Below are 144179 nucleotides of genomic sequence, written 5' to 3'. Positions count from 1 at the left end.
ATAGTAAAATACTCTGTCCAAATGACTCAGAAGATACTTAGACCTGGGCAGAAGGAGTAGTACCCAACTCTAAGCTCACCGGGTGACTTGTTTAGATTATCCAGCGGTGCTGGTTAATTAGATAGAAGTACCACATGATTGTGTATAGTATTGGGCTTTGGTTTAGGAATCTTTCAGGCACGCGGATTTGTCTGAGGCTGCGGTGCACATCTCCATTTTGTTTTTCTGTGAGCAATTTGATCTGCTAACAGGAAAGGCTGTGTTTTGTGGTGTGGCTGTGGGCCAAACTGGGGCCACTTTGCTAGATTGAGCTGATGGTAAGAGACAAAAGAAAGAATGGTTCATTTTATTGGTGCTTTTTTGACTTCCCATGTCTACAGCATAACACAGACCGTCTCAAGAAGGCACAGTGGTTGCTGCCAGAGGAATCCATTCAGGACAGTGTGATCTCTACAGGATAGAGTCAAACGTAGTCAAAAACCATGGAATTTTTTAGTTAAAAATTTGTCCTTCTTTTAACAATTTGCATGTAAAAAGATCCTCCAGCGACATTAAGATAGCTTAGTCCTGTTTACAAGCCCAGCTTTCTGTTGGAGTTAGGGACTGAAACAAAGGTTTCTGAGGATCTTTACCGAGAAAGCTTAGTTGTTCATTCACTTAGGAAACAGCTGTGGCAATTTCAGGTGTTAGTTGCTACACCTTTCTGCCAGAGGTTTGGGTCTCTAAATTGAACTCAGCAGAGTGGGACTTGTAAATGTTTCTCAGCTATTTATATGAAAATCTGTGGCTTAGTTTAACCTGCCCGTGGGAGGTGATACAAGCTAAACTGTTAGCTTACACTGAAGCAGCTGAGAAGAGTTGAATTTCTATTCTGGTGACCTCCTGTTTGAAGCTATAATCCTCAGGAGAGGACAATAGTAAACAGCTGATAAAATCTGGTAACTTCTAAAATGTTGCAACTGTTTACTAAGTGAATTTACCTGCAAGTCCTCTTATTCTTAGCAGAGGTAGTGTGAAATGTCATTTGGTTTTGTTAGCCTCGTGCTGCTTAAACCAAGTATCTGCAGGCATAGAGTTTCAAAAGGAGATTGTGAGTAACTTCTGCTTTATAGAACTATAGGCTTAAAATGATTATTTTTTTTGTGTGTTACCTTTAAAGGCCATAAGATAGGATGGAAAACTTGTTCTAACTTATTGTTAATGTTCCATCTCCCTCGACTTTTTGTTTTAATTGTAGCCTGTAATCCAAAGTAAAGTATTGGCTTCAAATCTAAAATAGAGTAGACTTTCATGGCAGAAACTTAAACTTTCTTTGAATTAGCTTTCTGTAGTCAATTTCCTTCAGATCTAGCCAGAAAACTCCAGATCTTAGAAGATTGAGGTTTAGTGAGTAAAATTGGAATGTGTTAGGTTTTTGCTGCAATAATATGTAATATCTATTTGTATGTATTCTTTGTTATAATAAGCCTGGCTGTGAGGGGATTTCTGGACAATACACATAAGGAGAACAGAGTTCAGTGGCTCTTAGCAGAATTCCATTTTCACAGATAACTGATTGTAGTTCCTGTATTTAAAAACTTGTCTAAATACTAGTTAACCAAGAGGCACATGTTTTATTAACGGCAGTGAGGACAGGATTATATGATTTAACTTTGGGATTGTTTTTCTTCTAGCATTCTCTCCCACCAAGTGCATATGCCACAGTTAAGGCCTACCCACATTTTGATGCTGAACGGGATGCTGCAGCCCTGGAAACAGCCATCAAGACCAAAGGTGAGGAACATGGGCTGTGGCCTTGATTCTGCTTGTAAGATAGAATGATCATGTACCAAAAAAAAAAAAAAAAAAAAAAAAGTACTGTGTGTAAAGACCAATGTTTTAATATCCTTATTTTAGAATATCTATTTTAGGAGGTGTTGGGTTTCTCAGACCTCACTGATGAAAATTTGACAGAGATAGATTTTAAACTCTGTAAATGCCTGCTTTGAATATGCTTTTGAAGTCTGCAGCCAAGAGTTGGTAAGGTTATCACTGAAAATGTCCACTTTTTTTCTCTTGACTCATCAGTACTTCAAATTCTACTACTTTTCTGCCACTGAGAATGAAGTGTCGACTTCTGTGGCAGTGATTTGGGACCAAGCTCTGAATCATGGGATTCCTACTGGATTATTGGATTGGACATTTCTTCTTCCTTTCAGCTTTCCAGACAGTTGAATAGGGATGGTTTGAACATTTTTCTCCTGGGTTTTGAACTAAATGCTCATGTATCTTGTATTAATTTGGGGTCAAAGAAAGTCCTAGAAACAACAATCTAGTTTCTCAAATAATGTTGCAGTATTTCAGGAGCAGGCAGAATGAGAGTCCTCTGCTTCTCTGACCCAGGCTCTCAGGTAGGTTTCCATCTCCTTATATCGGTGCTACCACTTCCACTGACTGGTAGGAGACCGTGATGGAGCAGGGGAGAGAGATGCAGCTGTGTGGGAAAGCCCAGTGTACTGAAGCATTCAGGAGTACAGGGAGTATGAACTACAACTCCGGAGTAATATCTTGGTGGTACTCCGAAGGCCGTGATCCTCTGTCCTGGTCCTGCTCTGTCAGAAAGAAAGGGTGTGCCACACTTTCCAGACTTCCTCCAGGCGCCAGAAGCAACAGCTGGGCGTAGCTGGAACAGCCAAGTCTTTGCCTACATGTCAGGAGAGGGAGAAGTTTAAAATCCAACCAGTTTCTCATCAGAAAGAAATGCAGTCTTCCATCAGTGCCAACAAAGCACATGTTTGACTTGCTATAAAATGTAAAATATTGCCCCTCCCTAACAAGCATGAGGCTTCCTTTCGCAAGATTTCTTAATTTAACTGGAGAAATCCCTTGTCTGCTCATTAAAGTAGGTTCAGTTCTGATTTTGAATCATTTCATATTTTTTTTCTTATTTAAAAAAATCCTTTTGCAGGAGAGGAGTAAATGTCATTGTGTTCAGCGGAGTTTTGTCTAGACTTAAAAATTTTTTACAGCTCTGATTATAGGGCAAATCTAAGCATGTCAAATATACTGTCTGACTTTCATGGATGGGTACAAATTTACACATTTTAACACTCAAGCTGTTAATTAATGCAAAAGAAAATTGCAATATCCTAGGCAGTACAAAAGCTTTTCCAGTCAGGAAAGTCAACCTCATGTAATTTTTTTGCTTTCTTCCAGCAAAGATAAGCAGTTTGCTGAGTTTGGTTTTAAGATACATGGAAACATTTCATTAGAGAGATGATTCCTGACCCTTTGAACAAATAATAGGGAAACTTATTCATGGACCTGCATGTTTGTAGGATTGATCTTATCTCTGCTCATTAGCTTATTGTCCTGGAGCTTTTTTGGGAAGGGGGCTTTAAAGCGGAGAATCTCTTCACGATTTTAATACTGAATCTTCCACCATAAAGACTCTCTCAAAGGAAATATTCCTGGGGGAAATAAAGAACAAGAATGCTGGGACCCTTCTTCCAGTTACTGTTTCCTTGCACTTCAAATACTTGCTTACAGAAAATTTTCATCTGCTAAATCAGAAAATTGGCTAAAATGTAAACTCTCTAAAATATGGCGTTTTTCCAAATGAAAAGTCTGAATCACCCAGACAAGAATTAGTTTTGTACAGTGATGTTAACAGCCACACTGGGTAATTCTTCTGCAAGAAAATATTTTAAGATATTCTATTAAATATCTTTGTAGTTTTTGAGCTAAAAATGTAACGCTTATGATGAACAAACAGTACATACCCACAGCAGCTACCTTTTTCCTAGGAAGTATCACTGATTCTCTAGCAATTGTACCCAGAAGGTAGAAATAAGCAATGCAAGTTATCATGGAATTGTAAAGAGTAAATGACTTGTTCATTTTGTTTTAATCAGTGAGAGAGATATAACAGGTTATAAATACTTCCAAAAGCTCTTTTTGTGGTTGAGGTGGTCAGTTTCAAAAAGAAATGGACATAAGACCCAAGCATTTTGGGGGCTTTGCTCTGTACAGGATAAAGGACTCCTGGTATCTGAAACCCATGCCTTTTCTTTGTTCCAAAGGGCCTGTATTTCCTAATCATCAAAGTCATCTTTCACAGTGTATCCTTTATAGCAGTACTGTGGAAATGATATCCTATGGAGTCTTATATTTGGGAAAAATTGTTTGGGTGTACCTTCTGCATTTTTATATAAACAATATGCAAATACAGTATTTGCAGTCAGGACGGGCCAGTTTTGAAAAGTTACTGTCTAATTAATTGTCCACCTGGTTCCCAGTAATGCAGACTCCTTGAATCGGAGTCATGACTCCCCGTTTTGGTGATTGTGTCTGTAAGATGGGTAGAACTTATTTTACGGGGTAAACAACAGACACATTTGTTTTAGGGCAAAGACTGGGGGAGAGTGTCTGACTGTTCTGCTCTAAACAATGTCTAAATATTCAAGCATTCATTCACACTCTTCCGAATAATTCCTCAGAGGTTAGACATCTATTTGGCTATTGTGAGTTCTGTGGGAAATGCTGTGATGTGTTTACTGGGGCTTAGATTTATCTGCAAAAATTTTATTGCTCAGCCTTTTGGGCTTTGAGTAGAGTTGGACGAAATGCAGGGGGTTTATATTTATCCAACAGCCTCGAAAGGGAGATGTGCAAAAATGGATCTAGATGATACAAAACCAGTTTGTAGGTAGCGATACTTCAATGTAGAGGTTGCATAATGCAAATAACTCGTACAGTTCTGGCTTGTTCCTTTTGTAATTGTCATTGCTGTGCCAGTTGCATTTTTAGGCTATTTGGTTTTTCTGTAGTGAGTTAATCTAGTGCCTTAGCACATGTCCTTTGTAAATGTTGACTTTTTACTGTATAGGACAAGAGGCTTTTTAATTTCTGTATGATGCTCTGTTGTGCCCCACGTATCGATTAGCTCAAGTATATGAGCCTAAATAGAAGAAACTAACTAGGAGAGTAGTAACAGAGCATACATTTGTATGCTTTTAATTCTTTGTAGGAAAGGAGACTGCTGAAATGTCTCCCTTCTGTTTCAGAGTTATTCCCTAGCATTGTGACTTTGTGTTTCTCAAATACTTTGTGAAATAATTTTATTGTCAGACTAGGTTACGAATAGTTAATTATTTGCAAACTAAACCACAACCTTTTATTGAGGCCTTGTCGTATACTTTTTCTATTCCATGACTGGCAGAATTCAAACACAGGTTTGTTGTAGGAAAGCACTCAGAAACATACATCTATAACAAATTCATTATATCCAGAAATTGGTAAAACAATGATGAGGTGTAAATTATAATATATGTATATTATGTATATTATATGTTAGGAAGCAAAAGTTCAGAGGAAATCTGCTGGCATGCTGGTGAGGGAGGGTAGTGTCTGAAATCCACCAAACTGCATGAGTCTCACGTATTCAGAATATTAATGGTATCAGTAAAGAAATACCTCATTGCAACATGGTTTGGGTTTGGTGAAATCTTACTAAGCAAAATAGCAGAGCTGAAATTATGGACTTATTTTATTTACATTTTCCCCTTTGACTCCAGTGAGATCAGAACTTTATGCAAGGAAAATAAGATGCTGCAGGTCGTGAGCTCAGTAAATAGTCCTGGGGCTGTGTTGGTACCAGATACATAGTGCCGTTGAGGTCTCACAAGTGCTAATCACATACATCTCCCACTAATAATTTGAGGCCTGCAATCCCATTTAATTCATTCATGTAGTTTGATGATCTCTGTAGTAACTAGATGCTGTTAGGACAGAAATAGCTTCTGGTATTCTGTCCATGCTGTCTTTGAAAATTAAATTTAAGAGAACAGACTTCTAGTAAATGAGCTGCATGAATGTATGCCAGCTCTTGCGAAATGAAAGTATGTTAGCTCTGTTCTCACCTCCTCCTAGAAAGTTAAGTGGCTGTCCATATCGTCCATTCTGTTCAGAACAATGCTGGTGCTGTTGTTTTGGCTCATGGAAATTCAAGTACAGTCGCTTTTAAACCAAAAAATTAAAAACTCTGACTGATCCTTTCGGTTGTGTTAATTTCCTCTTTTTGCTGATTGAGCCATAACACTGTCATTTTAACCAGTGCAACAGATTGCCTCTTTTGCCTCTTTTAGAAGAAAAGTTGTTGTTAATCAGAGTCTTGTGGGTTATTTATTTATTTATTTATTTATTTATTTATGATCTGCTCCCCCCTCTCCCCTCCCCCAAATATATTTCCATCTGCAAGGAATTTTCTTGTTTTAAAAAAAAAATGAGCCACAATGCCGAATTTTCAGCTGCCCATTGATAGAAATGCACTGATAAAATCTGCCCAGCCAGAATAAATTTGGAAATAAACTTTTGTTTCATTTCCCTGAAACTTCCAGAGATTTTAGTGAACAGCAGAGAAAACTGTTTGAACTGCTCTCCTGCTCCACCCCACCTCAGCAGATGTGAGTCAGCATCCTGTCCATGCAGCACGATTCCCAAGTGTGAACTACAAGCACTCATTTTCCATTAAATGCCAGAGCAATGAGTTAACTTCATATTTCCATCCACAAAGCATAGGAATAAGAAACGCAGTCATTTGTGGGCTTCTAATCTATCACAATTGTGATAAAACTTGAAAATATCATTTGCCGGTTTTGAATGCCAAGAATAGTTTAAATTTAGAATTTATTAAAAAGCTTAAACAGTGGCTTACGCTGTGGCCCGGCACCAGCTGAAAGGCCCAATGTCTGTGTGTGGCCGTTCCTGGACTGGGAGAATTTGTTTTCCTTTTTTATAAAATGGGAACAATTTAAAATGTGCAGGAGCAGATTATGGCTGAAATGTGAAGTCAGCATGTTTTCAAACCAAAATTTGTAACTAAGACATACGATGCTTTCCAGGCCCTTTTGACTCTTGCGGGCCAAGCTTGTGTGAATAGCACTGGTGTAGGTCTGCCTCAGCGTGAGCTGAGGATGTGGGGCTATCGAGTACAGTATTTCATCACGAAAAATGTGGTGAAGAGGGAGAAAGGAATTTTGAGGTTTGACTCATCATTTTAGAATCTCTAGCTAGGGGCTAAAATGTCTTTTGCAACATTCATGCTTTATATGATTAATTTTGTAATATCTGTTGTAGTCCTTTGTTTCAAGTTGCTGTAAAGTTGCTTTGGGCAGTAAGGAAAATAAATGTAGATGGATTTTGGCAGGGATCTGAGTCCTGCTGGTAGCTGCCGATCCAGTTCTTTCTTTCTGTTTTTTTGTCCAAAAATTATCACTTACACTGATGTGTGTGCAAACGTGAAAGAAGCTATTCATAATACTTGTAGTAGATGGAGGGACCTGAGTCAAAACTCCGGGCTTGTTCTGACATCTAGATTAGAGCACCTATTTGCTTCAAAACCTGGCATGCAACTCACTGGAAAAAATAACTAGTTAAATGTTATCTTTCTGTTGCAGAAGAATATGCACTGTATTAGACACGCAATATTTAGAAATAGTTTTGCCTTAAAAGCTTCATCCAGTCAGTCTGGCAATGGGCCAAAACAAGTGGTTACACAGCATGGCTATAGGTTAGCTTGATATTTGAGCATAAGAATGAGAGCTGTGCTACCTGGCTCCTCTGTCCATCTGTTTATAAGCTATGCAAACTCTTCTGTTTGGAAGACTTTATTATCTGGACATTACTTCCCGCTGTGCTGTTATTTTCCACCTGTGTTTGAATGGCATGTCCAGACAGGTTTGGTTACCCAATAATGTACATGAAATACAAACAGACATTTTACCTAGGGGCTGAATTCAGCGATACAGACACAAATGGGCATTGGAGAATTGGGGAAGGGGACTCAAATTCTCTCACTTATATCTTTTTACAAAGCATTCTAAGAAAAAGACTATCATTGTCCTCCAAAAACATAGTTGTGTTTGGTACTTTAAACAGTGTAAGAAAATTAAATTCAAAATGAGATTTTACTGGAGCAAGCTCCAGTCCTCACCTGGGCCTTTGGAAATTTCAACCACCTGCCATTTGGTAGGTAAATTTGAAAGTACACTTTAGGCTGACCTTTTCAATTCGGTTCAGATACATTCAGTGTCAAAGTGTGCCACGCTGTTTTTCTTATTTGTTACTCCAACTCTCTTTTTTTCTTTTTTCTTTCGCCCACCCCCCGACCGCGCTGTGTCTGTTGTTAACAATTCTTTTCTTGTGGCAGAGGGGTTTGCATTTCTAAACATTTTTCTTTGAGTGATGGAGACTGGCTTCTTGCAAGGGGAGTTTTATAAGCTTTCATAGTAAGAGAAAGTATTGAATATAACTTTAATGGTTAGTTACAGGAACATAAATACAGCTTGTTTGGCTTTTTTCCATCAATGTGAATAAACAGAAGGTAGCTGTCTTTGCAGAGAGCTCTTTGAGAGACGTGTTAATTGTATGTCCATTGGGTTAGAGCCCTATCACTGGTAACAGAGATAAGTCAGATGCTCCAGGTTCATCTCAAGAAGCTCAAGAGCCTCCAGTCCAATTAGGCTCTGCGGTATCTTTTGAGTTGCCAAGACCAACCTGCAGATGAGAATAATGATCAGAGGAAGAACTGTACCAGTCTAAAGAATGGAAGTTCAGGAGAATCCAGTTTGAAAGCAACAAGTGAAGTGGGGAAAAAGAGGGAATCTGAAGGGCAAGTTAGTAGCAGTAGGCAGGAGCAAGTGGAAAAGTCACAAGATGCTGCCTGCATTGGAAAGAACATAGAGTAACGAGTAGCTCTCTCTAGGAAATAACGTCTGGAAATCCTGCTTCCTGTACAACATAAAAGTTTTTTCTTTATATGCATTGACCTGCACTGATGACCCTGCAGGAGTTAAAGGTGTGGTGTGCATTAGGTTCCACTGACAGCCAGAGTATCTAATCCTAGATGCATGCTTTGGCTTTTAACTTACAATAAATCTTCATGATCTCCTTGCATTCAGCCTGCAATTGCATTTAACTGCACGGATTTGGAAAACTTCACTTCAAACTAAACCTTTACTGAAACATAATTCAGTTACTTAAAAGATAGGTTGTGAGTTTGAGCATCCAAGTCCTTGAGGCATGCTAGTTAAAATTCAGCATGGATCTTCAAGTGATGATTTTTAATGATTTTTAAAGAAGTAGCACAAACATAGTTCTTCCATTGTCAAAAACCCCTTCTGTCTTTTGAGCTGCTGAGAGAATGAAATACACTGTTTTATTTTCCCATTCTTATGTTTGGAGTGATAGTTAAGTGACTATGGGTTAAATAGAACTACTTTATTAATAAGCTTTAATTGAAAACACTCTTATCGAAATGACGGGGCAGGCTTTAGCAAGTACAAGTTCACGTCCGTTTGAAAGCCGGTGTTTTTGAGCAACTTTGCGGAGTACTGAGTGAATGAACCCAAGTACGCAGACACACAAGCAAAGCAGAAAACAGAAGTAGCAAAGCTGGTCACAAAGTAGACTTTGAGGCGTGTACCTGTCTGTGTACACAAAGATCTGCATCACGTCAGAAATTTGGGCTGTAACTGGTTGCCCTTTCTCCAAGGCCAGGACATGACATATGCTAACTGATGAGAGCTGGTGAGCTCTGCTACAGACAGCACATATGCTATGTTTTGAGTGTCAGAGAACATACTAATACAAAGAGAACAGCAGCAAGAAAGTGTCATTAACTCTTTGTCTTATGTCTTTATAGGTGTGGATGAGGTCACCATCATCAACATCCTGACAAACCGCAGCAATGAACAGAGGCAGGATATTGCTTTTGCCTATCAGAGGAGAACCAAAAAGGTAGCAAAATATGAAGAAATACCAAGTATTGAATATTTTTTTTGTGGACAGTTAGATTTTTCAGGGCTTGTGTGTTTCACAGCTAACTGGGTGTAAACTGGAGATAAGTATGATTTGATTTAGCTTTTCACTGAAATTAAAGATGCATCTGCTTTGTCCCTGCTGGTCACAGTTTAGGACTGGTGGGACTTCTGAATTTATTGAGTATGCACAACTGGAACTGAAATCTGTTGGAGACAGTGGTTTCCTAGCACCTCCAGAAATCACAATGGGTGACATATCAGCCAGCCAGCAACAGGATCCCCTGGTGAAATATGCTAAACAATAGTGAAAAGCCATTTCCTTCAGTTTGAAGGAAAAGATGAAAGGGAGATGGTTTAGGGGATTGAAAGTATTCTGTTTCTGTTCACAGAGCTAGATTAAATGAGAAGAGACTGCAGTCAGTTGTGCTACGAACGCTGCAGGTGTGGAACGGAGTGATATAATGAGTTGAACTATCACTAGATATTATCCCATTAGAAACACCTTAGGTACTGATCTGTTGATGGAGAGAAATCTGTAAAATGCATGTGGAATTCTGCATAATGAGGCTTGCTATCTGGAAGGCAAGAGCTGTTCTCTTGACTTTTGAAGTTTTGAGAATCTTACCATAATTGAAGTTTTATGCCCACGAAAAAGAGGAAACTTGTATAGAGTTAGGATTATGATGAATGTATCTCTTTCAGGTTTGCCAGACCCCAAATGATAGTCCTCCAATTGCAGCCCAGAATGCGCATCTGAAACCAAATGTAAATCTAGAGTTAAATTTTGGAAATTCACCAACCTTTATGCATGGCTGATAGAGGTACATGCAGAAGCACGCACAAGTTGGACGCATGCATGTGTGCACAGGTCTGCACCCTGGCGGTCACACCCTATGGGCACTGGGAAAATCGTGCATATGAGTGGACCCTAGTAGTGAAATGTGACACTTAAAGCTTTGTTAAATGTTTTGCATGACCACAAAAACGCACAGTCAAGAAAATCTGCACCTTTTTTCATCTAAATGTTTCTCTCTCACGTTTTTTCCTTGCCGCGACCCAAGAGCAAACTGAATTTATCACTTTAACAAGTGCCAAAGAATAAAACAGTCTGTAGAAACAATGGAAATTGTAGTAGAAAGCACTCAGTGAAATAAATAAGTGAATGGCAAGAGAGGAGGAAATGGGATATGAAAAGATGTGAAGTTATATCTTCTAGGGGCAGTATTTCATGACTTTCTTTGGCAATGGGTTATGCAGATTTCTTTGGCAATGTGTTGTGTTGTACTAGGCTGCCAGTTTTGTGTTGCAGGGTTTCTCAATAGATCATTATAATTTTTAAAAGTCACAGATCTACCTCTCTCTTCACTGCTTTGAGTTGAGCTGTGTCTAATAGAGACTGCTGTTAAACTTGAGGAATGGTGTTTGATCTATGCAATCTTTCCCCATCACCAATGTTAATGGAGCTACCAGTGAATACTGGCTCTGCGTGTGTGTCTGGTCAGTCCTAACTGCTGCCAACAATCTCTGACTTTGAAGTAGACTGCTAATATGCTCATTTGGAACACTTACACGTTAGTAAAACCTTTTCTCTCTGCTATTCATAAATTAATGATATCCGTCAGTTATCTGTTTCCCACTTCTCTGAGAGTGCTCCTAGCCATGGCAGAGACTGGCGGAGTGGAGACCCTGCTTTCCTGCAGGGCGGCAAAGACCTTATTTCCCCAGAAGCCTGCTAATGTGAGGGCAGGTTCTTGGTTCAGTTTGAGATGTTTTATTGCAGTTATTTTGGTAAATCTCACCCTAGTGATTTGTATTTTCTTCGGCCTTCACACCAAAGTGCAAAGATTACAAAAACTTCACTCAGCTAATTGGAATTCATGGCATTGTCCTAAAATTTATTATAGAGATACGAAGTATTTTTGCTGTTTCAGCTGACGTCAGAAGAACCTGTTTTCACCAAATGAATGATGGAACATTGTATCCAAAATCGAGTTATTGTATTAAGAAGTTTCTTAGACTAAAGCAGCTAGATGCCCAAACCACCCATTCACGATCTTGGTCGATCCATGCAGTAAGTGCATACAGTATTAGCATGTATTAGTGCCCTGGATTAAATGGGTGACACTGGAAATGAGCTAAGTGCCTTGGCTCTTTGTCTCTCTGGTACAAACTTAGCTTCAATTTTGCCAAGGACACTTTCTTTACCCCCTTTTCCCCAGCCCCTCAAGCTCACAAATCGTTAGTGTAGAAACCAGCAATTGAAATGCAGCAATTTTCTTCTGAATGCCGCAGACTTAATTTCAGTTTAGGGAATACGTGCATCTGTGTGAACCTCAGTCGTGATCCCAGGGATTTCAACTTTGTAACTGCAGTACAAGGAAGCTGATACTAGCATTATTCAAGTTGCATCTGAAACCCATAAAAGAGGACATACCGCTCACTTTATTTGCTACAGATTTCCATGCATCCTGTGAAGTGAACATACCTGGCTATTTCTTTCTCTCTGACTTGCAATTAACAGTAGAGACTTCGGTTACACGCTTCTGATAGTTTCGTTGAAGAGAGGGATAATTTTTCTGTGCTCAGGGATGATTTTTCCTCTTCAGCTAGATGTTTGGGAACTGGGCCTGTACAATGGAATAACTGTGCAGTCAATTTTCTGATGTCTCAGCTCATAAAGGGCTGGGATAATAGGAAAAACACAAATAATATAGTGCTATTGGGAAAACTGTGGGAGTATGATGGAGAAGCACTGACCACAGGGAGTCAAACTCGGATCCATCTGTGCTTATTAGCTCCAACAAAGCGTCAAGACTGGAGCGGAGCCGTTCAGATGTGCCTGCACCATGATTCCCAGCACTTCGCCAGCCACCAGTGGATTTCTTCTTCTTTTCAAAGGATGAGAAAAAATTCCTTTGCCCTAATTTCTTTCTTAGGCTTTCACAAAAGAAAAGCTCTTTATGTTCTGTTTCCTTGTCAATTGTGTAAGAAAGACTGTTGCAGGCTTGGAGACTTAAAGCGCTACAGGCTAAATTCTCTGGAGATCAGAAGTGAGCTTTAATTTTTTTTCTTCCGTCATCCCTCCTTTTTTACAGGAACTTTCTGCAGCACTCAAGTCTGCTCTGTCAGGTCATTTGGAGACAGTGATCTTGGGCTTGCTGAAGACACCAGCACAGTATGATGCCTCTGAATTGAAAGGTGCCATGAAGGTAAATGAGCTTTGAAATTTAAGTATATTAGTCTGACGTTGCTGTCTCAAGAAGGAGTATGGACTTCATATCCAACGCTACAGTTTTCAAACATGTCCACTGATTTTTATTATTATTTTTTTTTAGTACTGCAGTTTAAGTATCCAGCTGCAAGGCATCTAAAATGAGAGAAATTCTGGAACCATGCGATTTTAGACTGTTATAATTAAATCCTCTCTCTATGGAAAAATAATATTTTTCATCAGGTCAGGAATAACTGAGAGGCTGCTCTGGCTGGTTGCTGCTTTGCTGATGGCTCTTAAAAACAATGCACAGGTTCATAGTATAAAAAAAAAAGCATTAAAGCATTAAGAGAGCAGCTGTTAGCTGGAGCCATTAAATCCTCAGCTAGCATTTATAGGCTTAAACAGTAGTTTCCAGTTACTGGGTCATATCATTGATCTTGAAAGAACATGATCTTGAAAGGTCTACCAGACCTGCCTCTGTAGAACACAAGGAGGACGAGGATGGGGCATCAAAAGCAGTCTTTGGAGAAGCAGCGCAGCAGTGAGTCACTGTGCTCAGTCCCCTACATTCGCAGGCAAGCATGGAATAGATTGCTACTTTAGAAATACCCGCTCTGCAGGCCACTGAAACAAGACTTTGAGAGGTGCTCATACCACTGCATTTACCTTTCCAAGTAAACTAAGGTTTAGGAATTTGTGTTTATAATTATCACTTAAATTCTTGGTCAGGTTAATAATTAAAACCCAAGTATATATGTCCGTTGAAATTCAGAACAAGACAAAAAAACCCCAATTAACTAATTTCTCCAGACTATGAAAAAGGAGTTAAAAAACAGACAAGGAAACAAAACTACGCTCCCCGCCCCACCCCACCCCCCCCGCAAAAAAAAAAATCCAAACCCAAAAACCCAGCCCAGTGCAGAGATGGTAACTCTTTAATGATGGGCCAAATCCCTTCTTTGAGTAATCAGATGCTGCCATCTTCTGGTTTAAGGAGAGGCTGTCTGTAATTTACTGTGAATCAGATTTGTTTGCTTTTGTTTTTTTTGTTGTGGGTTGGGGTTTTTTATTTGAATGTCTTACATCTGACGTTTTACATTTAGGATGACCATATGTAGCAATTTAGCTGTATTTACAGCCCAAAGTTACCTCAGAGTAGCCACAAATGTAGAATATTCTGTCCATATGTTGGCTGTTCCCAAATTCCAAGTACCTAGACTAATGTTCTGAATTTGCCTGAGCTTAAGTTGGGCTTGATCCATAGAGCATAATAAGCTATGACATGGGAATCAAAGTTCGGTAAAGCAAAGTTATCATTGAGGAGTTAATTATTTTGCTGGTACACATTCTTATGAAATACTTTAAAAAGTATTTAGAAAATCTTAAATTTTATTAGCCTTCAATACCTATTAGAACCACTCAGTGGAAAGCTTTCCTAATTCTCTTAGCTGTGAGCCATTTTTATAAAATAGCTTGGGTTTAGTCCTCTTTTTTTTTTTTTTTCCCCCCCCTTCAATAGAGACACTTTTTCCAAGAGGGTAGTTTTCCACATAATTACCCCCATTTCCAGATGTGTAAGACTGAGAAGCTTTGCCAAGATGTTACCCAGCAGACTTCTCTTGGAGTCCTGTGCAAACCATGCCCATTTTTGACACATACCAAATGACATTCTGTCACAAATGGGCTTAACAAGCAGCGTCCTAACAGGAGGCATAAGAGTGTTTTTTCTGTCTGCTAGTGATGCTGGGATATGAGGCTAATGACATTAATGTGAACACAGTTCTTTGGTAGGTAAGAAACAAAGCAGAATGAAAAAATCGTTTGTGAAGTCTATTGTCTTTTAAAAAAAAAGTTTCTCTTCAAAATACCGAGGCATGTGACTGCCAGATGGCTTTACCAACTAGTAACCTGGGCATCCTCAGTGGTTACTGGAGGGAGAAGCATCTTTAGCTCATCCAAGTTAGTCTTTTGTTCTAAGCCTGTCCTTCAGAGTTTCCTGTCTTTCTCCAGGAGCAAGAATATTGCAGTGGTGTTATCAATTTTCAATTTTTTAATTCTGTTTTTAAATTTTGTGATTTATCTATATAAAACAACTGTCGAGGCTTAGAGTACATTGATCAAGCCACATTATTTTCGAGTATCTGAGTTACTGTAAAGTTTAATTGGTAGCTGATACATTTTGATGTGGTTTATGATTTTGTTATAGTGCAAATACTTACATTACTTTTTAAACAGTAGTAATGCAGCTTAGTTCAAAGTACTGATTCTTCATTGACCTTGGCCACAAAAGTGGCTTTGAAATATTATATAAGACCTCTCACTTCATTCAGCTTTTTCAAAATAATATAACATCTGAATATCATACCAAATAGATTTTTATTTCCTAATATTAATATAGCTAATAGTAATGTTTTGTCTGTATTTGGGCCTTGTGAAGTACATGGAAAATACAGACAATCCAAGACGTCTATTTATTAGCTAGAAATTCAGAACATACTTAATAAATCTTTGCTGACTTGGAGACAAGGCCAAGGCTAATGATGGTGTCATCCTTGGCTTTGTGTTTACAGTGGAGGAGTTGTGTGGAGGGAGGTGGGGAAGAAAAGCAGGGAAGAACAAGTTGACTGCTGCCCAGTTGCATGCTGAGAATCAGATTTTCTCCCGGTGTAGAAGAATGGACAGAAAACAATCATACATGGACCGTGATGGGTTGGCCTTATCCAGTTATGCAGGTGGAGAGGCCACTGAGTGTTACAGACACCCATGGCAAATGCACGTTGCCTAGACATAATACCCACAGGATCTCAAAGCTATTGGAGTAGTATTTTGCAACTAAAAATATTCCATCTAGGGTTTCTCAGGTGCAGTTAGCAAAAAATATCCCTGAACGGTTGTGAAACTGATAGAGTGGGAGAAAGGAGATGAGATGTCTGGAGAATATTTTTAAACCATGCAAGCAAGCCTGTTCATTTCTAGCACCGAACTGAATTATGTGTGTGTTTTAGGGTCTGGGAACTGATGAAGACACGCTCATTGAAATCGTCTGCTCACGAACAAATCAGGAGCTTAGTGAAATTAACAGAGTCTACAGGGAAAGTAAGTTTACTTTGAAAGTTTCAATGTACTATGTTTTTGTGCTTAATTACTTGGATAAGTTCCCCTCAGTGTGAATTTGATTATTAATCTCTTACACAACACCTGCTTCAATTCTCTGGCAGTTTGACATAAGATACTATTTTGTACTGGTGTCCTGGATAGTTGTGTGTGTTTATATAGTTTCATCTTTGGTAGCAAACAAATTGAAGAACATCTACTACTCATATAAGTTGTGTCTAAATGAGGTTTTTTGGTAAGCAATATGCATTCTGTGCGTAGTGATGGAATGAATGATGTTAGATTATGGATTCTAGGATCAGTTATGTAATAAGTAGGTGAATCTGAAATCTATTGAAGCATGCTTGTAAGCTTATTTGGTAGACCTGACAGAAAAGACATGAAATAAAACTTCCTAAGAGCTTATAGTCTGTTTTTCAACTTTTCTAAAGCATGTTATCTGATTGAAGCTATAATTCTTAGTTTATTATAAGTAGATGTAAGTGTGATCTAAAATCCATCCTCAAAAAATACTACTTTTCCTTTAATATTCCTTATATTTTTATATTGGCCATTCTGGTTGGGTTTATTGCAGTTCAGTAGTGCAGCTGTCTAGTGCCTCTTTGTTTCCCTGAGCTTCAGAGTTCAGCTTCACCAGAAATAGGCTGAAATGTGGAAAATTGCTGTGTGCTACTGCTTAGTAGTTGTCAAGCAATTCTAGTAAGGTGCTGGCTAAGTCAAAAAGCACAAGCAAAACCAATGTAGTCTTAATGGTGGGTATTGAAAAAAATAGTATGTATCAGCAAAGAGAATGTTACTGCTGTAGGTTATGTTCCTGTTGAAAAGAAGAAAGAATGCGATTTTGTAGTGATATAGAGTATTACCGCTTGGAAAGCAATGAAAATGTTTAGACACCAGACCAGAATAACACACAGCATTCCTTTGGTTCATTGTAACAGCTTTTGTCTTTTGCATTAAACTTGTAATTGCAGTTGTCTAGTCATAAATCCACGAGTGGAGAAGGCCTAAATGCTGTCTTTATCAAACAAGCAGACATTCATTGGGAGCTAAGAATGATCTAACAGGATATTGAGCTTAAAACAGTATTCCCTTCCTTGTAATAGTCTTAGGCTTTCCTGTTATCTTTCCATGACGGACTTCGATTGCATAGGAACTCTCATGACTGGCTGGTAGCAATGTGGTTTTTCTTGTATGCCAGCATGCATTTGTTTTCATTGTCTTCCACATGTGACTTAGATGGTAGCTGTTTGCTTATGTGCATAAAACACAGTAATTAGCAGCTGTTCTTCTTGTAATGAAGTATTTGTAGGACAGTGTTTACTTGAAAAGAATTTTTTGTTTTCTAGTGTACAAGACAGAACTGGAAAAGGACATTATATCAGACACATCTGGTGACTTCCGCAAGCTAATGGTTGCCCTGGCCAAGGTAGGTCTGTTCATATTTTTCCACTTTTCCTAATGTGCCTGGCCTTTGGTAACAGTAAAACACAACAAAAAATGGCTGCCAGTAAAACAGTTGGATTTCTGATATTTTTTTTTCTAAATTTCCTTGTATTTTCACTGTCTTTTGGGGAAAAAAAATATTCAAATGTTGAAGGGCGAAGTATTTTGACAGAAATGTATCATTCATAGCAGCAGCTTCATAATGGGGATGGACCATTGTGTTACTTACCTTTAAATTCAGATTTAAAAAGTCAAAGAGAAAAGAATATGCATTTAATAAACTGCTTACTGTCTATTAAACCACTTCTACATAGTGTTATATTCTTGTTTGAAGGGCAAAAGGTGTGAAGATACTTCTGTGATTGATTATGAGCTGATTGACCTAGATGCTAGGGTAAGTGCTGGTAATGACCATTAAATGTCTTAAGTTAATCAAGCTTTAGGGGGTATTGAAAGTACAAATTTTATGAGAGTGAGAAGCATTTATGAAAGTAGGTGTGTATATTCCAGACTGTCTTGCACAGTTATGTTTGCAGGCTGTCAAGTTATCTGCCACCTGAAATCTCAATACCTTCTGTTATCAGTTTTCCCGGGCTACTTACCCACTAGTACCTATACAGAAACTCCCTGGTATTGCCCTTGGGCATATTGAAAAGAGAGCCTTTAACAAAAGGAAACACGTACATTGTGAAGATAAAGACTGGTTGCAACCAAATAATTTTGTAAGATTGAGAGAAGTATCATTGAACTTAGTGGCTGGTAATGCTTTCTGTCAAGAGCAGTTCTGCTGAGGTAAACAGCTAAATATAGAGTAAAACCTGTAGAAAAAGGTAAATACAAAATATTTGGTCTTAGTTTCAGATTAGATCCATAGATCTTGTCTTTGGTGGTCTGGCCAACCATGTGTCCTTTTGTGTTTCTCCCACTGACACAGTTGCAGTAGTGCTTGTTTTCCAGTAAGGAAATTGTATATATTTGCGATGACTTCTTGTGTAACTTCTGATTCTCATGATTTTGCTTTTCATTCTAACCCCAGGAGCTCTATGATGCTGGTGTGAAGAGAAAGGGAACTGATGTCCCCAAGTGGATCAACATTATGACTGAAAGAAGCGTCCCCCACTTGCAGAAAGGTACTAATCAAGAGACGGATTTAATTTTTTCCTATGAGAGAAAATTATACCGAAGTGGTAACTATTTTGTCCCAGATTTGATTGAAATGGGCGTGAAATGCACTCAAAACATAGAAGATATCATAAATCTTAATTCATGTCCAAGCTTTTAATTTATTTTTTTTTTCAAAAAAATATAGTTACTTCTGTGGATGTGTTAATCTCAGTTCAAATGTGTAGAGCTCTTTTTTACACAGGTGTAACAATGCTAAATTGTATGTCGCGTACACTGAGAACAAAAATGTTACAAATCTAGAAAACACAGCTGCAGGAGACCTTGAGAAGTCCTTTATATTTTCCCTCTGTCCTAGGGTAGCTTAGCTATATCATGTGTTTAAATCTGACAGTGAAGAGTCTCAAAAGCAGCTCTGGTATTGCTCTAAGAACCACATGGGAAAGTCATTTGAAGAGTTTTTCTTTTCGGGGCCTAAATCACTGTCATTTCAAAAAATACTAGTATAAGACTAAGATAGTATTTCACCAGATTATGGAGGTGTTCAAGGCAAACAGAAAGGCCATCGCATGGGAACTTTACTATCAACTGACAAACATTGGCTGTATTTAAGATAAAGTTCTCAGAAGGACTTGGACAGAGATTTTTTTAATCGTATGTCTCTGCATTGCACACTCTGTGTTTTTTATTTGAGTGGTTACTTTTACCAGTTCTTGGTCTGGTTTTGATTTCACCTGTTTTCTTTCTTGTGATAGTGTTTGACAGGTACAAGAGCTACAGCCCATATGATATGTTGGAGAGCATCAAGAAGGAGGTTAAGGGAGATTTGGAGAATGCATTCCTTAATCTTGGTGAGTTACCCTGAAGTAAAGCGTATCTTTAGATAGGATCTTTTCAGTGCTTTTGCAGTGTATCTTGATAAGGATAGGGCCCAGCTTCCTCTGTTGCTAGACGAGAAAGAAACTGGAAACCAGTGTATTTTAGGATACTACAGGTATTGAGAAGTAGCATATTTTTGCCCTCTGCAAAATATAAACCTTGCTTTCTAGATGAGGATAAAAGTGTATGTGTTTTGTGATCTGTTGTTAGTTCCACTTTTGTCTGATGCAGAGGCTTAACGTTTGTTTCCCCAAACAGACAAAAAAGTTGGAACTATAGCTGAGCACATTAAGTATTCAATATAGACACAGGCTGGAGAGAGAACAGTGTGTGTGTGAGAGAAGACGGCAGTGAAGAATGCTAGAGGCTAATAAAAGCTGATTTGGCACTGAATTCTCTGAAATGGGGAGGCGGGGCGTAAGGCTGGTACTCTGGCATGAGATGAAGATGACAAGGATGTTTAAGAGGAAATTCTTTAAAAGGAAAACCCATTTCAGACTAAGGATGAACTGAGAGTTCTGTAATGCAAATGGAGAATAAACAGAGCTCAACCTTGAAAGGGAGAATTCTCGTGGATTAGCATACAATGAGTGTTTTCAGAAAAGACGTTGCTTATAGAAGTGGAAGAATGAATTGTGGTGTGTGTGGAGGAGGACTAGCATTCTGAGATGTTATTAGTGATGGAGGGAAACGCTTCCTCAGATTGTAAGCATTTGTGGTTCAATCACAAGCTTAGCCAAGCAACTTCTAAGTAACAACTCAGGTAAAAATAATTTCTCTGTGTCCCCTGTTGGAGAAATTTTTGCTGAAAACCTTGTTTTGACTACTTACCATGTCTTTAAAAATGGTTCCTAGATTCTGTGTTCTGCTATTCCATGTATGGGCAGGATGTTTAGCTATTCTTTTCTCTCTTTTCAGTCCAGTGCATTCAGAACAAGCAGCTGTATTTTGCGGACAGACTGTATGATTCCATGAAGGTAGGGAAGACTGTTCTTTCTTTCTGCTCTTTTTTCTCTTGACATTGTTTGATCAGATTTTGACTCCTTAGGCTCTTTTATTCATATGATGTGTGACTGGCATGTGAATAAATTAACTTAGTATTGTTCAAAAGCATTCTTTAACAGTTACGAGCCTAGACCATCTATTCAGATGTATCTGGTATAGGGAAATACAGGGAAGGATCCCATTACAATGATCAGTATTAGATCAGTTGGTTAAAATTAGCAAAGCTAGACACATCTTTTGCAGGTAACCAAGAGCTAATAGCAGAAAACGCTGTTTATTGAAGTGCCAAAATAAGACACTAAATTTGCCTCAAAACATTTTCTCAAGAAAAAGGAATGAAAGAGAAATGCTTGGTGACAGGCATTAGGCAATACCAGGAAGACCTCCCGGTGAACCAGAGCTGCTGCTTACAGTCTGAGTAGTTAGATTTGTGACTGCAAATTAGTTAAACTGCTGATGAGAAAGGTATGTTCATACTCAAATTCCTGGATTATAATAAAGACCTTAGTTAGAAGGTTTAATTCATTGTATCTCTTGTTGCTACATCTCAGTTGCCTGTAGTTTGCTGTCTTACCCTTGGGTATGGTGGCTTTTTTTGCATTTCAGCTATTGCAGTTGTAAATGTGCATCTGCTTGTAGGGCAAGGGAACCCGCGACAAGGTTCTCATCAGGATTATGGTCTCCCGCTGCGAGGTTGACATGCTGAAAATTAAGAGTGAATTCAAGAGGAAATATGGAAAATCTCTTTATTATTTCATTCAGGTAAGTTTTTCAGCTTTCTCTTCATATCAATTGTATGATATGAAATTCATATCGTACAGCAGCCTCCATTGGATTAATCATACCATTAGAATTTATGGGAGGTGTTTTACAGGCTGCAGTGAGAAAAATATATTATCCATGCACTATTGAAAAATCCTACAGCTGGTACAACTCCTGGCAGACACTTGACAGTATATGTAGGCTTTGTGCAATCAACTGATGTGTTACAAAGGAAAATTCTGTTCACTTGTCCCTATCTTCAGACCAAAAGAAAAGAAAAAACGGAATTTCTCTGCGCTTGGTGAAATAGAGCATCTAAATTGCTGCTTCCATTGATTTCAGTGTCCATTTTAGCTAGAGTGATTTTTGTCCATTTCTGTGATTGGGCAGGAGCTATAGGTTTTATTTAACTTGGGGCATAAGTAAAGAGCTTGTGCATCTTGTTTAAAAACTAGTCTTCTAACCACCCTCACAACAGCATATGATACATTTTTCCTTGCGTAGATGAAGTTGTGTCAAAATCTTAAGCCAAAATCTTCTCATGAAGATGTCAATTTTAGATTATAAGCAAATTTTCAAAATATTGAACTTGATATGTGATTTTTTGCAGTGATCGGTGAGAAGGAACAGAATCAAGTCCTTCAGCTTTCCTTTGTTGTGTTGCTCTTTCCTGTACCAAAATTTCTCTCCCTTCATGGCCTTGCATTTATATTGCAAAAATGATAAATAATTTCAATTCACGCATGAATAAAACTCAGTCTAGATAGTCTTCTCCAGGCTGACAGGGCTTCAACTGCAAAACACAGTCTGTCCCACAGGTTTAGAATATAGTGCATATACTTTCATATTTTGTGGTTTCCTCATATGTATTTTGTATTTTTCTTCCCTCACTTTACAGCAAGACACAAAAGGGGATTACCAGAGGGCGCTGCTGAACCTGTGTGGTGGAGAGGACTGAAAACTGATGGAAGACGCCCAAATCCAGAGACATGCCATTTTTGCTCTTCATTTTACTGTAATCCTAGAAAAAGTTGACTTGCCTAGCTAACCCTGGCTTGCCTTTATATCTGCAAGGCCACTGATGTAGTACGCTTTCTGGTGCTGCGTGCACTCCTCTCAGCAGCTTGGCTCTGCCAAAGGTCCCTAACAGCGTATAGCCAGAGAAACTAACCTTCCAAAGATAAATGAGGTTACAAGTGCTTGTGAAAGACTCTGCCTCTCTGTGCGATGTTTCTAATAAAACATAAATAAAACATAAATAAAACTGAAGTTTTACTTGACGAACAGGGGTGTCTTTCAGACCTTTAATTTGAAAGCTGTGTGAATAATTGATATGTATTTAGCCTTTGCTGTCCATTTTCTGTCTTGGTTTTTTCTTCCCAGGGTTCACTACTTGTGGCTGAAACGTTATCTTACTCCCTCAAAGGCCTTCCCCTGTTTAATGATTCAATTTCTGAGCAGAAGCAAAACCATTTTCTTATTTTTTTCCTTCCCCCCCTCCCCTAAATAAGTGATGCTAAAACCTTTCTCTGCCTGTGTGTGAGGGGCAAACATTTCTGAATCCCTCTCAAACCTTTAAACATTTTCTGTGCCTGTGGCCAAGGGGTAAGTAGTTTTGAATCCCTCTTAAACACATAAGACAGCCTGTCTGTACCATAATGTGGTGGTTTGGGCCTGACTGAAACGAAGGACAGATGCTCTCCTGGAAGGGAGAAGAGGAAAAGAGAAAAAGAGACGTGATTTTAGAAAAAACTATTTAATGAAATATTAATAATAAAATAATGAAATGTATACAAAACTGTATCAAGCTCCCAGATGATGATCACATCACCTTCAGGCACTGGGGAAGTTCCAGACTGGACTTAGCAATGGACGGGAACCGGATTCTGCATTTGGATTCGGGAACGCATGGATTGGGATCAAAGGCAGATTACCAGAGCCCCCCTTGGTCGCCCGCCATTGAAGGAAGGGGCTGACCCTTTGATCCCTCAGCTTTTATAACGAGCGTGATGCCGATGGGATGGAACACCCTGGGGTTGGTTTGGGGTCCCCTCTCCTGTCCGCTCCTTCCCGCTGCTGCCACCCCTCAGAGCTTTTCCACTTCCCACCCTCCAACGGGGCAAATAACAGAGTTATCTGACCTTGGTGGTTATAGCAGTAAGTATAAGCAGGAGCCTCTCTGCATACCCTTCCTTGGCATAAACTGGAAACAGTCAGGTCTTCTCTCTCTGGGAGAGAACAGTGTCTCCACACTATGCTGTTAATTTCAGAGTTCAGCTCGTTAGAAGGGGCTTTGCTGCAAAGAAAATTGGTTCTGTTTTACCTCAGACCCCAGGCCTCCTAAGTGTTTACTTCAGAAGACCGGGTGTGCGGGCGTCTCTGACCTGGCCGGGAAGCGAGAAGGGAGTTGCTCCCCGCCCCCGGGAGTGTCTCTGGGTGCGGGGAGATGGCGGCCGGGCAGCCCCCGCGCCTCTCAGGGAAGGAGCGGGCCGGGCTCCGGCTGTGAGGGGGGACACGGAACGGGCCAGGCTCCGGCTGTGAGGGGGCTGCGGACCGCCCTCAACTCCGCGAAGAGCCGCGTTTCCCCCCTGTGGTGACAGGTATTCCAGTCTTCGCTTGTAGCCGTGGTGAAGTAAGCTCACTTGGTGGAATGCACTTTTCTTGTCTCACTGTGACATTATCTCCTACTACTGTGTGAAAGTCACATGCAAATGTGAAGAAAAAGGTGTAAAGAGCAAAGCTTTCTCTCCAGCTGTGAGTGTTGCACTTGGGCCCTCAGGCGCGAAGGCTGAGGGGAGCAGCCATCTTGGTGCAAGGGCCAAGCCTGAGGGCTCTTCGGGTGCTTGTGTGTCCACACACTGCCTACCACAGAGGCCTTGGGTACAGCTGTAATATAAATATTAATTGTCATAAGAGAAAATAATTTCCTCCTTTCCCAGCTGTTGTTCCTTTGGAAATAAAAAACTGCCTGCAAGTATCAGCTGTTTTCCCTCAGGCATTACCTGCTTTGTAGCCCCGTTTCAAAGGCTGATATACTCCTCAGAGATAATTTTGAGACTTGTTAAATCAACCTTTCAGAAAAGGCATGAGAAGCACAGAGTAGCCTGTTTCATGCTGCTATTAAAAGGGTGAGAGTTCTTGCTGAAATATCATTGGCTGTACACCACAAGGAATATTTGGTGTAAAAACGCTGCAGTTGATAAAATACTGGTAACTTAAATGCACAAACGATACTATTTTTCAGGAGCAGCTCCAATTTAATGCCTGATGGAGCAGTGTCATTCACACCTGTTTACAAAATGCCTCAGTCCAGATTTGTACATTTGAAAACTATTGCTGACATAGCAAATCATTCTCTGAATCTAATTAGGTAAGTCATCTCTATAAACTTTGCTTGCTCAAATGTGGCCCTATAAAAGAAATCAAACGGCAGGCATTTTTCCAGTCAGTGGAATGAACAACTAGAATTTGATGGCTAGCATGCTCTGCCTCACTGCTGCAGGATGTTCAAAATTGCAGGCAGTCTTTCTTTGGGAGCAAGGCGATGTTAAATAAACCGGCATGATTTCAAAGGCCAGGACCATTTTTGCTGACTGTAGACTAGAAAGCAAATTAGTCTCCTGTGAGATCTAGAAGCTTTCTAGAATGTAATTAAAGTTGTTTGTTGGTGTTGTTGAGGATTTCTCTTTCTTTTTAACTTTCGCTTTTTTTTGTATTATTGGCTTACTGATATTCCAGATAGGAACAAATTTGCAAGCTCTGGTGTTGATGCTGACATTTGGTTGCAGGCTCGCTAATATGCAAGGTAGGTCCCTGTCCATGGAGATGTATTGCAAAAATCAGGTCTCTGGGACTTTGAAAGTCAGGAATACCTTGAAGAATGCTGCTTAGCGGTATTGCAGTGTTTTACTAATAATTCCTCACCTGGCAAATCGAACACATGATAAAAAGAAAAAAAAAATCAAACTTTCAGTTGCTGATTATATAATTTAGACTGTTACTCTGTCTAAGATCTATTTACCTTCAGAAGAAAAAAAAAAAAAGTATTTAAAATTTGCCATTTGCCTCTCCAGATCTGTGCTGTCCCAAGAATGTGTGGAAGAAGGGTCTGATTTCAGGTTTTTCCAGGTCAGATCTTGATTTAGTTTATTGTGTTTGCTCTTTGGAGTTCCCATTCCAATAACACTGCAACAACAAAAAGTTTCCTTTTGATATTTTGCACTTCATTAGCACTGTTTCTTTGACTGTCCCAAATTACACAACAAATAGCAGTGGTAGGATTTAATTGGATTTCTACTAGTCTCTTATCATCAGACCTGCTGTGTAACACCGATGTTGGAACATGGGGGCTAAAGAAGTGTACCTTTGGGCAAGTATTGACTTAAATACCTACTAAGAAAGTAACGATGTTTCTAGAATGGCTGTAGGTGGTTTCCTTGGTGTGGTTTCCAGTTGTATGCATAAGGGTGACTTTTACTGTTCCTTATACAGAATTATCTTCTTCAGATTTCAGAGGAGTTTGTCTAAGTCAGAGTCTAAACAGCCTAATTCAGAGTACGATAAAGTCACTAAATGCTTGCAAATATGGAACAGCTGTCAGGCCTGTACCAGACTGTGCTAGTTCCTTGGTGCAAAAATCCTTATTTCTGCAATTTGTAACTCTATTAGCGCAGCATCTGAACATCTTATAAAAACAAGCAGTTTATTGTTGCAGTGCATTGATACAGAATAATGCAAGATGTTTTACAAGTGAGAAACAGATTTAGAATGGATTAATTAAAATAAATTGTAGCTCAGCCAAAACTTAAGCCAATGATTACACGCTGGTAAAAGGTTCCTTGCAACATAGAAGCTTTTAAAGTGCTTGCTTTTAAAATACCTTTTCCATTAGTATTAGAAAGGTATGTATTGTTTTACTTCTGAAATGGGTAATGCTTGCTCTCTGAACACTGCTATGACTGTTTATGAAGATTCTTCCTCAAGTGTAATTTTTTCTCACTGCAGTGGGGGATTGTGAGCTCTTTGGAAGCACCACATAGAGAAGCTGATTTGGGATTTTGGTTGGGAGCGGGGTAGGATGTCTTTCTATTTATAGCCTTTTCCTTCTAGTGAAAGATAACTGTGTATGGATAATATCTTTGGAACCAAAAATTTCTATGTGCAAGGCCCTTTGGGGCATGATGCATTAAGAAACAACTTAATATGAAATTGCAACTCATACGTTATTCGAGTCCTGCTGTTGGTGATGTTTTTGGTGCACTGTCACCAACTGCTCACGAGAGGGAGCTCCGAGAAAGCGTCAAGCGTTGCTGCAGTCAAAACAAAACAAAACAAAACAAATCCTAATGTGTCTCCCTATATATTATGAACCCTGCTCTCTCCAAACATTTACATTCCCCGACTCTAAGCCTTCATGTCAAAAATTCAGTTTCATCTTCCAGTATTTTTTCTGTATCTAGAAATTGGTTATGTTCTCTGGAATACTTAACCAAGTTTTATAATTGCTCTCTTTTAGGCGTAGGCAACCCAAATGATTTCTTGTATTCTAATCATGTTAAGATTTTCAAAACTGAAGCGTTTTCTCTAAATAACCTTTCAAAGAGTGGATTAATAATGACAGTAACTGTAAAGGAATTTTCTCCCCTTTCTTTAACAGGAAGTGGGTTTGATCTTGAAATTATCTGCTGCTTCCTGATTTAAAACAGGTACTCATTCTTATTTTCTCTGTAGAAAATTAAATACATCACCATATCTTTTGCTATATTCATGTTAGCACTTTAGAATTTAATTACTAGGAATTGCACACTCTTTGTATTTTTCACTATCTTTACTAATAATAAAATACATGTGCCATTAAAGTAGCTTTTCTAAATGAGATACTTCCATTTATTCGTGTATATTACTCTTCCTTTCCTTCTTACTCTGACTGTTGTGATCACACCAGGGAATGTTTTTAAAATTTTAATACAGAAAGAATTTGTTCAATTATGTGAGGTGAATTTGTTTATGTTCAGCTTATGCATTTTTAGTGTCTTAAGAAAATAAGATATTAATTGAACTTCTTTTTTAGTATGGCTTATTTAAGGTCCTGTTTAATGCTTAATAGAAAAAAAATTATTTTGCTGTTTAAGAAGGTTGATCGGAAGGAATATATCCAGGTCTGTTAGTTATGGAACAGAATATATTGCTTGTGAATTCCTGATTGAATAGCTACTAAGTAATTTGGACAATATTCTTCTTTCCTCTGCTAAGTGTCCTTTTCTGTCTGGTTTATACCTACTTATTTTACTCGTAAGGTGAAAACAAGCTTTAAGACTTGTGGAGGCTATTTCTAAGCGTACACAGAACTTATCTGAAAATCTACTTTTATTAATATTATTGAAATAATAATTATTAAATCTTACTTACGTGTAGAAATTAGGATAAATTATGTGATCCAAAATGGTCATCTTATGAAATGTTGATTTTATGAAATGTTTTGAAAATTTTTGAAATTATGTTCCATGGAAGAGAAATGTTTATTTAAAGCAGCTTTAGTACTATTTGATTTTTAAAAAGGTGCAAAAAAACCAATCTTTCTAAAATCTTTTTAGATTTATGAAGCACTAAAGATGGGTAAATATTTTGGAAAAATATTTTTTAAAAGATTTTGTAATAAAAACATTAAATGAGTATTACTTTGTAGGCTTTCTGTGATTATATAATAAATTAAATTTTGTTTCTGAGGCAGTTCTGCAATCAACTTATTACAAATATAGTAACAATGATGTACTTAAATACATCAGTAAAGCAACAGTTGGCATTGTACAATAAATACATTAATAATAGGGGATCTAAATTCTTTCACACTTCTATTTTATCCTCCTCATTAAAAAAAAATGGTATCAGGAGCCTTTTAGATGTGGTTTAGGTTTTACTGTGAGCTCTTAGTTCTGAATTTCCTTCCTCATTGTAAGAAGCTTTTTTCCCTGTTACTTACAGGAAAGCAGAAAAGAGATTGTACTACACAGTGGTTCTGGACTGTGACTATATCATAATGCTATTATTACAAATGATGGATTACAGGAGGATTTTTTTCTATTCTCTTGCAAATTTGTGTATTGCAAATGCACCCAATATTAGAACATTTTAATAGTTTGTTTTTAAACCCTTTAATATAAAAGGTTTTTATTTAGTAAATCTTTGAGGTAAATCAATGTGAGAAGAGACCGATGCAAGCTATAATTACGTCTGGGACAGTGGCAGACTGGGGTTTTTTTCCTTTTTTTTTTTTTTTTTTTTTAATGTAGAAAATCTTACTAAAGCAACTGCTTTTTATTTTCTGGTTACATTCAGGTCTCACAAGCTACGTGTTCAATATGTGTAAATGGGACAATTTTCTTCCTTTTTCTGTTCGCCTTCTGTCTTGTGCTAATGTATTTTACTTTGAGATAATGGGCTTGGCCTGTCAGTTCAAAACCTGCCTGCATGTGATCTGTGTAAGTTTATGTGTGTCATGTAGAAGAAAATAAAAAAACCTAATAAGGTGGGATTTGACTTTTTCAGTTATTTCCTCCCTCCACCATTTATTGCCATACACACAAGGCAGGATTGTGGAGAGAAATCAGAAGTGCCGTTATTTCAGAAATAAGCTGCTCTATCTGTAATCAGTGGTGATGCTAATGCAGCGTTTTAAAACAAGTATTTGGAACTGGGTAGGAGCCAAAAGGCTCAAAATAATGAACTCCAGCAAGGTAACTGATGAACTGACAAAATATTCAGAGGCTGACCACGTATGCATGAGTCGAGCTGAGACTCAGCAGCACAGAACCTCGTAAGAGAAGCTGCAATCTAATTGTCTCTCTTTTGTGTTAAAGAATTGTGTTGCCGGTATTTTGGATTAGTGTAGGTCGTAGCTCAGAAAACACCTTAATGTTAGATGAATAAGCTGCAGAGATGCCTCTCTTGGTTCTGTGTGTAAGAAATGTATTTTAAAAGGATATGAAGTTGGGTAAGTAGTTGATAATTCACATATACAGATTGATTTGCTCTGATTAAATATTAGGAAGAAAAGAAGGGAATGTTGTGCGTTATTTATCAAACGAAACCTGTGAGATGGGAAAGTAATACTGTGACCCCCAGTGTGATTTGTCTGTTAAGCTGTAAGAGCCTGTCTGAGCTGTCCAAGAAGGTGAAATGCTCGGCTTGAGTCTTGAGTCATCTATAAATTCAGGTCTGTATCTTCAGTCTTCAGTGCAGAGTATTAGGCACTCCAGTGTCTTTGAAGATCTAGACCTGTCGTTTTTAGCAATGGGAATTAGGTGTCTACGTACCTTTCAGCGTCTGAGTCTCATATTGTATGACTGTTTCCTAATATCAGGTATTTACCAGGTTTTGAAGCATTGCAGGCCCTTCAGCCAGGACAGTGCTTCTTTGACCTTGTTCAGAATTTCTCTTAAATAGGGCTGATATTGGACTTGCAGACGTGCTGGCTGTTTGATCCCAGACTTTCTTTGTCTCTTAGGTTAATCTTCGTCATCATGTATTCTTATGCCACTAGAAAATCTCATTGTTTTAGAAAACGATCATAGCTGTGAGGATCGTATGAGTTATCACCAATTATAAATAGACATAAACTGGATTGTGAAAATGCTCATGTTTCAGGATTAATATGGTAGCTAATGTGTTTTATAAGTATAGCTGTCCTCTTCTGCCCCCCAAACAAGATGCTAGCTAACATTTTCTACATTTTCCCAGTCTAGTCATGACTGCATGTTTTAAAACAGTCTTACTAAGGTATATTGTTCTCAATTTAATTAGCTTGGCAGCAGTTTGGAGTCATTGATAGAAGAAAAAAAGAAACACTGTGTGGGACAGAATTACCTGATTGTGGTTCCCCTGTTGTTCTTCATCTATTTTGTGACATTATCGAAGTCATTTAGCTTATCTGTGCCTCAGTTTCCCTTTTAAATTAGAGATTAATTTCTTCTTTTTGAATTAAAAAAAATACTCTTAAGTAATTCCTGATGTAGCAAACCTACTACAACAGGTGATGAGCTATTTTCATTAATATTTTCAGCTCCCAAGTTAAGTTCTTCAGGAACGATGGCCATTAACGATTGTGTTTCAGCTCAAATGCTGCCTGGGAAATGTGTTTTGAAGCTTTGATCCAATTTTCTTAGCCTGTGTATCTGAGCTTAGTTTTCCAGGTGGGTAAGTACTTTCACAGTTGTCTGACGTGCAGGTCTTGGTCTTACATTGCACTAGGACTACACTGAGTCTCTGCAAACTTGGGACCAGGTGTCTGAGATGAGAATGCACAGTTCAAAAAACAATGCTTCATATAATAAACGGAACAGATGGTGACTGAGGGAACCCTTTAGGCTGAAACATTTGGGGAAAGTTTGTGCTGTGGTAGGAGAACTGTTCTCTCTCTCCTGCGATGTCTGTCCTGCCAGTGCTCTTTGTCCTATCTTCAGTCTTTTGGGAGTCTACTGGCCAGTGGTTCTGAGTGGTTTTTATCTGTATCCAGTTCAAAACGACTGCATGCTCTGCCATTATCTCACAAATCAATGGACCATAAAATGTGTATAGTTTTTTGGACCCATTTTCCACTTTGCCTGCCTTTTGTACACATATAGTCTAGCTAACTGGAGTAGTTACTTTTGCAGCAGATTAAAGATTTAGTCTGCTCCCTTCCTGATCCTTCTGAAGTCCCTTCATCTCTCTCCTTTTCCCCCCCCCCTACAATTCTTTTAATTTTTCCCTCTTAAATCACGTGGAATAAAAAAGAGGACAACTCTAGAGCCTTGATCTAAAGCTCAGGGAGATCAGCTAAGAAGACTGATACTGATTTTGGTATTTGGGGTGTTCAAAAAGGCAGGGTGAGGGAAGGAATTTTACTTTCCACGGTAAATACTATACCAGGTCATTGGAAAAGAGCTCAGCTTTGTATTAGTATATAGATTTGCCATTAAATCATTAAGAGGGTCATTAGACTGATTCAAATTCAGTGTCGGATTTTCCAGATGGGCTTTCTTGGTATTAGTGGCGCTAGTGTATTCAGAGTGAATTGCAGGAAAGCATCAGACAACTGTCAGGATAGCTGCTGCAGAAACCTCTGCTTGGCTCAACTTGGAATTTATTGTCATTTAGTGAAAATATTGGTGAGAACATAACCTTTTGTAATGTTTAATGTTTTATTGGCTATAAAAGATAAAATATAGAGTAAAGGGAAGTAAAATAGTATTTTGTTAGGTCAGGAGCTGGATTTATGCATCTACTTACTGATAGAATAATCAGTGGGTCATAAAGATCAGACCGCCTGCCTCCTATCTCTTCCTTTTTTTTATGTGTGTATTCAACAATCCCTTCTTTGTGATAGTTAGGCCCATGGGAGCTTACCAAAACACCAGGCCCCTTTTGTCCAAGGGTATTAAATTAGCTGTTTAGATCAAGAAGAATGTAGTGGATGCTTCTGTTTCAGACATTAAGCAGTTGGGATAGGACTAAATAGACTAGGATCCTTGACATGTGCAAATGGAGCACTTGCTCACAAGGGACACTCAGCTGCGTAGTAAGCTAATTCAGCACACAAAAACTAGGCATTAAATAAATTGTGCATTAACATTTGGTGGGGAGTGTTTAGCAAAGAGATCTCAACTCTTCAGCTTAAAAGGAGCAGTAGTGCATATTTCACACTGTTTCATGATATATCTAGTGTGCTCTTATTCAAATAGATCAATAGTGGAAATAGCGTTTGAAGGCTTCTCTGAAAAATGCCAACACACTGAGATTTTTCATTAGCTTGATAATCCCTATGCTGCTGAAATTGGTAAAATCTCATGATCAATCTTAGAGGAAGCAAAAACTGAGTGGCACCATGAGGGAATTCTCTTTGGCAAAGCAGGCTGCTGTGGCAAAAGAGCGTGAGGGCAGCATCTTTGTCACAGTTTAATTGTCCAGTAGAGGTACAGAGAATTTCATAGTCTATCGAAATGACAGAGGTCTTTTATTTTTTTTCCCCCATTAAGTAGCAGACTGAGGTGGGCTTGCAGCTATGAGTTACTGTAAAAACTTTGGGAATTCCGTTAGTGTCTTTTGGAAGGAGCTGCTCAGGAAACATGATGTCTTGTTGGATTAAGGCTTCAGTGCCAATTGTCCTGTGAAACCAACTTTCTCAGGGCAGAATTAATCCCAAGGATTTATTCCAAATAATTTAATTTGGTAAAACCTGCAAGAAAACGCCACTCTCAGTAATGCCTAGTGTAGACAGTGCTTGGTATCAGTGCTATGCATTTTGTTTTGTTAATTAGGTGAAGTTTGCATGCTTTTCCTCTTGAAACAAGGGATTTGGTTTTGCTTCTGATCACTTTTCCCCTCTTCCTTTTTCTACTTTAGCCCCTTCTTTCTACCCCTGAGTGGGGAAAAATCCCACCCAAACCTCTCTTTTTTGCCCTCACAAAATGCATAGCGTTGTGCAATTCAAAATATGAAGTGAAAAAAACCCAGAACATGTGTGCCATTCTTTCCATATGCATATGGTTGTGCATTCTTACATTTCTAGGAATGCAGAAAGAGTTTTTTTTATTCAAGTCATACTCCTGCTTACTTGCAGTGAAACAGTCCCTTCAAGGAAAAACAGCTGAAATCCTTGCAGTGGCAGGACGATATCGGTTATGCACCTTTCACTAAATCCTTTATGCTCCAAAGGAAGGCCTGGCTGAGTTGTCAGCCACTAGTGTGGACAGTGACACAGATTCAGGATCACGCTTGATCTGGGCTGTGAAATGTGACTGTTCTTCAGGGCTTTCTTTAAAATCAAGGAATGCCCTGTGTGCATAGCTCACAAGACTGGCAGTACGGGGAAAAATATATGAAGAACAATACTTTACACATTTCTATTCTGGCTTTTATCCCAAGAGATCCCAGAGAGCTTCAATAACTACTATGGAACTTGCCTTTAACGAAGAGGAGTGACAGGCCGCAATTGTTTCAGCACATTTCCATGAGGGTTTCTTTCCCCTCATACAGTGATTCATTTTTCTGTCTCTGATGGCAATGTGGGGGGAAGATAGCTGTGTTTAGGGAGGTTTGTATCTTTGCAAATCTGCTGGTATCCCCATGAGACAGAAGTAAAGGATTTTTTTGTCTGTAGCTTCAGGATAGTAGCAGACAAGAAGCATGCTCACTGTGGCTGTGCTGTTCTGAAAGGACTTTATCTCTGCAAAACTTCCTTACTTCTGCAGGGGTGATATAACCTGCTACTGCTCTCAGGGTGAAGTGAACTGGTTAAACGAGAACCTGAGTCACAGGAAAGAAAAGAGATCTTAGAAGGGAACCAGCCGAGTGCTGCTCTGTTTGGCTCTCAACACTTTCAGTTGCTCCTAAGCAGCACAAGATGCTTTTTAAAGTCCCGTTATGCTAATTAAATATGACACTTTTATTAAATATGTAAAACCACCCAATTGTCAAGTACATACAATGTACAGCAAGGACAGCTGAGCAGTACTGCTTGGCTGCAGGCAGGGATTTGCAAAGTCTGCAAAAAAAATCCCGCAAGGAATGGTGACAGACCTGCATTGCAATACACCAACTCCTGCAGAAGTGTACTGTACTTTTCATCTTCCTTCATTGTACCTACATGAAAGGATCATCTGGAGGGGCAGATGTTGGCCTCACACCAATTCTAAATAATGGATGGTACCAGCATTTGTATTCTTCTTTTGTGGAGCCAGTTTACATGTCGTTTTACTGTCTCCTAGAGCCCAAGGAAATATGATTTGGAGCCAACTCTGGTTCCATGGCTCTGGTTTGCCTAGCTCAGGAAAAAGCCAGGGCTGTTTCAGATAGGCCATCTGGCTCTCTCGAATGGGCTTATTAGTAATAGTGGAGGTGGGTCTATTAGCTTGGGACAGGAACTCAGAAACAGATGCTTTGTTTATGTGTAAAATATGGCTTCAAGCCAAAGCGCTAATCATGATTGCCTCTGAAGTGGTTCTAATCATCTGTATGAGACTGCATCGGCTCTTGTGTTGTTTGTACAAGCTGGTAGTTTAGAGGTGTTGTGTACAAGATATTTGTAGTCATAATTTCTCCAAACAGGTTAAGGCAAACATTATGAGAATCAGCATATTAATGTGCTGTGTTTCAAATTAGAATTATAAATACACTTTCCTCATTGGAGGCCTAATCTGCTAGGAAGAAGCCAGATGTTTACTGATGACACCATTATTTAGAAGGACCTATCAAACTAAAACAAATTATTGTTGTTTAACTGGAGGAAAGCCTAGTTTTATGTATCAACCTAGTAAAACAGCTCTGTGTTGAGACTGACTGAAGTAGTTTTTGTTCTTCAGGCAGCAGGCCAAACGTGAATCCCAGCAGATTTGCAGGTTCCCCTTCTGGCCTTAGGAAAGCAAAACGAGGTTTTGCCTACGTTTTCATAGCATATGTGAAATAAATGAAAATAGGAAATGAATGGTCCTGGCTTATTTTCAGCAGAAAATGATTCTGAGGCTAAGCAACAGACTAAATTACTTTTAAATATTTCAGTTAGCATTAAAAAAGACCACAATAAGGGTAGAAAATTTTGTGAAAAATGGAAAATTCAGACAGATTCTGTTTAATTTTTTTTTTTCCCCTGTGTCTACTTTGGATGCATTTCTAAGGAGGGGAAACTATAACTGGCTAATGCACATGAATGGTTAAAGTCATGGTTTTATTCATAAATTCTTTAATGTGTTTTGAAATTGTATTTTGTGATTAAAAAATGTGACAGCAGGGTGGCTTTATCCAATTATTTTTATTATTATTATTTTTCCTTTCGAATGTCTGATTCCATACCTGCTTTCCTCACAGAACTTTGAAATAGAGGCAACTATCTGAATCTGTCTCGTGATCGTCAGTAAATTTTTGCCTCAATTAGTCTCTTGATAAAGTATACTCTCATCTTGTACAGCTTTGCATCAAAGCAGCTTTCCTTTTTTCTTTTATTAGTCTTTCTCATTTTGATAAGCTGAAAAACTGACACTGTACATCAATCTTGCCTGTAACACCAGGTTCTAAAAAATCATGTAAGCACATGCTTATAATACCATGCTTCTATATTATCATGAAGTTTACTTTTTTTGCTAAAGCATCTGAACTTCAGAATATGCTTAAAATTTCAGCCAAAATGTTGCTATGCCAAATAAGGGTCTTCACTCTATACAAGGAAAAAAGTAAGGTAATACCTGGATTGCCTTATGATCCTAGTCAGAGGAGCTGGAATATTCAAGATAGCTGCCACACATGTGTAATTTATATTATACTCTCTGCGGATACATAAATTGGTACCTTTGGTATGGTCTGGTGGACTTGTCAAATGAAAACTACCTTTGTTGAATCCTGTGTACATGTGTGTGGCTATGGATTGTCTATCTACAAAGTGGGGTATTCATAATACTGTGAAATACAGACTCAAAATTAGTTTACTCGATTGTTTCCTGAATTGATGTTTCCTGAAGCAACTGTATGATAGAGATACCCGAAATACTATGGTTATTTGCACGTAGAACAGATATAAACAGTGCCTTTGATTTATTTAAAAAAAAAAAAAACAAACAAGTGGTCATCTGAAAGCTCTTTTTTAGCTGTAGATATTAACAGACCATGAGTTGTAGCTTCTTGGACTGCTAGGTGGCACGTAGGAGAAAATTCTATGCAGTGGAACAAAATCTGGCATCATCTAGCTGTATCCATTGTTAATTAAACCTTGTAATCTTTTTTTTTTTCGTTTCTCCTTGATTGCAAAAATGTAAAGCTTGGGTAGGTAAAAGCACTCCTCTCATCCTTTTGATAGTATTATAGAACTGAACGTTCTCAGTTCTCTCACTGAAATCTTCTTAGAGGTTTGGACTTGCAGGAAAGCATGATAGCGCTGAGCAAAGCCTGTAATATTGCTCTTAATGTAGCCCTTTTGTGGCTAGGCACTGCAGCCCATGATACGTGCAAAAATAACTCATTGTTCAAAAAACATCTCTACCCCCCCAGAGTGTAGAAGCTTAATTGGTAGAAATCCCTGCTGGACCTATCACTCTCCTATCTGTAATCTTACTGGGCATGGTTCTTAAAGCATAGAGACAAAATGAAAAGTTATTTAATTTCTCTTCTGTGCGTCAGAACTTCCTGAGTGCACATAAGACCATAAAATAAATAGACATTCCTTTTTTAATTAGCCAGTTCCTCATTTTTGCAGCTACTTTCTTTGACAAGTGCATCATCGGTTTCCCTTGATTTTCAAACTGAGGACAATGATACCAGGGTATCAAAGCGGGGATCTTTTGCATGCACCAAGAGGCAGCTTTCGTGTTCCTGGCATTGTCTAGACTGTGAGTGCTGTGGTTTGTATGAGGAGTTTTATTAATAGCTATGGGGAGTTCTCTGTGTTATTAGGTGTATTAATGGCTGCAGTGAGTTCTCAGTGTATTTGGTTCATAAAGAGTTCAATGACATTTATGTCTCCATAATGAAATGAGGATGTAAAATATTCCTTTACTTAGCAATAGCATCAAACAGAAGATAGTTGAAAAATTAAAAACATAATTGAGGCCTTTATTAAGACTACTTCAGAACTGTGCATTCTTAAATAGCCTGTGCTCTTTAGTTAGATATTTGGTTAGGTGGTGTGTCTTTTGTTCGGGAGTGAAGAGAGTATCAGGAAGTAACTGTGAGGTCCTTCCCAGAGAAGAGCTCCCACCGGCTCATGTTCAATAGAGACCACAGAATTTGTCCGAGAAGGAAGGAATTTTACCTTCATAGGCTGAAAATGTCTAATTAAGGGCCCAAGTAGGATTTCTTTGAAGTCAGTTGGGGCTACTCGTGGAGGGAACAACCGTTCAGCGTAAGTAAAGGTGTCTGGCCCAAAAAACTTTTAACAAATGTTGCACTGTGTGAAAATAATCTGAGAATCAACCATAGAACAAATGTAACATTTCAGTTAATGAGTCTATTATGCCATGTTTCCCTAGGAAACTTGTAATTATAATTAATTACCTCAAATCTGCTGCTAATCCACTTGAGCTTAGAAAAGACATGAATTTTAAAAAAGTTAATTTTCTGCTGCTATGTTACTGTCTTTGAATATTTGAATATTTGAAGTAACATTGCTACTGAATGACTTTGATTTTACTTACATCTTCAGTTCTCCTCAAGCTCTCTCAATTCTACATTCAGCTGCTGTTGAGGAGATGCTTGTAAAAATGTATTGGGGGCAGGATGAAGTAGGGAGACTGTGTATTTGCATTGGCTCAAAAATATACTTTTAGATATATTTTCAAACTGTATTAAACAGTGATAAAGTTCCTGCATTTTTATATATGAAAGGGGCATACGGAAGCGAAAATGGTACCACTTCACCAACTCTTGAACAAGATATTTGTGGACTGAATTTTAGAATCTCCAGCTGTGATGTCATTTTTCTATCCAACTACTTGCTTGCAGATCTAGGTGAGGTAATGTTTTTAAGAGCACTTGAAAAAAATTTTTTTTAAATAAAGGAATATTATAGCAAGCAAATTATTATACCAAATCCCAAATCCAGGATGGGTGTAAATCTGTACGACTGCAGGGTGTAGTGATTTACATTAGCTGGAAGAACATCCATTATTGTGTAACAGCATGACCAATTTCTTGACTTGCTTTCAGTGACAAGGATGGTAGTTAGTTTAGGAACTCGGTGGTATTTAAAAGCTATCAGAGAACTGACCAGTCCTAGCAATTGCAAACTGCACAGGACGAAATCTGTTCAGTACTGAAAACAAAGAATTGTCTGAGATAAGCCTGAACAGAGAGTTATCATAGGACTTAACCTTGTCTATTGGGTATGCTCTTTTGTAGCTAATATATTTAGTGTAGTTTTCTACCAACTTTTTCAAAAGGATCTTCAATGATTAAGAAGCCGTAGTTCCATTTTCATAAAGGCTCTAAAAAAAGGAATTAGTATTTCTGAAGGTATACCCTATAATATATAACTGCAATGGTACTCAGTAGCCCCATTTTCAAAGAAGAGTTAAATTTTTTAGGTGATTGTTTTGCCTAGTTTCCTGTAGCTGCTAAACCAACGATTGCCTTAATCACTGCAGGTTGCCCCTGGCTAGGAAGGGTGAAGTAATTGTTGTTCTCTTCCTTGAAGGACTGTCTGGAAAAGGCACAACAGTGACACCCATAGCAAACCAAGGGAGGTGTTGCCTATACGCAGTCTTTCAGGATGTACTTTCTCCTGCAGCTTGTTCTCTAGCTCAGATTTCCTGTAAAGGAAGCAATCCACTGGTAGCAAGAAGTGGGTTACTTGCAACTGAGCTAAGTTGCCTCTAAATATTGTCTGTTTTGTGACAGCATACTTCCAAAGGTATGACTTGTGACACTTGCACAATTTTACCATCTGGCCCTATGATCTATCCTTTATCCTAAACAAATGCTAACTATTTGTGGAGCAAGGGTTATATATATGCTCTTTTCTTATCTTTTCCCTGCAGAACAGCCTGTTTTGAGACTTGAGTATTCTTGTCAAAGATTCACTGCTGAATTTTTTTCCTCTGCCATTTAATGTGAGTCTTTTAATACCTAGAAAGTCATAATACTTATGAAAGGGACGGAGTAAGAATAGAGCTTAGACCTTTCCCAGATGACTTAGAAGATGCTCTGAAGTCATTTCATAGGTTTGAAAACCAGTTACAATAATAATATGAATTTTAGTTTTGCTGCTCTTGAATGTATTGTAGGATTGCAAAGTAGTGCCCTTGTTAGACTTTAGTTTCTACCTTGCTTTCCAACTAGTTACAGGAGCTAGAGGCCACGTGCTGCACTTCTAGCAGCTGCTATCATGAAGACACGAAATAGATAAGGGGAATCCAGTCTGGGCACCCAGGGAGGAATCTCGCTTCAGTCACGCCAGCTCTGTGGAGCTTCTAAGAGAGAACAGGTTAATTTTAGTACTGTATTAATAGTTAATGTGCCATGTGAGAAATGCCGTTATGAGAAGAAATGTGGGGTTGTATAAATAGGTGAGGAAAAGCTTGAGCTGGTCAAAGTTTCTACGCTGTTCTGCTGCGGTTTCTCATTCTCTTGCACCCATGCATCTGCCAGCCTTTAAATCTTTGTGGCAACAGAAAGGTCAGAGAAGGTATCACTGCTGCTTTGCTTGCCAGCTAACGTATCATACAGCAAAATTCTCATCTTATGTTGACATTAATATTTGTGGCAGTAGTGGTATGTCTCTGCATATAGGAAAGCATGAAAATTGTGTGCCAGGCCGTGAGTACCTATGACTCTTGTTTCTATGGATCCCTGAGTATTTGGTGGTGGTTTTCTTTCTTTCCTTCAGCTTCTGTCCCATGTGGACCGGTGATTTTGAGACGCTCTTGCAGGTTTTGTTTGGTTTTGTGTTGGGGCTATTTTTAATACAGTTCTTTGGAACTCCTATTATACAGAAATACTTGAAAAATGTGGCCTAACACTCTATTAAACCCCAAAATACAGATTAAAAGAAATAAATGGATTTGTTTAAAAAAAAAAAAAAAGTCAAACTGATTCGGGAACTGCCTTACATAACTCTACTGCTCTAACTTTTGAATTGTGGTGGATGTTTTGTTCTTCAACAGATCCTGGTTTTTACCACAGTAACCTCTGTTTTCATATTTGATAATTTAATCCAAGTTTGCTGCAGTTACACTGTGGCCTTTAATTTTAGTCTGGTTTTTTTTTGTTATTGTTAAGGGTAAAATCTATCTCTGAAAATTTGGGATTGTCACCTATGTGCAAAGTTTGTATATTCAAATAAAGCTGATATTCTGTTACCATGTTGCAGAGAGACAGCAATGTGTGGTGACATACTAAGGTAAAATCTAGTGTGTCAGATGCAGAGACTGTTTAGTGTGACGCTTTTTAATTTGAGGTAGCTCCTGAAAGGGGAGAGAGCTGGGCATAATTGCTTCAGGTTCTCAGCGTGCATTGTTTATGTCTATTTATGTCTGAAAAATAGTTGTGTACAGAGAAAGCATAAGAAAACCGGCTTGCGTACCCTCCACAACTGAAAAAGTCAGGGCACACTGGCTCTTTGGGTTGAACAAAAAGACTAGAACTAAAAGCATGACTATTCTGATTGTCTATATGTTAGCACACTCTCTATACTTAAAGGCATTCTGTATATTAGGAAATGAAGTGCATTTGGCCTCTAGAAACTGATTTTTCTAATTTGTTCTAAGTATTTTGAAAGTGTAATATTCTCCTTCAGGTGTAGCAATAGGCATTAAAACCTCACTTGAAATAGTTTTTGAAATGGATTTTGTACCTGTCTAGTACCATTTAGCTCAGACGTGGAAGCCATTGCCAGTGTGACTAGTGCAGCTGAGCACACCAATGTGGTGCAAGTGGAGACGTGTTCTAGATGTCAGGAAGTGGTCAACACTCACGAAACCTGCACTTGAACCGCTGAATTCCTAAATCTATGAGAAATGTTGACAACATGGGTAAAGATATTAAATTCACATCCCATTTTAGAGAATTTAAATTCCTCACTTTTTTTTAGAAAATATGTATAAATAAATAAATGGAATATGAATTCTCTAATGTACAATATGGATACGACTAGGTCTAATGGTTTCAATGAAGAGTTTAATGGTACTGATAAATGTCCAGGAAAATTGGTTACATCCACAACCATTCTTCTAAATCAAACAAATCACACGTTAGAAGCTTTAGGCTCAGGACTTTGATTTTTAGTTACTGAAACAAATTTTGGCTTTGTATATTACTTTTTGCTAAGTACTGTTCTGTATCATGCTGTTTCATGGTATGTTATGAGAGATTTTTTTGTTTTTTCTTTGAGCAGTTGAGTGGTGTTTCAGGTCTAGGCTAAGATAGTTGTTGATAATATTTATAAAATCAAGAACCAATTATGGTACACATTGTCTTCTGTTGAAGTCAAGAAGATTTTTTTAAAAGCTATTCAGTATGGGTAATGGACGAGTATCAGGACCTTAGGGTTTTTGGCCTGTGTATTGTGGAATGAAATTCTGCTATTTTTATTCAGGTTTAATAGCACCTTGATTTGCCAGAGTACACCTATGCCATTATAGGTGACAGCTTTTTGCATTAAAAATTGCTTTTGTGAGCAAGTATGGCAAAAACAAGCCCAAAAGTAGCTCTGTATTAGATTAAAGCAAGTGTGTGTGTGAAATGGGTTACATGACAGGAGAAGGGATTAGCAGCTAATTAGCTGGTAACTCTTCTTAGTCAGTAAAAGTACTGAAAATATACACTGTCTCCATAGCATTGTGTATGTCGCATATTCTCAATAAAATGTTAACTTTAACTTTAATATATTTGTATTAATTGTGATTTTCCTGAGAGCATTTCTAAAAGTAATTTCTGTAATCACTATGTCGACATGTGATCCATTAATTCCAGTGGTACATCTGTAGGAAGACAAGCATTGTGATTAGGGATTGACTGTACTGGGATTTTACCCCTGCTGGTGGCATTTCTCCAGTATTTCCAAATAGTAGGTAGTAGTGGTAGAGTCAATGCATAATGTACCCACCATGGTGGCTTTATATCTGTGTCTTTGGATTTTATTTTTTTTTCTATCACCAAACTGTAGTTAAGGTACAAGACTGCGGAAACAGTAACCCACACTGTTTCGCAGGCTGGCTTCTCCATGATCCTTGATTCCTGTGTGCAGAGTAGTTGTTTTGTATTAAGATATAGACAGAAACAGCATGGATGCCAATCTGAAGTTCTTGTGCCAAGTTGCTGTCTGTGAAGTTTCTTTAATAAGGATATTTGGAAATTCCATTATGTATAAAATGTCTTTTTTCAAGAAAGAAATTCTTGAATGGGAGTTCTTTCCCCTGCACAAAGTTTTGTGATTATTTTATATTTTTTTTTCAGTAGTTACTTGGGTCTTTTTCGGAGTTTCCTTATTTTGCTTCACTCCCTGATGTGTTCTTGTGGAAAAAAATCAGACTCCAAATGCCTTCTCTGCCTCGGGTGGCCTTGGATATGCAAATCTGTCTTGAATAGCAGAGGAGTTGATAACTCTGGCCTACAGCTTTCACACAAAGGAGACAGATTTGTCTTCTTTACCCCCTGTTTGTCTCCTCAGGAACTCTGTTCTTGGTTGACAATATAAAGCAAAATGAAGAAAAAAATAAAAAGCCTGCTCTAAGCAAAGTAAGAGAAAGGGGAGCAGGGAAAGAAAAAGCAGTGCTTGTGTTTCAACCAAATAAATTGCTTACTGCAATTTTTTGATAGGTGTCTCTCGTACTGTTTTATTCTCATTAGTGGAAACGAGGAGTAAAGTATTTCTGTCAGATTTCCCACATTTCCCCATTATCACTGGATTTGTCACAATATGTCACTTTGCAGAACAAATGCTTCAGAAGGGCCCCGAACCACTGTTACTGGAAAAGGGTATGAATTGTGTTGTCTACAATAAACTCGTTATGTTAAAGAAAAGGGAAACTCTTCTGTCGATGTCTGGTGAAGGAAAGGTGGCTATTGTAAACATGTAAGAAGAAAACCAAATCTGTCTTGTTTTTCAGAGATGTTTTATCAATTGCAGCCTTTTATTAGTCATTTAGAGTTGGTTTGCTATTTAAAGCTTTAAATGTTCAGTTAGTGGGTTAATCCTTCTTGTAGGTTTTTACCCTTGATTTGTTGGTAATTGAGGTATTTGTTTATCTTAATTTTCTTAAAGTATGTGGTTAAAAGAAATGAGTATTACACTTTGAATAGCAATTGAAGATTAAAGCTTTTACACTGTTGTTTGTCACAGAAGGTGCTGTAATACACATTTCACAGCAATACACCGAGAAACAATTTGCTAAGCTGGTTACTGACCAGCTATTGCACACCTTTGATGTATCACTGGGTAAATGCAGTAGCTAGTAAAACCAGTACTACCAACAGCTGTAAATAACGACTTTTTTTTTTTTTTAATCTGATCAGGTTTACAGTACAAATGAGAACTGCAATATCATAATTAGGAAACTGAAATTGCAAAGGATTAGTGCTTGTCTAACACAAAAACCTCTACAAAAGTTCAGCAGAGGGAATTTTTGATGTAGCAGGAGTGTTAGCAGCAGCACTAAATTAGAAGCTGCCTATGGAATCCATAATAAAACAGACACTGAAGCTTCAAACAGAATTTCCATGACTGAGTATGTCTATGTTCCAGACCCATCTCTGGTTTTTTGCTTTATAACCTTCACTCTTTCCAATTTCCTTTTTCTGAGTTTGTGTTTTAATAAACAATAATGCAATAAAATTGTTCTCTGATGTTAATGATGTATATGCATTGCTCAACAACAAGGGCTTTTTAAAATTAATTAATAGCTTAGTAGGAAAAGTGAATTAATTGCTGCGGCAGGAGGCCAGTGAGTCTGTAGGAGTTTTGGACTTACCCAGAAAATTGATGAATTGTGAGCAGCAGAAATAAAGTTTCATTATGCTGCCCTATATAGGTGCTTCAGATGTGATTCCAGGGAGTGCCCACTGGACAGAATGTACTTCATTTCATTCCAGTAGCTCTTTTGTATCTAAAAAGCAATTCTCTGGGCTTAAAGAAAATGTTCAGAGTGAGGTTTCCACTTTGTATGTGTGTTAGTTCAGTATTTCCTATTTGTGTAGAGACCTTGACACCAGGGTCCATTCACTCCATTTTCAGTCTCTTCCTTTTGGTGCTTGTTTTGGCGTCTCTTGCCAGACTCCAGCCAACTCTTTGTCAGAAGTCTATTGTCTCTGACCCAGCCAGAGGTGGCTGAAGCGTTATTTTTATTTCTGTAAAATTTATCCCTAGGGACTGCAATTTTCTTCATTGAATGTCACCTCCCTTTCTGTTTATCTCATTGGTGTGTACCTGTTCAGCAGAGGCATGTACGTTCCTTATTGATACATAAATAAGGATCTAATACACAAATTCCTTTTCCATCCAAAGTTACCATTCTGAGAGCCTCAACTCAGCAGCTATCAACTCCACAGCACTGTTCCACTTCCTGCCTCCTCCTTAGAGTTTCAGAGTATCCTTATCTTAAATAATATAATCAATCAATCCCAAGAACAGCAACAGGAGCGCAGCCCTGCTGCCTGTGGACACCAGTTGCCTGTGTACCTGTCTGCACTGAAGGATGGAGTATGGTAGAAAGAGCCCTCTGTGCCCCAGAGTCAGGAGCAGCAGAGCTGTGAAGGGTGATGTGCTGTCACCAAGCAAATGAGGCTTTAAGACGGATTTCTTGAAAGGCTTGAGATTTCATCTTGAAAATTTCTTGAATCTTTTCAAGAAAAAGTTGCTATTCAAAGGTTTGGTGCTGTGACTTCAGACATAAGCAGAAAAGCATTGATCAGAAAAATTAAAGCAAGAAGACAGGAGCTTTAATTGTCTTCAGCATGTGTTTCACTTGGATTTAATAGGATGTGTATTTTATGTTAGTGGAATGCTAGTTTTTTAGATAAACATCTATTGCTGTTTAACAGCTTTCTAATAGACATGTGAGTATCTAACAGGAATGCGTTACATAGCTGTTATTTCTTAATAAATATATTTTAGGTAATCAATGAATACTTAACGTGCAATTACTGTCTTATCAAATCTAAATTAAATGTGTGGTTTAGGAAATGGAGAACTGGCTCCTCCAGTCACATACGTCTGCATGTTTTGCTGCAGATGCTATAAAGCTGAGTATACCAACAGTGACATTGCCCAGAAATTAATGATTTTTAAAAAGCTGCTTCATTTTCCTACTGAAGTTTGCCATGAGTTTCTTGCTCTGTCTTTAGCTACTAGTGGGAGTTTGGTTAATTGTTCTGGGTAGTCAGATGCATAAAAGTGCTACTGTGTTGGCAGAATGAGAAATACCAATGTGATGATCAATGGGCGCTCTTGCAAAAATGGTGCTGCTTTGGAATGTTGAAGGCAGGTAATAGCTCCTGGCAGGTAATAGCTCCTGACAGATGGGACAAAGAGCTATGAAGAGAAAAGTTAAATGTTTTTTTACAGTGGTGGTAGTGTGGGGGAGTTTGCTTACACGATTCTTCCTTCTCTCCCCCCCTTCTTGAAGGCATAGTGTTTTTACAGAGAAGGCTACGTACCAAGGAGAGGGATTAAGCAAGATTTGTTTATGGAAATATTTCAGCACAAGGCCATTGCAATAGCATTACTTTACATTTGTTGTCCTACTACTTGTGTTGTCAAACATAGTGAATCAAGCCATAAGTTGCAGATAAGTGTGGTTCACAATCTCTAGAACTTCCCTGAAAAGACAGACTGAAGATCCCATAAAGGCTTCCTAGGATATGCGAACTTCCCCTGTGTGCCTTTAGTGAGCTGCAAACTATTTTTGAGCATGTAGACTTTCTGTCTTCAAGCTTTAGATAGCATGGAGACCAAGCAGCTGGGATGGGTATGAACATAACACTGAAATACCATTAGATAGGAATGGCTATCTATTCAAATACGAACCACCTGGAAAAGCAGCTGACTCTTATTCAACAAAGGCAGTTTCTGCTTTCACTGAAGAGTCCCTTATTAAGGAGCCCCCTGATAAAAGGAGTGGAAAGTTGTAAAAGGGCAAGAGATTGGTAAGTTTATTTCATAAATGCAAGTTGGGCTTGTGGATCCTTCTAGGGAAAAGCCACCTAGGGTAAAGGGTAACTTCCAGGTAATTTTTTTTTCTAAAGATTTATTATTTCTTATGTTTAAAAACTTGGGCAAGGATGAGGTGCTTACATCTACTGTACATCTCCTAAAAAGTTTGTTTGTAAACCAAAATCTCCTGGCTGAGGTATTGTGAATGGTAGTCGTGAGCTGCAGAGGTAGCCTGAAGACTCCAATCAGGAGAGCTGGGCTGCTAGTTCATGCCGCACTACAGTAGCATCCCTCAGAGTGTGAAAAGAGGGTTTTTTAGTGCCCTTGTCTCTGGGCTGTAGAGACTTAAAATAGGGAATAGATTCAGGTAGAGAGTGGTGAATGGCTAGTGGGCTAGTGAGGTACACTATAAAATCAATGTGTAGTATGCTACCATGGCTAGAAAGGTAAGGCTGACTTGTTCCAAGACCTATGACTATTTTGGTTAATTACTCCTCTCTGACTTTATTGTACTTATCTTCTTGTTCTGTACTATCTCCCTTTTATTTCTGGTTTCATAATTAGGTTGCTGCCTATTCTTATATATTCAGATTAAAGCTCTCATGTATTGTAGTATCATTCTTGACCTTTTGAATGACCTCTCTTAACAATGTGGCAGTGAATGAGTAAACAGTGATGAGTTTACTGTGCCTCTTTCCTTGTGCTCAACTTCATCTGATGCACTGTGGCATAGTCAAGAAGGCTAATTATTTTTGAAACCATGCTAATTAGTGAAAAGGCCATGCCCTCATGGCTAGTGAGATGAGTTAGGTATTGTTCCTTGTCTCCCTCACCACTCCATGCACTGCCCTCTTTCTAGAGATGAGATGTGTATCGTGAATACTGGGCTAAACATGGTAGACTTACACTGAGGTCATGGGGGTGGCAGTTGAGATAAATGTGTCCTGTTATGTTTCCAGATGACAAAGATATATGAATAAAATTGAGCAGAGGTAACTCTTCTGGAGGACTGTGACGTTGTAAATATGTGTATGTCGCTGAGTAATGACACAGCTGTTTAGCTCGCTAGACAAAGGTCCGTAACTCCTGCAGGAACTAGGTAGTCAGACTGTTGTAATTCAAGAAAAACTGTTGAAAAGATACAAAAACTGGGAATTTTGAAATGAGTCATTTTGATCCTTGATCAGAAATATTTTCATTTGGAAGATGTACAGTTGAAATGCTTCACCAGTTTCTAAGCTGTATGGAGCTCTCAATGCTTACGTTGTTCCTGCAGTTGTCTCTTGTTTAGATCAGTTAGCATGGTTGTGATAGAAAAAGTATCTCATTGAAAATCAATTGTTTCATCTTCCATTATGTGTAGGGGAGTGAACAGGGAAAATTTGAAAGGCTGAAATTAGGTAGCTGTAACATTTCATAGCGTCATAGAATAGTTTGGGTTGGAAGGGGCCTTTAAAGGCCATCAAGTCCGACCACCCTGCAGTGAGCAGGGACATCTTCAACTAGATCAGGTTGCTCAGAGCCGCATCCAACCTGACCTTGAATGTTTCCAGGGATGGGGCATCTGCCACCTCTCTGGGCAACCTGGGACAGTGTTTCACCATCCTCATCATAAAAAAATTTCTTCCTTCTATCTAGTCTAAATCTTCCCTCTTTTAGTTTAAAGCCATTACCCCTTGCCCTATTGCAACAGGCCCTGCTAAAAAGTTTGTCCCTATCTTTCTTATATGCCCCTTTTAAGTATTGAAAGGCTGCAATAAGGTTTCCCCAGAGCCTTCTCATCTCCAGGCTGAACAACCCCAACAAATTTCAAAGGCACAAATCTTTCAAATATATTGGAGGTAAAGCCGTTCGTTTTTTCTGACACATTTGCAAACAATGCATTGAGTGAACTAGATTTCAAAGGAAGGTTCTGCTTGACCTGTCTGCAATGCTGGCTTACATATCCCAATAGAGAATATTCCCTCTGTGGGTAAACCACCCACAGTAGCATCCTTCCCCTTGTGTCATTTACAGTAAATCCAAGCAGTATAACACCAGTGTAAAGGCAAAACTGCTGGCTCCCAGAGACAGTACTATGACTTTCCTGTCCTCTGAGGTGGGATAACCTGAGCTATAAGGGTAACAGAAAAACCTAGCCTAGGCTGAGGTGGTCTGAAATTTTATCCATCTTTTCTCCTTCCAACAAAAGACACACAAGGGTATGTGTGTGTGTTGGCAAAATCAGTTGAGATAGGCCTTGCCCATTTCCTTTCATAGCATAGAGGGATCTTTCACAGAAAGGAAAATGTCTGCAGTTGCACCAAGGAAGTGGGTCCTTTGTTGCCACTATTAGAAAGGGCTATTCTAGCCTTTCCAGAAAGACTATTCCATTCTACAGAAGTTGTTATGGATAATGTGAATTTATTCACAAAAAATGTTTTTTCAGTCTGTGTAGAATTATATAGAGAGCCTACAAAGTTGCTGCAAGTTTTAACTGAGCTCAATTTGTCACTCCTATCTGCTTTATTGCTTTGTAGAGCTCAGAAACTTTTCTCTGCAATCTGTAAACTGGTTGGTGGTAACTTGCATATTCTGCCACACCCACTGGAGTGACACCTCTCTACACAGGTCAGTTGCTCTAGATTGCCTGTAAGGGTGGCCTCTCTTTACGGAATGGGGTAGCTGGTCATCAATGCTCTGAAGGAAACACATGGATCAGTTGTATCCCTGTTCCCTTCTGTGTAAGATTTTGGTTACCTTGTATGCTGAACTAGTTATGCTAGTTCTGTCTCACTGTTTTTTAAAGGGTTGTCTTGTGCACGTGTGATTTGAAATAAATATGCTAGTAGCATAGTGGATTTGGCACCCTAGCAGTTGTTTTAAAATGTTACCACTTAATGTATTTTTCCTTCTGCTTCATTGTTACCATTTTGTTGACACTTTAAATACAGTTTTGAAGGTCTCTTTAAAGTGTTATCCTGCTAATATAAAAATAGTTCGTTCCCAGTGTACATACCTATTCCAGCCTTTGAAGGCAAGGTGATGGAAAGCCCATTTTTATTAAAGGTGGAATAAATAAATAATTTTGTTCCCTTTCATTACTTAAAGGTACACTTTCCATAGCAGTTGCAGATAGAGAGACTGGATCACTTCGAAGGGACACATTGTCTCAGATGGTGACTGGTGGCTCCACTACCCAGGTGAGTCTGTCAGCAGTTCTGATGTACACATGTTGTCTGCTTGTGACTTCTGAACCCTGGAACTGTTCTGTCATGAAAGTAAATACCAGTAAGGGAACTCTGGAGAGAGGATCCCATGTCAGTTCCTCCAATTGAGAAAGTTCATCCCAGCATCTTGCTCAAACTCTGTATGGGATGATTCTGTACTTTGTTATTCCTGCCTCAAAATGCCCCTATAGCTTTCTTGAGATATAACATTCAGTATTATTGCTTCCTGCGTTAAGCAACTTGCTGTGTGCAAACAGCTTCATGATTCTTCTCAGGAGGGTGGTAACTTATAAGATTTGTGTATCTCTTTTGCCTAGACAGACCTCTCAAAATGTGAGGCAAGGCTGTAATGTTAGTCAGCCTCAAGAAAGTACCAGTGCTTATCTTTCTGCAACTAGCTGGCTGCTTGGACTAGCATGGACTCCTTCGTTTCACTTTCTTTCTTGCCTGCTTGTTTGTCGTGGGCAGCTGACGCCTACCCTTTCCAGCAGTCAGTCATAGGTAAGCAAGGCAGAACAGAGGGACAAAGAAGGCCTTGTTTTCTTTTAGTCCCTTGTGTGATTAAAAATAACCAACTATCACAGCCTAGCCCCAAGCCCCTAGTTCTTATCGAGTGCTCAGAGATGCATCGAAGCTCTACAGCAGGCAAATCCAGCTCATGATCCTATTGTAAGCCATTTCCTGTTTGTTTGAAGGCTTTCCCCACATTTGTCAGTGTTTTAAATACCAATACAGGCCCCAAAGTGAAACAGTAAGCCAGAATTGTTTGCTGGGTCAGTCTTATCCCTTGTTCTAGATTCCTCCTGAGTTGAAGTTCAATGACCTAGAAGTTATATTGCTCACAACCTCTCATCATTCCAGCTCCAAAATGTGATTTAAGTTTTGTGATGTGTGTTATACCTTGATGCAGCAGTCAGAAGATAAAACAGATGCTTCTTAGGACATGCTGAAATGTAAATGAACAGGAGTATGGGGGGGGATCTAAGTTCTTGCCTCTTTAAATTTTTATTATTTCCCATCCAAGCTTACTGTTTTTGTTTAATCTTGCCATTCCTTTTCTTCTTCATTGTGTGCTCTTGTTCTTAGGGATATGCAAACTTTATTAGTCAGCTCAGCTTTCAAGCTCTGTGCGCTTTTGTGTTTGAGAATTGGGAATCAGGTACTTTTACAGTTAGCCTAAGGGGAGAGCTGGGCAGGAGGAGCCTTTATGAATAATCAGGGTTGACATCTCCAACGTTGTTCCTTCATTATAAATATTGTTAAAGGAGCTGTGACCACCATGGGCTCAAACAGAACAGAGCATGGAGGGGAAGAAAAAGACAGCCTTTGATATCCGCTCTTTACTAGTTATCACTCCACTGATGACACTGGCATTGACAGGTCTCTTAGATTTGGCTGCCTTTTTTTTGGAAAGTTTTTCTTCTATTAGCATAATTATTCTGTCTGTGGAAGGCTGAGTTCATTGTACCAATTGTAAAGGCTGGGAACACTAGTTAATGTTGGTGCTTGTAAATTTTCTTAAATGTTGTATGCCTAATAGATAGGTAGGGCATTCTGATTGCATCAGCTGGTTTTGGCTGCCTTTCTTAACTGGATTTACTGAATACCACTACCATTAATGAATCGTGTGCTGTCTATGAGATACATAATCTAAATGATTGTTTTGCTTCCCTCTTACAAGTATACATTTTTTTCACAAATATGGAAGTAAGCAATGCTATTTAAATAGAACCTTGCTCTAAGCTTTATTCTCTGTCTTTTTAATTTAATTGTGTAGGAAAGCAGTTGCTCAAGTCTGGACTCTGAGTTTTTCCTCTTTTAGGAAACGAAAATGTATTTCTGCTATCACAATCGAGCTCTCTACTGTATTAAATATTACTGAGAGGGAAAATTCTGTTTAGTGGGATGATTAGTTCTCCAAAGGGTTAGCACAGCTTCATGGGACATGTAGCATAAATTTTCTGTTCATAAAATACTTTGAAGTTTTAATGGGTATAAAAGTTATAAATACAATCAGATTATATATTCAGAATGATCTTGCTTTTGGAATATAATACAAAATGTTTGCTAGTATGAGCATAGTAATTGCTTTATTAGATTCCTTCGTTCTGGCACATCTATTTTCCTTTCTTAAATCATGGACAGCTGGAATGCTTGTTGTGCTTGAAGTGCCCTGGGCAGTTGTTCAGAAGAGTGTTTCTGCTCTGCTCAGATCCTCATCTGGCCTGGGTGTCTTCCTGGAAAAATATCTGAAAGAGTACTTCCATAGCTGAACTGAGAATTTTCTTTGATGCTCAGCATTGCTACCAGAGCATGAGCAGAGGAGACAGAGAATGCTGAGAAGAAACCAGGTTTTTCAACTGAGCTGGGGAGGAGGTGAGAGGAAATATAGATGCTGAGGTGGCCTTGGACCCTTTTTTTAATCAGAATATCCTTCCAAATAGCAATATATGTGTCTTCAGGGGTGGGAGGGGATGGGAACACCGCCTCCTAGCCAAATATGTCGTCAATCAGTCAATATGATTACAGAGAAAATGGTGATGAGCTGAAGTTCATAGCTTGCAGCATGTGGTTTATAGGCGTGTTTGGAGCCTATGGATTTACCTCTAAACAGGCTCAAAAGGTAACCAGGAGAATCAAGCCTATTGTGAGAAAGATTAAATCCTCTTTAAGTATTTGTTCTTACTCAGAAAAATGTTTTGGGATCTACATATTAGAAAGGAATGTGTGTGTGTCCTTTACTTGTATACAAGTGAATTTGATTTGCATCCTGATTCAGCACTTCCTACGCATGGGGGAAGTCCTTAGGCTGGTCACAGTGATGATGGGGCATTATGCACTGCTTGCTTGGGATGAAGTTTGTTGACAGCTTTCTGCAGAATTTTTTTTTCTTCCTTCAACATTTTTATAGCAATTTTTTTCAATGGGCAGCTACAACTGAACAAAGTTTATACTGAGTTTAAACTAAATTATAGAAAATGTATGTTAGATATTACAGTGAGAGCATGTGTAACTGTGACAATGTGTGGGAAAGGAATAGGATATCTAAGTAGGCTGGAAAAGAGCGATTGCTGGAGAATACTTACGGGTAGCCTGGGTAGCAATCTGCTATCACTTATTATAACAGATAATTACCTCTTTCTGTGACGTGGGGAACAGATAAGGTGGCTCTGTAAGCCTCTCCCATCTGAAAGTAATATGAAATGGCATAGAACCTTCACTGGAAATCAATAACAGTTCCATGTGCTTACATTTCTTTAGTCTTTAACTGTACTCCTGGAAAAGTCCGAAGATAGCTTGCTACTTATTCATGAACACACACATATTCTGGGGTAAGCGGGTACAGCTCCATTAAAGTATTGCACCCCATACCTACCTTCATGTTACGTAAGATTTTAGACCCTAAGCACTGGAATTAACTGGCACTAGTTAGAGTAGCTTACCATGTTGTGTCATTAAACAAGGCTGACCATCAGGAGCGTAAAATGAATTATGTTTTCTTTCCTGAGACTCCTGGCACATATTGACAAATATTTTCCCATTAAGAAAATGGAACATCAGTTTGGGCTTTTGTTTTGCATATCATTGAGATGTTGTGAAGTGTGGTGAGGTCCCATGAACTCTATTCAAAGTGTCTATGCAATGACTGTGTGAAAGTTATACTGGATGGATTTTCTCTTTTATCCTCATCTTGCAATGCGCTATAGAACCAAACTCGTATGACAGAATTCTATGTTGGCTTTGTATTGATGAGAATGTAAAACCAAGAGAAAATGTAATAGGGAGTAAAACTGTATGTCAGGCAAATCTACTAAATAAATCTGGAGAATCTGGTTAGCTGTGTGAACCTGTAAAATATGTGTATATACAGGCAGATTTCTCCCAGAATGGTGTGCATGGAATTTCAACAGTATTACTGACCTTGTTAGTTTTTGAAATACTGTTCAAAATCCAAATGTCACACTTTCAAGTTTTCATTTCCATTTTTCTTTAGCCTTTGCCCTGCCACAAGCAATCTGATGTTCCATAGCTCTTTGCAGCTCCTTTATTTATTTTTATTGATGTTAGAGTCTGTTCTGCAGATTCATGCAAGAAAACACTTTATTTTACTAATTTGAAGGCATCTAGTACATTCTTAATGCAGTATACATAGTAGAAAGTATTATGCATGTTTTCATTCTCTTTATTAACTTTTTATGGAAAAGTACTTTTGAATTGATCAGTAGCTCCACTTTTATGATACTCTGTGGGAATAACTAGTATGCAGTTGCTTTTAATAAAAATGATTCAGTTAGGTAAATGCAATTATTTTACCAGGTTATGGACAATTTTAATACATACTCTTTGTTCCTTTTAAATGAGTAAAAATCAAAATTGTGGTGTTGTGTACAGAAGAGTAAAGAGACTCTTGCAAAAAGGCAGGTATTTGCTTTTCTTTTAGTAAATCACCAACAGTGGCAGGACCCAGTTTAGATGTGTTTAAAGCTTGATACGTAGTGTTCATTTTCTGTAGCTCCTGAGTTTTTGCTTGAAAAACAGTCTGAATATGGATGAGAATCTGGAAGTGGAATTTTATGTGGCTGTGGGTTTTTTTTAGTTTTTATCAGGCTATTTATTTATCTGTCGTGTGATTCTAAATGTAGCTATTGTCTTTTTTCTCTCAGTGGGGTTGGAGGAGAGACAAAACCCACTGATGGTCTGGCAGTTCTTCTTATATGAGAAAACAATTACAGAGGTGGAATCTTAAAGAGACTTTAGTAGCTTTTACATAATTATATCCTCTATATTCTCAATTTCAAAGTTACAACCTCCTCCCTCAATTTTACAATTATTTTTTATTTATAAGACCAAGGTTGGATACTTTCATAACTTCTATTATTTTGTCTGAAGATAAATGGATGTAAACATAGGAGCTTGCATTTGCTAAAAGACAGTGAGTTATTTGGAGTTTTAGGTTTTGGTTTGAGCTATTTGGAGCCAGAGTACATGCAAGATAGTGTTCCTTGAAATTTTAGTTTTTGAAGTGCTAGGTTGTCTTGTGCTCTTTACAGGGAAAGTCTCTGGTATGATTAATGAGGGACTTATGGATTGGATTTTTACCTATGTTTGCCTGTCATTAATTAGTATACTTGCACCCATGAATCTTACAAGACTAGTATAATGTTAAATGGGTAAAAAAATCCCCTGCTCTAGAATTTTTAAAATACTACTGCTGCTTTATGAACTGGGATTTCTGGCTTGCATTTTCTAATGTCAGTATATTATTTGCTGTGCTAAGCGTCTATAAAAACAGTGCCAAACATAGTTGTTTTGCCTTACTGTCTGGTTTTCTTTCCTGGCTTGAAGAGTTTGCCCTGTCCTCATTTATAAAACAGGGAGCTGTTGACTATGGGACTAGTTATATCGTAGCTTGATAAACCTTTGTAAAGCAACGTGCTGTTGCGAGTAATGGCCTCCATTCATTATTAGCCCAGTTGATTTTCATTTACACTTGGCTCTAACAATTAGCTTGAGCAGGTGTGAAGGTGATGGAGGGCCAGGGACGCACAGAGGTCAGCCACTGCTCTGTGTGATAAATTAACCATTATTATCTGCAGTGAAAGTGGCTCTTTACGCTTGTCAGCAGCAAACAAAGGGACAACATATCTCACATGAAGTGGAATCAGGGCCACAACTGCAAATGTGATGTGTCTGTAATTTTGTCTGGTAAATAAAGGCAAATCCTTTTGAAGCACCACACCTGTGTGTTTCACTTCAAGGAGGTAAATCTATCCTATCTTAGAGATGTACATGTATAAATGCATGGATATTGAGTTTCAAAGCTGTAGTAAGTGGCATTTTATATTAATACATTCTAATCTGCATTATAAACTAACCAGAAAACTATTAGTTAAGGGCTTGAAACGTGGTGATTTTCAGCAGACTGTAATAAGGAAATTATTGAGACTACTGACTTTTAAATTCCTGTGTTACTACTTCAAAAACACACATGATTTCTCTGCATTGCATTGGTTTTTCTCTAACATTTATCTGTGTTTATCCTTCAAAAGAACAGTAATCTTCCACAAATCTAAAAGATGTGCTCTTCTAAAAAGTGTGGAATTTGGGAGTGGATCATGAATGGTACCTCTGCCAACCCCACTATGAGATATTGATGGGTTGCAGACTCAACCCATGTTTGGGTTTAGACAACTGCAAGTGTAGTACTGCTGCTCTACTATTAAGAACTATTTGGTCAGCTGAACTGCTTATCTTTTACTTGTCATTAATAAGTTACAGAGGATCTGCAGGCCTTCGCCTGTGTGGAACTGAGAGAAAGTATAAAAGGGAGAATGTGGATGCCTGCCTTCCCAGTAGAAGTATTACAGTGGACTTAAGTGCTTAAATTGTCTTTTCTACCCATTTCCCACCCCCCGCCTGCCCCAATTTGTTCTGTTCTTGGAAGGAAAGGCCTTACATGGTGAATACCCAAAGCAATGTTTTCATTCTTTGGCTAGCAAAATAGTCCACCAATTTACAATGTTTAAAGTGTATGACCTCCCTCCACACACACACAGTGTGTTTTACAAATCAATAGGAAGAATATACAGATTTCTTGTTACTTTAAGTTGTAACCACTGTAGTGTTTATAAAGAATTTTCAAAGGAACTCAAGGCTTTGTTTCAATATTATCTCTGATTATCTGTGATGGGAGCAAATATTTCCTTGTTTAGTTTGGTGGACAAGAGAGAGTTGTACCCTAGCACTCCTCCTAGCACTTATGTTTGTTGCTCACAGTATCTGCATTGTTAGCTCAAGCACCAGCCCATAAGCTTGATCCCAGTGGGCAATATTTGTTTAGTTTGAAGTGGCATTTAATTTGCTATTGAGACTCTTTTATTTATAGCATGATAGTGGGTTTTCTTGAAAAGCTTTTTGTTCCAAACATGGAATACTTGCACAACTCATCTGTAGAATACATTTATTTACAGAAGCACCACTGACTTGGAATCCAAGTACTCTATTTGACCTAGCAGTCAAATGGCCGCTTGAGCTAGTGATCTTCTTTGTCAGAAAATCAAAGAATTAGTAACCAATCTTAAGGAAACTTGAACTGAAATCCACAAAAACATACTGGGTTATGAGCAGGAAGTTTTGTCATTAACCTGCCATCATACTACTTAATCAAAACCTCTGATGCTGCCTATCCTATCTGCTGTCTGTGATTTGGAATCTGCAGAGATGCCTTGTCTAGTAAGGTAAGGCCTTTCCAATGGCAACGGTTTCCTTTGTGCTATGGTTTTTCTACAAGTATGGTAATTACTTCTCAGCCTTCCCTGTGTTTAGTTAGGGATGTCTGCATAACACTCAAAATGTTGGTGTAATTTCCTCATAAGCAATCAGTTGTCCGCCTGCTGCCACACAAGCTACACTGCTCAATGAAGGGTAATGCTCTCTCTGTAGGAAGCAGAATGCTGTCTGTTTAGAGCTGCTGCTTATCAGAGCATGAGCGAAAGTTTTGGGTGGGGGGAAAGGTGGACATTTGGTTGTTTTTAAGAAAGCAATGGGTTTATAATAGAAAGTAAAGCTTTTGCAACTAAGCGGCAGCATAGAGTCTTGTTAGAAGTAAAGTATATGTTTAATCATTGGATTTGTCAAAAGGGAGGGTTGAACTCATGGGAATAAATATAATACACATGGGTTTAATTACCATGAATGGGTAGGCAAAAACAACGCATGCAAAACAGTACATTTGCTCCTCACATATATGTGTATATACATATATAATTAGAGTTGCACAGAGAATGCATTTTTTGCCACCCACACTTTCTTTGGTTTTTTTATCAAAATAAATATTTTGATAGAAAAGCATGCACCAATTCTACCATATATAGCAATTGCTTGTCAGAGACAAAGACAAAAAAAATCTTTTAAGTTAAACTGAAAGCAAAGACAGCTGATTTTACTCATTAGAAATACGTAATACCCTAATTGGGAAGGGTGTAGGAAGGAACACAAACATTTGCTGCATCTGTATGGTAGAGAAATAAACATCCTTTAGTCAAATATGTCTCTTGAGTTTCACTTGGTGGCTTATAGCACATCGTCAACACACAGGATCAGTAAGATACAAAGATACCTTTCAGTAATTCATCCAAGACTGTGCTCTAAATCAGCATCAGGGTGGACAGTACTTTTCTGCTCCTACTGTTATGGAAGCTAGAAAGTGATTGTCCTATCTGTTATGTATCCCATAAAAGGTGATGTGGTGGATTTTGGTTTTGTATTTTTTTTTTCATTTTTTTTCATTTTCATTGAGCTCAGGAAGATTAAATAAAAATATAGTTTTTTGTCTGAGATGTGCAACAACATTCCTGTTCATTTACAAATTAGGGAAACTAACAAATGTGCTTTCCACTTCCCTTGGAAATGGGAACAAACAAAAAGTGTCATATGATAGGAAGTTAGATGTGTTTGCTTTCTTGAGAGGATGTTCAGATAGCGAAAGGTCAATAAAAAGCTGTTAAAATGTACTTGTCTCTTTGATCTGTATTTATAAGGACCATTTTTTTCAGTTAACACACAGGTTCAATGAATTAAAACAGCCTGCTATGGCTGAAGATTTATCCTCTTCCCAACATCTTTGCACAAGGAAGCATTAGTTTAGGAAGTTTATGATTTGGAGAAGATATATAAGTTAGACTGGGCATGATGCCAAATTTGATCTGCTGCAGATTCATCACAAGCCGAGAATGTAAAGAGGGTGCAGATTGCTAATGCTCAGTGATGTGCAAATATCTAGAAGTTCAGCTCAGGCACCTTTCCTGTAGCTTGAAGCCATTTTAAATCTCTGTACTCTGGTCCCCTAGTCAGAAGATCTCATGGTGTGGTTTGTTGTTTGTTTGGGTTTTTTCTCCTGCTGAAGAAAAGTAAGAAGTACAAAAGCAATTGGGAAGAAAAAGGATTGGGTCAGGTGAGTTGGGTGGTTTGTTTTCTTTGTTTATTTCAACTTGTCATGCTGAAGTGAATTTTGCTGAGTTGTATTCAATCTGAAATTTCAGAAGTTACTTAGTCTGGTTAACATCACAGGACAAATGTTTCCTTCTAAAACAATTCCCGACATGATCTGCAATACATTTTCATGTGAAGAACCTTATCTGCACCTAAAGCTGTATGTGTGAAGCAGGCAACTGTACATGTAAACGCAGTGTACTTTCCTGGAGGAGGCAGACATTGATGATGAGGTCATTCATCTCTCTTAACATTCAGATTCTGTCTTCAAATCTGGGAGCTTTTAGCATGTTATCTCTAATCAATCAAAAGAATGTTTTTTTTTATTTTGAGTCATCAAAACCTTCACATACTTGCTTGGAGCCAGTGAAACTTTAAGACATAAGTGTAAGCTTTAGTATATCTTCAAGTGTTATGTTGAAACCCTGCCTAAAGGCAGGGGTGCACATACACATTGACAAGTCAGTACAGCAAAAATTTTGCCATATGGTTCCCAGAATTGACCGATTGTGTGTGTTTTGTGGCTTTGTGATTATTTTTTTTTAATGGATGTGATGTAAGGTGACAGAAGTTTGAATTCTTTTGCATGAAGTTTGTGTAGTGCATTAAGATGTTGAAAGCTACTGTATACTATTGAGAAGTAAGTTGTATTTGTTCACTTTAAAAAAAAAAAAAAAAAAAAAAAAAGCTCTTCCCTCCCCCTCAGACCTTGAATGAGCTAATTATGCAGTGCTGGTGTGAAGTAATACTTTCGACTGTTGGCATTTGTAAAATTGGCACAAAAAGGCGTTGTGTGTTCTTTCCTCAGCACTAGAGAATGAAAGTGCAGAAGTACAAATGCTATAGGTGAAAGCTAGCCTCCTCTGAAGCTGGTGCAAGTTCTGCCCTAGAAAGTATAAAGAATAAATTTTACCTTGTTTTGAAATATAAACAAGAAAAGGAAATGCGTAAGGACATTGATAGTTCTAGTTATTCTGAAACCATCTGTTAACGAAATGACGTGGCATTTAAAATACTGAGAGGCTTTATTGCTCTGAGGAGAGCAAATTTAATTTTTCCCGGAATTATTAGAATTTATGATAATTATAATGTGATGAATTCATAATTAGGTTTTTAATATGGTTTGGGATTTTTTTCCCCTCCTTTTTCCCTGTTTGTGTAAGTTTTGAGGTAATTAATCATGTCTCCCTTTCATTTATTTACTAATGCAAATGTGTACCTTAAAGTACATGAACAGCATTAGCTAATGATTACCTGAGTCTTTCAAGTCAGCCACACGCTGAAATTCCATAGTGGATTGCACCATTGCAGTGTTGTAAAGGAAATCCCTTGGTTTCCTGTTCTTTGGGTACCTGGTTCAAAACCTGGTGCTTTAAAGTTTTTAGCAATTGTTCCTAAAGATGCAAACTGCTTTTAAATTGCTTCAATGCTTTATGCACTCTGTTTATATATAGCTCATAATACATTTATATTTATATACTGCAAATTGTTATATATGCTCTGTGTATGAACTATGCAGAGTTTTACTGATGCTTTTAGGCCAAATTGAGGTTGCAAAGCTGTGTCTCTGAAAGCTTATTTTTAAAGTGAGTTTTTTTTTCATTTTTCTCACTTAAGCAAAATTCTATTGCTGCGAAGTAAAAATTCTATTGCTGTAAAGTAATTGTATGAGTGAGTGCCCCTGTTTAAGTGAACAGTTTATGGTTACTGTATTAAAGCGAGCATTTCAACTTGGCTAACACAACCACTGAATAAACACATATTGATATTATAGAACAAAATAATATATTAGTGCATTGCTCATTTGTGCTCTGATAGTCACCCTGATACTATTAGTCATGCGGGGAGTGACAAACACAATTACACTCGAGTGCTAATAGAGTGGAAGGGCAAAACTGCCTGACCTCGGCATCCTGGGTCGATTTAAATGTTTGATGTCTCATTGAATTAGTATCACAGTGTGAAAGACAAAGCTCAAACTAATGGAAATGAGCCTGGACATGCAATACTGCTGATTGGGCTGACATAATTAGAATAATATTCTTCACACAGCTAATAACAAGCAGAAGAAATAAATAACCAAGAGATAACTTAATGACTGCATGCTAAAATGCTCCTTTGAATATGCTAAGGTTAGCATTTTCTATTTACTTACGGAGCACTAGGGGAATTTTTTTCCCTGTGTAATCATTAGCTGTGGTGATCAGCTCCATACTGGTCACTAAGGCCATATGAAACTATGCAGGTTGACCTAACTTTTCCCCCCCTCAACATCATTATTTAACCCTCATGGCTTTGTTACAAATATCTGTCTCTCTAGAAAACCTGCCCAATCCCTCATAAAAAGAGAGGAGAAAAAGAAAAAAAAAAAAAAAAAGAAAAAAAGCTGACACATGATAGATTCATAAATAGCCTTGTATATTCTTATACTCATGCCCTTAAACTCTGAGGTACAGGATGATAAAGGGTAAGTGTACAGGGCATTTGAAAAATTTACCTTTCTGTGGGCATGAAGTGGGATTTTGATATGTTTGATACAAAATACAGGACAATTTTTAGAATGCTTTCTACAGTAGCTTATCTTAAAATTTGTCTTTGGCAATCTCTTATGTACTTTCTCAGCTTGAGGTGAAGTGACGTAGACACAGACTTAGGAAAGATGAAGGTGAGATAGGAACATGCAGAAAACCTCTTGGTATTACTCACCAGTTCCATCTAGATCTCTTTCTTCATCAGTTGTTCCTGATAATGATGTATGCACCAGAAATCCAATCTAACAAAGCACATCGGCTTAACTTTAGGTGGAAATTCTTTGCCATCAGTGGAACTAGTCACATGTTCAACCATAAGCATGTACTTTCAGGATTTTGTAGGAGGTGGACTTTTGATTCTTAACCAGGACCTACTGAAATCAAAGCCAAAGGAATTTGCTGTGTAGGTATCAAGAAGTGTGAATTTGAGACCCTGATAAAAAAATTCATTCAATGGATTGAGTTGATGAAAAGCTTTTTTTCTTTTTCTTCCCGCCTAGAAAGGTTCACAACTTCAATTTCAACATTTTTCTCATGTGAATAATTCCTTGGACTAAAAAATGAGAAAGCAACAGCTTCCTGGAGAGGCTGATGATTATTTTCAACTAAAATTAGTGATGTGCCTTTAGAAAGTATCGTCAAACAAAATAGTTTTAGCTTTGAGCTTAATGTGGTAACTTTGACTTAGAATTTGCTAAGAGAGATCTTTCGGGCCAAGTACTCAAGAAAGCAGGTCCTTGACAGGTTTCAGTCAAGTCAGGAAGTTTTGTAGTGTCTTTGAAAGCTGATGTAGGAAAATTCCATTTCTTAATGCAGGATCTGGCAGTGAACTTCGTTCTACTTCTGGAGCTATGGCCTCATTCGCAAGAGGATATCTCTGCGGAAAGAAATTGCTAATAAGATCTGATTCATTAAAATTGTGCTTGTTAGTGATAACTAAAACTTTCCAGTCTTAAAAAACTGAAGACAATGTACATGGGTTTTTTTATGCCCAGTTGGCCCATAAATTTATATAATGACAAGCCTTCTATCATGAACGCACTGAAGTGGAACCCATAGTCTTAAATGAGTAAGATGTTGCATGTTGCAAACTTGCAGGTAGAAGAGTCCCAACAGAGTATTTTAGCTTTGACCAGCGTGAGGCAGTGAAATGCTGTTCATGTGTAATGTTCGTAAGCTGACCTACATCTGTTACTTCTTTTCAAATAATAATAATAAAAAGAAGGCCCAGCATTTTCAGCAAATCGCATTATTTCACTTCATTAAGGGTTAAGGATTTTATGTCAGTCTATTACCAGTTCAGACTGAGGTAGCACTGCTGAGCCAGCACCTGCCACGGCATCAAGGGCTGGTACAGAGGTGGATCTCTCCTCTGCTGTCAGCACAATTGCCCTCTGCGCTGGGGGGGTCTGCTCAAGTGAGGGCTTAGGAAAGGGCTTGGTGCTTATGTTGTAAACCAGTGCCATTAGCAAGCACAGTTGGCATGCAAGTAGTAAGAAATATATACCTGGTTCCATGCCCCACATTTATGATTCTCACAGTAAGCGACACAAAATGATGCCCTCCTCATCCAAACACCTCTGCCTTCTGAATGCTACTGTTGGATCGTTTACCTTTGTTGGCAGTTCAGACCTTGGGGAGCTGCCGGTGTTGGCTTTGTGCTTGCCTGCTCTGGGCTGTTTCTGCAGCCTTATGGAAGAAGTCCTGGCTCCCTTTAGTAACACATTCAGTATGGTGTAAAAGGAGCAGGAATAACTCTCTTCCTCCATAACGTGGAGAAGACAGAAACAATACATATAATAAGCTAATTCCTGTTCCCTGTGATTATGCAGAGACATTATCTGTGGGGAACTCCTCTTTTTCCTCGATCCTCCTCTTTTGCTGAGAATCCTGAACAGTGAGATTAATTGTGGGATGACAGGTTGACGCTGGAGGTAGTTTGAATTTAAAGGTGAGGGATTATTTTTCTCTCTCTGTTAAGCTCATCTGAACTTATACTGCTGAGCCAGTACAACCCCTCCACTCCATCCCTTTAGGTAACCTCCCAGAGCTTCTGTGCAAAATGACTGCTTTAAAATAGGAAACAGAGATAACAGTGGCCACTGAAAACAAAAGGTGGATATACAAGCAGACAAAAGATACTCTTGTTTTTGCAGGGAGCTTTCTTTAAGTAAATCCTTTGGCTTTTGCTCAGCCTAGGTATGGGGTTTTGGTAGTTTAACTGAACATTTTGACGTTGAAGTCTGAGGCGTGCAAGTACTGCAATAGACCAGGTATTAACAAGAGTTTTAGTGATTCGGGTAGCTGAGCCTGACAGAGCAGGAATTTTCCCCCTCCCTGAGTTGTTTCAAAGCTGAATATATTGAGTAACTCGCTTTTTATGTGTTCATCATGTTGATGGTGGTATTTTTTTGGTGGCAGACCTATTTCCCAGTACATGTAAGTGCTTCTGTTAGTATGCCTATGTTCTCAGCTAGTAAAAAAGAAGAGTGTCAGCAAAGACTGTTGTCCCTTACTTAGCTTAGTTTCCAATTACAAATCTGTTGATGTCACAGCTCAGCATAACTTGCACATCATTTGGCTTATTAGAGCTGGCTAAAATTTTTGGAAATTTAGTTCCATTTTTAATAGAATCGTGGGAAAAACCTGTAAAAAAATAACAGTGGATCTTCTGGCTTTTCTGCAGCTCCTAAGGTAGTTAACATTTTGGTGAGGTCTGAGTTCTGAATTTCTGATCATTCTTTGACTTAGTGAACCAGCAAGCTGGGAAAACCTTTTTCCTTTAAAAAAACTGCCTCAAACAATGACAAGAAGATATCAGCTGTTGTGAAGGTATCGTGCTGATGAATTAGAAGTAGAATATGAACAGTTTTAGGCTGAATATTGGGTCCCATCAGAATCAGTCAAATCAGAATAATGGATCCCAATTCTTCTGTATGTCCTTCTATAATTTGTGCCTGTTGATATTTCAGCCCCTGAACTATGGGTTTAGGTATGTTCCCAAGAAGCTTTTCATAGATTATTCATTCATGTCTTCCATGTTTCCTTCATCCTCTGATTGAATGCAAAATATTTATTATTTTGTTTAGTTTTATGCTAAGTAAGAATTTAAATGTAAAAAATAACTATGGGATTAGTTAAATCTTTCTTTAGAAGGACTGTTCAAACAAGTTAAGCTTAATTAATTAAAATTACTCTTTGGCACCCCTTAATGTGTCATTATCCACTGCCTTGTATGCTGAATGGTCTTTTTTATATGGTGGAAAAGGATAGAAGATGTCACTGTGCTTATTTCTATTCTTATCTACAACCAGTCAGCTTTTTCTGTGTTCTAATTTTCTACAGCATTCTTCTCCTGTGATCTTAAAAGATCTGAGTCAAGGCTATCAAGGTAAACTGGAATATTTTGAATAAATTTAAAGTCCTCTGGATTTGAACCAGAATGTTCCTAGTAAGCAAATGTGTGTATCTGTTGGTCTATTACTAAGGAACAGCAGCAATAAAAAAAAATAAGGGTGTTTTTCAGTAATTCTTGGTGCTCATAGGCTAGTTAATGCCCTGAACTAGAAGGTCTATTTCCTTCCTAATTTTATTAGTTGGATATTGTTATATTCTATTCCCTTTTTGTATTTTCTGGGGTTTTTTTCCTCCAGTGGCCTTAGTCTCGATGACATCTTGTGACAGTCAGTTCCACCGACTAGTACTGCGTATTTTCAAAGCAATGGTTCTCTAATGAAAGAAGATTGCTTCACTCACAATGCTATGCATCCATTTTGAACAGCAAACCCAAATATTGTCAGGACAGGTACCACTGGTGTTATTTACTAATAACACTCAAGCTGGCATTTGAGGTGGCACACTTGGGGCGTTCCTACACAAAACATTGACAACCTTTCTGGACCGCTGAACTGTAGCCTTTGCACTTCATTCAGAAAAGGCAGAAACTTGAATAATAATTTGAAATAAAGTCCTTTGTGTGTTCAACTCTCCTGGTACAAACCCTTCACTAGCAAGGAATGTATTGAAATTGGTGGTATATCCAGTACTAGTTGAACAAAAACAGCCTTTGGCAATCTGGGCTAATAAGAATGAAGAATACTTGCAGACAAAAAAACCCAAGATTTTGTTTTGTTTTGAGCCAATGTAGAAATATCACATGTAGCTGCAGACTTGATTTACTTTCATGCCATTTGACAATCTGATAATTTTTACAAAGATGTACTTAAAATGCTGTTTCATGCAAAGTTCACTTTTTTCCTTGTTTAAAAAACACTACATCTTTAATTTGCAAGGCTGTGTATTAATTTTGCTGAGAGCACCGTTTATTTCCCTTTCCTTCTACTTTAAATAAAGTCAGTTGTTGACAACTCTCAGGCATGTCAAACTCTCACCACTAATAATTGCTTAAGGATCCCTAACTTCTATAAATGTTGGTTCCAGCTAAAAACCCTGTGCAATAGCCCTGTTTGAGGGAAGGGGGAGAAAAAAGGGGTGGGGAAAAAAAGGAAAAAAAACCTGAGAACTTCTTCTGATGAATTTTTGATTTTCCTTCTTAACAAAGAAACGTCTGTGATTCAAAGAAATAGCTTAAAGTGATATTATAAAATAGAATATGGAGTGCACTGTTCTGAATGACTCTTTGCTTTTAATGTGAGGCTGAAAAATTGTCAGTGCCTTTTTTGATTAGATGAGATTTTTTTTTTTTGTTCTTGATCTAAGAATTGAGGAGAAAAACATGCTACTTGCATTTGAATATGGTATGAGCTAGATGTAATGTGTTGAAGATAAAGCAATACCAGTACTGCCTCAAGGCGGCACCTGTATCTGTGGGTCAATGCCATTTCTCTTTAGATCGCTGCTGAGCCCCTCTCTTGGCTGCTGCTTTATTAGGCCTAATTAGGCAGGCTGTCACTTTTATTGGTGATGGAAAAGGAAGATAAGTAGATTACTTGTGTCATCTATCTCTATCCGGACGTGTCTAAAAAGTCTAAAGTGATTGCTGTGGGCCACAAATATATTTCACAAGAGGGAGAAAAAGAAAAAAAAATCCTCAGAAATGTATTAAACCTCTAGAAATGACTTACCTTTGGCACTACTGTGTGTAATTTCAAACCCGCAGAGAAAAGAGTTACAGTATATACGTAAAGTCCTTTTGTTCAGAGGGAGAAGGTTGTCTGTAATGGTTTTTGTGATATCAAAATAATAAAAAAAAAAAAGCTGTTTTCTACTTAAAATTCTAGTAGTGCTTATATATATTTTTTTTAAAGTTAATCCAAGTTATAAGAGTGCAGCATCCGTGGCTGGTGGAATGGGCTATTTTGATGACAGGCTTGTTGACGTCCTCTGATAGGCTTACCGTTTGGATCATCGCTCAGGGCATCTCCAGATCATGCAGCATGTGTATATTTTTAATGATTGTTTAGGATAGGATAGGAATAATTAATTACTTTCTAAATAAAGTATCAGATATCTTCTCTGATAAATTAATTATTGACAACTAATACTATCAACAGCCAATCAGCACTTGCAATTCTTTAATATCTGAGACATCTTTTGCTTTGGAAGATGGTATTCCCCAGAATGTTCCTCAGCAGAAAGAACTTATAACATTGTTTTAGGAAATGAAACTACCTCTATATGTACTCTTATGAAAATGAAATATGATCTTCATTGAAGGGTGTTGGCAGGGTCAGATACTAATCCTCATGAAACTTAAAGCTCAAGGATAAAACCACGTAGTTTTTATATTTTTAAAAATTCTTAAAGCTACCACATCACAACCAGGCAGGTGATAATACCGTTTTAGAAATTTAGACCTTTTCTTTTAGATATGTGCTCTTATTTCAAATGTTGGTACATGCAGTCACGTGGGATACAAATATTGATCTTTCAAAATCTGATTGCAGCCCCAGCACAAGTAGCAGAGTGTGAGCATAGGCACCTATAATTAATATGCCAAAGATGTCTCTGTGAAGATTCTTAAAATCTAATGGGCTAGTGTCTTTGACGATTAACTAGAAGAAATAATTTATAGGTGTCAATAAAACTACTTGCAGACTTAAAATCAAACTCGGTCACATCACAAGGGCAACAGGAAAAGTTTTTCTTGGTGAGGGCTTTTACTAGAGGCAGATTAAGGAGCAGTAGGCCTGATGCTTACTAATAACAACTCACTGACTCGCTAGGGCCCTATTCAGCATTCCTTACCCAGAAACACTCCTGTAGGCTTGAGCAATATAATTTCAATAGACTTTTTTGTGTGTAATGAGTGCTGTGTAAGGTCTTTAAATGATAGATTCTGACTGCTGCACCAATGGCATCTTTATTGAAGATTCTGCTTTCCACAGGCAGTCAGCCATTCTGTTTGCTTGGAAGCTTCAAAACTTCTCATTCATTATTCAGTTCAGGCTGTTTAGGGTTTATTTTCTTTGCCTTAAAGACTCTTCTTCACAGATGTTGCCTAATTGTATCCATACATATTGAGATAGCTGGAAGTACGGGCTCATGGAAATCCACCATTAGGACACACAATTTCATAGCCTGCTGTACGAGCCTTTTTGTGTAAGCAGGCTTTTCTTGAGCCATATTATGTTAGAAAAAATTCTAAACATAGGACAGAGGCACTTAATGTCAGGACCTTTCAATTGAGTTTGTCTTGAAGAACTTGCAGATCATTATTAAGCTGACGAAATTCCAAAATGTGATGCTAGTATATCATTCAACCTTTTAATATTAATCTTCAGGGGTTTTTTTCTGCCTACTACTGTAAACTACAACTCTTACTCAATGCTCAGTTTTTGATTATTTATCTTAATTACAGTATCTACTCAGAGTGGGAGTCTTTTAAGTTGAAGATTTGAGGTGTCCGGGTCTCTGAATTGCTAAGGAAATATTTTGATGTGTGACAAGCATTTGTTTTCTAAAGTTCAAAGGTTGAAACTACTTTTCTCCATGATATGCCACAGTCAACCTTAGTGTATAAAAAAAATGTGTGTCTAGTCATCTATTTGGTAGAAATTCCCTTTGGACACGGAGTGCTGCTGTTGGTCAGGGGCTCAACAGCAGCCTCCCGGGAGGTGGTGATCTCTTGTCAGGAACTTGGTACAACTTTTGAGGAGCCCAGTGAATTGTCTGAGAAACAAAACCTTTTTACTGTACGGCAATGCTGTAGTCTGTCTCCAGTTCATTTATTCAGAATGGATGACTGTGTTTATATCTACATTCTCCCTGATTAAATCATAGTAAACACTGGAGGAGTCACTTTGCAGTGGGCTGCCAAGAGAAGCATCATCCATCCTTCCTGCTTGGGGGATGTGGCACACCTTTCCTGAACTTGGGTTTGTGCTCTAATTCTTATTTCTAATTCTTGTAAGCATGCTTACCCAAGGACAATAACAGAATAGAGCTACTATTCCAGCACTTCATCACATAGAGAACTAGGTCTCAGCCTACCAAACGTGGCTGATTGGGCATTTTCATCCAGCAGTTGCTAGAAGGTGGGGAAATCTGAGGCCTGAAGTCAGCAAGTGTGGTAGTTATTTGCTGTCACTGTGTCTCCTAGCAGGAAAGGACAGAGGTCTGATCTACTTTGAGAGATGTTTGATTCTGTAAGTTTCCCTTAATTAGTTAAGAAAAAGGCAGTCTCTGTATAGATATTTTTACTGTCACATTGTTTTCTGGGTGTGTCCATGTTTTGTGGTTTCTTGCTGACATTCAAGGTCTTAGTACCGCAGCAGACAATAGTATATCTGAGTGATAAAAGTTTGAGTTCCTAAAAAAACGTTCTTCATCATTTTGAAATATTTGGGGGGGGGGGGGAGCCAAACCAGCTACAATGTGATTTTGTGATTTCAGTATTAATATACCTGATTCCATGATTTCCTCACAGCATCTAGCTTTTGGCTTATCCAGCTCAAGTTACTTTATAAAATCAGAAACTAGATCTCTTGCTTGAAAGATACAGAACAACTGTGTCCTTGCTTATAGGAAGTGCTCTTTCTTTGGAATGAGTGGTGCTTGCTTTTTTCATGGATATGTCAGAGTAAAAGCCTTTTAGAACAGTTAGGGCTTGCATATTGATATGACCCCAGGTTCATATGATTACTTGCTGCTGCAGAAAGGACAATATATGTTGATCAGTGGAAGAATAAATCGGTAATGTCTTGTACAAACTTTTTCCCTTTTTATGTTTGCATTCTTGCAGGGAATGCATGTGAGGTTTTTGTATTCCATGTGCGTTTATCTAGGCAAGATTGACCTTATAATTATTGCAACTCTTAAAATTAATAAATGTAGCCCCGGTTAGGCTGTTAGGCCCCTGTAACTCAAAAGCACTGGACTAGCTAACCGGATCCAATTCAAGATTCAAGGAGGTTCCTGATTTCAAAAGACAGCTTGCTTTTCTCTAATTGTGTTTGTTCCTTCTCTTCAGGCAGCAAACCAATTAGACACCAAGAAATACAGCCTAAAAGGCCAAAGTTCAGTCCACAAAATTCTTACAGAGCTGTTGAGATCAGTTTTAAAGACTCTTTAATTTTTCAATTAAAAGCACCATGTTTATCCTTTTCCTATTTCTGTGTTTCCTATAAAGCCAGAGCTGAGCTCTCTGCCAGCTACACTGGGCTTTGGTGGAGTAGTTACCTTCCATATTTATTTCTGATTACTTCATTTTTGTCTTTTGATATTAGTGTATCTTTTTTTCTTTTGTTTCAAAATGATGACAGCTGTTTTGGCAATGTAGGGATATCTGTGAGCAGAGTCAGGTGACAAAGATGATTTTACTGAATAACTGCAGATACCGAACAGCTCTGTTCATGTGGCCTTTGCACACCTGTGTTGATCAGACAGGAGTAGTTAGGAATTTCCTGCATTTTGCCTACCACTTTCTTACACAGCACTTTGACATGTCTTCTACTTTGTAAGGCCATCTGGCAAAACTCCAACGTGGAATCCAATGCATTGGCGGACCCCTAGTATGGCAGCACCATTGAAGGGTAACGTCTAGTATAAGTTGCATTTATGTTTTTCCTTGTTTCTGTCAAATCTCATTAGCATTAGGTTTTGCTTTTAGAACATAAAAAGCCAGTACTAGAGTGCACAAATATTATTGTTCTTTATTAATGACTTCTATATCCAATTAGTGAAGATCATTATTGCAATATGTTATGACTTGCATTGCACACAAGAGACAATACACAAGATTCCCAAGAAGCAGCTTTATAAATAGCTTCTCTGCAGCATTCCTTGACTGTATCAAGTCCTTTGGTCTGTCATTTTGCCACACAGCAGACTGAGTTGAATGGCAGTAGTGAAAAGCATTTGTCACAGGGTTAAGATTCCGAATCAGAATAGAGTGCAGGAAGTACAAAGTTTCCCTGATGTACCTATCTAGTTTTCTTGTAGGATGTGAGTATTTCAGTTTTGCGGCTGAAACAATTCACATTTCATTGCAGGTGATCTAACCTGTTTGTTAAGCACATTTTAAGGAGAGATCCTGTATTTTAATGGACATTTAGTAGCTGGCTATCAACAGTCTATGCTCCCTGCCTGGGGACAGCATGCAAGGTTGATTAAATATTAAGAAGCTGTTCATTACTTTATGGAACTATGACAACAGAATATCTGCATATTTAGAAAACAGTAAGTTAACATTCTTTAGAATAGCTGCTTCATTTAGGGAAAAGGACTAATGTTTGTCTGGCTAAAGATGCATAAAAATGTGGTGTCTTCTTTGAAGTTTGCTCTTTGCTTCTGCTACTTGAGAATGTTGAAATTAACTTATGCTGTTTAATTTAGAACACAAATGAAAGCACTGTCTCCTTCTAGAGAATGCAGAAAATCAGGCATCTCGGATAAACACTGGTTTTGCAGTGTCTTTAAAAATCCCAATAATGTAACAAAATCCATAGAGGTATACTCTTTAGAGGTTTGTCTGTCACCAGTAATTTGGAGAGGTGACATTTACCCCTGTATGCGGCATATAGAGGCTATTCAAATTCCATTGCAAATGTCAAGGAAAAGATTAGGTCTTTGCAAAGAGACTATACCTTACTGACAAAAAGTCCACAGACTTTTTTGAAGAACTTCCTTCACTTCAATCAGAGTTTGAGGCAAGGTGAAAGCTCTTGGTATATGAATTCTTTGAAAAACAGAGGGTCTCTTTAACAGTGATGAAGCCAATTACATATTGTATTTGTACCCACTCTTGTTTATATGGGGCGAATCAGAAAAGAACTAAAAAAAAAAAAAAAAACAACCCAGAGCTCTCTTTGGTCCTGATCTTGCCAGTCATGCTGAGCAAGCAATCTTGTTTCCATGTTGGGTAGTTTGCAGAAAAATTCCCTCAGTGGTTACCATGGGACACAAGATCTTTTTAAGTGGATCCCTTGTGAAGTATAACAGGACAGACGACAGAATTATTTAGCATTAGGCATGATTTTATCTTAAACGTATAGAGTTCCAAGGGTCCCAAATGTATTACCAATCAGTGATATGCAGCTAATCTTTTAAAAGAGTCCGGGGAGCGTGGGGGGGGGGCCACGGCAACTTTTAGTCTCCTATGTGGGCTGTAAAGGAGTTTTTCCAGGCTTTAGAGTATGGAACTAGGAGACCTATTTGTATGTTTTCCCAGTTCATCCCTAAAAATACTGACAAAAGAGAAAACAACATTAGCTGGAAATAAACTTACAACAATGATGATGTCTGAATATTATTAGGCATTGGTACCGAGACACATACTCGGACAGGTACCGTGCTGAATGCAAGAATAATAGAAGGTGAGGATGGACTGAGGTAGCCTTAAGTCATTTTTCTGCCTGGTATGCCAAGCTGGATCCTGAATCTGACTTGTTTGTGCTCTTGCGGCAGTGGATAGACTGAGCAGTGCGTAGAGACTGCAGTGGGACATGTGGAGGCTGAAGATGTTTTAGGAGGCTATAGGGTTATTTTGTCACAGAAGACACTACAGGCTGAAGAATGGTTTGCCAAACAGTCAAGAGCGCTTAAGCAGCCATGAGAAGTGTGTACTAAAGCCAGTAAAACTACCCTTGTTTAACTGGAATGTCTAATTTGATCAACAGCACTGTAGGTAGTACTGAGATCAACTGAGATTGAACAGACTGGCCTTTAGGGATTTTAGAGGAAGCTTATTTTATTTTTAAGATAGTCCTGCTGTCCTGGCTTCAGTGTGCACTCCCTATGGCTGTTTAAGCACTTTTCTCATTTATGTTGACTGTTCTTTTTATCTTTTAAAACTCATCTCCTTTTTCTTTCCTAAATCTCCTTATTCTTCTCTTATGAGCATCTTTACTTTGTTTCTTTTCGAATCTCCTTGGCCTTACCATTTCTGTTTGATTCCACTTCTCATCCCCTTTGTTTTTATCACCAGGTATCCCTTTTCTTCCTGTGCTCCTCTTGTGTGTGCTCTCTTTTGCTTTCTCCCCTACTCTCTCTCTCTCCCAATTAATATCCTTTCCTTTTCTACACATTGCAAGTGTGCTTGTAGTTCAGTGTTGAGTCTAGGCGATGACATATATATGTCAGCATATATGAAAAAGTTGTAGCTGAAATTGACACGACTGTAAAGTTTTATAATGCAGTACATAAGTTGCCCTTTTTTTTTATGCTACTTTGTCAAAAATCCTAAACAAACAGGTAGAAAGCAAAATGTGTATCTTCCCTTAAATTTAACTGTGATTTTTAAAGAAAGATTGCAAAAGGTAGGGGTTCCTAGGGATTTTAGTAGTGCTTGGTAGTTTCTTGTTCTTTTTCAAGTTGCTTTTACTGATTTTGGTGCAAATCTGTTTCATGGGAAGTTATAACTCCTTGACTGCAAACTATTACTATCAAAGCACAGGTGGTGTTTCTATAGAGCAGTTTAGATGTGCTACGTAACATTGTATGGCAAAGCCATGAGCTGAATTTGAACCATCAGACTTGTATCCCAGTGCTGTAACACAAGCACAGTTCATTTCAGTACTTTCTTCTAGGTGATTATTCTGCTCTTTCTTTAGTATTTCTTTTCTCTTTGTTCACCTGAACTGGGAAGATATGTTCATGTCTGTTATTAAGCATGGGTATAAGGATGTCTGCTTCTACTGGATTTGCACCTGTGTTTTCGTTGCTGTCTTTCTGTTCTGTTTCTCAGATGTTCTATTTGCTCTCTTCCCCTACAGACACTTCTCTTCCCACCCTCTTCAAGCAACTTTAATTGTTCTTGGCCTATACATCTTTCTTAAAAGCTCCTTGCAGCCTTCACTTTCACTGTCCTCTGTATTCACTGCCTTCCAAACCCTCAGGCTTTCTAAGCTCCCTGGCTCTTTGTGACTGTTTCTCTTCTGGCTGTCCATCTCTGTCTCCCTGGCTTTCTGGAGGAGCAGGGCTCTCGGTGTCTTCCCTTGAATCAGAGAAGGGTGAGGACCAAGTGGCCTGGGCACAAAATACCTGGCAACAAGAAGAGTCAGAGTGTGTGTGAACTCGCTCTCGTCATACTAAGTCGCCACTCCACAGCCAGTGCACGAAGACTGAGCACACATTAATCTGAATGAGTACTGGCTGTGCTAACAGATTTCCATGGTTTGATAGTAGGAAGATTTTAAGAGCTACTCTAGTGGGATTTCTGGCAACTGTGGGTTCTTTTTTAATTTGACAATTCCATCAACAGGTTGCAAATCTTGTCAGTTAGGGAAGGGTGGAAGTAAGTCTACCCAATCAGCCAGAAAAGGCAAGGAAAGGCTATTTAATTTCTTTCATTTACTGCATGAAAAAAATGATGTATGAGTGTTGTAAGTGAATGGAATAGAAAAGGGGAAGAAAAACCTCTGTGGGGAGCCAGATTTCTCATGCAATGCTTGAAGATTAACTGGGGTGGGAGGGGGGAAACCCTAGAAACTTTTCAAAAAGGAAGACCTATGATGGTGCAAACTGAGGCAAATTTCTGCTTTTTCAAGTCTCCTTGAACTCAGATTTTTCTCATCTGCGTGTGAAGTAAAGTTTAGAGCAATTTCTCTTTTTCTGATACTGCTTTCTACTAAGTTTGCAAGTCTCCAACTTCTCTCTGAGCCTTTACAGTGTTCTTCTCTAGTGGGAGCCATCCCTTGGGTTCTTCCCCCACAAACAGCTCTTTGGTTTATAAAGGAAGCGTTTTTATTTTGTTTTTGTTGCTGCCGTCCAAGACTGACAAATGGGTTTAGTCCCAGGCTCTTCCTTCAATTATTAATGAAAAATATTGTATTACCTGAGGCTAACCCAACATTGCGTTCCATTTTCAAGCCTTTGGCAACCAGCAATCTCATTGCTGTCTAAAATGCAGAGAAGAAAATATTTTGCCTGTTCCTTTTTCCTCCTCTGTTTCTGCCTCCCCTTCCTCCCTTAAGAAATACTTAACTGCACGAATTGCAGGATGACTCCGATGAGTTTGCTAAGAAAGCATTGTGATAAATAAAAGTGAACATTATGCAGTCTGATTGTCACTTGTTTAGGATTTAAAGTATCGATTTCTGAACATTACAGAGATTTAGACATGGGTTAATTAAACATTTACATACATGTGTAGAACAATATATTGTATGGTGCAATAATATGCACTTTAATCAGAATCTGTGGGTGTTGTGTGTTTGCTTGTTCCATGTTAATTGGTATCGTGCTGGCTCCTAGCTTAGGTCTTTGGCTAGATAGAACAGAATAGACGTGGTGTTTTAAATATTTTAATTAGGACCAGCAGTTCCCGGCTCACTCATTTCTCATTGGATTGTTTTTCATGCATGAATAAATTAGCTAGCATGGAAGTACTTTGCAGAAAGTAGTTGCCCTCTAGCCATAAAATGAGTCCTGTTCATTAATACTTTAATGAAATTAGCTGTGAGCAAAATATCATTCCTTTTAACTGTGTTCTAATTTCTTAATTTTAATTAGGCACATAATTGTAGTATACTGAAATTATCTTAATGTACAGCAAGAAAAGTTCTATCACCGTGGGCCTGTGGCTGAAACTTGAGCATACTTGCAGCATATTTCAGCTTGCAATTTTTCTCTTCAACTTTTCCTAGCTAATCAAAATCTTTTCCTTACTTCGTGTTATTGCAACATGATATCAGGAACTGACTAATGCTTTTGAATACTTGGAAAATTAAAAGAACCACTCATGCTGTGTTTTGTTGCTGGCAACGTTTATTTGACAACCCCAATTTTAGGGTCCAACATAACCCAGGAGCATTTCTAGGAATACACAGAACACATTTTTTGACTTTTTCCCCTGAGATTTTTCATGCTTCGCTAACCTCGAGTTGCTACATTTCCTTTATAATTTTACAAACTGAGATATGAAGCAGTGAGGTTGTATGAAAGCTAAGAAATTTAGATTTTGGCAGCTCTAGCATAAATTGTCTCTAGTATTAAGTTTAGCTAGTATAAGTTAGTCTAGGTCGTTTTATAGATGCAACTTCTTTCCACTTTGGCAGATACAGTAGTGCTGGATGCAATTTCTTTACTGGAAAGACAAATATGTTCTGGCAAAAACACTGGTTATGCTATCTGGCAGTAAGTTTGACCATGAGTATTTTGAGTGAATGTCCTTACCCTGATAGAGAGCTGGGGGTAGAAACACTAAACTAGTTAATTTATTTTTTTTATGAGAGCTAAGTGTCTTCAGTCCAAATTTATCTAATTGGGGATTTAAACTTCAGCCTTTACTACTTTGCTTAATACTGCAGAGAACTGGGATAAGAAGCTAGAAATTAATCTTGAAAGTTTTAAAGTACTGAAAGTGGAGCGTGTAAGTACTTAGCGCTAGAGTCTTTGCATCCAAATCCATTGAAAACTGTTTTGTATTTATCATATTCTTAAGCAAAGAGAATTTCAAACAGTAGTGACTGTACAGATATGAAATGTAGACTTTGACCCAAGTAATTTGAAGATCAAGTAAGAGTACACTAGCATCTTGAACCTAGTGGTTTTATGTAGCAATCTCTCTCTCCTGTACCGTGCTGTATCAACCTGTTCTGCAGAAGTCTGCAGTTGTGTCTGTAATGTGCCTTTCCTGAACTCCTGTGAAATCCATAGTGCAACATGCGGGTGAGCTCCAAGGTAGCCTCCCTTCCCCCATAGAGGTGATGGCATTGGTGCTGTTACCTATTTTACCAGTGTGACGGGGACCTTTGTCTTTGCTGAAATTGAATTTCTAATTGAAATCCTTTTTGGTAGCATATTTCACTGCCTGCCATAATTGGCACCTGCTCTAAATAATATTGATATTTCTTATTTAAATAATATATTATGGCTAATTGTAATACTTCATTATGCCCACAATTAAGTGAACTGAGGTTAGTTTACAATTAATACTAATAGTAGTTGATGTGCAATTTGAATGTAATTTGCTGCTGTTAGCAGATTGCCAGTGGAAAGAAGAAAGCTAAGGGATTTCTTGTTTCCAGTGGCAATCTTGTTTTTCTAGACAAACAATTTGAAATATAATGTGAGTTATATTCAGACACCAACAAAGTAATTAGACTAAACATTCTGGTTTTATTTCTGATCAATCATTGTCATTCTTCTGTTGGTAAACACGTACTCAAACCTTCCATTTGGAGACCTAATTCCAATTATCATCTATTAAAGATTAGTAAAATTAATGCAGCACATCTTTAATTGTTTCATGTTATGGGAGACACGAGAAGTTCAGAAAACTCAGGCTTCACATGAGGCAATTCTCAGTATGATGTATTTGTATCAGAATGATTAGCCTGTATTTGATTACAGATTGGTCTAATAGTGATAACAGAAGCTCTAAAAAGGGAAAAGAGGGTGGGCTGGAAGTGTGGTGTGGAACTTCAGCTACTGATAAATGCTACAGACAGTGATTATTCTGAAGAAAGGAAATCCCAAGGTATTTCTTTCTTGTAATAAAATCTCTTTGGGTGTAAGCATTCAATGCCTCCCAAGTTATCTGTACCTTGGAAATTATTTGCTGTAGCGTCAAATGACCTAGGCAGATGGACAATAATTGGCTTGGTCTGCTTCACCAGTCAAAATTCTTCAGGTGCTTCCAGCATCAGAAAAGGCCTATAAAATGTGCTTGAGCAGCAAATTCAAAATGCATCATCACCATACTCAGTTTCCTGACTGGAAACCATCATATTAGAAAAAATGACCTACCTGTACTTCTTATAGACTCCTCTGTAATAAGACTTAAAGAGAAGTTAAATTTAAAACTGCTTCAGTCTTTTGTTTATACAATCAGACACCTTTGAATCAGAGCTGAACTGATGTTATGTGAACTAAGGAATCTCAATCTAAAACCTGCCTTGAAGTTGAAATAAAAACCAAAACAACAAAAAAATAAGGGTAAGCCCTAAGGGAATTTGAGAAACCAGCAGCATAAAAAGGTGGATCAAAAGCCTGTTGCAACATCCAAGTGCTCATACAATTGTAATTGGGATCCCTTTCTCATTTCTGTGACAGTACATTTACTTACTCTGCATTTTGGAGTAAGGTAGTGGACGCTCAGATGGTATTCAGCTACCAAAAGGGAATTTAGGCAGTGGGAATTAAATTGCTTACGTTCAAATTGGTTGAGGAAAGAAGAGATACATAAATGAGGAGGGGAATTCACGTTATGATATGCATTACAAACATTTTTCTGGCATGATTAAAATCTGTGTGTCTGTGAACAAACAGAGAGTGAGATTCATTTCCCATGCCCATGGCCCAAATCAAACAGCTTAGGACATAAGGAAGGGAGAATGACGTGTTCAGTGTTGCTTGGAAGCAGGACGTGGAGTGGAACATGTCACATGTGACGTGGAGTGCCACCTGAGTGGTGTATCTCAGTGTTTTGTGATCTTAGGCTTGTGTTCTGTAGCTGTGGTGTTCAGTCCCTTGTTTTCAAAATAGTAAATTAATGGATAAGTTGTTTGTTTGGGTCTTTTTCCCCCCTGTTAGTCTACAGAGGACTTATGTTTGGATTAAACATGGTATCTAAAAACTTGTAGTTATATTTGTTTTAAAGTTTAGTTGCTGGTATTTTTTTAAAATGTGGAATTTGGACATACAAAGGGCCAGAACTACAAAAATGTTGATGTCTTTAAAAGTTCATGCTACAATGTTGCTAGTTTTAGTGATTTTCCTGCCACATAATTCTAGTCTAGGATTTCGGTTGGTTTCTTTTGTTTGGTTATTTTTTTAAAGAATGCTACCACTTCAAAAAGCTAATTTGGGAGAAACTAGATTTCCTTTACCAGGTCAGAAAACATCCCAGAAATGTCAAGTGATCTTGATAAAAGACCTGGTTGGAGTGATTTGGAAAGAGAGGTAGCCAAAACATTTTAATAAGGAAAATAATTTCCTGAATTTTCCTTCATCTGTGAGACTTCAGATGAATTAAGAGACTCTGTGCCAAAAAACTCCACCTCAGTCTTGTTTCCCTGGATCTTTCCAAATAGCTGTATGTCATAGGATTTAATTATCAACTGTAGCATTAGTATTAAAAATCCTTTTAGGTTCCCTGTTGTTATTCCAAGAATGCCATTTTTAAGGCACCAATCACTCTCTTCAGATTGCGTCTGCCTTCAATCAGTGGTGCAACTGATTTCATTATAATTATGTTATCATTTAGATTAATCAGTATTTTGCAGTTTCAGTTGATTAGAAAATTACAAGTTGAACACAGTATTCATAATAAAAACACAAACTAGATGGTAAGTAAAAGAATGCTGGAGAACAGTGGGTGTTTAACAGCCTGTCTTTAATTTTGAAGACTGAAAACTGCTGCTTACGGTTGCCACAACTTAGAAAAATCCTGGATAATAATACAGCATCAACGTGTCAGAAGCTAACAGCACATTACCTTTTGGAGGGTGGATGCTGTTCATTTATACAATTATGGAAAACTTCCTTTTACACTTGCTTTTCCAGTGTGCAGAAATTCTAGCTCTACCAGTGAACCAGCTGCTTTGAAATTCTGTATGTTGTCTTACCATAGTGTTTTTCTTGGAAATTCAGAAAAACTTTAAGCCTTCTGTAATGTTTTCTGATGTGGTTAGCATTTTTGACTGATTCTTTTTTGTGGTCAGCTTTGTACACTTTGAGGTGACTTGTATTTCAAAAAGTACTGAACACCCTTTCAGTCCGCAAATTATGGAATTGTTTAATAGAATCAGAGAAGCGTGTTCTGGAGTCAGGCCTGGTGAGTCATGTGGCAGAGGATCGGAGACTTTAATTTTAACTGCTCGTTGCCATTCCTTCCTAAATATTGTTGTTAATCCTTCCTTTATAAAAGGAAATAGCAAATATTAATATTTCTAATAACATAAGTGTTAGCTGGACTTTTTGGAATGTCTCTGCTATATATAGTTTTTATAAATAAGGGGGCAAGCTGTCTGGGCAACAGATCAGAAGTATTTAGTGTATGCAATGAGCGTAATTAGATAATCATAATGGTCTGGGACAAAATGAATCAAACTGCTGGCTGTGCTACTCTGTCCATTTGTACCTTTATCATCTGTGGTCTAACTGGTTATCTCCAGTTCCAAAAAAGCTCATGTGTAATTTTCCTTTTTCTTCCTGCTTGTGCATCCTCTTTCAAAATGCTTTCTGCAATCTTTCATGAAGAGGTACTGTATTTTCTGAAGGAAGAGAGCATCAGTCATACCTTCTGCAAGCTCTGAGTTCTCTATGACCTTTTTTATTTCCATGCAAGAGCATAAACAATCTCGTGCTATTGTATATCTGTATACTTCTAATGCCAAAGGGCTTGACTGTGATACTTGCCATCAAATGCTTGGAAAAGAATTCTAGCTCATAGATAACTTTCCAGTAACTTGACTCTGTCTAAGCAGATAATACAAGGATCCAGTGCTGAGAAATTAAACAAAATCAAGGAGAATATTTTTCTGTTTCATATTTTTGCCAAAATGTGAAAGATGACACTAGACATCAAGGAAAGGTATTTGACAAATTTGCATCCTGGAATCTAATTTCCTTTTAAATACATTCAATTTTAGAAGGTTGTGCTTTTATGAAAGAAAAGCATTGGCTTTTTTAGTAGCTTTTTTACAGGCTAATATTCCATTGCAGAATAGAAATTTTTTTTAAAAAAACCAAACCCAACAAAACACAACATATGATTCTGGAGGGAAAAGTGAAGTGAGCTTCCATTGGCTTTGAACATCCAGCCTTATAAAATGGAAAAGAGCAATGTCTGTGTTACCACTCTCTGAAGGTTAGGTATGTTTCTTCTCTAATCATGAGCATATTTTGTTGTTCTGTGGAGCTTGTAAAAATAATTTGAGAAACCACAATCCCATCAGTATTTTTCTACCAAATATTGTCAGACTTCACAAGAGAGAGAGTGGCATGAGTGTGCTACCACAATACCACTGTATTAAAGTACTCATTAAATTTATGCAGATGGTAGTTTCTTCCTGAGGAAGATGTATTGTTGTTTACCATTATGAATATGAAATTGTTAATTGTGGATTTTGAAACTTCAGGAGGCATTTTGAGCATGCAATTTATCTTATGACAAAATTTATCCTAATAGAGTTGTGTTGAGCTCTCAGAATGACAAAACCAGCAGGGCAGTCAGGCAGACTGTCCCTGGGGAAAAAGAACTGTTTTGACATCTGTCTGAATATAATATTTCTGCTGGTTTTTTTTCCCAGCCTAATACTAAAGATGCTTTGTTTGGAGCTACTAAGGGCATGATGCTGCAAGCCGGTGACTGTAAGGGGGCTCCAGGTCTGTGAAGAACATAAGTTCTTTGTTTTAAAAAATCTATTGTTGTTGTTATTGAGAAGTGTAGAGATTCCTGATGTCTGCGATATCCCTTCAAATGAGGTGTCTTTAGGTTAATATTCTGCAGCTTGGCTTTCCCAGGTAAAGCGGGTGCATGCTCTGATGTGAGTGTTGTGTCCATGCCCTCACGTCCCAGCCAGCAGAAGGATCGGCAATGTGAGCCTCCTGAGGAAGTGCCAACAGCCACCTCTCCTGCAGGGAGATCAATTGTTGTCTCTCTGCTGTGAAAAGGGTGGTTTTGTGGCTAGGGATAAACTGGTCTCTTGATGGTGGCTGAATTCAGTTTTGTTTGATCAGTCCCTTCCTGAGGTCAGTCTCCTGTCTTCCTGATCTGCCTTCCCCAAGTGCCTAGCTCTTGCCACGCTACAATACAAGGCACACACAACAAGACGGGTTAGCTCATGACATAATCTGTTTCTATTGTGGTTCAAGAGGCATGTGCCTTGCTGCCTGGGGAAAAATGGTCATGAGGCAATGACTTGATGTAGAAGGGAAGATTAGACTGATGGGAGAAAGAGTGGAAGGTTGTATTTTTGAGGAGGAAGGTGTGTAAAGTTTGGGAGAGATCTTGTCTGGAGAAAGACAAAATTTGTGTGTGTGTGTGGAGAATCAGTGGGGAGAGTTCAGATGCACAACTTCACAAAGGGACAGAAGCCCTGCTTTTCATGGCTACTAGGGATGCAGCTGTGTTCAAAAGGGGTTATAAATGAACATTTTCAAACACATGAATGGAATTAAGCCTATCTTTTGTAAAATTAGTGGATGTGGATTGCAAATTTCACTGCTTCAAAACCTCAGTCAGAGGGTAAAACAGAAAAATGAAGGATTTAAAGCAATATTAACTCTGTTGTGTGTAGAATTTAATTTACACTTCCACTTTTACTTTAAAGGTTACCTTTCTAAGATTACCTGCAATATTTTGGAGTCTTGAGATTTAGATTAATATTAACTTTTTACATTTTATATAAATTTTAAATTTTTAACTACAAATTTTCAGGATTGAGGATGTTCTCTGCCTTTTTTAAATCTTCTTTTCTTATGATGTTGGAATAAATGAGAAAAATCGAATTTTTGTGAGTACCCAGAGAAAGACATACTGTCATTATGACAAAGATCACCAGGTGGTGCTGTTTCACGTAGACTTCCAAACTGTTTTTCAGCTGTGCGAGCTGATGTCCAGTTATGGGAAGATGCACTACCTTGTTAGTTTTTGCTGTGAAGTCTCTGAAACTAAGCAGCAAAAGCTTGCATACAGCCTTATTCTTTGACTTGAACAAATGCTTGAGGCAAGGCTGCTCTGTGTGAACAGGCACTATTAATGAATGAGCCCACAGAAAAAATACTGCCCATGTAACCACCTGTATTGTAGAGATAAAACTGTATAAAGAAAATGTGGAGTTGAAGCACCTGTACTACCTTGTCAAAATGCTATATATGAAATGTTTCCTCTCCACACACACACAGACAGAATAGAGATCTTGAAAATTTCCTCTATTTCTCTATTTTAATCAAGAGCTGGATTAAGTATGTGAAGCATTATTTTAGACTGACGTAGTTGAGTGTTTCTATTTAATTTTTTGGAGGAGACCCTAAGAGATCCACTTAGTTCCTACACTCATTGAAGTAAGACCAGACATTTACTGAGGGCTTCTTTTCTGCTTTACGTGACTGCTTTTTTACATTATTAATCAATTCATTGTATGAGGAAACTAAACTAGAATAAATAACACACATGTTTTAATAGTGTAGTTAACCATGGGAATAAAGTCTGTGACTCAGCGTTTTGCAAGAAGCGTATAAAAATTCAGCATTGGACATAGTTAAATACAATATATAGCCTATGAAGTTTGATAATATCCATGATTTGTAAGCTGTCCTAGCTTCTCCACGCAACTGACTGAGAAGAGTGTGCAGTGCATGCTCATTTCTCCATGCTTCTCATTGAAATTGCTGATAAAATCCTAGAGATTGCTATTTCACTGTCACATCATACTCCCTTTTTCAGATGCTGGTTGTTAGTACATGAAGACCCATGTTGTGCTCAGTTGTTCTGAGTGGTTGCAAAAGAGAAGGGTGGCATGGAGGATCCCAGCTTCTCTTTCTTAGGAAGCTAGTCAGAGACTAGGTTCCCACTGACTCTAAGAGCACTTTAAAATTAACGTCTTTTTCACTTGGATAGCATTTTGTGGCAGATCATTCTCTTAATAAGAATCAATTACCTGCTCTTTTTTTTTTCTTTTCTTTGAGAATCCAGTTGCATGGAACAAATCTCAGGGGAAGTGTAAGATTATGTTTTTAAACCATTAATTTCTTCTGATTATCATACTGCTTTCCTCATGCTAATTGCTAAACCCTATGGGATCTCACTAACATGAGATACAGCCAGGAACAGACAACAAAATCGGAAGACAGCAGAGGTGGTGATTTTAAACCCCACTCATAAACTTATGGCATAGCACTTAGAAATGGAAAAGACCAGTCCATCTCTCTTCCAGATCAGTATTGTCCCCACAGCACATCGTGAATGTGTTTCATCTCCTGTGTTTTATGTCGTTCAGATGATGTAGGGAGTTTCCACACGCTTCCCTGAAGAGACTGTTCCATAAACTTGTGCAATTTATTGTAAGGGGCTTTGCTGGTGTTCTACTGTAATTTCCTCATTACTGAGATATAATTATCAGTAATGTAATTATACATACTGTAAGGGATTTCTTTTCTCTCTGTGGTATTTACACCTTCTTTTAGAATCATAACCATGTTTCTTTACAGCCCGTTTAGGTAATACATGCATTTATCGTGTATTCTCTAAATGGTTCAGTATTCTTTAATCAAATTTTTCCTCTTACAAAAAAAATAATGATTCCTAGCAACATGTGACTTTTTTTGAATAAAAAATTTGCATTTGGCCAAAACCTTGCCATCAAAAAGGCTTTTTAAAGGGAAAACAATCAAACAAAAAACCTACTCTGAAAATGCTTGCTTCCCTCCAAATCATAAATTTTTTGTTATTGTTGAAGAATGGGAAATCCCCTAGTCACTGAAAGGTCAATAGTAAGGATACCTATAAATTGCTTTCTTGGAAATATTTACACATAGGTGCTCATTGTTAGGTGTTATAGATATTGTATTATGCAAGTAAAAATACATATTCAGATGGACTATCATTCACTTGCTGCTCTTAGGGTAATCATGCTCTGTATCTTCTTTGAGCACACGGATAGCATTAGGTCCAAACTTGGATGCTGTGAATCTCTCTTTTGTCCCCGCCCTCCTGCCCCTGTCTGCAATAGTATATGTGCTTGTTTGTATTACTAGCTTTTAAAGCTCTTTTTACTTCACTAATGAGAAACTTGTTCCTCTCTTTTGTGGAGGTCATCATGTGATTATCCAGCAAAAAAGCAATTGACAAAACAAAAGTTTCCCTATGACTTGGAGTGTTCCAAGTGGAGGATATTAGTGTAAAGAACTGCAGGCTTGATGTAATGAAAGAGAGAGTATTCCTCCAGGATTTGATCATCAGGGAAGGGAATTCAGTGTCTGTTGCCAAGAAACTGTCACACTTGCCTTAATTATGATTAACAACATACACACGTACCTGAGAAGACTTTTTTTTCTCATTGACTTTTGTAGAATGTCCATGTCATTGCTAAATATTATTTCACTGACATCTGCTATTGTAGTTTTTATGATAAGAGCTGGTCTCTGGTTCATCATCTGTCTATGCAGAAAAATTATTTGTGGTGCCTGCATCTATTGCCAGTTTCAGATGTCTTTCTCAGCAGCTTTCTGGCTTAGGTAGCACCAAACTGCATTTATTTGTATAGCTCTGGGCAGTTGTGTAGTCTAATCCTGCCCAAGAAGTGAAAATTGCTTTGAACGGTGAAGAATAATGCAGTTGCTGTTTATGGTCAAGGGATTTGCCAGTGTATTTAGCTACTGGCTCTAAAGCCCAATCCGAATAGTTCATAATCTGCATTGATGAACTGTTCAGACTTGCAATGAATCCACTAAGTTTGCATTGTAGAGTTTATTATTCTGCTTTTTCTCTATCTCATTTATTGAGAGAGGAATATCAATAATGCATAATACATTATTTTTAAAGGAAAAATATAGTCTGGTCCATACATTATTTGTTTACAAGGGTGCTTCCAAATACATACCAGGACCATGAATATGTTAGATTACTATAATAGAAAAAATGACTATGGATAGAAGTGTTATAGGATCTTATTTTACAGTTACTTTATATTTAAAAATGACTGTATTTTCTAGGAGAAGCCAATAAAAATAAATCAAGCAGAAATCAGTAGAAACCAGTTTCTAGGAGAAACTATGTCTTGAGAAATAAGCCAGGAGAATTTAAACCCATGCGCTATATATATGTTTATATATATACACATTAATGCTGTCCAGACATTTCTAAACTCATCTCATTTCCACTTTCTCCCTCTCTTCATCTCATTGTGTTGTAAAGGCAGAGTTATTGGTCATAGTCCTCCAAAGTCAACAGTGGAGAACTCTGTCTATTTCTTGTTAATTAGACACTTAAGTTCTAATTGGCAACAGTTAAGACAATCAGTTAGTGAATGTATATAGCATTCACTCAGGGGGAATTGCAAAGGCAATTGATCTAATCAAGGGTTTGTACACCAGAAGCATTTACTTATTCACAGCTGAGTGGCTCTGATACCAAAGGACAACTGGTTTAGTTATTCAGATATCCAGAGGGTGCAGAAGAGCATGGCTACCATTTGGGTATCTTGCTGGTTTACAGTGGGAGATATGTATATGGGCACATTTTGATTTATAGTGTACATAAAATATTCTCAGTGGAAATGGTTTTGTAAATGAATCTCAGTGCATGAGGAAAATTAAAGAGACGTTTCACTGAGAATGCAATCCAAGTCCTAGGAAACCTGTTAGCTAGTATTTCTGTTTGCAGGGGAGCGAGTGAGGAGGGGGAGTTTCATTGAGACTGAAGAAGAGAATACAGAACCAAATGCAAGGTATTTTGGAAAAAGAAGGGAAACTTTGTAAATCTCTTCTCTTTGGAATTACTGGAAATCTGTAATCCTTCAGTCGTCTTTACTGTATTTCTGTATTTTGCTCAAAGTTATTTGGAAGTCAGTCTTGTATGCTGTTTATCTGTCACTTGAATTACCTGGGATCTAGTACGGTTTCTATGTAGGATATTCTGCATTGCCATAGATTGCTCCCACATACGCAGTAGCAAAGTAAAATAGAAGTGCCACGGCATCTTGGCAGTGTGGTACAACTGTGGAAAGATGTCTGGCATGTGTTCTTGCTGCTTGGTGCTTGTATTGCTGAACAGCTGAGCTGATTTGACCCAGTCATTGCATTTCCTGTTGCTGTGCTACAGGTTTTTCACATCTAAGTGATAATTCTGAGGCATTTTGCCCACTACATCTGACATGTAGTTACTCAGGAACCAGCATTGGGTTCATATCCGTAAAAATGCTGAGTCTGGTCAATGCACCTGAAGCTGTGATTGCAGCAAGGCAGGCACAGCTCACTGAGCTTCACTCCACAAACCTGAGGTAAAGCCTGGCCTGCAGCCGCAGTGGGGAGCCCAGACCCCTTTGGGCTGGTACCATCTGCACCATAATGTGGGCCAGCCCGGCTCTGCTTCTCTTCCCTGAGCCACTGACCCGCCTCCTTCTCACTAGAATATGGGAAGGAAATGAAACCCTTAGCCGCTGAGCTCACAGTTTAGCCAGCACACTTGGCAAGCTTATTTTGATTTCTTTCTTGTAATCAGGAACGTCTGCTACTTCTGTATACAAAAGAAGAGGAACCTTTGTGTTGAGGTGAATCTTAATTTCTTTCTGTGGTGTTGCTGTTAAAGGCTTTGTCACGGGTACCAACTGAATAGTAACTTCACAAAGTCACAAAATTTCTGATATGGCATTTAACCTCTGAGCTGGGAGTTGATGGTTCCTGATCGTGAAAAGACTTTATTCCTGTGGTTCCTGCTGAGCCTCATAGCAATGTGCTAGATACTCTGGAGACCTGGGCTTGAGATGAATTAGCAGGTTAGAGGAAAGGTGCTTGTGTGTGTTATCACCCTACCTGAGAGCAGGCTGCTCTAATTCAGAGTGGTGCATCTGTGGGAGTGAACTAAAGCAAGCTCTATTCTATGTGAATGGGCTCATACTGAGTTGCATCTTGCCTTTGCCAGTGGGCTATATCTGCACCTTTTGCCACTAACACTTCTTCAAAAAGCTGCGGGCGAGTAGCTGAGCAGAAATAAACCTCCCCGGACAGATTCGTAGAAAAATGTTTGTGAAAGCACTCTCAACACTTCTCTTAGTGGGCTGTGCAAGCTGAATGAAAATGCTGAACAATGGGTAACAATTTTGAATATAGTAATGTGCATTTTTTAAAAAAAGTTCACATAAGTTTAGTGTTAAAAGCATCCCAGCTGAGGTAGATTATGTCAGGTTTGGACAGTATTTGTAGAAACTAGACTATTTTATTGCATATGAAACATCTATTGTATAGCACTGTAAAAATGCTATTAAATCCACCAGAGATGGTCTTGCTGGGCCACGTGTGCTCTCATACTAGCAATGAAACCAACAGGGAATTTGTTGGTATGATTCAGATGAGGCCAGATCAGAGGCAGAAGTCCTATCGATTTCAGCAGGAAAAGAGATTATACATGAGGAGGTGAGGGGGAAGAGAAATGACTGCATAATGCTGCTGAGATTTCGCGTCAGTCCGAAACAGCTGTATAGACATGCTTAGAAGGCAGAGAGGTAATCTTATTTTAAGATAAGCGTATTTTACCTCTTTTAAGTTTGAAGACAAAGGGAAATTTAACTTGTGAAGTGGATACTGTCTTTTGTCACAGTTCTGTTTTTAGTGCAAGGCTAACTCCTATGAATATCTAGAATTTGAAATGTGTTAATATCAGAGAGATTTTCATAAATTAATATGCTTAGGTGACTATATCAAGAAAGCTGCCCTGGAGGGATTTTCTGCATTCTAACAATTTTAGACCTCCAAAGACTTTCATTTTATATTGCTGCATTTTATATTGCTGCGCTCTCAGTCTGGTTGAATGTTCTGTGCATCCAAATGTTCTGTGCATCCAAAATAGGAATCATCTTCACATGTGGTACTTCTTTTTACAGCTGTACAGTTGCAAAAACAGAAACATTTATGTTTCTGCCATACAATTAGTTTAGAGATGTGAAAATCTGAGATACCACCATGATTGTGATGTGATTGTAACGTGTATGTTGTGCTACTTTAGCAGCTGGAGTGCCACAAGTGAGCTTTCCTTCAAACCAACTAGATTTGTACTAAGAACAAACTAGAAAAACTAATGTTAGTAACAAGGGGGAAAAGGCGTGCCTCACCTTAGCTAAACTTGCATAGCACTTCAAGCCCTGTAGCTTTTGTATAGTATGTTTACCTGCAGGTTCCTATCTGTTCATTTAACAGCTTAATTCAAAGCTCTTTTTTTCATCTCTGTGATTACATTGCTATTATTTATTTCTACTGGTACATCCCCAAAGTGCTAAAAACTACCTATGGAGCTGTAGCTGCACCTCTCAAAGAATCTGCAGTCAGCTAACAAACACTTAGAGGAAAGTGGGATAATACAGGAGACAAAAGAATGGAGCTGTTTGAGAACTATTTGCTCCAAGTAAGAATTTGTTTGTTGAGCTTAGACATTTCCCCTCTCAGGGTTCACCTGACTAGCTTAAGGTTTCTTTTTTGAGATGTATTTTGAACTTTAGAATTATTGACAATTTGTTTTTAAAGTTGGGAATGAATTCTGAGCAATTGACGGTGCTTTGCTCTTCATATGGTGACTGTGATCTGCGCCCGTTTAACTTAACTGCCATATCCTTGGAATTATCGTAGCTGGATGTTGGTAGTAAGATGGGTGCACGTGTAGGTGTCTGCAAAATTGGTTCTTGTATGTGGTAGTTCCAGCTACAAACACATCCCAGGATATGACGGTGTTTTTCTAATTGGAGGTGTCCAAATGGCTGCCGCAGTGAATGTTCCAGAATGCAATTTCTACATTTCTCAGCTGTGAACATTTATGCTAGCTTCCCAACAGCCAAGCTCTGTTTTACAGACTGGAGCTACAGAATTCATTCATTTAGTGTGTTTAAAATTCAAGTGGAAGAAGCAATTCATCATCTTCTAGGAAAAGTAAATTTTGCTGTTCGCTTTCCATGGTCTCAGTTGCTTGTGCCAAGAGAGTGACATGACCTACTGTAGATAAGCGTTGGTGTATACACGTGGCTGTACTTAAATCTGTCGCTACACTCCCTTCCAGTAACCCGCTATTTCTATTATCACTCTCCTGAAAATTTGCCTGACAGGTCCTGCATGATTAGTTTTGGCGGTGATTTAATTTATACCACTTAGCATTTAAAAATAACTTCTATTCTTAAAAGTTCTGGTGGTTTGAGATGCATTTTCTGCACTTGGACTTGGGAAACTGGTATCGGACTTTGGAATGCGACACTGAATGACAACAGGTATTAGCAATTCATCTCATCGTGTTCAGTGACAGGGTGGTGTTTGTGTTTATGTGTGTAGACTAGGTGTGATTTTTTTTCAATTTTTTTTTTTCATACCCACTCAAAGCAATGTAAATTTGATTTTATTTTTTTTCCTAGAATTTACTTTACCCATGTTACTTTTGAACTCAGTTCTAAGCTTCAAGAGTTCAAGAAGTTGCGCAGTGTAGGCAAGTTCTCCTATAGCTCTGCAAAAAGCTGCATATTTTTCACTATGTGAGTGCATACGCTACTTTTTCATATAATAATCACTGAAGTAGATGACTGAGCTCCAAGGAATTCAATTGCAAGTAATTTCAACCATGCTTAAGTAGTGGCTTGAGTAACCTTACACGGTTTTGCAGTAAGAAAGTAACTTGCAGCTACCATTTTTTTTCAGGTTGGTTTTCTTGAAAGAAGTCTGCTTGTGGCCATATCATTGGCATTAGTCCCCATGTCCCTGACCCAAAGCCTTTTTTAAAGCTAATCTTCAGAGAAACCCATGCTACATTTAACTTTGGTATCTCTCCTGTGGGTCTCAAATCTAACCAGACACGGCCGATCTGAATATTTCCTGCATGTTAAACAGACCATTGTAAGCCTTTTCCTCCAGGCTAGATTGTTATAAATGCTGTTTATGATCCTGCTATGACAACTGTGAAGGACATGGCGAAGAATTTATCACAGGATTATTCATCCACCATCAGAATACCTAATAAGATTCTAAATGACCCAAGATGATAATAAGATCTAGCTTGTAGCAATAAGGTATTAATAAACTGCTTTTTTCAATAAGGAATTGTCCTGGCGTCATTACCCTGACATATTTGTTTTCCTTATATTTTGCTGGCAACATAGCTCTGGTGCTTTATACAGCAAATTTATAAAAACCCATGATGTATGAAAAATACACCACATATGAAGTGGAACCCATAGGTTAAAGTCAAGAGCATTCTGTTTGCCTATGCCATAAGAGGACTAGACTCTTAAGTCATATTTTCTAATTTTTCCATGCCGTTTCTCTTTGTATTTAAAAATTATATATAGAATAATACATACCCTAGTGTTGAATACAAGGCCATAATTCAAATGAAGGGATTTTGTCAAAATCATAAGCCCAGAAAGTGCAGCTCAAGTGATTAATGACTGACACTGGAACCCTGAAGTCATACGGAGCTGGAATTACACCTTATTTGCAGTGTCTCAAACTAAAACCATTAACTTCCTGGGGAAAAGAACTTATATAACGGCATAAAAAGCTGCTTGTTTCTGTGGCTGTGAAAATGACAGACAAGAAAATACATAAATGTCAATGAAACCTGTTGCTATGTGCAGCTGACCCACTGCCTCCTGGTCACCTGGATGTGCCCTGCTAGGGAACTTGCTGGCCCCAAGGGAAAGGCTGGTAATAAGCAGAAAGACCATCTCAACATGGAGCTTCTGAGGAGGTGAGAGATCCTGGGTATAGGAAAGAATAGACATGCAAAACTACTACTTATCTATGAAACCTGGTAATAAATAACTAAATTACCCTTTCCAAACGCAGAGCTGTTATAGCTTGTTTCAACACAAGTTTGCACTGGATGATCTCAATATCTTACAAGATGTTTCCCCGCTGCATTTGTAGTAAAGTAAAGTATGAAACGGGTGAATTGGCTTGCTCAGAGCTGTGACCTGAGGCAGGGACAGAATTTGTAAATTCCTGGTTTCACTCAGCTGCTTTGACCATCAATCTACATTGTGACCAAGGCGGTTTCCTTTGAGAAGCCAAGATGGGTATATATTTCATTATCGTTTAAACTTTTATCAGAAGTTTATTCAAGCTGGAGGGAAATGAGATTTAATGCAGAGCGACATGAATTCTAAGGCATAAAAGAGATTTGGATTATTTTGGCTGTTTGCTTTCACTCATGTTCCTATCTGGAGAACTGGCTGGTTGTATTTACGTTCACATGACCTGGTCACTTTGAAGAGTTGGTTCATGATAAAGTATGCCAGCATGGGACACGAAAGACTTGGGTCCCCTTTTCCTTTACAAACTTCCTTTGTGAACATGGGAAGATTGCTCTGCCTTGCTTCTTTATCTGCAAGAAAGAAAATAAACATATTTTCTGTCTTATGGGGAGGTTGTGAAGACAGCTACCAAATATTATGGTAACGGAAGCGCTCAGATATTACTAGAATGGGAGCCATTTCAAAGCCTTATATAGACAAGGTCTAATTTCTGACCCAGTACTGGGTGCTGCATATTTGACTTTTCTTTCTGATGCAGCAAAAATATCACTCATGCATCTATTTCCTATGTGGAAAATTAAGTTGATGTGTTCCTGTGAGTGCTGTGGGTACAAAGTGAGCGTATGCTGAAGGGTGCAAGTGTGAAATTAAAGGATAGATCTAAACATATAATGCTGAATGGAAAAGGAGTGGGATCAAATGTTTGATCACATCTCTCTTTCTTTTTTTTACTTCTATTTCTTTAAGAGGTTATTCTCTGAAAGTTTCTGCTTTGTAACAGTCCTGTTTATAGAGAATAAGTAGGTCATTAAAATAGTTTGGGAAATAAGTAGCAAAAAAGTACTATAGTACAGTCTAGTAAAATACCTTTCTTGGATTTGGTGCCTTCTTATTGGACTGTCCTTAAAACATGTTTGGAAAGGGGGTATTTTGTGAAAGCAAATTGTGAGAGTGCAGGGTGGTCCCCAGTTTTCTAGGAAGTAGAAGTTAGTTTTTCCTTTCAACTAAAAAATATTTCAACTAAAAAATGTTATGTCAAAGCTGCAGAGGGAGATAAAAGCAAACACTACCAAAGAAAGTGACTAGCTGTGAAGAGTAGGCTTCGACCAGTACCTTAGACCAGTAAGAAACAGTGTCCTGTCAAGCTGATCAACAACACAGGAAATAAGAATCATAATTTCACTTTTCCTCTCCTCTGGGGAGATGTGAACTGTAGGTGGAAAAAGACTAAGGCTGTTCGTATCTCACAATCTATAAGATGAACGCCACAGTTCCACAGTGTGTTGTGTGGAGAGCAGAAGTATCTTTCTCAGTGCTGCAGCCATGGGATTTAGGAGTTCCTTTGCACAGACCAGCTCAGAGCCATGCCCTTCAGGCAGAACCAGGAGGCAGTGGGCTGTGAGGGGTAAGAACCCAGTTAGAAATATTTGAAATGGAGATAGAGAGCTGTAAATGTTGGAGGGGCAGGTCAAAAAACAGGTTCACCTGCACTCCCTCGTGCATTAATCTGTCATTGATACCCTGAAGATTTTGCAGGACTGGGGTAAAGCACAGTTTTGTATGCTAGAACAGAAATGTCTTCCAGTCCCCAGAGCCTTGTATTATAGACTGTCTAGACTAGTTCTCTGCTACTGTATTTGCAAGGAGTCTTCAGATGTCATGCTTAATTTTCTCCAATACTGTGTGTCTTGCTGTCAGCGATACCATCACAATAGAGAAAGAAGGTTAAGAAAGGCATGTTGACTTTTTTTTTCCTTTAAGTTCTCAAAATAAATTAAGGAGAAATATTTATCTCTGTAGTATTTCAGACCCACTCTATTGCTTCATCTGAGTATGTCTGCTTTCTCTTTAGTGTCGTATTTAGCTCTAGTAAGTCACAAGCATATTGAGGGCAGATAGTGGGTACAAATCTGACAGAAAGCTAATGAGCTCTCCTGTGATTATCAGTAAGGACTATGACTCATTAAATCTCATTTCCTGAGAAAGTCCACATAGGGAGAAGAAATTATCTGGAATAAAGGCCTGAAAACCTAATTCGATCAGATTTATAGGTGTTCTTGTAGTCACTACATAATAATCAGTGAAAACAGAGAAACCTTTTAATGAGATCTTTTGAAATGGTTAATGTTTCAGAGAGGGGGGTCTGCTTCACTTCCATTTAAGATGCAGATAAAATAGCTGCCCTTCTCCCAAACAGGCTGGTACATGTTGTGGGGTTTTTTTCACTTTTCATTTTTGAGGTGTGATTACAACTCAGATGCTTGTGTGCGAATGACTTTCTTTCAAAACTATGCTTAAAAATGAACCTGGCTTGTCCGATTTAGGGTAGGTTGTGATTGCCTTGATACAGTGCTTCCTATTTGTGACCCATGTCTTTTTGTGGTATGTTTTTCGTACATTATTTAGAGAGGAAATGTCTCTCCCCTGTTGCAGTGAAGACAGACCTTCATTGATTTTAATGAGCTTTGGTTCGCCCCCTCATAGAGTAGCATTGCAAAAAGTTTTTGACGGTTTTATCTCTGTGCAGAGATGTGTGGACACAATCTCACGCTATGTTGTGTACTAACAATATGTGGGTGGTGACAAAGAAAGAGTTAGTGTGGTCTCACAGTCCAATAGATAGAGACCCATCGCTGCCTGACAGAGAGCTGAGGAACATAGGACAGTTATTCACATTTGTAACTCACAGAGTGTGATCTGGAGACTTCAGGAATTGAGCTGGCTTGCCTTTGTAATTAAGCTCTTCTTGCTTTTGGGAAGGACCTCACACTCGCTGCTACAAGCTCTGGTTTTGAACTGGTTAAATTATGGATGTTTCCCTTGGATCAGGTCAAGCTGACCACTTAGAAGCTTGGAGTTTTTTGTTAATATGTTTTGTAATTTCACCTTCCTCAAGCATCTCCTTTGCACTCTATTTGTGAGGAGCTTTCTCTTCTTTTCCTTCATGACAAGGCGATAATATTACCACTGAAGTTAATGAGGACTTATGCGGGCATTGCAGGATGGCAGGAACAGAGTAACGTATTGATTTTTATTATTATTTTTTTTCCCTATTCTTACTGCATGTGAATTGCATGGGACACGTGGGACTACTCACATGCAGGTTGACAGTTGCTCTTGGTTCTTTGCAAACATCTGAACTTATTGAGGATTTCAGCTTGAAATATCTCCATAGTAGGACGTAATGCAGCAGTTTGAGTCTTTTCTTTTCTGGGGTTTTGTGGGGTCGGAGATTTTTGTGGGGTTTTGGTTGGGCTTTTTTTTTCCTGTTTGTTTGTTTGTTTTGTTGTTTGTTTTTTGTTTTTGTTTTCCTTGTGGGTTTTGTGTATGTATTTGGGAGGATGTGGTGTGTATTTTTTGGGGGTTTGGTTGGTTTGGGTTCTTTTCATATTTAAGTATCCCTAAAACTGCTAGATCAGTAAGAAAGCATTAATGTGGAGAAAACTTTCGTGGGATGGGATCTTTGAAAGATGTAGAACTTCATTAAACATAAAAGCATATTAAATACTTACGTATTCATCAAGACCCTCCAGATATGCTTTTGGTGAGGATAGGAATATTTCAAAGGATCAGCTTTTGAATGAAGATAACATGGAACCAAGGAAAGGAAGGACTGCAAAATGGAGCAGCTCTCAGACTCAAGATAATTTAGGAAAGCAGCTCACTTCAGATGTATAAACTGTGCTAGGCCATATTGTGTGCTTTATATGAATAGGAATCAGAATTGCTAAAAATTGAAATAGCACATCTTTAGTTTACTGTGGTGCAATGATACAGTCGATCCTGCTGGTGTTTAATTATCTTGGAACAGGGAGATGAAAGTAATCTGATTATTAAAATAACAAACAGGAGCGTATAGTTTAGTTTGATCTCACGAGCTTGGATTAGAAGTGAGCTAAAGTTCAACATCTGGGGAACAAGAGCATAGGTGCCTTTCTGAACACCTCAGTTTCTTTCAATGTTTTTATCTGAGCTTTTAGGTATATAAAAATGTTATTTGCTCAATTCAAATCCAGTTCTCCTGGTATGAGAATGAGGGATATTGATGTTTTATCCAGATGCAGTTTAAAGTACATGGAATAAAAATAAATGTAGGACATGCTTTTCATGTGGGCATATTAGCAACTGTATGTTTGGAACTTATCGGTAGAAGAAAACTGATCTCTGAATATATGCATGAAGGCAAATAAGCTTTGCAGCAACAGTTGTTACTTTCCTTTGATCCTACAAGTTAGTCCAGACTCATCAGCTATAGCAGACCCAGGCTGGGCTGTGTGGGTGCATCCTCTGCCCTGGCAGAGCCGTGTTCCCAGCTCCAGCCTGTCTTGGGGCCTGCAGCAGCTTCTGTTGGGCACCACCAGCCTGACCACAAGCACCAGAGAAAAGCTCTGCTGTTTGGGCAGTGTGCAGCGCCTGAGTGGCTGGCTGTGCCCTACCTCTTCTGAAGACAAGGCAATAAGATCTGTTTGTGACTTGGATCAGGCCCTTTCTCTGCTATTTATCCTATAGTCCTCGAGAAAAATTTCCAGAGCATTTGTTTTTTGTTGAAGGGGGTATTTACCTCCACCTTAGCTGTTGCTCAATTCCAACTGGCACATTACATGTCATCTGTGGGATGTTACTCAAGAATTCAACAAAGACCTTAGAAAAATATGCTGCAGTTTATAATTTGAAAAAGCATTTATTAATGTGAATATATAAGGTAGAAGTTAGGGAGGAGCAGTTGTACTATATGCAATGCGAAGATGAGAAAAATGATGAATTCTTACTCTACTGGGAAGCATAGCCAAAGAAACAAAGGAGCTAAAGAGAAGTGTAAATATTCCTCTAGTGATATCACCCAAAATGATGCTTTCCTATGTTAGTCAAAAAGAGCCATTTTTTACCATGTGGTAGGGAAGACTTAGGAACACCACCAGCAAGTGATCTGTGAAAATCTGCAGCTTTATATGATAGTTTCAGTTAAAAATGAGTGAAGGATGGAAAGATTAGAAGACTGTCTTGGGATTTTTGACATTTTGGTAATGGGATTGCTGCTTTTTACATTGGAAATCAAAGCTTAATATCCAAAAGACTAAAATTATAAAGCAATACAAAGAAATAATGTTGGGTCATTCAGTGTTACAATGCTGCAGCCTGAAGGAGGCTCTTTAAACTTTGGTGTCTTAGCTATCTCACGGTGTAAAGCCTCTTCCCTAAACCGCCCTTCAGTTTACTTTTGGTAAGTAAATGTGTTCACACTCAGGCCATTGTATTAATTTGTCATTTCCCAAATTTTGTGTCAGTAGGTAAAAATGAAATGAAATAGCAGTTGTTCTGGTACTGCCTTCCCTATCTGAAATTAGTTACAAAGCCACTATACTGTCAAAGCACTGTTTCCTGTGAAAAGAAAGCTGCAATCGTGGCATTGATTTCACATATGCGGTGTAGAACTTGAGTGGTTTTTAAACTATGTTAAAAGTACATTCCACAACCGAACTAGTGTCAAGGATTGGGAGCAGAGTTTTTTATAAAGCACATTACCAGGTGTATTTCAGCTGCGCTCCCACTGGTGACGAGCAGGTGCATGCTGAGCTGAATTAAGCCACTGTTAGGATTCCACCCAGCTGTTCTCACTGCTTAAATTAAATTAAAAGATTATTTATGTCAAACAGGTAAAGATTGCTTATATGTAGAGCCTGAATGTAACTTTACTTTCTTTAAAGGTGAATGCTGGAATTAATATAAGGCAATGAACAGGCTTTTCAGGGTGGTTTGAAAAATTAAGCCTCTCCTGGTTTGTCCAAGCTGATGTGGTAGTTGCAGAGGGGAAAAGAAGCTCTGGCTCTGACTTGTAACGGTGGGGAACATGGTGGGAGGAGTTAGAGCCAGCAGTCAGCCGGATGAGGAGACAAGAGAAGGTCTCAGAAAGGGATTAGGTAGGAGGGCTGTGGAGGTGGGTAGAAGAGTGTATAGATTAAATTGATGAGGTTTGAATTTTGAGACTTCATTTAAATGCAGTTAAGTGGAAAACAGGGAGACTTCTTTTTTCTTCTGTGAATGTATCTTTGGGCAGGTGTTGGACACTTTGTATAGATCACCCTGGGATTATTGCAAGGAGTGGTATTAAAAGATGTAACCAAAAATCTGTATTTGTTCTTAAAAGCCTATCCATTGTCTAGTCTCATGTCTTTTGGTCTATGTAAGGTATCTGGATTTTTTCCTATCTTACTGATATTGGACAACAATGTCTAAGAGGCTCAAAGTTGTTGCAGGTACTTGGGGATAAGGGGGAAATATGTGATATCATATTAGTGAACAAAAGGTTCTTGTGGGCCTGTTCTCTGTGATGATCCTCTGAAGGCCTCTGTGGGTTTGTTTTGAAGTGCTCAGGAACCACAGTGATGAGAGCTATATTAATGCCTAGATAAACTGATTAGTTATGTGACGTGCGTAACTCCATTTAATGCACGCATCAAATTGAAACTAGACCCCTGAAGGCTAATGCACTGCCTCATTAGAAGCCACTGAAATTCCTTCAGCATCAAGTAACGTGTTTAGATGTGCTGGCTTTGGCAGGCGCTCTATTTCTGCATAAAATGTAGAATTTTAAGGAATGTCTGGAAAAAAGGGGCCTGCAAGAGAACAATCCAAAGGTGACAGAATCATGGGCTAATGTCAGCCACGTGGAAGCATGATATTGGTCAAAACTAAAGAACATGTGATGAAGGGAAGGCATTTCGAGATATTAATAATATTCAATCATAATCAATTTATACACTATCTACAATTTACATAGACTTAGATAAGCCTGAAATCCAACAGATTAACGTGTCAAAAGCACATACTGTATATTTGTTCCGCCTAATTCGTACTGGTAGTTCAGGCTCTCCAGAAGGGATAAATCAGGAGCAAACTATCCACATCAGGTTACTTGATTACTACCTCAAAACTGTTCCTAAGCTAAAAATGAGACATCTTGTGCATTAGTCAACCTGTCTGCCTGTCATTTTTTCCCACCCTGTCATTGTGCAAGAGGACTGGCTTTTTGGCAAAGTGATAATAAAATTAACAAGGTCCAATTTTTCAAATCAAAAGCTAGACCTCTGCTTTGGGACTCCATTTTCTTTCTAAGAGTCTAATGAGGAAGGACAGGCAATTATTATTATTTATTTCACTAATTAGCTGGATAATCATTCATTGTAAAACTCTTCTGTGTTAGAAATATGTTCCTTGTACATTTTGTTTAACACAGTTTCCTTTTTATCAGACTGAGCCATTGCACGACATCTTTTATTAGTGGGGCAATAGGGGACACTTGGAAAAAAAAAAAAGAAAAAAGAAAAAAGGGATGATTTTTGATCTGTGAAGATAATGCAACAAGAAGCAACAGTCCATAAAAACATCACCTTTCAGTCTCTGAAGACATAATGCTTTATGATAACCATAAAACATTTTAGTGCAAAATAAATTGCTGTCCTATTCAAATCCTTAAATGTACTACAGTGGATGTCACTGAAGACATACAGCTATTTTTTCCAATACTGAGATATATTTTATCATAATTTGTAGTGTAGGTGACAACCTTGCACACATGATTGCCTTTTCTTGCTTAGTTAACTTGCCAAGGTCAGAGTCCTTTGGCCTTTTATGGATGTAGAACTATTAGGAAATAAACAGGATAACCGAGTAGTGTAAAAAGAAAACTTGTTTCCTTGACTTCTTAGTCATATACCCTTTAAAGATTTCATAGTGTTCTGAGTATGTACTTACTGAAAATGACTTCTTTATAAGTGCTTTAACAAATTCTTCTCACTTGTAAAACATACAGGTGATTTTCCTCATTTTCTTTTCCTATCTTTTAAATTAATTTTAGTTTTGTTTTCTTTTTTCTTTTTCTAGTTAACTAACAGCATATTGGTTTTGGAGCTGCTGTGAGAAGAATGATGAACAGCAGTTAGTGGAGAATACTGCACTTACAATTCAGCTAAGAAGTCTTGAGCCAGGTAAGCACCTCAGTTTCCCCATAATTGAACTCTTCAGGTGTCATTTCATATTGTGCCACTGGCAAGGTCCTTGGAACGGGCGTTCTCAGAGAGTTTCTGGAATTTCATACTAACTTTTTGCGTCAAAACAGTGGAGAAGAGGTTTTGTTCTGAAGTGTTTTTGTGCTCCTGCTGCTGCTGATTATGCCAAAGTAAGACAGCATGGAAAGAGTACAGCAAAAATGCTAATAATGGTGACTTATTTGGCAACATCATTTAGGAGATAAACCCCTACTCCATAATAGTATTTGCTTTGGCTGATTTGTTTAAATTTGATATGAAATATGATAGGTCATTGAATGGAATGAAAAAAATAATGTTGATAAAATCTATATGGAAACGTAGGAAATGTGGTAAGACCTGGTTGGTGACATTTCTATACAAGTGTGAAGGAAAATAAATTTAAAATGCATCTTATTTTTGCCTTTAAAATGCACTGAAGTTTTGAAATGGAAAATTGGTCACAATAAAACTTTACCATCTGTCTTGAATTGTTGGGATGAAACCGTGCCTCAAAGGAAACCAATGTAATTAGAAATTCAGCCATGAGTGTTCATTTGTATGTTGATTGGTGGTACTGTATTTGAAAATTATTATTTTTCCACTCTGTTTTGGAAGACCCTTTATTCCATGGTCAGTGGACAAATGTTGCTAGCATTCAACGTTTGTCCAGATATCCTTAAGGATGGATGTAAAATTGCCTGGTAGTTTGCTTCAAATAAACTTTTCCCCAGATAAAGGGTCCAATTTGAAATGTTCAGGATTTGAGGGTTTACAAGAACAATATTTGGGTTTGTAGACCTGTGCATGAGCCAGCTCCTGTGAAATTATTGGCAGGACAAGAATTCTTCCTTTAATTTTTACTTCCTATCAGTCATATTCACTTAAAAATGGCTTATAAAAGATTTTAAATTATTTACTGTGTTACAGATGTGGCAAAGGTTGTGCATTTGAAATAAGGGGTATTAGCCTGTAACCGATGGATAGAGAGGGTTATGAGCAACCTTTTAGCCTTTTGGACTCTCAGCCGTATATTACAGCATCTATAATGTATAGATCCCTTATTAAACTATTTAGAAATGTGTAATTAATATAACATGACTTTCTTGATGTGTACATCATATGATTGGCAACCCATACCATGTAAGAAAATGATTGCCCAGGGAAATGGGGATATTGGGGCTTTTATTCTCTCTTTTTTAATGTTTTCCCAGTTGTTGCTCATTGCTCGTTGGCAGTTTATTTTAGATTTTACAAATAATAAAATCAGCAGCAGTAGTAGTGTTTGGCTTTTGGATTCAACAGACATATATATTTTAATCTAAATGACAATATTTAGCAACAAAATTGCTTCATTTTAACTTTACTGCATTTCTTAATCTGTGGAAACTATAATTTAAAAATAATGAATGCAACAGGGTGAATATATGGCTTCCATTAATTCCAAATACTGCTTATTTCCAGCACTTTTTAATTATTTGAATATACTTCTCAATATATTTAACTGAAGTGGAAAAATCATTCAAACCTCAGACCATTTACAATTACCAGTGTATCTGTGACTTTTCCATCCAAATTACTGAACTTCAAAGTAACATTTCATTTTGACTACGTATTTTTCCTGCATATTAGAAAACACAGCAATACTCAAGAAAAATGTTTTGAAAGATGCAGGTTTCATAGACAATGAACATTATAGAATGCCAATTAATATATTACAAGTTCTGCGTGGAAATAGTGTTAGAGGGCTGACTTGAACCCAAGGACACTGTGTGGTAACTGAGAATTTGTGCTGCATCCTGCATCCCTCTGTTATCTTAAAATGACACCTTCTCAGAGCAGCAGGGATCCACAGGCTGTGAGGATTTCTTCATCACCCAGAACCGTTAACTTTAATGTCTTCTTTCCACATCATATATGCAGGCATAGTAAGAGCTGTAAGGGCAGGTCCTCACATTCTGTGAATTTTCATTACCTGCTTTGTGGATCTGGTGTGAAATTTTGTTTTCTCATAGAATATTATTTTCTTCTGATTGTTGTGACTAAACACTGCGTTCCTTCCTTGTTTTTAACATAGTCATTTATGACATTTCATACTGGCATGAAGTAGTGACAGAAACCGTATGCTTGTTTATATCATGAGGCTTACAGATGCTGGACACAGAAAAAGCACATAGCAGAAAACATGTAACATTCCCAAATTTTCCTGACTGTACACAAAATGTATCAATAAGCAGCTGTATATGACTCAAAGCTATGTTTTGTTCTGGTGATAGGACTCCATGATGTGGCGTGCATTTTAGAGTACACAATCTGTATCCCATGACTGCATTTTCCCGGCCTTATGATGAGCGGAAACTGAGCATGAAGACTGACAACTACACAAACAGATTAATATATTAATGTTTCCTTTTTTTGGCATTCTTGTGCACTTGTTTATGTTGAAATAGACCTGGGCCATCACGAAGAATTAGTTCAGATGTTACAATGTGTTGGATAATAAGCATTTGCGCAAATAAACCGTACTCCCCTTGCTGCTTACAAAGAAAAAATGAAACAAAAATGTCTAATGGATTCCTATCGATTCTGGTCAGTAGCTGCGTTTTACAGCATGAATATGGACTATCTATTCTTAGACTGTGATCTTTCAGTAGAAATCAAAATACCATACTGTTATGGAATCCATTGGTTTTTCGTGAGACCAAAATTAATGAACTTCTGAAGACGCTCAGGGCAACCTGATACTGGCTGTGGCAGGGCAGTATGTATCTGTAGTGTTAAAGGGCTGGCTTGAACCCAAGGACGTTAAGTGTGGTAACTGAGAATCTGTGCTGCATCTTGCATCTTTCTATTATCTTAAAGTGACACTTCCTCGGAGCAGCAGGGATCCAGCTGGTGTTTAGCCAGCAGCTTAGTGAGCTTGCTCGTGGTTTTGCCTGCCACAGTTGCAGGTGGTGAGAGAAGGCAAGCCTTCGGCCAAAGTCTTTGAGTTCACAACTCCGGAAGCTATGTGGTGGTTCTTCTTTGCTGCTGTGCCATCTGAGCAAATTTTGTCAGCGTGGGAAAGGGTAATGAGAGCTGGGAGAAATTACCTTGTTGAGGTTATTTCAAGACCTGTACCTTATAACTGACAGGTCCCAACTGTTGAATTCCTTCAGTGACTCCAAGGTTAGTTTTCATATTTTTCTTCAAGGAGCTGTGCACTCTGACTTCTTTTGCATTTGCACATAAACTCTCACTTTCTCTCTTCTTAAACTACTACACCAGCTCTTCTTTGTGCTGACTTCTTTATACCTGTGATAGTTTTTTGGTTATCTTGTGTGCCAGATCATTGGTTTTCCTCCATTGAAGGCCCTCCAACATAGGAATTCTGTTTTGGAAGGGCACTCAGAGTTAATCTCTCACAGGAACTCCACTCCAAGAGAAGTATGTGTTTGTGATTGAGCTTTCTAATTCTCTGTTAGCTGGTATTTTATTCCAGAAATATTCCTGTGGTTGCAAGTCCATGATTCATCTCCAAACAAGCGGCAGCTGTTGCTGACAGTAGTCAGTAGGGGGCTGAGTGATGACCGTGGATCAAGTACTAAATTCTTTGCTCAGTTTCCAGGTACTATGAAAAATGCCCATTTCAGAGTTTTAAAAGGCAAATAAACCATGAAGAAATTGGTGTGTGTTTATAAAGAAACATTTCACAGTGGGTACTGGCTCTCACAGAGGACGTCTGACCAACATGATCTCCCAGAGAGAGAGAATAAACACTGATCTTCTTTTATCTCTTAGTAGGCCACAGTTTCTCATTCTGTGTTTCACACACTCCACTATGGGCAACTGGTAGGTAGGATACATGTTGTGGCTCTCTTTTCTGAGAGCTGTGAAGACTTCTAAGGTGATAGGAAGTATGCAGTAGTTCAAATCAATGCGTAGCCACACTTAAAAGGTTCAGTTATGTTCAGTTGAAACAGCCAGGAGCCCAAATGATTTACCCAGATTTTCTTAATTGGATACCTAGCAATCGCTCCAACTGAAGACTATATATGTAAAATTAGAAGCACGGGCATTGTCAGAAGCTTGTGGAGGTATGAGTATTGTTCATTTGTATGAAATCTCCTTATTTGATTAAAGTTAGGGTTGCTAAAAATTGCAGGTCAGTTACTGAGAGTTTGTCTTCTGTCTTCAAAGCGTTCTACCCAATTTACAGGCAACTGTGTGGTTATTTGCAGGCTCAGGGCCTCAAAGCTGAGGAACTCGATAAATAAGAAATGTGTATAACTGTAAATACAGCACCTCTGCTTAATCATTTCGTTCCTTTCCACCTGCTTCCAAAGAACAAAGTTTCAGGCAAAAATCCCACATGTCAAGTTTCATCTCTGTTCACATATTTCTGAGTGAATTGCTGCTCCCCACTGCCCCTCCCAACAGGAGTTCATAGAACTGCGGCAAGACCTTATTATTCTGTTTATGATAGGACGGTCTATTCTAGTACAATGTGGTCCATAGTAAATCCATCTACAGAATTAATTCTGGGGTTGTGAGAGAGATGCAAGTGAAAGCTCTAATGATTTACAGTTTGAAGACACAGCTGATATGAAAATAAACATTGAATCAGTTTCTTCTATATGTCGTCTTAGTTCCATTAGAATAATGACAGTAGGTGACATTTTTCACATTTTAATTGGTGTTTTGCTGATTTTATCGGAATTTCTGCTGATCAAAGCAAATTGGCTATTTATTTATTTTGCAGTGATGCTAACTAATCAGTGGAAGTTTAATGTACTGTAATGAATTTTAAATATCCTCCTAGTCATTACAAGTGTGTGAATCTAGATTCTCTCTCTTTCTTGTAACAGTTTAAATAATTAATTACTTGAGTAGCAGAAAAAGGTAACATTTAATATAATAAAATTTTCTTTGAAATATTTCACCGCTTGTTTTATAGTACTATCTCAAATTAGTAAAGGATAATTCTGACCAGTGCATCCCCCACCATGTACACAGCTCACTTAACCCAATCCTGACTGCGTTGTTTTAGACTGATGGTAAATATCTTAATTATTAGTTTATTTCAGTAGCTTGCTGAGTGACAATTTTTTATATTATTTATACTTCAGTGACTTTCTTTTAATTGGTTTCTTTTATGTTATTTATACATACAGATATATCATACAGGTTTTTAAAACATTAATGATGCGGTTTATGTAATAGCATTGTTTCCTACCAATCATGGCATGCCATAAATCAACCCCACGAGTACAAAAGAACAAGGAAAGTTTAAAAAAAAAAAAAGTAATAGACTAATTGAAATAATTGGTTAAGTCTATGATACAATTCTTCACGTATCTTCTTGTTCAGGAAAGAACTTTAGCATTCAGTCAGATATTCAGGAGTGGGGTGTATGCCCTGAATTAGAGTCTCAGTATTTGAGGACATAATGCCAAGATGTAAAGAGTTTGGCATCACTTTACTTCTAATGCACATCTGTAGTCAGGCCCCGATATAATTTTTTTTTTTTTTTTTTTTTTTTTTTTTAGATACTACATTGTATGTTTCCATGCTTTGCTCTGAACTAGAGTTGGTTCAAATATATTGGTAACTGCATGTGAAATGTGAGATTAATGCCTGGGATTTAATGTGTATGTATTTCTGGATGTTAGTTCAGGCAAGACAAACAAACCAACTTCCTCATTCTTCTCATTGTGGTAAGAGTTAGTCCAGTTCTGGACTCAAAATAGGCATATTCCATTCCCAGAATGCTGGAGTTTTTGAAGGGACTTGATGTAATTTTAACTTTAGTACCTACATACATTTTTCTAATACAGTACTTAAAATTTTCAATGTACTTTTTCAGCGTGATATATAAAAAGACACAAAGGAATTCCACATTAGATGATATGGTGTTCATTCTTTGAACTCAGGAGAGACCATGTTTTGTGCATGTACAAGGAAAATAATGTGCAAACAGTCAATAGAAGGAAGGCTATTTCACACTAATTACAAGGGGGGAGCAGTGTGAGGTGCCTTTAAGAGAGAGCACAATTTGAGTTCTTGTGAAATGAGAGAATCAATAGGAACTTTGTGCTGCTCAAAAAAGTATTTCAGGTACATTATTAAATACTCTTCAAAGCTGTGTATCAGTAGATAAGTAGTAGGTAGATCTACTAAATCAGTAGATCAGATCAGATATATATCCTGTGTATAGGGAACAGAGGGAGTTTTTTTCATGCCTTTATCAATTTGAGTGTCCAAATAAGAGATTTTTAACCTTCCTAGAGAGCATCTAAATATGAAATTTTAGACTGATTTCAAAGTGCAAAGTGTAAATACTTAAATTACAGCTCAAGTAAGAATTCTCTTAAGGCATTTTTTAATCTTCTTTTTAAATTTTGGCCTCTTAGTAATATGTGGAGGCAGCTCATGAATTTTGAGGGGGAATTCTGCAATGATGTTTTAATAAACAGTGATGTTTTAATAAAAAAGTAAAGTAACGGGTTGGCTGTTATGTCAGTGATTAGATTCTGAACTATGCTTGTTAAAATTCATCTCGCACTGTATATAATATAGACAACTTAAGAGCAATATAGTTACTGTTGGAGTAACAGAAAGCATCCGAGCTCATGCAGAAATGATACCTTCCATTGAAATGTCGTCAAGAGAGTCAGCTTAATTCCAGTAAGTTTTAGGTCTAGTTTGAGAAACAAATTTAGCCTGTCTGCAACTATTCTGGATTTGAATGAAAAAACACTAATGGGAATGACAACATAAATATCAAATGAACTTAAAGGCAGATGGTTTCACTTGGTCTTTGTCTTTGACCATTCTAAAAATCTTTAGGTGGGCATGGCTGATCTTTAGAGGAGCCTGGAAAAGGTTATCCATGAACATGCGGAGAGAGTACGAACCCTGGCTGACAGCAGGCAGCAAGCTCTGCAGTGATTTAGCCTGATGTGTGCTCTGATTCTGGTGACCAGTTGATTCCTTTCATCTTACACAACCATTGGCCAAGCTAGTAACCTGTTATTTTTAAAATAACCTCCAGAGCTTGAGTTGGACACCCATTTGGGAATGCCCTGAAAGGGTTGAGTTTCAGAAATCGCCATGTGTCCAATCTCCAAAAAATAAAGCACCTCCACTTGGGCATTCTAAAACTTATGAATGCCCAGATCATTCATCACTGAGAAGTTTTGATCTTCATTTAACAAATAAAAATAAAGCATGGAATCTGAATAGGTTTCTTGTCTTTAAGCTAGACAGTCATCCTGGTGTGCTGCTGAGAAGTATGTGATTATCATGTGCCAGTTTGTATCTGATGGACAAGTGTCTTTCCTGCAGTTGCTATGATGATAGGAAGCCAGTAGAGCTTCTTCCATTATAAAAAAAAAAAAAAAAAAAGAACAGTTAAATAAGCAGAACATGTTTTGATTATTATTTATCTCCAGAATATGTTGAGTTTTACCGTTGCTACCAAGTAAAATGGATATAATATTCTCAAAATAATGCTAATAAAAAGCTTTCTCGAGGGCATTATACAAAAAGACACTTAAAAAGTAAAAGGAAAAACACTGATGTAATCTGGTGTTGTTTGTTCTTCTGTTGTTTCTTGCAGTGCATTTTACATGTGAAAAAGACAGAGCTGTGATTTGTGGAATGAGCCTGATTTTGTACCAAACATTTTCCATACTTATCTGTAGCTATGCTGGAATCTGTCTGGTCTGTTGGGGTTTGGTAGCTTGAGGAATTAATGAATATTCATTCCTTTTCCCTGGGTACAAAGTAAAATAACTAGTAATTAGTATAATATTTAATACTCCTATTCAAAATAAATAAATCTTTTGTGAAAAAAAATCTAATTATTATAATGTAGCAACTTCTGCGTGTGTAACTGAAATTGGATGTGCTGTTTTGAAAATGCTTTTAAGCCCTCATTTACATGTTTCCAGATCAGTTAATTATTCCCCTTGTATGCATAAAACAGAACTCTGGATTGTACTTGCATATATTATTCATTTTCCTATCTATCTTCTAAGTTTAGCTGATTCTAATATTTTAATTTTACATTATTATTATACCAGTGATATTTGTCTTCTGATACGAAAGTTATTCTTGTCTGCACTTAGTTTTATGCTCATTTTTAAATGAAATGGCTTGGATGGTAGAGAATGTGACTATTATAACTCGAATCTTGTATTTTGCTTGTAATACTAAATTAGTCAAGTTCAAGCCAGAACAAAACGCAACTGATAAAATGAAGGGCAGGAGCCTTGAAACTGGTCACCAAAGTCAGAGATTGGGGGTGGCTCTAATAGGGCCTGATCCAAAGCTTGCTGAAATCTGCCAGAAGATTCACGATCACTTTCAATGAGACCTTTCATGTTTATCTCAACATTAGTTGCTGAATTTAGCATTTCCCTGATACCCATTAGGTCATCATTGCCACAGTCACTAGATCTGTCTCATTCTTCCTGGCTGTGAAGGTGTAAACAGGGAGATGTTTGAGACCAATGAGCCCTATTGCAGTTCTACTTTTCCCTTCTGGGCATTGGTACATACAAACCATCACGGTCTCATTGTACACCACTAGCAGCCTATTTACTAAGGATGCTTGGGAGTTCATATGTGGTAGTCAGACAAATACATAACCTGGAAATTGTCCTACCTTCTGACCTACCAATCCCATCAAACTTGACCCATCCCGTTTAGTAATGATTTTCTTCTTCAAGAAGGAAATCTTAAAGGCGCAGGAGTGGGCCATCCCAATGTACCAAAAGATGAGCCGGCAGGGAAGACGACCAGCCTGGCTGAACAGAAAGCTTTGGCTGGAACTCAGGAAAAAAAAAAAAGTGAGCTTGTGACCTTTGGAAGAAGCGGGAAGGTAACTCAGGAGGACTACAACAATGTCATGAGGTAATGCAGGGAGAAAACTAGAAGGGCTAAAGCCCGACTAGAACTTAATCCAGCTACTGCTGTAAAAGACAACAAAAAATATTTCTATAAAAACGTTAGCAACAAAAGGAGGGCTAAGGATAATCTCCGCCCTTCATTTGATGTGGGGGGAAACACAGTGACAAAGGATGAGGAAAAGGCTGAGGTACTTAATGCCTTCTTTGCCTCAGTCTTTAATAGTAAGATCAGTTGTTCTCCAGGTACCCAGCCCCCCTGAGCTGGAAGACAGAGACAGGGCAGAATGAAGCCCCCATAATCCAAGTGGAAATGGTTAGCCACCTGCTACACCACTAAGAGAGACAAAAGTCTACGGGGCTGGACGCGGATCCACCTGAGGGTACTGTGGGAGCTGGTGAAGGTGCTCATCAAACCAGTTTCCATCATTTATCAGCAGTCCTGGCTAACCAGGGAGGTCCCAGTTGACAGGAGACTAGCAAATGTGACGCCCACCTACAGGAAGGGCCAGAAGGAGGATATGGGGAACTACAGGCCTGTCAGTGTGACCTTGGTGCCTGGGATGGTTATGGAGCAGATCATCTTGAGTGCCATCATGTGACACATACAGGACAACCAGGGGAACAGGACCGGTCAGCATGGGTTTATGAAAGGCAGGTCCTGCCTGACTAACCTGATCTCCTTCTATGACAAGATGACTTGCTTAGTGGATGAGGGAAAGGCTGTGGATGTTGTCCACCTAGGCTTTAGTAAAGCCTTTGACACCGTTTCCCACAGAGTTCTCCTGGAGAAACTGGCTGCTCGTGGCTTGGATGAGCCACAGGAAGCTACATTAAAAGCCCATAACCAAGCTTGCTAAGTCAAACCCCAAGTGCTGACTTCCCTTACTTTTATGGTAGGTAGTGCTAGCTTTGTATGTGTGTAAGTATCATGATAGTATTTATTTTTCCACAAGATCCTGGCCATTTGCAGAGCCCAGAATATATGATGTTTGCACTTTAGTAGCTTATTTTCCTTATTCAAACATGACACACTTATTTAGTACGTGCTTTTCAAACTTTGCTTTGAAGAGTGAATGACTAATTTACCCAGGGGGCTATTCAGTTTTTCAAACATTATTAAAATTGCTTTCACCTTTATGAAGTGAATGAATAGGATTATCCCCATTACAGAGATTACTGGTTGAGGTACAGAGTGTTAAAAAGTAATCTCTAAGTTTGCATGCACAATTCAAAATGCAAAGACCTTCTTTTTTATCCGCTTTAGCATTAAATATTATGCTTGCATTCAGACACAACTCCCATTGATTTTTGGGCACAAATTAAGATTTCGGCAAATAAGACTTTGAAATCTCAAATGATGAATCTAGAAGTGAAGGATGTCTTCAATGTTTGATTCAGTCTTACTTTGCCAAGGAAACCAGTGGTGGTTGGGGATAGAATCCCTTTTCCCAAAGCAAATTCAGATTCATTAATCAATAATTGTTCATTTTTTCCAATGCCCTTCTTTTAATGCTTTCCAACTTCAGCACGAAATGATACTACAACTTCTATAGCTAGTCTAGCGGACAAGAATACTCTCAAAGCATAAGCCAGATGTTTTTAAGGAAGAGAAATACAGATCATATACTTTAAAAAAAAAAAAAATATTCAAATGCATATACGTAGGAGGAATTAAATTGGTTCTGTATGGGCAGTGTTTATACCAGTGCTAAACAACCTCTGAAGGCTTGGTTTTTGTAAGCCTGAAAGATTTCACCAGCCCCACTTTTTGTATATCGTGTCTTTCTGATATGTCATCTCATCTCTGATTTTTCTACTTTTTCTCTAGTGGCATCCTGAGATAGCAGCAATTCTTTAAGCCTACTTCACCAATGGTCAATCTGCAATCTGCGTGTCATGTTTACATCAGCATACAGGACTCTGCTAACTATGTTAGCACGGTAGCTGATGGCACTAGTAAATTGTCTCTCTGTGGCAGGAGAGTGAGAGGCACTGGTGCCAAAGCAGCATAAAGCAGAGAAATGGTAACATTTGAGGAATCTTTGATTCCATGTGAGGGTTGTGAAATGCCCACATCCTGTGAATCGCTGCCTCCTTTCTAACCTCTCCGGTCTATTCCTGTCCCATCTCACTACCTCCGTAGCTCCTTTTACTCCAGTCTCATTCTCTCTATCCTATCCCAAGGCTTCCTTCTCATTTTTCTCCCACGAGATGAACTCCACTCATGTACAGACCAGTCAAGTGGGTTAATGGCATGTTCGCGGCATGATTGCATTTGCTCTAGCTTTCCTGTGGAATTTTCTCTGATGTGGATCTTCCTCTTTGTCTTCCATATTTTCATGGTCAACAAAATATTTAACAAAGTCAGCATTGACAGCACCCTTACAAACAGCCTGTACAGGCCACTCCTCTCAGAGCCATGTGTTAGGCTTTGCCAGATGCTGGCAGATCTTACCGTCTTTTGCTCTTGGCTCATGTTTTCAAGGCTGTCACATCAACTGTCATGACTTTGTTTTTAAATGAAATAGTAAATTGAAAAGAACAAGAAGCTAGCATGAAGGATGTGCCAGCCTGCTGTTTTTCATGTGCTGGCCCAGAGTCCTGCCTGCATACAAGGAGCTAAAGAATTGCCGGGGGGAGGAAGAGGGGCTTATTCATAAGAGTAAATTTGAGAAACCCTTTTTCTTTCTTTTCAGTGCTGAGATGACAGAATGCCAGTTCTCTGTGTGGATGGTTTGAAACTCTTTGTTTTAGTTGTACTGCACTACACATTTTGCTCCAGGTGCTGTGAACTTTGATATCAGTAAATTATGGCTGAACTAAAGGTAATGATGCTTTAGATATTCCTTGAAAACTAAGGATTTTTGGACACTATTGTCAGAACAAACTGGTCTTTTATTCTTATTTAGGATCTGTAAGTAGGTGTTTCTTGATAATTCGTTTCATTTTGATCTTTCTTAATAATTCATTTTAAAAAAGCTGCATTAAAGTGTATTAGTGTAATAAATATAAAGACTTTGATAACTAAAACAGGCCCCTGGGGCAGGAACTTGCCTTATCCGTTCTGTAAACTGTGTGCATATTTACAATGATACAGAAAGAATTATTGATGGTAATACTATAAATTGTTTCCTAATAAATTTATATGGAAAGGTTGTGCTAGAAAGGCTGGAGAGAGAGGAGCAACAAAGACGAACAGGCTTAGAAGGTGATGTTATAAAACCCTTCTACAAAGCACTTTATTGAGTGGAAAGAAAGAGAATTTACTGTGCTGCTTCTAGGTAGGATAGAACTATAGTTAGGGACAAATAAATTGTGACTTCTTACGTTTTAAGTTCATGCTGTTGTCCTTCAGCTCAGCTCCGTCCCGGCCTGTGCTGTTTCAGAGGTATAGTGCTGAATTAAATAGGAGTAATTCAGCTGTGCTTGTGTTCATTCTCTCTAAGTGAATAAACACTGTATTGCTGAAGTCTGAAGTAGGTAGACTCCTTTTATTCCTCTTGTGCTGTACCCTTGACTGTAGAGCAGGTAGTTGTATCTCTCATGACTTAGCCAGTCATTTGCCAGCGGTTCCCAGAAAATCAGACTCTTATTCAAACCTTCTTCACCAGATGACCTGATTCATCTCTTTTTTTCCCTCTTCTGACTGAAATGAAATTGCGGTAAATGATGAGTAAAACAGAAATCTTTTATTCTGCTCAGATATTTTGACAGGTATAGCCTTTCTCATTTTGGTAACATGATTATGATTTGGTTTCATAAAGTATATTGTTGACATGAACACATTCATTTAAAATGGTTCAATTTCTATTAAATCTATTTCTTGATAGGGAGCACTTCTATGAAAAACAATCAGACTAGATATGATCTTACTTTAGAATTGCTTTGCATTGGTCATTTGTATATCTGCATTTCACAGGGGCACGCCAAGATTTATCAGTGCATTTCTGTGTTTAAAAAATGTTAGCAGAGAAAATTGCATAGTATTTTACATATGAAGCCCATTGCAATCTCCATAGATTTTTACCTCCTTCCATTTGGTAGAGGAAAAATAAATAAATAAATAAAACCCCCCAGCCAAATAAAATATTTGGGATTAAGAATTTTCGGAAAGTTTCTACATTCTCGTTGGCCTTTAAGGGGAAGATACCCACGAGGAAGAAAGTTGAAACTACAATGCTAAGTATCGAGCATTCTTTGGGCTTTCAATATTCCAGAAGGCTTCTCTAGAAATAGGAACTATTTGCCATTTGCATTACATGCCAAAAGACTGGTGTATATTACTGCTCTTGCTCGTGATACATTTTTTCAGTGCTTTGTTTCCTAATAAGTCCAAAGCTGCTTGAGGTATCTATTCCTTTGTTTTTGAAGTAGCCAGTTCTTTGAAAAATCAGTTTGAAGTGAGTGCCTTTACATCTCGAGAGAATTTTGGTGGAACTAAAGCCACTTCCCTGATATACACTTACGGTTGCATATTGAATTAAATTTAAATTCATGTCCTATTGGAATATGGAAACTATTAGGTCATCTCTGAATGTTTTAAAATCAGTGAAGCCATATATTTTTGACTTCTGCTTTTATGCACCCAAACCTTTCACACCAGGGAATTGCCAATACTATCTGAGTTTGTTCCATAAAAACAGTTCAGGTGCTCAATAATGTAGAGAGCAAAAGCTTCTGGGAATTGTTTTGCTGCTGGGCATGATTGCAAACCTTTTCCTTCTCCTTCCAAACACCCACTAGTCAGGTAACTGAGATGTACTATTATTGATCTGCAGATGTACCACTGGGCTAGTCACTTGTCATATAAAATGTGTCAAAATTTGCACATCAGTTGCAGTAGTTACTTCAAAACTCATACTTCTCTGAAAATAAAACAGAAAATCACATGCCACTTAAACACCTCAGCAATAATTCTGTTGCTTCAGGCACCTGAGCTGTAATAACTGTTGGCATTTTCATTCCAAACCTATTTTTTGACGAATTTAAGAGAGCACTGTCAATGCATGCCATTTTGAAACAACCATAGCGTGCATGAATGGGACAGAAAGCTGGCAATTAGGCCAGTCAGCTGACCATTGCAAGCAGAAAGCAAGCTCTTGTCATCCTGCTTCTCTTTTCTGCTCTGTTAACACAATTTTGCAAGGTACGGTGTTTTCTTTCTCAGCTGCATACATAAAATTGCTTTAGAAATCTACTTTGGCATGAAGGTATTGTATCCCATTATATGCCCAAATCCAAATCAAGATATGAATCTTTCTTGCGGTTTGGAGATACGTTATTGATTTATTTTATTTTATTGGTTCTAGTGAAATCCCCTCTTCAGCAATATGATTCCTTGGCTGAACTCACCCACCCCACTTTACTTCCTGGGAATTTCTAGTTGAAACATCATCTTGCTCTAATGTAAAGATGCCTTCTTTTTTTTTTCACCCTCTAAGATCTCTTCGGTGTGGCATGCAAAATTTCACTTGGAAGAGAACTTAGTTTAAATTCTTAGATAAAACAAGTTGGTTTTTTTTATTATTATTTCTTGTTCTAAGATATTAGGTGACCTAAAAATCTTCAACTACTTCATATTTATTTTAGATCAATGTTTCATCAGTGCCATAAAAATACTTCTTTTTTTCATTTGCAATTACAAGTCTGTGCAAGATTTCAGATGTTCCTCAGAGGAACTATTTTGGCTACTAGGTAGCTGGAATACTGGACAAAGCACAAAAGGTAAGTGAAATATTTGCACATATTGTTGATGTGCGCCTTACAAATCAAAAGGAAGACTCTTGAGTCTTACTGTAATTAGAGTTCAGGTTTCCTGAAACTAATGCAGTGGTTGCTTTATTAGCAATACAGATTCTATTGGAATAACTCATTTACTTCTACATATGTTGAACCTAAATCAAGCTAATCTTACTGTAAAATCTTCTGAATGCAGCGGTGGCCCAACCTACCGCCTGATATAAAAGCTTTACTGATAGTAATGGGTGGGTTGTTGCAGTTGTGACAGATGAGAGATTTACACTCAGATACTAATATTGAGTTACATCAATCAGCAAGGCTGCAGAACGTGGATGGAGGATGCATGCTGACTGGAGAAGAGAGCACTTTCAGCATAACCTCTGATTTGCTATCTTTTCTTCTTTTAGTCTGGTTTCCTAAGGAAATAAGGATTTTTTTCGCCTGTGATTATATGTCATTCTCTCCTCTTCTGTCAGTGTATTAATCTTCCCTTGTAAACTTTGAATCTGTGGGTCAATGTCCATCAAATCTGAAGCGTTCTTAAAGACACTGAAGCCTTGTAAGCTTTTTTGAAAACAGGAAACAAACCCTAATAACACCGTCAGTAAGCTCCAAACTCCGAGTAGGAACTTGCAGTAAACTCCAAACATTATTAGACAGCAGCAAATCCAGAGGGATGTCTCTGGGAGACGGATTAATTTTTGGCCAAGCTTTGTTGGCTCTGCTGCTCCCATCTTCTGAGTTCAGCCGGGGACTTTGCGTCACTGAGCAGCTGCAGGGATCGAATTCTGTCCCTTTCTTCTCCCCACCCCCCAGGTTTTCTTTGATTCTCTTTTCCTCGGTTAAAGGAGCCAGCGAAGTCTAGCCAGGTGTGGTCCTCTCTTTCACATTTTACGCTCTTGAACTTTGGCAGTGAGGTGCTTTATCGATGCTTGGAGGAAGCGATGAGGAAACAGGAGGCCCCAGTGCTCAAAATGGCATGCATGGACGTAACTGTGAGACTAAATTATCTGTGTGGAATTGCGGTAATTTCACGGGAAATTGTCTGCTAAACAATTTTCAAAATTTGGGTCTGTACCAAGCAATTCATATGGTAAATCTTTTTATGGTTTCACTTTAATATATTTAGCTAGCTTAACATTTAAACAATGCTTTTCTTAAGTGAAAAAAATTCTTGTCTGTTCATGCAACTGTACGGCCTGTGCTTTCTGAATGCACAGCTCTCGGTGTCAGCAGGAATTCCCTCAAGTGGGCTTGATTCATGGGATCAGGGACTGACCTTGGAAGGGAATCTGAGAGTACAGATTATTGCCATGCTGCTTCTCACTAAATACTTCCACACAGTAGTTTTCTATCACAGCTCTGTAATGTAATGCTTTATTTGCCCAGTTTACTGTGCTGAGTTTTCTCCTGCCATGGAAATGCACTTTCTAAGCTATTTGTTAGTATGTGCGGCTGTCCTGCTGTCTTGGGACAGAGAAATTCCCATTTCAGTTTGTCCATGCAAAAAACACAATCTGAATGGAATGTACTAAAATACAGACAGTAAATACAGAAAGACTCCATTACTGAGCCCATGGAGATAAGACCTCTGCTAGCATGAGCTGTAGTTATCTCAATAGACTTACACCATCCAGGAACTCGCTCACGGCTTTTCTCCTAAAGCGCATGTTAAATCTTAGTTTCCTTTTCTGAGTAACAGCATTCAGTGTCTGATAGCCTGCATTACAGTAAAACTCGGAATTTAATAGTCACAGTCCTTTGCATAGCGGCTAATGGCAAAATTTTATGAAAAGGTCTCTCGTGACTTGCTGCAAAGTTGCACGTTCATACAGCTGGCTGTGAGAACTGGCAGTGTATTAAGAAAGAATTCAAATATCCAGATCCCATGCTGGTGAAGGATGAGTTTGTTACGGAAATGATGCCATTACAGTACCTACTGGGGAGGGGGATGATTGCTACTTTGTTCATAGTGTGCCCCACGTTGGCTGATTAAACCACAAATGAAATGCCACATTGACAGGCCGATATTGCATGACATGTTATGAGAATCACAGAGTGAATAACTTGTGGGTTAGTTTTGCTCCATCACTGACTTTATTAGGAGAATGGGTTCCAGTTGTGCCATTTTCTGGTTTTGTTATCGTCTGCACTCTGAAACTGAATTATCAGGCCCTGGTGTGCTTGTAAGAATTTGATCTTCTCAAGATCTTTTTTTCAGTCTTTTGGCTGCTTGGCTGACCTTGTTTTTATGTTAGTGGGATTATTGATGGGAGTAGCCAATGAAATGGGTAGTGAACATGGGGAAGTGTTTCCAGAATGAGTTATTAAACTCCTGCCAGAGCTTGCATTGATTATAATTACCACAAAACTGTTATGTGGCCCCATAAACTTGCATGGTGATTTATAAACTTAGGCTTAAATTTTGCTAACATGTATGTGCAAATTTTTTTACTTGTATGAAGGAAGTTAAACCTATGCTTGCTATAGATAGGGTAGGTTCTGTATGCCAAGATATTCAGAAGGTGTTTATTTAGACTGGAATTGTGGCACTGGGGATAAAACCCAAACTAGCTTACTCACATTTCTAAAGCCTCAGTGAAGTTTACTTGAAAAAATGGTAATGGTCTAATCCTGCAGCATTCTGAATCCTTTTCATGCTTTTTAATGCCAGTGGGAAAACAAGATACTTGTCTTCTTGCACAGTGTATTCTAAAGCAAGAAACACGAAACTGGGCCTACAGAAAGTTTCTTTCCTGTTTTCTTAGCTTGTTAGCTAGAAGCAATAGCAACAGAAGTTGCTTGTAGTGGCAGATGGTTGGATGCTGCATGTCTCTGTGTTGTTTAAAATTCTTGCAGCTTTTCCAGCTTCTGGAGTTCAGCTAGAACAGCTCTTAGTAGCCTGATTTGTTTTTTATTAAATTGGATTTACAGTTACAGTTTGGGTTTTTTCGTATCACATCTAATTTGATTTGATATTCTTAACTTAAATCCTTGAGTTTCCAGATGTGTTTGCCCAAGGCCAGGACCTGCGGTGGAGGTGAAGGAGGCTGAGTGACCATGATTATCAGGTGTCCAAGCTGCCTGTGCCCAGCTGAGACTCTAAATGTAGTGGGGAAATTGGGTTAAGAGAAAGTGAGTGCATCATTAGTTGCTCTCCTCCCTCCTTGAAACACCTGCAGTCCTGGTTTTGGCAGATGTAGTAATCTCAATTGCTAAGTGTGTTACTTGCACTGCTTGTCAGCACATTAACAATTCAACAGGCTTAAGTGAAAATAATATTCTAAGAACGGGTTTAGAGCCTATGTCCCATCTGCACCCAGCACCAACAAGTGTCTGAGGTAAAATGGTGTTTTAAATATGCTTGAATGATTCTCAGACCTGGATTAAATGTCATGTATTCAGACATCAAACTGGGAATCATATACTGCATCCAGATATAAACAGCTAAGATGATACCTTCCAGTAGGGTAAAAACAGAGCAGTATAAAAGGAGACTTTTTTAGGTTATGACTTTGAATAATTTGACCTGAACCAATTCAACTTTTCTCACAACAGCACTTTTAAATTCAGGGACAGGCATGAGGAGATGTCTATTTTCTGCATAAGGATAAATGTTGAATTCATCGTTAATACACTTGGTTTTGCAGATTATTACAGCTTTAGGAACACAGTAAGTTGGCTATAACCATTTTGACTACACCATGCCAAAATCATTTGTGTCTTCTGAAAAGGATATGTTTTTTATTCGAGTTATTTTTCAAACTCTACTTCGAAAGATAGTATATATTTATGGGAGGCTCTGCTTAAATTATACAAAGGGAATTTTCGGGAAAATAGCTCCATAAATCTTAGGAAATGCAAAACTAACAGACATATGAAGGATTTGTATTTAGAAAAGAATCTCCCAGTGGGTTGCTCTCAGCAGAAAATGAAAAGGTCTTCTTTGCATTCAATTGAACTATTAGTGCATTTTTTGCTGATATAAGCAGCTGTACAGGTACGGCCACTGTCACAGTCCCAGATCTCAGTACTGCAAATTAGCAAGGTTTTAACTTCGCTCCAAATATCATGCTAGCTCATTTTCATTATGAAAAAGGTGGGGGGAGGAGAATGGGACAAAGCACCTATTGGCAAAGCACATTATAATTGTTTAAGCAGGCCCCACAAGTCATGCATTTCAATTATTTGTTCAAAGCTGCCTGCAATTAAGAGTTGCAAACAAGGTTTTTGAATGCAAAGTCAGACAATTAAAATGTTTCATGAGTGCCTTAGAGAGAGAAGTTCTGAATTAGCACTTTGAATACACAAGACCTCTTGTTTTCTAATCTCCTTTCCCTTTTACTCTGTGAAAGAGAGAGGAGATGTATATTTTTCCCAGAATTTTTCGTTTCTTTAAGCCAGGCTGATCCTAGGGAAGATTGAATCATCCTAGTCTTTGACTTGTACATTTGAATGTCTTCTGCTCCTTCAGAGATCATCCTTGTTGCCTCATAATGGTCCAGGTGCAAAAAAACTTCGCTCACGTCTGGCTTGTTCTCGAAGGGGGGTCGTAAATCACTTCAAGCATCTCTCCTCCCTCTTGGGCACAGCTCCCCCCCCCCCCTCCTTCCCCAAATCTTCTTCCTTCCCCTTTGAAGAGGCAGAACTATTTTAGATGGTGATTTGTGGCACTTAGAGTGCAAGCCCTGTGCTCGGTAAGCTAACAGACAAGATGTGGGAAGCAGTGATGCATTGCGTTGTTAATGGGAGTTCTGTGGATGTTGGTATTATATCTGTTGGTGGTGATCAGATCACAGCTGCTCCCAGGGGAAGGCCTTCCTTCTTTCTCTTTAACCATGAAAAACAGACTTATCTTCCCTACTCCTTTCAGGAGAACCGTGCTGCTCAGGGTTGATTTTTTCCTTGCTAATGCCATTTGAATGCTGGCTGTTTGCATTTAGAACTTGCAGTTTGGGAGTTTGTCAGGCTTCTCTTCTCTTTTTTTCTATTTTTATTTTTTTTTTCTCCTTTATATGCTCAGAAGTTCACCGCTTGAAAGCATTTGACAGGCTTGCCCCCTTCATTTCTCTGGTAGTGTGTGCCATACAATAATTTTTAACGGTAATCTTTTTGATGCAAAGCAGTGCAAATTGCTGCATAGTATTAGATGCATTTTGTTTTGTGTAGGTAAAGGTGAGAACCTGTATCAATTTAAAAAAAAAAAAACAAACTATACTGAACTGCAAAAGAAAACATCAGGTTATCTAATGACTCTGTAAGAAAAGCAAAGACTACATGGCTTGTGATATGACACAAAAATTCATTTGTCATTGAACTTCCCTGGGATTTGCTGGCTTGTTTAAAGTTTTAGTCTCTTAGGAAAGGATCATACCAGATGTATTGCTAAAAGCAAAACATTTTGCTGGTTAATGAAATAATCCATTTTTTGGTGTAAGACCAGTGATGTTCAAGGGCATTTCATCTCGGAGTAGACTAAACCGTAGTTTATGGAATTTCCTTCTAGATGAAGCATGGTATGAGGGTGAGAGGCTGTACTGGCTTGTTTGGAGTCTTTCTGCTCATAGGCTTGAGCATTCATGGAGAGTTTTCGAAGGCAGGGATTAGTGAGTTGCAGCATAAGGCAGCAAACTGTGTGTGCCTGGAGTCTCTCCTGTTGCTACTGGATCACTTGGTCTGAACAGTCTGGCAACGTGTGTCAACTTGCATGACCTTAAATATGCTGGGTTTAGCCAAAAAGCCTTCCAACAGCAGCGTGGGTGTCTTTGAGGAGATGGGATGAGCCCTCAACGGCAGGCATAGATTATCCCTTATCTCCCTGTTGTGAGATTTCTTGCCCATTGCATTAAAGCAGCTGAGGTAGGCCTGTTGTGTGGGGAAGTAGAGTCAAACATGCCCTGGAAATTGTAAATTCCTACGAGCTGTCAGTTAATGACTGATATGTTGCTTACAAGCCTTCAGTGTGTGTTGTTTCTCCTTAGGGTTTTAATCATTTAAGCTTTATTTGAGCAAAATTTTGGCTGCTGTGAAAGAAGTTTTGCCTCACTGAGAAATATAGCAACTGGATGTCACCCTAATATGTAAATACTAGTTAGGAAGGACTAATGGCTACTAATATGACTTTTATACTTCTTTTTTTTTTCCAAAAAATATTGTGGCAATATATTTGGAGTCCCCAGTTTGCACATCAGTGCTGTATACACGTATGCCAGCTCAGAGTGAATTTCAGAGATGTGTGTTTATGAGAGGAACTATCTGCTGGTATGAAATGTCTTCAGTTTATTTGCGTAAATAGAAAATTCTTGTATCTTTAAAATAGAACCTAGATACAAATCCAAGATTTTACACTAGAGCACATCAGACATGAGAAGGGACTCCCTCTCCCCCCATGTTGTGAGACTTGACATGCAAGGAGTATGTGTGGGGGGATAAAATCTGCTCAAAAACATTTGATGGCATTAAGCTGGGAGCAAGCTGTCTTCTGTCTGCGTATGACTGTACCTGCCCACCTTTCCTCAGCAACACTACTGAAAACGGATATTCTGCACCAAGAGTTTGATTTTGAAGTGCAAACCTAGTAAAAATCAGTTATATTTATATCATAAGCTTGGACCACTGGCAAATGACAAACAATAAATTGACAGAATGTATTATTTTTATGTCACGCTTCAGTTTTCAGGGCTCATTCATTTTATTAGTGTTAATGCTGCTGCTTCCTTTTCCCTAAAGACTTCAGAGATTGAGAGGACAGGTTGCAGGTCTCAGTTTCATTCTTTTTTACCCATGGAGTGAAGAAGTGATGTTGTGGAAAAATTCAGCAGGAGCAGAAGCTTTATTAAAGGCACAATACCATCACAGTTTGGGATGATGAGTAAGACGCATGGATATTCAGTGGCTGGAGATGGACACACAGTTATGTTGAAGCCTTTGCTTATTTTACATGCTACAAAAGGCTGATAGATGGGATGCTCTGGCCTTTGTTACACAGGAGGCCACACAGGAGCTTGGCAGAAGTTCCCCCTAGTTTCAGCATTTACAAATCTCAAATATATCCAATATTCCAGAAAAACTTGGGCAGAAATACTACAAAATCAGTACAGCTCCCATTTCCTTGGGAGGAATTTTTAGGAGGTAAGACAGGACGTTTTCCTGTGGCGTGCACAGGCCTGTAGAGGTCAAGCTCTTTGGTGGTCTCATTGTCTCTCCGAGACAGCTCTTCTTTGTAGCTTAGGGCATGCCACTTGGTCACTGTTCCTCTGGTCCCCCAACTGCTGCTACAGCTGATGCGTGCAGCTTTGGGCTGGTGGGAGGTTTAACTAATGTTTGTGAAGTGGCTAAACAGAACGGTTTGATTTGGACTGTTTCATGAATGCTTTGTAAGCTGTTGCTTTTTTTTTTTTTCATTTTCATCGATATGTTGCTTTTAATATTTTTAACCTTCATTTCAACATTTTTTCGATATTTTTCCAGACCTTTCAGTTAGGCTGTGGACACAGTGACTCTGACTTAGGTTTATATGTGAAATTCCAGGCCAGGTTCTAAATCATATAAAAGGAAGAAACAACCTTGGAAAAACAAGTAATGTAATAGAATATTGGGAACAGGGGCTGAACTTGTGGAGCGAGACACATAGTTTAGAAGTCATCTGGGGAGTGGAGTGAGCAAGGGAGAAGAGAGGACCATGGAAAGCATTTGGAACAATGTATTTGTGAAAAATCAGCCTTTAAACTACAAAATGGTGCAATCTGGTCATCTTTTGACAGACTATGGCAGGCAGGAAATTTACAGTACAAGATTTTGCTTCAGTTTTATGCCCAGTGAGATAGGTGGGACTTTTTATTCTTGAAACAATAAAAGTATTGGCTTTAGCATTTGATGGCTGATAATGAAGGCTTCTGTCCTCTTCTGAAGTGGACATAGTGTTTGTAAATGAGTCAATAGGATAAGATACAGAAATATCAGATCCAAACTGCAGTACCAGCTGGGAAAAAACTAGTTGTCTAAGAATTTAACAAATTAATGATAAATAATAAATTTTGGGGATTTTAAAATTTTGGGGGAAAAAATGCAATTCTTCTATTGTTTTGACCAGCTTTAATATTCAGTGTTTGTATCATTGTTAAAAACATAAATGCAAATAGCAATAAACGTTTTCAAACTTGGAGGATGAAAAATATGAAATGTAAAGCTGACAGGATGGAACTAATTTAAGGGCATTCACTAAAACCGCACTAAAACCGTGCACACACACACATATATATGTATGTATGTATACATATATATTATCTTGGGACTAATTCATTTGTGCTAGAAATAGAGTTATCTGATAACCTAATTTTTGTGATGCTACAGTCTGTGTTCTGCATTGCTGGAGTAGGAACTGAGAGTACATAACAAGACAGTTTATCACTCAGCCTTAGCAGCAGCAAAGATTATTCTGCTGCTTAGGGTTCTGGCATAGGGAAAGCAGAGAAAAAAAGGAAGAGTGGGGTGACCAAAGCAGAATGAGGACTGCTGTTACAGTTATCTGTGAGCTTTCCTTTTCTTCCAGTGTTGGGGTGTCCTACTGCAATCACGTAGGCTCAGGTGGGGAGTTAGCCTTTCAAGAAAAAGCAATGTGAGGCATACTGTGACATGGGACAGAAAAGGTGCCTTATCCTGAGGATGTGGCTGTGTTCCTGGTCTAGGTTTAGTTTAGTGGTTTGTTTTTTTTTCTTTTTGTTATTTAACTGCAGAAAAAAAAACCAAACAAACCCCAAACCAGTTCCTAGATTAATGAATCAGGGATTCTTGCTATTATTTGAAGATTAAGGGGCCAAGTCACTGTGTCTTGCTTAGACTGGCTATCGAGCAAGTATTGAAACTTCTTGGATACTGCTGAGAACAGCAGCAGTTTCCTCCTGAATGGTGTGTATTTTAAGGACAGGTAGAAGTCATGGAGGGAAACTGAAGTTAGCAATTATTTGTGATGCAGGGAATTAGTAATTATTACTGGAATACTTGTACTCAACGTCATTCACAGCTGCCCACCACTTTGCATTTTCTCTAATGCCAGAGGTTTTTTGGCTCACTTAAAGTACAACTGGTTTTTCTTTATTTAATAAACTGTGAAGTGGGAAATTTGTGACTGAGTTCTGAGAGAGCGTAGTTGCAGATACAGCTGGCTGGTGATGAGCTGTGACTAAAAGACCAGGTCCTGCCAACTTGCAGCATGCGCACATTTTTCAAATACTCTTTTTGTTCAACACAATATCAAACATCAGAGCCATCATGCTTTTGCAGCAAACTTTGACCCCTTAAAGACAGCATTTTTTCTTGGAGAACAATGTCACTGTGACAAGCAGGAATTCCCCAGGAGCTGGCAAGGTGCCTCTCCATGAAGTCCAGCATCTTTTCTGGTAGGGTAGAGTACTATGAGTTAAACACAGGCAATCTTTACTAGAGTTTCAAGCAAAAGTGGTAGTACTTTTTCTAAAGCACATCAGAAGCAGCTGCAGAGATTAAGAGAATCAGCAAAAGATTTAAATCTGCATATCAAGGTCCTAGCAAAACTTTCATTGGCCTCAAAGTTACTTGGACATTGTCTCTAGTGTGCATCTGGTGCCAGGAAGAAAGTTTGTCCATGAATGAAGACAGTGCAAGCTTCTTTGACTACTCAGGCCAAAGAAATGTCTAAAGGACACCAGCTAATTTTGCTACTGATGTCTTAATAACTTCAACTAAAAAGACAAAGTTCTAGCATGGACAACAAGAGGGTTAAGGGCTGGTTTCCAGAACATGGAGCTTAGTAAATGCTGCTTGTACTGAACCTGTCATCCAGCCCTTCAGTCAGGATCCATCAATAATCTTATCACATATCGTATTTTTGCTAGGCATTTTTATCTGCCAGGGATACAAATCTAGTGGCCTAGATCTCGATGCAGAGAACTTAAGAGAGCACAACTCCTCCAGCCTCATCCCAGAGAGGACTGAATTTCAATCAGAAGACAGTTCTGCATGACTCTGGAATGAAAAACATGATTAATGGCCCTCAGCAGGAGAGTATCTGCTGTTCTCGGCCTGGGTTAGGGTAGTTTATGTTCTGCGGGTCGGCGTTATTCAGTTGAATCCCTCCCTTTAAGCTGTGCTTATCTCCTCTGCTGGCTGCACTGTCCACTTCCTGTGCTGAGTCTCTGTTCCTCTCCTGGAGAGCACAGGCGCTGCTGGAGAGCTGGGACAGAAAAAGGCATTTGTTCTGTACCCTCACACCTTTCCACAGCAATGCCACGTTCACTTCCAATACAGGAATTAGAAGTAATTCTGGTCAGTACCCATGATCACGCTCAGCTCTTTAGATCTTCATAACGCTGTGTAAACATTACCTAATTAATCTCTCCAGAAGAGATGGAAGGGTAGGTGGGAGTTGTCAACAAGGGAGTACTTCTAAGGCACTGCTCTCTGTCAACAGCTGCTGCCCTGGCCCGTGCTGGCTGGGTGGCTAATCAGGCAGATTGGTGGTATCCAGAACAGTTAATCACCTGGGACAGCTGCCTGCTTTCCCTGCCGCCCTTTTGTTGCTCCAGTAAAACGGGATTATTCGAGTATTGTTTCCAAATGTATGGGGCTGCGAATTGCCAGTGTGACAAGAATGACTGTCTCAAAATTGGTAGGCTTTTGTTTGAAAAGCAGTGAGTATAAATCTGGCCTTTCTTTTTTCTTTTTTTCTTTTTTTTCTTTTTTTTTCTTTTTTCTTTTTTTTCTTTTTTTTCTTTTTTCTTTTTTTCTTTTTTCTTTTTTCTTTTTTCTTTTTTCTTTTTTCTTTTTTCTTTTTTCTTTTTTCTTTTTTCTTTTTCCTTTTTCCTTTTTCCTTTTTTTCTTTTTTCTTTTTTCTTTTTTCTTTTTTCTTTTTTCTTTTTTCTTTTTTCTTTTTTCTTTTCTTTTCTTTTCTTTTCTTTTCTTTTCTTCTTTCTTCTTTCTTCTTTCTTCTTTCTTCTTTCTTCTTTCTTCTTTCTTCTTTCTTCTTTCCTCTTTCCTCTTTCCTCTTTCCTCTTTCCTCTTTCTTCTTTTTTCTTTTTTCTTCTTTTTTCTTTTTTCTTCTTTTTTCTTTTTTTTTGTTTTTCTTCTTTCTTTTTTCTTTTTGCCTTTTTTTGCCTTTTTTTGCCTTTTTTTGCCTTTTTTTGCCTTTTTTTGCCTTTTTTTCTGCTTTTTTGCTTTTTTTTTTCTGCATGCAGCACTCCCCCCAGAGGCCCCTGATCTCCCACCTTCAGGGAAGAGGTTCAGCCAAATTTAGCAGCACAGATGCAAACATATGTCCTGCTTATCCAGTGCTACAGAGAGGGCAACACTGCAAGAGAAGTTTTCCAGTTGTGGATACATGTCAGTTAAAGCTGGCTGCTCTGCAGGGCTTTCATTTTGTTTTTCTTCAGGATGCAAAGCACTGACTCTTTGGGGGTTTTGTTGTTTCTTCTTGGTTTTTGCTTTACATGTCATTGTGTTCGTGGGGAGGCATCAGCTCCTAGGTAAGCATTGATAGGCTATTGAGAGAGCTTTCAAAGCTCTGCTAGTGCTGTGAGTTTTTGCACTTGAGTGAGTAAGGCTTTCCTCACCTTGTAAAAGGGAAGTAGCACATTCAGTGGTGAACTTTGCAAATAACAGGGCCAAATGCCGAGCAGCAGCTGCACCTTTAGGTGTCTTTGTCCTGTTAGCAGACCTAGAGGAGAAAACCATGAAAGTCTCACTTATCTGTTTATCTAGCTTGCAGCAGTCTGATGCCTTCTGCCACCTTTACTGATAATGGTCCCTTTGAAGTCGAGTACAAGTGTGAATTTATGGTTTTGTAAAGACTGGATTCCAGAACAGGTCATAAATTACCTTGTTAGACAAAGGCTTCTGGGGAAACAATATTGCCTTACAATCCCTCACTGTGTCATTATCCTGATGTGTTTCTAGCATGGGAAATAATTGACCAGAATGATATGCTGGCCGTTCTCCAGTCAAGCTTTGAAATTGTTTGTGTAAACTTTTCTAGCAATAAGAACAAATTACAGAGCTACAGTAAATTCTCATCGTCACTCTTAAAATTAATCTTGAGTCCAGGTGATTGTTAATATTCTGAAGCCAAAGAAAATGAGGACGTTTATTTGCTTGAAATAACATTTGCTTAATTTGCTGCTGTTTCTTCTTAAAAAGAAAAGCATTTTAAAATGCCAAATGCCTATTTCAGGCCTTCTCAGGATGTGAGCGTAAAGAGCAAAATTATGCAGGAGAATGAGCGAATACATATCTTAGCTATGCATGAATGGGCCAGATCCTGAAGACTACCTGCTTTAGGGAGAGAAGAGGCCTGATCTGCTCTTCAGTAAAGCTCTAAGCCAGGTGGTGAGGCGTTACACCATCAAGAGGTCTACGTTCAAAACTAATGTCTGTCCTTAATAGTCTCTTGCTTTATAGGACTCAAGCAAAAAGTGAGTTTGCATTTGGAGTGGAAAGCAGGTGGGTTTTTTGTAATAAGTAGGGATGCTTAAAATAGTTTATGGTGTATATTTGGACGTCATACTGAAGTTTCCCTAGCAAAAAAACCCAATTGCTTTCCTTGGGAAATGTTCTTTTGGTGGAGGGTGGCAGGAAACCAGAAGGATCATCATGATGCCCATGGGATTTGTAGCATAGCTGCCTCTCTGGTCTGTTAGCCAGCTTCCTCAGGAAGATCTCATCCCCCATGATTTATCACAGGGGAGACTCTTGAGACAACCCTGGGTAGTATCCATCGGGTAATTATCCATCGGTATCCATCGGTCCATCGTGATCTGAGCTTCCCAGGGCATTTCTGGTTCTACATGAAGTTGTTTATTAAATATATAGATGCATTTGTCTGTAGCCATAGCACAAAGTGATTCCTTCAAGAGAAAATTAAACTGCATCATCTTCTAATCATAGTATTTTTATTTTAGGTTATATTTCTTTAGCTTATATTCATCTATCTATATTTATTTGTAAGTATTTATAGTTATATGTCTAAAGAAATTGATTAACTTACGTTCCTGTCTTAGGCCAAAACAGAATTTAGGGCCATCTTGGGTTTCGGATGGGGTTTGGAGCTTTCTTTGTTGTTTGAAGTGTGTGTTGCTCTCACACTGTCAAAGAGCTAAAGAGCAGGCACACTGGAATCCTCTGTTTAGAAAGTGCTAAAGATTTTGTCTGAGGATTTTCAGCTGCCCCGTAGCACAGGTTTGCTCTGTTCCCTCTCTTCCTTGAGTCCGCAGTGCTGGCAGGATGGCAGGATTCTCTTGTCTGTTACTAAACAAGTGGCAAAAAAAAAAAAAGAGATTGGAAATTACATTTAGCTCATCCATGACAAAATACATGCTTAATTTTACTATTCCATTTTTCCTTCCCAGTTCTGTTGGCGTGCTTGTAGACTGTAAGCTCACTGGAAGTGGTGACTGCGTTAGACTGAGGGCTGCTGGACTCCATTTCTGTCTGTCATCTCTGTGAGCTGTTAATAAGTAAGCAAAAAGAAATGGCTGAACCTTTTCTGGACAACTCTTCTTACTGAGGATTGAAAAGGAACTGCAGTATGAAAGGAAAAGCAAATAGACAAATAATGGAATAATCACTGATACAGACATACCAGGACATCTGTGAAAACACTGTGTATATCTGTTCCAGTAATTCCTATTGAATTATTCTCACTCACTGGATAATAGGTGGCTGTGCAGCATAAAAAGCTTTCAAAATCTTTCTGAGGCGTTGCATTGGATTGCTCCTGTGTGCCAACATTTTGTGATGTCCCAGAATAAGATATGTCTTGATGTATGACACACAGTCAGAAATTTGAAAATAAGAGATTAAATCAATTCCCTTTGACAGTTTGGTTTCTGTCCAATCCATACAGATTTTGACGGATAATTAGCAGGGCAGATACAGCACATTTGAGGAGCAAAGGCTCTTAGAACCTATGGACAGCTAGTTTGCCATAAAAGGCAGAATACACTGTTAAAAGAAACTGCAAAAGGTTAGATGCCTAGAACTTTGGCACTTCTGAAGAGAGATTATAGAAAAAGGTTGAATTGGCTTTAAGGCAGGCCCTAACGAATGGCTATGCAGTTGTACAGTATGTGGCATGAAGTGGTATTTTATCTAAGAAAAGGCATACTATTCAGAAACAGCGTAGGAGACTTGTCATTAGAACAATTAGAACAGGGTGACACAATTGAAAGTCAAAGATAGTAGTAAACCTTGTATTGAAATGCTTGTTTACTTCAGCAAAGGCTCAAAAGATCCTTAAATGCTGGACCTGTGGTATCACTTGCTATTAGTTTTTATCTTGAATGCATTTTCTTATTTGTCTTACACTAATATTGTGATCCATGGTACACAAAATACAGCTCATAAATACAGTATTTGATGCACACTATAATGTGATTAACAATTCTGAGTCAACAACACTTCCGTCTTCAGAGTCTCTCTCCAGTGTGAGATACGAGGGTGGAAGCTGCTGCTGAATAACAGGTGACTGCAGTCCAACTGCTGTGCTCATCTACAGCCATCAGCAGAGTCACTTTTCAGCTCTGCGTAGCTTTCAACGTTTTGTCGTCTTGTACGATGAGAGAGAGTGTTGTAGGTGTAAACAGTTTTATTTGTTGTCATGTTCCTCCTGTTTTCAAAGGGAGGCCTACATTCACAAAGCAGGTTGTCCTGTTAGTGTCATTAGTCACACAAATGTAGTAGGTCTTGGTTGTATTATGTTAGAGGGGAAAGTGATGAAAAACTTCTGGAAGTAACCCAGGTCTTCTAGGATGACCTTAGAAATAAAACACAATTGCCCCAAATCTTACAATTTGCAAGTGATAGTGATAGTAAAGTGTGATTATTATTTTTTAAATATTATTTTTAATTTTTGTGACTTATTTCCTCACTACCTTTAAAGTGACAGTCTTGTTTACAGTAGATAAACATAGTTTATATTAATCATCAATTTGATTAAGGTTTTTATCTGATCTGCTATAGCCATTATTTAAACGTTAAGCAAAATTGATGATTGGTGCTTCTAGTCTGTGTGCTGCAAGTCCACCGAACTGTTGCACAAGCACACACAGAGCAATTTCAAGAAGAAAAGGAAAGAATGAAATTGTTGAGACTGTATATGTCAGGCAACGCAAGAGATTGTGCAGGCTCCTTTAATGGGGAGGCAGCATTGTTGATTAGTTAGAGCAGCGGAGAATCAGATCTCTGAGCTAATATTCTGCTCAATTAAGTTCAAACCCTAGACAGGCCTATCTAGAAAATGGCCCCAGTAACTGTGACATACCTCAAGGGGAGGGAGGCAGACTTTAACTGATGTTCAGAAGGCACTTTAAAGGGTTCATCAAGGGAGTTGCGTAGCCCTTCTATGGTGTGTTAGTGTCGATGAGCGGTTAAAGTTTTTACCCTAAAATTATTGTTCTTCAAATTTACTGTGTGTTAATGACAGGCTTAATTTCTTTCTAAGTGGTGCTACGTTGTTTGAGCTTGCAGATCACTGCAGGTATTGAGGAGGTAAAACTGAGGTCAAGTTAAGTGGCTTTACTGGTTGACAATATTTTTGCTAGAAAGTTAAGGAACTTCTAGTATGCCATCCAGATTTTTGTATGATAAATGTTCGTAATAATGAAACTGAACAGCCAAAGCCATGTAGCCTTGTCAATACATGCCAGACACATATCGTTTCGTTTATTACAGATACAGTCTTTGATCTTTCTTATGTTTGAAGACTTGATTAGGCCCATCTTGTTAAAGACATAGCACATGAAAGCTGGGAATTGGTTCCTTTAATAGCAAAGCTCTTGAGAAAGAGCTCCTCAAATTAAAGAGTAGAAAACACTTCCTAAGGGCTGTGCAAACCTTCCCACACTCAGTATGAAATGTGTTTGCAGATGTTTCTGTGCCAAAATGGTCTTTCTTCACTGGTCTTTCAGGAGTGCTCAGAATTCTGTTGTACATACTTGTCCCTTAAGTCTCTATTAGTTTATATGATTTGAATTCAAAACTTGTTAGCGCTTGGTCATGGTTATCTGGGTTAGAGAAGGAGCAACGTAGCTCCAAGTGTTTCTCCTCTGTGAGTGTAAGCCACAGCTGGCAAAACATAGCAAGAGGAACAGAGATCCTCTTACCTGCCTCCAGTGCACGTGCAAGATGTTGTTGGTGAATACAGAACAGCAGGCCACATTAGGATGGGGTATAATGCAGTTCACAACTATTCCACGTATTTAACATTAACTGCATTTCCTTCTTTGGTCCAGGCATTTCCAATATTAGACAGAAATAAATCTATGCATGGAATAAGAAATAATCTATGTCAAAAAAAGAAGGGCTTGATTATCACGCTTTTGCATTGTTACTCTTCCTGTTGCTTGGTTACCACATCATACAGAAAACTATATTCCAAAGAGAATTTAGGTTAATTACCAGCTATTCCTAAATCAGCAATTAAAACCTCACCTGCAGATTTCCTGTATGTTTTACATTCCATAAGTAGCAGCAGAAAGAGGAAAAAATACTTCATTTGTGCCCCCCACACCGCCAAGAAAATGAGCTCAAGGCAATGGTCAACCTTGCCCAAAGCAGTTCTTACAGTACTCTTGGATAAACATTTTCTAGCCAGCTGCTTGTGAAATACAGATTTAGAATGGCTTTCTTTGGGACTAGCCGAGAGCTTTCCTGCCTCATTTGTCCTCAAAGTCATATCTCATTTCAGTGTGTGTTGTGGTGGTGGCAGGCGTCGTAGAACTAGGTGAAATCTTTATCTCAGTCATGATAATTAATAACCTCTTTTATTTTTTTTTCCTGAGTAGTATTATTCTGTGATACTTCTTAATCCATTATTGCTTGCTTCTAACAAGTGACCTTCAACTTGACTGAAACGTTCAGGTCACCTCTTGCTTTATTACAGCAATCTAATTATGTTGAGCCAAGTTCTATGCATCGAGTCTGGCGCTTGGTCGCAGCTCTTCTGCACGTTGATGGGCTCCTTCAGCAGGTGCCCATCACCCATCCGTGGGATGTCTGTCCCTCTGTCCCCTCCCTGAGGGAGCTCATCCTGACCCATTCTGCGTGTGGGAGCTTAGGCATTGTTCCGCATTCACAAAGTTGGTCTGGTACGATTGATCACTGATGGGTTTACTTAGAATAACAGGGTAAAATTTAATTATATTACGTTGTATATTTTGCTGTATATAAATATATGACACTGTGTAGATTTATTTATTTTAATAATGCAATATGTGCTGTCCACTAGCTTAGATAGAGGAATATTTTAATTGGAAGGCTTTGAAATTGTTTACTGAGATTCGGGTTATATTCTTAATCCTACGTCTGTTAATCCTGCCGCTTGAATCATTGGCTTCTTGCAGCCATAACTCCTGTGGAAATAAGAGCAAGCATTTAATTACCCTCAACCTCACATGGATGTTCTAAAAACTAAGTTGTTAATGTTTGCTGGGCACATTAATAAGGACTATTTTTGGTTTGTTCACTTGCAGTTATGAAAGAAAGTTTAGAAAAAAAAACTGTTTTGAGAAAAATCAATATTTTATTTTGCAAATTCCTTTCTTATTTTTAATTCTTCTAGAATACAATCGTGAAAATCTGAAATTAAAAGTTTCCATATAAAGGAAAGGAAACGAATGGCTCCATACTAAGAAAAGGACCCTTTATGTCAATAAAATATTGAATTTAAACCCTGAATTTTATTTTTAAATACTCTTCTCTAGGCCTACCATTTTCCAAGCTTGACATAACTTTATGAAATGTTATTGGGCTACTGAAATAATATTTTTGCTAATAATTTAGGAAAAAAAAAATCAATGTTCAGTGAAAGATATAGCATGTGGTATGACACTATAGGTTTTACACAGAAGGCATTGAGATACATTGTTGCTGACACAGGTAACTATCCATAGATAGGTAATCTATATTATGCTACAAATAGGAAAGTCAAAGTGTTAATGACCCACATGTATATTCTGGTGGAAGACAGCGGGGAAAGGTGAATTCGGTGGAATATGGAATGGCACATACTTCCTGCACATCACTGTTTTCTTTGCCTTGTAAAATACACAGAGGTTGTAACACTTGTGTGAAGAAAAGATAACCAAGGAGAAGAAATAAACAAAGAAAGAATATTAACATCGTTTTCTAATATATTCATTATTATAGCATTCTGCACATATTCTTACATGTGAACAATATACAGCTGCCAAATAAAACCATATGAAGTATCCATGGCAAAAAACTAAAGCATTTAACATTACGGGGAGTTTTTGTTTCCTTGAAAATAAAGGAAAACCTGTTCAAAATTTTGTGGATATGAAAATTTAATTTAGACAGACCAATTTGTCCTTAGGTAAATATTCATTAAATCTTCAGTACACACTCGTGTAAATTCAGTTAATCTGCACCTTCCTTGGATCTCTGGGGATTTCACTGCAACCTGTATTCCTTGATTCATGCGATGTGATTTGGGATGTTCAGTTGCTTGTAGGATTCATGAATGATTACATCAGCTCTTCATGAAAGTCTCAGATGCAGTAGTTTTAAGGTTCTTAAGGTACTACTTTTCTGGTTTTGGCTTAGGGGTAGGGGGTTAGTTTTCTGGTGTACTTTCAGAATGGATTTTTGCAGTGTTTGAAGTTGCTAGCTACATTGCATTTGAACCCTTATGTTAGACAAGAACTGATTTGTTGTGGGATTTTATTTGTAGTTTTGCGTTGAAGATAATTTGTTTACCAAGGACACTGATATGATGGAAAATAACTCCGTATATTCTACTGAGTGGCATTTTGCTATGGTAATTCTGTGGCTTGTGGGGAATTTCTATTTTCCTTTTAGTATCAGCAGTCAGGGATGTAGTAAAATGGAAACAGAAAGAAGCAAGCTTAATGTAAACTGTGTGTTTGAATAAATGTTTGCCCACAGGAGCACAAATATTTCTTATTTTTCTAGTCTTTTTTTAATATATTAAAAACACAAGGTCTTCTTGCATCATTGGTTTTACATCTATTTACAAATAATAAAAATTTTCATTTAAAAAAGCTTGTGAGAATGAATTTTGAATGCCATGTTATTCTTTTTAATAAACAGAAATATGAAAGCTCTTGAAGTAAGGCACTGCAATAACTGCCTAATTGCAGAGGAGGGGTTGCCCTCCTGAGCACCCTGCAGCCTAGGTAGGACCCAGATTCCAGAGCCTGGCTGACTGTTCCTTTGGTAAAGGCATGCAAAGTATTAGGTATTTAATTTCATCAGTTTGGATTGCTAGCCTAGGGTTGTTTAAAAGCAGGTGCTAAGAATATGTGCATTAGTTAAATGCTTTGTGATGAGAGTGATTTATGATGGGAGGTTTAAGGAAAAAAGAAAATTATCGCAAGTCAGATGAACAAAGGGTGGCTGTAATTAAGCATGTATTAAACACCAGCATTATAGACTCTCCAGCCACTGACTTTTTGTTTGCTGTCTTCTACTGATGCTGTTCTGCACTGGCTAGTTGTATTAAATCCACACAAAGGGGCATATTCTGTGTTCTTAGCTAGCTTTTTATAACGATCAAGCTGGAATGACCTTTAAAAAGCCAGATAATATTTTATTTACCTTTTTTCTCCCATTTACTGTTAAATGTTAATGAAGGTAAGAGATTCAAATCCTTGCAAATAAAACATTTTAATTGACTTAAGTGTAACCATAACAGTAAATTGGCTATTTTATATGGAAAAGCTTTTCAGTGTGGTTGAAACACACTTGTACAGTCCTTTCATCTGTCCATAGACTCAGAAATTAGTAGCAAACATTTCCTTTGTTTCCCATGACAAGGGGCTTTGAGAACGTTTTGAGGATAGATTTCCCCAAGACTGGCTGCTGTAATCTAGTGCTGGCCAAGTGTTCCCCCGAGACACCTCCACCTAAGCCCTTACTGCTTAGTTTCTGATATTAACCAGCTACAGTCGGTCCTAACAACACTTACAGTGTCCAAGATTTCTACTCCAGCTTTTCAAGCGACCTGTTAATATATGTCAAGCTTAAGTCTCATCTCTTGTCTTGCAATGTTGTAGAGTTTGGCCTGGTATTTCAGCTAGTCTGAACTTAATTGCATCAGTGCTTTAAGGTAAAAGGAGCATTTTATTGATGAATTCCTGTTAAATGGAAATAGATCAAACCCCCCATTCTCTTCCTAGGAAATTTCCTCCGAACATCTAGGGTGCCAAAGTTCACATCCCTCTGTGTGGGCTGGGGAGATGCTCCTTATGGCTACAGTAAGCCTTTTGGTTTGTATGTTAAGAGGATGGAGAGGGATGGGTGGAGGAGTTACAAGGTTTAATCTTGCCTACTAAGCGAGAACTCCGTGACTGCAGTGGTGCTGAGAACCATCCTCCACTCTGCAGCCTTGTCCAAGTTTCTTTAAAAAGCAAAGTGAAAAGAGCAGCGGTCCAGGTGCTGGTGAGACCTTGCGTATGTGACAGTGCAGGGGCAGAGTTGCTGTGACAGCCACAACTGCAGCCGGCCCTTCTTGACAGACCTTTCCAGGTGAATGAGCCCTTTGAGACTCACAACTTTTGCCTTTTGAGTCTTGGGGATGCTGAGGCTGTATCAGATACGTTCTGTGTTAGAAAGAGCAAGCTGCTTGGGATGAGCCTCTAAAGACTCTTGTATAGGAATATTTCTCATTCTTTTCCCATGTTCTGATGGGGGTGGGGGCAGTTCAGACTGCAATTGGTGTTGCTGGGATTAACTTGGATAACACAGCGCAATCGCACACTTAAACAGAGCCTGTATGGATTGCTACTTGACTATGCAATTACCTGCACTTAGGCGTTCGAAGTAGCGACATGCTGACTCAAGAAATAAAAGACCAAATACATTTGTAACTTTGGACCCATTTTAGTTTTGTTTTAGCCAAAAGCAAAACATCTGCTGATAAAGGCAGAATCAAGTCCTTAGTTTGCTGTATAACATAAAATAAAACATACATTTGGGAGCTCACTTCTCAGCTAAGGAAAGGCAGATTAAACTGATAGCTCACGTGCATTAGGGTTGCTTGTCAGGGTCATTTGCTTCTTTTTAAAAGTAAAAAATACGTAGACATTGAGCATACCTTGTCCAAGAGCAGCTGAGCCTGCTTTAGCATTAAACACATTAGCTCATGTGCCACTAGAATGAACCAACTTTACTTGTTAACAGCAGATATGGCATTCCAACAGTGATTAAAACTGATGGAAAACTGAGGAATAATTTTAGTGAATGAAATTCCCCTGGTGTCCACTTCTTCCAAAAGTTTTTAGAAGAAAAAAAAAAAGTCCATTTCAGACTTCTCTCCTGTTCTGTTTTTCTCTCTAATTCATCTTCCTTTACAGTAACAAAACAGGAAAAATACAGCAGAGGAAAATAATGGTTGAGCATGTTCTAATGTGGTTTTAAAATATGAAGTCTTTTGCTTAGGAAAAAAAAAAGAGTTTTAACTGAATAATGCTTATTCCATGTTGGGAACTTTAATTCAAAACAACAGAAACACAACTTTTGGTTTCACTTGGCATCTCCATGGTGTAATGCCCTCTCCTCACCAACCACAGACAAATCCCTCTGTCCTTGGAGTTCAGAGAACGTGTTAGGAGAGTCCTACCTCTCTGAGCCTTCCTCTGTGAATAACCTGCCTTCTCTGCAGTGTCCTTCAGAGCTTAGTGCAGAATAAGTCCTTTCCTCCTGTTGATTGAGTTGGTCCCTAACACAGCAACTACAAAGATGGAAACGTGAAAACCAGGATAAGCAGAATGTCAACATTTGTGGGGATTCAGGAATGAAGCTGGAACAAAGCCTGCAACTCCGTGCTTTATAAACTGTTACCAAGTAGATTGTGTGCGTGTCTGTATCTTTAAATACCAAGGTCCAAGACTAAAAGAGTTGTCTTTAGAAGCAACTCTTAGACACAGACTTCTCAAACAAGACTTGATACATCACGTGACAGTGATAAGTAAACACAGAAAGACTTTTTTTCCTAATATTCCACAGAGTACTAATGTTAACCAAGGAAAACTCTTTTATCCCAACGTTATCTGGGCTAAAGATATAGCTAGTTTATTCACAAATTACTCTGGCCCTGATGTAACCCAGAGCCCCCTCCTCCAGCAGCTCTGATTTATGGCTTGTTATTGTAGAAGAATTGTCATAGAGAGGTAGGATCCTACGTTGCCCCCTTGTCAGACAGCCCAAGGGGCCTGCAACCAGCAAAATCCAGACTGGTGTTTTACACCACTTGTGCAGCTCCGGGTAGTACAAGAATTTGCCAGTCCCTTAAAGACTTTACTTTGCTGCCAGCCTGTGGGATGTTTGCTTAGACTGTGCGCAGCTTATCAACAGAATCTGTGCTCAGTCCTATTACTTCACTCTTTCTTTGGAGCAGTGCTCGTTCGCGATGCTGAGATGACTGCTGTCAATGACATGAAAGCTTTGCTATACTTGTGGGTCATGCCTTTTCCTCATTTTCCCTGTTAATTCTTCAGAATTATTGTTACCAAAAAATAACACAACATATGGGAGGAGAGGAGGGAAGGGTGGGTTGGTTGGTTGGTGATTTTTTTTTTTTTTTTCCAGTATATACGGCAGTTATTCTAGCTTTAGCTTTTGTGTAAGGCTTTCCTGACCGGAATGGGAGTTCTCTATGTGAAAGATAAATCTCTCTATACTTACTTTCCAGACAATCTGATAATTCTTTGAGGATGCAGATAAAACTCAGTTCCTGACTCAGGGGTTGATTTTTGTTATTATTGATAAATTATTGGATTATTTTGAGGTTAATAATAACATATTGGTACTAAAAGGAATAATGTTCTACGAGTTACTTCTATTAAGAGTCAAATCCAACCTATTAATTCAAATTCAGCTACAAGCTGATTGTTTAAGGAACTTCATTTTTACCATCCTCAAAACTGTCGTGTGCCTGGGTATATTTCCAAAGATAGAGTTCCAAACTCTTCTTCATTGACTTGTTACATTTTTGATTTAGAAATCCAGCAACCTGACTAGTTTAGGAGATGATTTACTGAAATGATCCCAAACCTAATTATCCTACTTTTCTTGAACAGGTTGATTCCTTTCTTGTCAGTACTTTTCTACCTTCCAGTGGAAGGACTTCTCTATATTTTCGTTTAAGAATGATGATTCAGATCCTCATCCTCTTGTTACATCCTTTCCTCACCTGGCTTGCCTAACTACCTTGCAAGCTCTTCAGGGGAGAGACCGTCTCTGACTTCTGCCTTTTCATAGAATAAATATGCCATGTGCCTACTTGGTAGGTATTACCCAAATAGGAACCATATAATTATGAGCAATAGTGCATTAAGTATTTCTGTGTGAACTCATCTTACCCCGTTGCATTCAGAGGAACTTGCATATTTAAATTTGCTATTGCTTTGTGTATCCCGGGCTGAAGTCTGTGAATGCATTTGGGAAGCTGAGGCATATTTAAATTTGCTATTGCTTTGTGTGTCCCAGGCTGAACTCTATGAATGCATTTGGGAAGCTGAGCCTCCTAAACAGGTCACCATTGGGTTACCTGTAGCTCAGAAACTCTGGTAACAACCTTCATTTACCTGAACTTAGGCAGCATTTCAGAAGAAGGTTCCTTCAATAAAATGTTTTCGTGCTCTTGTAAAATTCTCCCAAAATATGTTAATTGCAAATCCCTTTGGAAAAAAAAACAAACCACCAAACAACCTCTATAAATTAATAAAAATTAGCTTTTTGAAAACTCGGGGATTTACAAGCTTAGCTAGGCCTGTCTGATACATATGACTGAGTTATGGTTAATCCATTCAAAATCACTTCTGTCACCACAGAGCCTCATGTTGCCCTTGTATTTTCAGGAGCAGCCTGGGGAACACAGACCTCACTAACATCTTGTAAGAAAAAGAAATGTATTCTGTAGAAAATAGCGTTAGCGATCCAGCGAGCAGCGTATTTGGTCAAAGCTTTGTGGTCTCTCAGGAACCTTTGAACGTGAGAGTAAGCTGAACTATCATGGCGAGTGATTTAGAAAAGCTTGGAGGATTGGAGTTTTCTGTGTGCAGCTATTAAAAAATAAAATTTGGCAAAAGATTGGATTTCTCAGGATTTGTTCTGTAAATCAAACCAAAATCAGATTGAATCCTTAGAACAAAGACAGATATATTTTGCATTTGAATATAAAACCTATCAAGTGGGTGGTGGGGAGAGAATGGGTAAATAAATACAAAACCTCTTAAGGGTTTCTTTCTGGGTTGGTTTCAAGAATGTCCCACAAAACAGGTTTTCATGGTTGTATGGGGCAATGTGATGCCATTCAACTTTCTTTCCTTTCTTTAGAAATTCTGAAGAAACTGTTGAAAACAGCTTCTGGGCTTTTACTAAAATAGTTTCCAGAGATGAGGAAAATGAGAGAATGCATATACAATCTTAGACAAACGATCTGCTCATATATTGAAGCCTGGATTGTAAAATGACTGCTGTGCCTTCCAGTGAATGAATATTCAGTGCTTCCCTGCTGGGTTGGCTTTTCCTATTTGAACCAGCTACTGTTCTGCACTGTGATTCACTTGTTACCAAATTAAACTCTTTACACACATGGAAGATCCAACTTTATAAAGTCAAATTTTTGAAGTTCATTCTGGTCAGCCACTGTGCCTGTCACAATCTTCATAACGCACTGAATTAAGTTTAAAATATCATCCATGTGTGTTGTTTTCTCTTGGCTGTTCAGCAGCCCTTCTGTACATCACGCATTTTTCTGTTGACACTACGTATCACTTAGCAACCCAGTGAAAGGCCCTATATGCATTGATTGCACACAATTGTCTTTATGGGGTGGAAGTGTTAAGTGAATAAACCCCCACGGGTGACCAGACGGTCATTCCTCTCATGTTGATAATCTGTTTACATCAAAATATTGTTTACTCAGCTCTCTGATCTTCAGGAATTTACATGAAGCTGAAAGAATACAGTTAACTCCCCACACTCTGACACACAAGTATGAGCTGTATTTACGTTCTCAAAGATGGATAGATTAAGAAGAGGAGGATTGTTTTGTCTTTAACTTAGCTCTCCCAAATAAAGCATTAAAATGCATTTGACAGTTAACCACAGATGATAATGCAATCTTTATGCTGTGGTTCCCATCATAATGGAGAAGTTACAAGGCTGTCACTACACCATAAAGAAAGAATCTTTCCTGCAGTCTTAGTGCTGTCTTTTCTGCTTTCCTCTTTGTAAGCGCTGTTGCCAAATTACCTTTGGAGAAGTTTGATGGTTTACACTTATTTTTCTATACAGGGTGAATAGCCGAGCTTTTAAAATGAGCTACAGTTTTCTCCCCAGATATTTTTCCTCACCACAAAGCAGTCCAAAGAGACAAAAAATATTTTAAATTCCCCAGTTTGTTTTTTCTTCCCCAGTTTTGTTGTGCTTATTATACCCTTGTTAATTACTGGGGGGGTGGAGGGGGTATGCCGTGCTAAACTGAAGAAAGACATTTCTATTGTTTTGTTTGTTTGTTGACAAAGATGTAACTTTTAATGCAGGCAGACTTTTTTTTTCCCCAAGGGCTTTGGAAGCTTAATAGAATAGTTTAATAGTTTATATCATAGAGAAAGAGAGTAAGCAATTTTGAACCTTTTCTGCCAATTTGGCCAATTCTGAAATATTTGGATCAAAAACCCTCCCCTTTGAAAAGATTCCAAAAGCATATACCCTGAAGTAGGTGAAGTGACAGGAAAATTGCAATCTGCTACTGTGAATTTTTTCCATTTTTTGTTATTATTTGTAAAGGTCGTACTGTAGCATCTGTCGCAATAAGTAAAAGAAGTTTAATTGTGTTAAGGGAGCCAGTTATAGCTGCATTTTCTGTCTGTTTTTTCCAAGCAGCAAAATATTCTAGTCTGAATCTTAATAGTTCCTTCACATAAAGTTTTTTTTTTTTTTAAAAAAAGACTGTTTACTGGAAAAGCATGATAAGAACTTTACCAGGCCTTTGGAAATCACTGGTATACATGTAGTAGCTGCATTCGCAACACAATCTAAGAATTTTGAGCTTGTGAAATGAGAGCTGGGCCACACACGTGTACGTGTCTCACTACAATGTGTGTTTTCTGAAGTCAATTTAAATCAATCTTTGCAAAGTCTGAAGAATAAATGATCTGGATTTCTCATTATGTTCCCCAAGTTGCTCCCATTGAAGTCCGTGCATCCAGTCCTAGTCTGCTGAAGAGAATAGTCCTATTGAATCAAATTGATCCTTGGTGAAGTCAATGGAGTTATGCCAGTGATTAATTTGTCCCGTTAACTTCAATGAAATTTCTCAAGTGAGGAAAGCAGTGAAAATTTGACCCAGTGATGAAATTCTCGTTGCCTTCAGTGAAAGCAGCCCCAAACCTGGTGTGGTTCATTCCACTGAGCTGGGCTGTAGGCACACGTACAGGTGTGTGACTGCTCTGGAATGTGTCACACGGGGTGATGGGCAGAGGAGGCGGCTACAAGCCATTTCCCTCTAAACGGCTTTCAGATAAAGCTGATAAATTAATTTTTGGCAGAATCACTTAAAAACTCTGTCTTTCTCAACATTAACTGGGAAGCTGATAGCTGTTGCTTAGTTCTACAACTAAATGAATGGCCGCTTCTATAAACGTTTCACTGTTACAAGTTGGATTTTTCACAGCATTAACTTTAACAACATGGGTGTTTGCTATGGAGTAAAACTTTAAATTGATGTTTTGCCATTTTGGTAGTTAAAACAAGTGAGAAAATAAAACGGAGCTAGAATTATGATGGGCTCTGTGGTAAAATTGTCTTCTGACACATAGAGGCTTATTGAGAATTAATTAAGAAAGCCAGAAGGAAATAACCATTATTTTTTCTAAGGATCTCTTTTCCATCTTTACAGCATGGTAAGTTTTGTGTATTTCTTTATTAATTCTCCAACAAAAACAATTACTCTTAAGTTTCCGTTATTGGTTTCAAATGTGGGGGGTTTTTTCTAAAATCTAATTCACTACAAAATATTGACTTCGCATCTCAAAAACTGTTGATCTCGTGGGAATGCACTTGAAAATGCTAGGAGCAACTTAGAAAAACTTGTTTTTCTTTCAGTATTCTAAAAAACTAATTTGTATTTCTTTTTAATTGAAAATAAGCCAGATTTAGAGCCTTATTTTCATGTGTTTAAAAGTTTGATAGCTCAAGCCAAACATTTCCAAGGCTTTCTTTATAAAAAATTAATTAGTAAATGGCACTTCTTCCCTAAAGAGGCAGTTTGTAACAACAGTACAGTGATGCTGTTTGTCACTGACATTCCATGTTCTGTTACTGTTTTTTAAAATCATTAAATGTGGGGGGGAAGGGTGTGACAAAATTTAAGGATTCTGAACTGTGTGCAGTGAAGGTGTGTGGTAAGGAGCAGTAATGACGTTGCTGAACCTTTATTTGGGTTGTGCTGCCTTGTGCTTTATCGTAAACCCTCTCTCAACCTATAATATCTTTGTTTGCCTCCGTATTTTTTTCCATTCTGACAAAATTCCAGGCCTTCTAAGTCTAATGATGTTGACATATTAAAATGGTAGGGAGAAGAATGTGAACTGAGCCCCTCCTTTTAGCTAAATGTTATCTGCTTAGACTAATATTGCAATTGCCACCCACTGACATAATTTGTTTCACAGTCACAGCCTGGCAGCATGAATCAAATGTTGACATTCTAATTTCATGCACACATGGGTGTTTGGCTGAGCAGGCCTCAGCCTCTGAGCCATTCACGCCATACCTGTGTAAATCAGGGAGACAAGGCCTTTTCACAGCTGCCCAAAGGGAAGTTGCTACCTTCTTGCAAAGTACTGGGGCCAGTTAAAGCTGCACAGCCCTTTATTCTCCCGCAGGAGCCCCTAACTTCTGTGACTATACTAGTATGCTGGAGAGGCATGTTTACAGAAAGAGCTGTCCTTAAAAAAAAAAATAAAAATAAATTTATTCAGTGTGTCTAACAGATTTTTCTCATAATTCCTGTGCAGAATAGATGGTTTCATTTTCAAAACTGTTTGAATGTTTCAATTGTAACTGTTTCTGTCCGAGTGGCTTAAATGCAAAAGCTGTTGCGGCTTTGCTCCTAGAGGCTGAAGCCCATTAATGATTCCTGAGAAGGTGTTTCACCAAAGTGCTTCAGTTTTTACTCCAAGCAGCCACCGCTCAGGCTAAAATGAAATTCTGCTTCGATATGCACCCGGTCTTTGTGCACTCTGGCCAGAGAGAAAACTCCAGCCACCTTCTGACACCCACCTGCCAGAGACTGGACAGAGGCTGTTAAGGTTTCAATATCCTTCTCCTTTGTCCTTTTAGTCCTGTAACCTCTGTTCCTGGGAACAGCGCAAGGCTGTCATCCCAAAGAGGAAGAGAGGATGTGGTGTGGCTGGGGTGAGGTCACCTTCGCTACAGAAAGGGAGAGAAAGGTGTGCAGCTGGCACAGAGCACTTGAGGTGAGCTGTGGAGATGGCCGAGCAAGCTGCCGTTTCTGATTTCTAGCAGGGACTGCTGCCTCCTGTGGCCTCTTTCCTCTGCCACGGCAGAAAGCCTGGCTTTTCGTGACTCTTGTGTGGCCAGAGTGGGCTGCCTTAGGGACAGCTCTGGCTGTCTGCTGTGCCAGGGAAGGGCCTGTTTTGCCTGCAGCTCCCTCTGAAGAGACCTGCTTCCCACTTCAGTAAGTATCAAGTACAATCCGGAGCCTTTCTTGGGATAATCATGGCAAAGTCAGCCTCAGAAGCCTAGCTTTTGATTACAAATACAGTCAAAATCTTGCAAGTATCAAAACCATGGATTTTTCTGTCTCTGTTTTGTGGTTTTGTTCTGCTTCCATGCAAAGTACAGTTATTGTGGTGAAAGAGCAGATTTATTTTGCTTTAGAGAAAGTCTTTTGTTTTTCTTGAAAGGCACCCAAAAGTCACGGCAAAGCCAAAAGAATGGCTTTGAATAGTTATTCACAGATCTAGAGGCGCTCCACAATGGCACATCTCAGAAACGTTCCCAGAGCTTCATGGAGGAATCAGTGAGAAGGATGCCAAAGGAGTTGCTGTGGGGCTTGGTGTGACACCTGATTACTGAACAGAGCAAACTGTCCAAGATAAAAATACCTGTTTGCTGCTGCTTTCCCACTTTTGGGTGCGTTTGGAAGCTCTGAAAGATCTGTATTGTTATCGAGTCCTGATGAGAATAACGGGTAGTCATGAGCCATGTGACACTCCTCTGTTTCAATTCACTGTGGTCCAGAACAGACTGTGGCCGGAGTCCAGTGCTTCAGCTTTGGCACCCCTGGATCAGAGGAGAGTGTTTAGCCCTGGATCTGACAGGAGTGCCGTGAACTGAACTGTGTAAGGATAGTTAGAATAGTAACATATACAGATCTCTTGTCCTCTGGAAGGATTCCAGACATTTTTTCCAGACTGTATATGTACAGCCCGCTGATACGCTGCCTACACTGAAGTGGAAGTCAGGATCTAGCTGGCATGTGCAGTACTGCAGTAGTGGAAAGGGAAGAGATCTTAGCCAAAACACTTGGACAAGTCCTTGTGTCTGAGATGTGCCAGATCTTTAAAGTTCATTCAGAGTAAAAAGGGACTTGGTTTTTTAGTCCAAAAGAATGACAGTCAGTAAATTGTGCAGAAGTGAATTTATCTCCCTCAGAAGGATGGAGGCTGAGTAAACCCTGCTGGTATCAGATGTGCTGTTTCAGGGACGTGCAAAGATTTCAAACTGGAAGCTTAGTGTGCAGAGCTGTTCTTAGCCCAGCTCCCGCTCAGCCAGTGGCCTTGCCAGAAGCCCTGGTTTTTCTTTCACCATTTTTGCAGCAGTTCACAGGAGTGTTTTCCTTAGTTTTGATGAACATTGTTTGCATGCCCAGAGCTGTTTAGTCCAGCCTCAGCTGGGGCTTTTTGCCTTCCATGAGTGGAAATTCCATACAAGACACCAACTACAGGCTTTTATAGGGAGCAGCTTCCCGAAGTCACATTCCCATGGATCATATGGCTCAGTCTGAGATTTTTTTGATAGTTGCATGATTTTAGTTGTGCTTGGCAGAAAAGTCTTTGTATAAAAAAGACCCAAGACATATTATTTTTTCTTTCTTAACATATGTGCAAGCTTATCTCCTTTTGAACAATGTACTCAGTGTGCAGGGCAGCTGAGAGTTTGCGTTTAAGTTTAGTCAGTGATGTGGTTTCTGCACAGTCGGGGTTACCTGAACTGGGCTCAGTTCCATGTTTTACATCATCAGGAATATAGGAAGTCAGCAAGTAATATGGGGTATTATCCAGCTTTTCTGGCACTGAAAAGATTGAGCAGAGCCTACTCTGGACAAGTTTCAAGAATTGGACAAGATTCAGTATCAGCAGTTAAAAGAAAATAAGATTTTGATAGGAAAAGGAAACAAACTGTATGGGGATGGGTCTGGCTGATAAATTATGACATTCTTTGACTGTCAGCTCCCTGCCATTGTTTGTCAGATTCTGGACATGCTGGATGTTTTTTTGGAAACCTACAATTTTCCAACCTTTCTGTGCTCGTATGCATTTAACAAAGAAAAAAAAAACCAGCTAATATTGTAGATACTCTGTCTGGAAGGCACTGTGTCAGCATTTATATTTCTCCCAAGAGGCGTTAATGGGGTTTTTTTTGGACTCCCTGTGGTCTCCCCTGTGCTCCGAAACAGCGCTCTGGCTTGCCCTCAGGACTTCCTTTTCCCAAATAAAGAAATAAAATATTGAAGGGGCC

General features: G+C 38.4%; 1 protein-coding gene and 1 long non-coding RNA gene across 4 annotated transcripts in view; both read left to right on the top strand.

The window, feature by feature from the left end:
• ANXA2 (annexin A2) overlaps nt 1–22619 on the top strand; it is a 44500-nt gene extending 21881 nt beyond the window's left edge. For all 3 annotated transcript variants that reach the window (XM_074599832.1, XM_074599831.1, XM_074599833.1), the window contains 11 exons: nt 1674–1773; nt 9683–9777; nt 12896–13009; nt 16020–16110; nt 17475–17554; nt 17906–17965; nt 18608–18701; nt 19449–19544; nt 20491–20549; nt 21217–21339; nt 22238–22619. In XM_074599832.1, coding sequence (XP_074455933.1) covers nt 1674–1773; nt 9683–9777; nt 12896–13009; nt 16020–16110; nt 17475–17554; nt 17906–17965; nt 18608–18701; nt 19449–19544; nt 20491–20549; nt 21217–21339; nt 22238–22297 — 972 coding nt within the window. In that variant the 3' untranslated portion in view covers nt 22298–22619. The remainder of the gene's footprint in view (nt 1–1673; nt 1774–9682; nt 9778–12895; nt 13010–16019; nt 16111–17474; nt 17555–17905; nt 17966–18607; nt 18702–19448; nt 19545–20490; nt 20550–21216; nt 21340–22237) is intronic.
• Nucleotides 22620–48460: 25841 nt separating this feature from the next.
• Nucleotides 48461–103564, top strand: LOC141748695 (uncharacterized). Its single transcript, XR_012589074.1, has 4 exons — nt 48461–48553; nt 49034–49125; nt 98624–98727; nt 101043–103564. It is a non-coding gene; the product is annotated as an uncharacterized LOC141748695 (long non-coding RNA).
• The last annotated feature ends 40615 nt before the right edge of the window (nt 103565–144179 follow it).

This window comes from Larus michahellis, chromosome 9 (genome assembly GCF_964199755.1).
Source record: "Larus michahellis chromosome 9, bLarMic1.1, whole genome shotgun sequence".
Classification (NCBI taxonomy): Eukaryota; Metazoa; Chordata; class Aves; order Charadriiformes; family Laridae; genus Larus; species Larus michahellis.
Note: the sequence above shows the minus strand (reverse complement) of the source record. Positions and strands in the feature narration are given on the sequence as shown.